Source organism: Corythoichthys intestinalis, chromosome 15, assembly GCF_030265065.1.
Source record: "Corythoichthys intestinalis isolate RoL2023-P3 chromosome 15, ASM3026506v1, whole genome shotgun sequence".
NCBI classification, from domain to species: domain Eukaryota; kingdom Metazoa; phylum Chordata; class Actinopteri; order Syngnathiformes; family Syngnathidae; genus Corythoichthys; species Corythoichthys intestinalis.
Window position 1 is genome coordinate 11,468,050 of NC_080409.1, and position 121,896 is coordinate 11,589,945.

The 121,896-nt window shown below is 39.8% G+C and overlaps 5 protein-coding genes across 11 annotated transcripts in view; 2 read left to right on the top strand and 3 right to left on the bottom strand.

Moving 5' to 3' along the window:
- Nucleotides 1-8,995, bottom strand: part of tmem63c (transmembrane protein 63C) — a 95,940-nt gene extending 86,945 nt beyond the window's left edge. For both annotated transcript variants that reach the window (XM_057859656.1, XM_057859655.1), the window contains exon 1: nt 8,892-8,995. The gene's annotated coding sequence lies outside the window, so the exon portion shown is untranslated. The remainder of the gene's footprint in view (nt 1-8,891) is intronic.
- A 5,643-nt stretch (nt 8,996-14,638) lies between these two features.
- zdhhc22 (zinc finger DHHC-type palmitoyltransferase 22) lies at nt 14,639-24,082 on the top strand. 2 transcript variants are annotated; one of them, XR_009067121.1, is made up of 4 exons: nt 14,639-14,706; nt 17,999-18,556; nt 19,306-22,738; nt 22,815-24,082. XR_009067121.1 is itself a non-coding variant. In XM_057859139.1 (3 exons), the coding sequence occupies exons 2-3, from the start codon at nt 18,001-18,003 to the stop codon at nt 19,575-19,577; spliced, it is 828 nt and encodes a 275-aa protein (XP_057715122.1). In that variant the 5' UTR covers nt 14,639-14,706; nt 17,999-18,000; the 3' UTR covers nt 19,578-24,082. The 2 variants fall into 2 exon arrangements, 1 of the variants encoding a protein (XP_057715122.1); XM_057859139.1 differs by having other exon boundaries at nt 19,306-24,082.
- Nucleotides 24,083-31,566: 7,484 nt separating this feature from the next.
- Nucleotides 31,567-60,250, bottom strand: LOC130930876 (CLOCK-interacting pacemaker-like). The gene is made up of 4 exons (XM_057859138.1): nt 60,108-60,250; nt 59,410-59,527; nt 47,732-47,901; nt 31,567-36,365 (listed from the first exon to the last, which is right to left on the bottom strand). The coding sequence occupies exons 2-4, from the start codon at nt 59,513-59,515 to the stop codon at nt 35,655-35,657; spliced, it is 987 nt and encodes a 328-aa protein (XP_057715121.1). The 5' UTR covers nt 59,516-59,527; nt 60,108-60,250; the 3' UTR covers nt 31,567-35,654.
- Nucleotides 60,251-61,789: 1,539 nt separating this feature from the next.
- Nucleotides 61,790-66,672, top strand: LOC130930875 (uncharacterized). 3 transcript variants are annotated; one of them, XM_057859135.1, is made up of 3 exons: nt 61,790-62,668; nt 65,752-66,232; nt 66,480-66,672. In XM_057859135.1, exons 1-3 carry the CDS (start codon nt 62,301-62,303, stop codon nt 66,534-66,536), a joined length of 906 nt encoding a protein of 301 aa, XP_057715118.1. In that variant the 5' UTR covers nt 61,790-62,300; the 3' UTR covers nt 66,537-66,672. The 3 variants fall into 3 exon arrangements, with proteins under 3 accessions (XP_057715118.1, XP_057715119.1, XP_057715117.1); XM_057859136.1 differs by having other exon boundaries at nt 65,752-65,871; XM_057859134.1 differs by having other exon boundaries at nt 65,752-66,672.
- Nucleotides 66,673-75,946: 9,274 nt separating this feature from the next.
- pgfb (placental growth factor b) lies at nt 75,947-120,868 on the bottom strand. Of its 3 annotated transcripts, none has more exons than XM_057860069.1 (7): nt 120,483-120,868; nt 95,833-95,869; nt 86,999-87,204; nt 86,846-86,925; nt 83,687-83,716; nt 83,553-83,615; nt 75,947-77,560 (listed from the first exon to the last, which is right to left on the bottom strand). In XM_057860069.1, exons 1-7 carry the CDS (start codon nt 120,543-120,545, stop codon nt 77,539-77,541), a joined length of 501 nt encoding a protein of 166 aa, XP_057716052.1. In that variant the 5' UTR covers nt 120,546-120,868; the 3' UTR covers nt 75,947-77,538. The 3 variants fall into 3 exon arrangements, with proteins under 3 accessions (XP_057716052.1, XP_057716051.1, XP_057716054.1); XM_057860068.1 differs by having other exon boundaries at nt 86,999-87,207; XM_057860071.1 differs by having other exon boundaries at nt 83,531-83,615; nt 86,999-87,207.
- Nucleotides 120,869-121,896: the final 1,028 nt, after the last annotated feature.

Below are 121,896 nucleotides of genomic sequence, written 5' to 3' on the forward strand. Positions count from 1 at the left end.
TACATAAAGTATGTAGCTGCTTATATATAGCTACATTAGCCCGATGTAATAGTACGACTTATTCTCCTACTATTCCGTCCATCCATCCATTATCTACCGCTTAATCCGGGTCCGGTCGCGGGGGAAGCAGAAGACAGATGTGATTTATTGTTTTACTTAACTGGTTAGAGGACCGGCACAGCGTGTCAAATACGTGGCAGTCAGCTATGCACTACTCGGCACTTGTTTCCATGAAGCCGAAGATGTTTAATCATATTGGTCATGCAGCCACCTTTGCATGATATAGCTGTATTGCAAATGTTCCACTGAGCTGAATGGTCATTTTGCTTTGTGAAGTTGAGCCTAACTTTTGAGCGCTGCCGTGTCCATGGTTGAAATCAATTTGCAATGCACAAACACACGCTTCATTAGGCTTCTTCTTCGTTGTGTTCGGCAGCCATTTTTTTCCGATCGGCGGTCAGGGCATCGAAACATGGAATCCAAATTTTAAAATTCGAATGGTTCTGGGAGAATCGGAGTGTCAGTCCCGGATCCCATCGATGCTCGATGCCCAAACCTAGTTATAGTACAGCATAATAATAACAGTTGACATAGATGAAGTTGTGCTGAAAAAAAATTACCATTATTATTATTTTTTTTTAAATCAGACATTGTATGCCAGGTGTGCCCAATCCCGGTCCTCGAGAGCCCCTATCCAGCTTGTTTTCCGTGTCTCCCTCCTTTAACACACCTTAATCAAATGATCAGCTAATCAGCAAGCTCTTCAGCAGCGTGATAACGATCCTGATTAGTTGTCCTTTAACACACCTGAATCAAATGATCAGCTAATCAGCAAGCTCTTCAGCAGCGTGATAACGATCCTGATTAGTTGGAGTAGAGGAGGGAGACATGGAAAACAAGCTGGATAGGGGCTCTCGAGGACCGGGATTGGGCACCACTGTTGTAAGCAGTTACTTGCAATGTTACTCATTACTTGAGTATTCTTTTCAATGAATACGATTTTACTTGTACTTGAGTACATTTTTGGATGACTCGTTTTACTTTTACTTGAGAAATATTATTTAGAAATAACCTTACTTTTAATTAAGTAAAATTTTGACTACCCTACCCACCTCTGCTCACTGCCTTGTTAACTCATTGGCTGCCATTGACGGTAACTGCGAACACGAAAGTACAGCATTTTAGTAAAGTATTTTACTCAGATATCTTGAAATAAGAAAAATGGCTAGCTAAAATATGCGTGAAAGACTTATTTAAGTAATAAATAAGTATATTTAATCTAAAAAAAGCTTGTTTGTCAGAAATGTTCCCAATTCAATTATTGTTAAAAACATTTTTGAAAGCAATGTTTTCTTGATTTTGGGGGGAAATTACCAACTTTAAGATGTATGGGCTTAATAAGAAGAATTGGTAATATTGATTTAAAGTCAGTGGAATAATCTGACACATTAATCTGTTAATTAGAAAAATACTCTGATTAAGGCGCAACAAATTTGCAGTGTAGTGCACTTGTTTTACAGCACCAATGTCCAAAAAAAGCATGTTATTTTGTATGTACAATATGAATGAGCTACAATGTGCCTGTCATTCAGAAGAACCGTGCGGGCCACATTGGGCCCACTGGTACATTTGACACCCCTGCTGTAGATTAGTGAGGCGGAGTTGAACGACAACAAGCAGACGATACTACATCATCCAATAGCCTTCATGTGAAGGCTGAACAAGCCCCAGCATGACGATGAGCAACGACTACTCGTTCCAGCCATGCACGGCAAACCAAACACCTGCTTCTAGTCTGGCCGGCCGCACATGCTCAGTAAGGCCCCGGGGGAGTTCAGTGTGTCTGCTCCGCCGCTGTGCGGACAACCCTCATTAGAACCCATCTGGCATCTCGGTACAGCGTGCAATGAAATTGCAACCGCACCGTCTCGTTTTATACCAATCATTGCTATGTTTGCTTTAGATTAGTAGACAATTTAAAGCCTGCCTGCAGAAGCTCATCTTAAACAGAACCGAGCGAAAACACGGGCTGCATTATTGTTAACGCCAAAAAGTGCAAACACGGCTCATTTCGGCAGACCTTTGAGACGTCTCTTCCAGTGAGAGTTAAAATTCAGTTCATTTATATGCAACACACCACAGCTGTACTCCAAATCAAAATGATTCAGCGGGTTTTTTTTTTTTAATCGCTTGAGGCAACCTAAATGTCAAGTTTAAATAACACATTGTCATATTTATTTAGCTTATTATTATCCAGCTGTCTGGGATAAGTAAGTTGTTTCTCTTTATTTATTTACCTCTTTGGTTCAGCGGCTTAGATATGGATTATAGGAATCTGAGTGTCCTTATGGTCTGAACAATTTTAATGTATCACATAGAAGTTTCATATACTCACATTGTCATTGTTCATCAGGTTCAGTGCTGTTTTTGGCAGCCCTTTTACTTTTTATCTTAGTCTCAGTCTTTTGGACGATAATACTAATTAGTCTTAGTCATATTTTAGTTATCTCAAAATGTGTTTGTCTTCATCTAGCTTTTGTTGACGAAAACTCAAGCCTAATTTCGTCTAGTTTTAGTCGACGTTTACTAAAGATGTTTTCGTCTGTAAAAAGTACTCCAATAAATAAATAAATAAATAAATAAATAAGGGTTTTCAACTATTTTGAATGAACATTGACAGATGAGCGCATATTGCAGCGTCCACAAGGACATTGCTAACTCGGTGTTAATACACACCCAGCAGGGAAACAGTACATTATTTTGCATTAATTATACCCACATGGAAGCCACGAACTGTAGGTATAAAAGCTGTCTGAGAGTTTAAGAGGATGCTCGCCTTTAGCATTAGGCTAACGCGTTAGCATTGGCCTAATGCTAACGCGAACACTATGCTAACGCTACGAGTGCGTGATGATTCCTCAGCACAGACCTTCAAAGACTAAAGAAACATGTCATATTCTCTCTGGCCAAAATACGAAAACGAATCTTACCATGTGTGTGTGTGTGTACAAGCCTGGAGACTGGCGAGTTGGTGGGGTAGCAGCACGTCACGAGTGACACAACCAGATACTGATATGATTAAGGCTAACTACACATGTACATGTGAAGGAAACTATTACGCATTTTTGTCTCGTTCTCGTCTCATCAGACAAAAACTGGCATTCATCTCGTTATGTTTTATTCTCCAAAAGCACGTTTTTAGTTTGTTATCGTCTCGTCATGAAAAAATTGTTCATTGGCGAAATATTTTCGTTTTAGTCACCATTGACGAAAACAACACTGATTAAAGTTTTATTTATCAGGCAAAATCAGTGAACAGGAAGGGGTTACTGGAGACAGAAATGAAGGGAGCAGACAGAAGAGGAGAAAAACAAACAACAACGAAAAATACATTAATAAACGCCTACTCTACCTATTACCATAGTAGTGCTAACGTTATCGAATTATATTTATCCATTGGCAACATGTGGGGGGCTTGATATCCGAGGTGAAAGTGGAGGGACGTGATTATGCGTGGTGGAGCATACACCATTCCGGCATGAGGTGGGGACCCAGTATTGTGTAAACCACCTGTACGTGTGGATCTGTTGACATCCTATTCAATGGCACCGACAATCTCATCTAACAGAATGTGTCTAATTGCACAGTCAGTCATGTGTGAGCCAACTCACAGCGATGCGCGCTTTCGGTTTTCCGACTTCTAGTCTCACTTTTATTTTACCGTATCAATCCATGGAAGAAACATTTATTCATCATGATGAAACGAGCAAATTATACAGCAGCCTTTAAAAGAAAAGCCACATCTGTTTTGTTTTGTCCTGGATTCAGGTAAGTTGTCAAATCATATTATTACCGTACATATTGTCAGTTTACGGAAATGTTTTGAACAACCAATGTGCTATGCTTGTGCTGTGTTTCACCAGTCAGTAAAATGACATTTCTGTATCTGTAGACGAGCTCTGTTTTCTTGTATTCTTCTATTTATTGGTGCTAAAATTAGGGTGCGCGTTATACACAGGTACAATAATTTCCCCTAGATTTTATAAGAAATTTGGGGTGTGCGTCATACACGGGTGCGCCTTATATTCGGGAAATTACGTTAATCTAATCTAATCTAATCTAATATAATATAATATAATATAATATAATATAATATAATATAATATAATATAATATAATATAATATAATATAATATAATATAATATAATATAATTAGGGCTGTCAAACGATTAAAAATTTTAATCGAGTTAATTACAGCTTAAAAATTAATTAATCGTAATTAATCGCAATTCAAACCATCTATAAAATATGCCATATTTTTCTGTGAATTATATATATATTCTGTAAAATAAATTGTTGGAATGGAAAGATAAGACACAAGATGGATATATACATTCAATATACGGTACATAAGGACTGTAGTGGGCATTTCACTCTACTGTCATTTAAATCTGTCTATGCTGTCCTCACGCCGAAGCGTCTACTTTTTCCAAAGCTAGACCGCTAGTGAACGACGCCTTAATAATCAGACTTCTTCCTTTTTCATCTGATTTATTAATAAAATGGCCTCAAACCATTGTCCTCTTTACACCGTCGTAAAGCTACAAAAAAAAAAGTACACAAGCATTGCATTAGCAACAACGTTAGCTTAGCACGCTATACAGGTTAACTAAACATAAACAAAAAGCGTCTCATACAAAAAATATATCGTTTCACTTAGTAACACAATATGTACATTCTTTACAACAACCATACTTACGGACAAATCTTGTCCAAGGATCATATAAGCACAACAGAGACGTCGTGCAGCCATATAGAACTGGGAAGAAAAAAATAAACCATGTCGCAAAGCGACCACAAGAGTTCGCTGTTAGACAGCATAAAAAGCCTTGCTGTAAACCTTACCAAAAGGCAGAATACTGTCTGAATGGGACATGTGCGTTAATTGCGTCAAATATTTTGACGTGATTAATTTAAAAAATTAATTACCGCGCGTTAACGCGTTAATTTTGACAGCCCTAAATATAATATAATATAATATAATATAATATAATATAATATAATATAATATAATATAATATAATATAATATAATATAATATAATATAATATAAATCTTCAACGACATAATTTAACTTAGCTTCATGAGAATCACCCTTATGGATCTTCGCATTCCACCTCCACTTTTTCCATCTCGTTCATCTTTATGAGCAACTGGAACTGTTCACCTTCTCGAGGTGCTGAAGGATAAAAATCATTCGGCATATAAATAAAAAGAAACCCGACCGGGCAGAAGCCGACAACCATGTATTGTACAGCCTCGCTGACTGCTTTACAGCTGTCCAGCTATCCGTCTCACTGCTACAAGGCCTTTTACTTCAATCTCTGCTTTGACTCTTTAAATATTAATGTAAAGTATTCCTGAGAATCATTCAATTTAGAGTCTTGTGTTACATCTTTGCTCTGATTAAATATTAAAGACAATAACATATAGGGTTTTTGAACCAAACCTGATTTTTTTTTTTTTTTTTTTTTTTTACGAAATGCGGTTGTGAGGGATTAAACTCATGAGATGCTAATCAATGTTTTGATTGATGCTCATGTATCTTGCTATCTAAAAGGCCAATAGTCCACAGCCTAAACCCCTCTCATTCATATCCAGGTAGTTTGTTTGCAACCTATTTTAATCTTTTCTAGACATTCTTCTCCATGTTACAACATCAACTTTGAAGCTAGTCAAAGCTCTTGTTTTAATTGAATGACTCATGACCTGTTCTCTTCTAGCCTTGCAAGCAAGATGGTACTTCATTATTCATTGAGTCATCATTAGGAGTGGGAACCTCTGGGTAGCTCATACAATACGATTTGCGATACACAGCTCACGATAAATGGTTAACATTGGTAGGGACAATATAACCTGCATGTACACTTTTTGCTGGAGACGGGACATTAATAAGACCAAACAGATTGGGTGAACGATGGTCAGGGCTATATTTCACACAATTATGAACCTAATTAATTGATAGGCTAAATCAGGGGTGCTCATTATGTCGATCGCAACGCTAGTGAGGTTGGCTCGGAGCACCCCCCCTACCCAAAAAAATGTTTTTAATATACATATTTAATTATGATTATGTTGTGTGTATGTTGTATTGTTTGAGCACCTCTGTGAAACTAAGACTAGGACCTCTCTCTCTAAGCAGCTTCTTGCTCATGTTTTTCTGGTTCTATAGTTTCCAGCAGAGTTCAATCCAATTCTCACAGTTTAATTGACGTTAACAGTAGAAAACAACTAAGGGAGGACTCTTCTCTCTAAGCAGCGTCCTACTCAAGTTTTGCAGGTTAGCCAGTTCACACAGTTTAATGTTATGCTAACTCTGATGCACGTCAGACTTTTTTGTAGCAAAGTTAGTTGTGCGTTTCCCACCTCCACATAATTGACGTCTTTTCACATTACCGTATTTTTTGGACTATAAGTTGCAGGGTTTTTTTTCCCCCATAGTTTGGCTGGGGGTGCGACTTATACTCTTGAGCGACTTATGTGTGAAATTATTAACACATTATTATATCATTTCACATGTTATTTTGGTGTTTTGGAGTGACACTGATGGTTTGGTAAACTTGTTAGCATGTTCTTTATGCTATAGTTATCTGATTATCTTAATAGCTATGTTACGTTAACATACCGGCCACGTCTGCATTTCGTTCATGCATCATGTAACATTATCATACTGTACTCTTATTCAGCATGTTGTTCCCTATTGTATTTTTATTTTAAATTGCCTTTCAAGATGACATATCAGTTCTATGTGTTGGATTTTATCAAGTAAATTTCCCCAAAAAATGTGACTTATACTCCGGTGCGACTTACAGTACTACGCTAACTGCACGGTTTCTTTGCTTTTAACCAAGAATCAAGACTGTTTTACGTCCATATCTATGAAGGATTCGGGGATTTAAGCATTTATTCACAAGAATTTTCGCTAGAAAAGCTCTGTTTACGTCAGGCAGCCACTAGCCTCATTCGCTACAGTATATAGTGTATGATGATAATAAAGGGCTATTCTATTCTATAATAAGTTGTGATTGTATATCGAATTTATTACTAATCTATTTACATATTATTTATAATTGATTCTGCATGTTTTTCTCAATTATTAAGTTTCTGATGTTAAATTGAGTAATTTATTAGCTGTTGAAAACTATCATTACATTAAAAAAAATTGAGTTGCTATTTTGGTCAAAAACTTATACTGTATATGTTAAATATTGCCATTGATCCTGAAAATGTAGGTGATTATCTCTGCATTTGGTAATTTTTGTGCATCTAGTGTAAAATCTGAGACTTTTACAGCCATTTTAAGTTGTGTTATACTTATATAAAAAATCATCAGGATTTTATAAGGGAACGACTTGAATTTTTTCATGCCGCTGCTCATGGAGACTCATATATGGCTAAGGTAGGTGCCTGTTATGGTTTTAGGTCGGTAGCAGCTTTGGTTTTGAAAATACCCGTATTGGCCTGAATATAAGACGGTGTTTTTTGCATTGAAATAAGACTGAAAAAGTGGGGGTCGTCTTATATTCGCGGTCTAGAAATTATACCCATTCACGACGCTAGATGGCGCCAGATATCATTGAGGCGATGTTCTGTCATGACAGATCTCACTCTCAAGTTTAACCAGTTTGCATTATTTTATTGCAATGTTTATCCTTATTCAGATTTGTTCCAAGACTACAGTTACAGTAAGACTTCACTTTGATGGTTAATGCAGTTATTGCAATTTTGTTGTTTTATCACAATAGATTGGTTCATTTAGATTTCAAAAACCAGAAGCCATTCATTTACAAACGTGATTGCACTTTAGTTTACATATTTAAATGTTCAGATATTAAGATTTAAATGAGGCAAAATAACATGCTTTTTCTCACAAATACATTGTTATTATCATTTGTTTCTTATGTACTGAAATTATTTTCTGTATAAATATTAATTTGGTGTTCAAAAAGTCTTTTTTCAAACTTGAGTCTTGAAAAAGAGGGGGTCATCTTATAATCAGAGCCGTCTTATATTCGGGCCAATACGGTATTTGAAGTTTTTGAAAATTGGCCCTCTACAAATCGGCCCCGTTTCCTGTGTCATGTCAATTGGTAATGAAGTCTATGTTTTCTGTTTACCACTTGTATAGTATAACATAGTATTATTTCCTGACCCATGTATCGATAATCGTTATATCAAGACCATCGTTAGCCTAGTATCACAAATCATATCGTATCGTGAAGTATCCAGAGGTTACCACCTCTAGTGTATAAAAATAGAAATGTGATGTGACTGTTGACATGAAATCCAACGCAATTAGCTTTGATTCAACAGGTCAGACTACTCAACAAATGATGTCTTTGTGGGTTCAGAGTTGATGTACATGACTACAAACAAAAGAGACTATAGAGTCTAATGGCTGAATCATAACAGGCTCTTTATCAATCAAGGGGACAAGGCAGATAAGGAGTCAATGTAAAGCACACAATCAAGTGCAATGTAGAACTAGCAGGTTTTAGACTGGGAAATAATCGCTGTGTTTATCCGTGTTTTGGGTGTAACACGTTGACACAGACCTCTTTACCCTCGTCATATGGCCACTAAAACCCAGCGTAATACGATGGAATCGCGTTCCAAAAGTCTAAACTGCATTAGAAGTCTTGATTGTGTACGATGAATGTGGGCGAGCCCCCTCGATCGCCTCCTGCAGCAACAGCAGCAGCGCTTACAACTGTCTACACAGCCGTCAGCCACCATCCTACCTCAACTTGATGAAAAACCCTCGCGACATCACCCCTCCGATGCACGTTAATTTGAGTCAGATAAGGTGGTCCAAATGAGCCTCACTTACCACAAAACGCTCGCTCGTGGTGGGCTTCCGTGATGGAATAAAAGGGAGAAAACGTCGTTGTGTTTTTGTCTCAGACAGCCAAGAAACACAAGAAACTCCCACCTTCCCGGGGACCGTCTAAAAGTTCAACACCTGCCTGCGCGGAGCTTTAAGGGAGTGTCAACAAGCAAATAATCCATTTTAAAATGGTCGTGTGTTGAAGAATTGCAAAACGTCGACAACACTCTATGTGCATGTACTAGTATATTTTGTTAGTGGCAGCTTTTTATGTAATGCACTTTTTTTGAGGAGAAAAAGTGAACTTGTCCTACAATTTTTGTCGAAATCACATCATTTATGCATCAATAAATCCAGGACGCTAAGGGGTGAATAAAATCTAATTAGTTTTTGCTAAAAATGTACGGTTCAGCCAAAATTTCTGAAAAATATACCCATTCATTTCTATTGGCCCAAATTTCTCATTGATTTCCAATGGCTCTATTCACCATTCATTTCAATAGCACAAAAACTTCTATTCACGTGACCCGATATCAACAGGAAGTGTCCCTCAAATCAACAGGAAGTGACCAATATGAACAGGGTGTGATTCAAAAATGCCCCCAAATCAACAGGAAGTGATCCAATCTGAACAGGAAGTGACCTGTATATGCCCCAAAATCAACAGGAAGTGACCCATAAAAGCTGCAAATCAACAGGAAGTGACCCAATATGAACAGGGAGTGATCAAAAAACGCCCCTAAATCAATAAAGTGAAGTGATCCTCAGATCAGCAGGAAGTGACCCGATATGAACAGGATGTGATCCAAAAATGCCCCCGAATAGACAGGAAGTGATCCAATATGAATAGGAAGTGACCTGGATATGCCCCAAAATCAACAGGAAGCGACCCAATGTTAACAGGGAGTGATCAAAAAACTCCCCTGAATCAATAGAAAATGACCCAGTAGGAACAGGAAGGGACCCTGAAATGCCCCAAAGTTAACAGGAAGTGACCAGATAACTACAGGAAGTGACCCCTGAATGCCTCAAAATCAGCAGGAAGTGACCCTAGAATGCCTCCAAATCAATAGGAAGTGACCTGATATCAACAGGAAGTGACCCGAAATGCCCCCAAATCAACAGGAAGTGACCCAACATCTATAGGAAGTGGCCCTGAAATGCCCCCAAATCAACAGGAAGTGACCCAATGTGTGCAAGAATTGAACCCGAAATCAAATTGGACATTAAGGATACTTAGCAATATTGTTACTTTTGAAGGAATCTGACCTCGTAGTTGGATTGCTGGAATCACGGCAGCCGAACCGCTGGAACTGGCCCGGGCTGGCGCAACCCCGAAAACGAACAAAAGGCCAAACTCTGCACTTTCACCTTAGTCTTAACCCCTTGTACTGACTTCATTTTAAAAGCTGGAAGGCTTAGAAACACAAGTTGGCAATTTATTCCAAGTTGGCAGCAATCATACAGCACAGAGAGACCCAGCCGAGGAGGCAAACTGGATCCAGGGTCACCATATTGTAAGTCAAAAAAAGCTTCCTGAGAAAAAGACAACGATTAGTTGAACATTCAGTCTTTTAAAGGCTCTGGTGAGGCGGGCTGTGGCTCAGAAAGAGGGTGTGTTTGGGGGGTATTTAGGATTATTTTCTGCTGTGGATTGGGCAGGAGGGTTTCGGGCATTCCTGTTGTCAGGGCAGCAACAGTTGAGAATTTTGCCACTTAAGCGCTACTTGAATGCTGAGTGTCAACTTCTCAGACGCGGGTTCCTTGTTGTGAAATGTTCCTTGTGGCAAGAAAATATGTCCCATTATTGTTCTGGACTGCCCATTGTTGGCCTCCAGAAGAGCTGATGGCGGGATTTGAATGTGCAGATGTGGGCTTTTAGATGTCTTGCCTATCACCTGCTTATCAGCATCAATCTTGCTCAGTCAGCTGCATGGCACGCGCGTTGGGCTTCCGTGGTCAGAAGGCGTCCTGTATCTGTTCTGCCCTTATCTGCCCGTTGTCTTGGCACTGCAAATTCTAATCATTTCAAGTTCAACTTTTCATAATCTCAAATACTAGTATATTCTGCATGTTTTTCTTAAACTATGATTTAAAAGCTATTTAGTTTATATTAAGTGTGTTAGAGTAATACAAACAGTCAAACAGTAAATACGAGAAAAGATACTATTCCCTTCACTTTGAATAAAACTAAAAGTTATTTCCAATATTTTGACCTTTGCAGTCCTTAGCATTTTACTTTCAATAAAATTATATTCTTATCATAACTGTGATAACACAACAGAGAGGCAGAAGTGCTCTCTGCTGGAAAATAGCCATCATTGCACGTTCACCCCACTTAAAACAGTAATAAGATGCAACGCATATTACTTTGGGGTGCACATTTCAGGTGTTTTATTGACAAATTTTGTTTGATGTTAGAATAATAAAAAGTAGTTATTTTTATGTTACAATGAGTAATCATTTATGTTTTTGGGTTCCTTTTTTATCGTGACTAATGTAATTCTAATACATCATTTAACAAAATAAGAAAAATTTATCAGTGCATATTTTGCATTGCTTATGATTATACTAAGGATTTTGTTTTCGCATATAAGCTAACTATTGGATACACTGCATGTGCCACCACTAGTACTATTAGTATTTAGTACTAAGAGTAGTAGTAGGAATGGTAGTACCAGGGGTCGCGTTAACCGAATATTTTCCGTCGTTGACCGGTTTTTTAAAACGGTGACGGAAAAAACTGAAGTCCATCCGTCATTTTGACAGGTTGCAATTCACACCCCAGACCACAGGGTGGCGAGTGAGCATATTATTTAGCTATTGTCGCTCTTAAAGCATGACGTCGTTGGCCTTACTCGGAAAAATGTCAAGGCAACTGAGCGTCCGAACTAAGGCTACGTTCATACTACAGGTCTCAATGCATGAATCCGATTTTTTCGTGTTTTTCCGACTCGAGTGAGGCATTAACTTGACGGTCTGAACGTGACAAGTCGCATAGAACGGGACCATTTCAAATCCGATCTGGTCACTTTCGTATGTGGTCTAAATCCGATCTGGGCCACATTTTTCCAGACTGTCGCGGCGGTCTGTACTGTCCAGTCCCGCAAATCGGATTTAATGCAGCAATTACGTCATCAAAAAGCGAGAGACAGTACGGTAGCTGTGGTAGCGATGCAGCAGTGTGTTATTAGCGCCTAGCTTGCCTTGAACACGGCTTTTTAGGAAGGGTCAGACTTGACAACAGTCATAAAAAAATAAAAATAGGTTTGAGGATAAGCCTGAGAATGATCGGTTTTCTCTCTGCTCCATATAAGCAATATTTCAACATTGCTTACACGGCCGAGAGTCGGGGCAAACTGCCCGTATGTGTGTGTGACATGCACGAACAGTGCGTGCATGCTATCGATCCATATACTTTGAATATAAGCCTAAACGGGGATTATATATGCCTGTTATTTGTGTCCTCTTTTTAACAGCAACAAGCCTATGGCTACGTTCATACTACAGGTCTTAATGCACAAATCTGATTTTTTGTCATATCTGCGCACTAATTCGCAGTCCGACATGCGCTGAGCAAGACGACCCGCGTGCGCAGAAGCATCAAAACAAATGACCATACAATCACACATGCTGGCTGTCATCCGTCATTCTAGGGATATCATATTTTGCTTATTAAAAAGAGTACACAAATAACAGGCATAAATAATCCCTGTACAGGTTTATATTCAAAGCATATGGATCGATAGCATGCACGCACTGTTCGTGCATGTCACACACACATCCGAGCAGTTTGCCCCGACTCTCGGCCGTGTAAGCAATGTTGAAATATTGCTTATATGGAGCAGAGAGAAAACCGATCATTCTCAGGCTTATCCTCAAACCGTTTTTTTTTTTTTTTTTTTTAATGACTTGTCAAGTCCGACCCTTCCTAAAAAGCCGTGTTTAAGGCAAGCTAGGCGCTAATAACGCACAGCTGCTTGATGTGTGATGGCGCGGTGTGGATTCTCTGTTAAAATTGTTCGGACAGAATATTAATTAAAGATGAATGAAAACTAAATACTATTGAATATGTCATTATTAACATTTTAAAAATTTAAGTGACGGGTAAAAATAGATTATGACCGGATTTTTATGACCCTGTCAGTCAAAATGACAGACAACGAAAAAGTCTAGCGCAACCTCTGGGTAGTACTTTTTTTTTTCGTTTTGCTTTGCATGTAAATATGTTTACTTTGCTGTCTCAACTTGTCTAAACGGTTCTCCAACAGGGCCAAAAACGAAAAGTGGTATTTGGTATGTGGCAAATTTGATTTTGGCATGTGACATTTTTTTGCCATGTGGATTTTTTTGGTGTGTTGTCATGCCATGTCTTTTCCTGTTTTATTTTGAAGGCTTCGCCCTCCTTGTGTCTGCGTACTTGCCCTTCCTCTGGTCACCTAATCACCTCTTGTTTCCACCTGTTCCCCATTACCCCCTGTGTATATATTACCTTAGTTTCCCTTGTCTTGTGCAGAAGTGTCTTTCGTCCAAGGTCAGTCACGTAAGCCTCTCGTCATAGCCTATCGTCATAGCCCATCATAGTTTTACTGAATATTATCCTCCATTGGAGCGCTTTGTGTTTGAACTTTTTTGATCTTGGCTATCTTGACTTTTTCCTCTATTAGGAGCGTTTTGTGTTTTTACCTTTCCTCCCTTTTGGAGTGCATTTTTGTTTGAAACCTTATTTTGTTTCTAGTCATCCTGACTCATTCCTCCGTTGGAGCGCTTTTTGTTTGTGCTTTTTCTCATCCCCGCATGTCAGCGGAAGAACCTGTGTTTTCAAAATAAATTTTTGCCTGAACCTCCGCAGCTGAGTCCGCCTCGTCATCTCGGCCTGACATGTGTGGCAAAATGGATTTTGGCATGTGGCATTTATTTCGCAATGTGGCAAAATTTATTTTGCCATGTGGCATTTTTTTGCCATGTGAAATATTTTTGGTATGTGGCAAAATGTATTTTGGCATGTAACATTTTTTTTTGCTATGTGGCAAAATTGATTTTGATATGTGGCATTTTTGCCAAAAATGCCCCCGACCAAAATGAATGTTGCCACATGGCATTTTTTTGTCATGTGGCAAAATGAATTTTGCCATATAACAAAAAAATGCCATAGACCAAAATGAATTTTGCCATATACCAAAAAAATGCCACAGACCAAAATGAATTTTGCCACATACCTAAAAAAGGCCATATGCCAAAATCTATTTTGCTACATACCAAAACAAAATGCAAAATGTGGCAAAATTCATTTTGGCATGTGGCATCTTTTTTTTTTTTTTTTTTTGCCATGTAGCATTTTTTTTTTTTTATGTGGCAAAATGGATTTTGGCATGTGGCATTTTTTGCCATGTGGCAAAATTCCTTTTGCCATACCCCCCCCCCCCAAAAAAAAATTTTTGCCATATACCAAAAAAAAAACACAGGATGTATGGCAAAATGAATTTTGCCACATGGCAAAAAATAATGCCACGTACTCCATAAAATGCCTCATGCCAAAATCCATGTTGCCACATGGCAAAAAAATGCCACATTGCAAAATCAATTTCTGTCTCTCGGTGTGTGTGAGTACTTTTTTTTTTTTTTCACTTCTGTCTTACTGACTTCTGATGAGTATGAAATAGGAGCGAGAACTCAAGCATCCTCGCCAGCAGGAGGCGATGGAGGTAGACGCTAAGTTGCTACGAGTAAATAAAGCTATCTTGTGAGGCTCGGCTGTCGGCCGCACTTGGGTTCAGCTCCGCGGTGCTGAAAAGGACAGCTCCTTCCACGGCTGCAGGTACGCGAACGTTCTCGTCTCATCACCCCTCGTCGTCTTTCCACGTGAATGACGTCATGAAACCGTTTTAATCGCTCATTTTTCGTTTGAGTCAACCTCGGAGGCTTTAGGGTAAGATTCAGTGTGTGAAGTGGGTGAAAAGTACCCCTGTGTTTCTACGTCGGTTCTCTCAATGACGAGACTATCTGTATTCTTCCACTCAAATGTTACATTCAGCTGTAGATTAGCAGAGCACCGTGGCAGGACGCGAGGTATTTTTGGTCCTCCCGTGGCCCCTAAGGGTCTGGGGAACCCAATTTTTTCAAATTAGTTTTCTCCTCGCTGTCGCGCTCTCTCTCTCTCTGGTGTTTATACTAATGTCATCAGTTTTACCATAGAAGAGAATCTAAATGTTATTCTTTATATAAAATATGGTTTTGTCACCTGAATTACTTCCACCTAAAACTCTAATCAACCTTTCTCAATCGGGATTCAACTTTTTATCTTGATGATGAATAATGTACGATTATCTGAAAATAATGCCTCCATGAGCTCCAAATAAAAATGTATTTTTAAATTAATAATGTAGAAAATAACCGAACACATTTTAATTACTGAATGAATGCACTAATTGGTATTTGGTTTCGAAAGTAAAGTCCCAACATGCTCCAACCTTCTTTCCTTCTAAACCAGGCCGTTTACAAGAAGAAAAGAAGCAGCATGTTTTTTTTATTTTATTATTATTTTTTTTTTATGACTGTCAACACTTTCCTGTGAAACACAGACTGTGTCCTGGGACCTCTTTCCCTAATTAGCATTGTTTTGCTGGTTCTGTAGTTTCCAGCATAGTTCACTACATTTCTCAGTTCAATTAACGTTAACGGTAGAAAACACACTGCAAATTTATCATTAGACCATAAATAAGTCAATTTTACTTTCAGCTAGCTAGTTTTCTTATTTCATAAAATCTGAGTAAAACTTACTTGAAACACGGGCAGATAATTCCACTTATTTCTAGTAGATTTAGACTGAACGCAAGTGAATTTAACTTGTTTTAAGGAGGTGTATTTTTGCAGTGTACTCGAGTTTTGCAGGTTAACAAGTTCACGCAGTTTAATGCCTGTCAGTAGCAAAATTAAGGGCGTGTTTGCCACCGTCCACAATATTGACGTCCTTTTACACATCGGAGGTGGCCGATAATGATTTCTAATATCCCTCCTTTTCAAAGCGGGAGGAGTTGGCGGCATGTAATTCCGTCGAGGTTGTGTGTATACGTTTGTGTTGGGAGGGGGTTTGGAGGGGGGTCTAGTAATAAGACTGCATAGAGTGCTGCTGCCTTTTAGTGGGTAAATAAGGAGCAGCATCTAGAGTGTAAGCTACTTCATATGTTGGTAGTAGTACTGCTGACCAATTTATTAAGCCTGTGTGCGGACCAGACGTTATTGATTTTATGACAGAGGCTGGGGGCTGGATGAAATTTGACCACGGGCCGCATTTGGCCCCCGGGCCGGACTTTGGACATGTTTGCTTTAGACAAAATAACTGCGAACAACCGCTTCCGGTATCCATCAGTGGGATTCTTACAATGTTCTGCTGGAATTTTAGATTATTCTTCGTTGGCCAACTGCTCCAGGTCTCTGAGATTTGAAGGGTGCCTTCTCCAAACTGCCATTTTCTGATCTCTCCACATGTGTTCTATGGGATTCAGGTCTGGACTCATTGCTGGACACTTCAGAAGTCTCTCTGCTTTCTGCTTCATTTTCTAGTGCTTTTTGAAGTGTGTTTTGGGTCATTGTCCTGCTGGAAGACCCATGACCTCTTAGGGAGACCCAGCTTTTTCACACTGGGCCCTATATTATGCTGCAAAATTTGATGGCAGTCTTCAGACTTCATAATGCCATGCACATGTTCAAGCAGTCCAGTGCCAGAGGCAGCAAAGCAACCCCAAAACATCAGGGAACCTCCGCCATGTTTGACTGTGGGGACTGTGTTCTATTCTATGAAGGCCTCGTTTTCTTCCCTGTGAAATCTATGTTGATACCTTTTCCCAAAAAGCTCAACTTTTGTCTCATCTGAGAACATTTTTCCAAAACGTTTTTGGCTTTCTCGGGTAAGTTTTGGCCAACTCCAGCCTGGCTTTTTTATGTCTCTGGGTCAGAAGTGGGGTCTTCCTCGGTATCCTACCATAGAGTCCCTTTTTATTTAAATGCCAATGGATAGTACGGGTTGACACTGTTGTACCCTCGGACTGCGGGACAGCTTGAACTTGTGTCGATGTTAGTCGAGGTTCTTTATCCACTATGCGCACAATCTTTCGTTGAAATCTCTCGTCAATTTTTCTTGCCGTCCACATCTAGGGAGGTTAGCCACAGTGCCATGGGCTTTACACTTATTGATAACACTGTGCATATTAGACACAGGAAAATTCAGGTCTTTGGAGATGGACTTGTAGCCTTGAAATTGCCCATGCTTTCTCACAATTTTGCTACTCAAGTCCAGAGAACGTTCTTTGGTCTTCTTTCTTTTCTCCATGCTCATTGTGGAAAACACAAAGACACAGGACAGAGGTTGAGTCAACTTTAATCCATTTTAACTGGCTGCAAGTATGATTTAGTTATTGCCACCACGTATTTTTTGCCACAGGTAAGTAACAGGTGCTGTAAATTACACAAATTAGAGAAGCATCACATGATTTTTCAAAGACTGCCAATACTTTTGTCCAGCTAATTTTTGGAGTTTTGTGTAAAATGATAAGGATTTTTTCCCATTCTCTTTTATGTTTTTTCAATGCAAGCAAAAATAAATAAAGATATTACAACCAAAGCATTTATAATTGCTATCATTTTCTGGGAGAAACTGAGGATTATTTGACAGAATTGCAGGGGTGCCAATACTTTTGGCCAGCAGCAGTGGAAATGACCGTCGTTGTTTACTTGATCACCAAGCCCTCAAAGGATCGATCTCACCAGGTTAAGTTAAGCTGTTTAGGGAAATGGAACGGTCCTTAAAATGGCGGCGGGGACAAGGGCAAGTGCCTAGGACAAGTGAGCAAGCGTGAATAAAACAGTTATTAAAACGCAGCCATTACCTGCCACTGATCGCCATAGATGTCCAATCCAATCAACCCTCCCACTTCAAATGGATTGGACGTATACTAATGATAAACTCACAGCAGGATGAAAATAGTTTGTCTTTCTGTATTGTGAAATCGTTATCGTGAGCCTGTTTCACAAATCGTGTCGTATCGTGAGCTACCCAGAAGTTCCCACCTCTAGTCAGCATGTTGTTTTGTGCCATTCCCTCCCACACGTAGGCATGTTCACCCGGATGCTGAAACTGAGGCTACTCAACGCAGTGGCCCCCGCGTACTTTTACACGGCGACAGCGGTCACCTTCATCCTGCACTTCGGCTTCTTCATTCCGACAATCTTCCCCAGTCCGGCAACCTCGCCAGGAGGCTCCACGACGGTTCACGCCGTCATTTTCCTTTTTCTGATGTTCAACGCCCTGGGGAATTATACCATGACTATCCTGTATCCTGCGGCGAGCGCTAACGAAACGACCGTCCCGGTGTGCTCGCCGCACTGCTCGGACAAAGTGGACGCGCATTATCTTCTGAACGGACGCCACTTCTGCAAACTGTGCAAAAAAGTGATACTCAAACGGGATCACCACTGCTTCTTCACTGGGAATTGTATCGGCAACAAAAACATGCGCTACTTCATCATGTTTTGCGTCTATACATCGTGCATTTGTTTGTATTCGCTGGTTCTCGGCGTGGCCTTCCTCACGGTGGAGTACTCCATCTCTTTTGAGAACCCGCTGACCTTCTTGACGCTTCTTCCACTCTCCGCTGGTTACTTCTTTACAGGTGAGTTTTAACATTTTATGGTGGTGGCCAATATTGTTAGAGAACTTGCCATGGTAGCTTAGCTTTAGGAGGTAAGCTCCTTGGGGGTCATTTGCAGGGGCGGATCTAGAAAAATATTTATAGGATGGAAAGAAGGAGGCCGTAATTTTGTGAGGGTGGCAAATATTTCTTGACGGTATTCTTTGGAGAATGATGTGATATTCTGCGACAATTTGATTCAAAGGCCTTTGATTGATTCAATACAAAATGATGAAGACATTTAACACAATCAATTCCAATTTACAAATCGATATCTTGATCCACATGGATAGATTGTTACGCCCCTAGTGTCAACATATATTAGATGTCTATACTAGGGCTTTCAAACGATTAAAATTTTTAATCGACTTAATTACAGCTTAAAATTAATTAATCGTAATTAATCGCGATTCAAACCATCTCTAAAAATATGCCATATTTTTTCTGTAAATTATTGTTGGAATGGAAAGATAAGACACAAGGCGGATATATACATTCAACATACGGTACATAAGGTAGCACCAAAGGTAGCACCAACGAACGGCACCATTGCGGTTCCGTTCCATTGTAGATGGGGGTGGGGCTACGTGGCGTCATCACTACAAATTAAAAGTAAAATATCTACTGACTTACATAATTTTAGCCGGTTTACATCAAAAAGGAGGGCTGGTAGATAAGGTAGGTAGATAAGATAGGTAATAAATCCACTTTATTCCTACTCCTCTATTCAGGTACAATATCCGGCCTGCAGCTTTTCCTGGTTCTGATGCTGTATGTGTGGCTGGGTATCGGCCTGGTGTGCGCGGGATTCTGCTGCCAGCAAGTGCTGCTGGTGGCCCGGGGCCAGACTTGGTGTCAGATGCAGAGGGGGCAGCTGGTGGAGAACCGCAGCCCCTGGCGAAGCAACCTGACCGATGTGTTCGGCACCAACTGGGCGCTGGGCCTCATTCTGCCTGTGCACACAACGGAGATGTGCTCGGAGGAACCACTCAAGCAAGACTGATTATTTGTTTATCGGCAACTTCCAATAGGTCACACAATCTGTAGGGACAAATCATTTACACAGAAAATACATTTTATACAGTCCAAGTAAAATACATTTTTTTAAAAAGTGGAGAGGTTGAAAGGCTTTATAATGTCAAAATCTGAACAGAATTATTATCATTTTGTTATAGCCTCATAGCATAATTGCCTAAATCATATTTTGATATCTGCCTAACTTTGCGCTCCTTTCATTTCTGCATAATCCTGCCTTTCTGCTTATATCCAACACTTTTAGAAACCAGAGCAATATTAAAAAAGGCCTTTTTTTTCCCCGAGTATATATTTTTTTCTTGTTCTCTAGAACTAGTGAAAAATGACAGAAGCCAGGGGTGTCAAACTTATTTTTAGTTTGCGGAACACATTTATGGCAATTAGATCTCATGTGGGACGGATTTGGTTTGTGCAGCGGTGGGGCCTATTGAACTAACTGCCTGTCATTGACAGTGGTAGCTGTCCAATCCATTTTGACTGGGAGGGATGAATGAACTCTGTGCTCAGATGCTCATCTTTCCATGCCATTGACGGTGCTAGACGCCCGATCCATTTTGACTGCGAGGGACAAATGAACTCAGTCAAAATGGATTGGACGTCTAGCGCTGTCAATGGGGGGGACGAATGAACTCAGTCAAAATGGATTGGACGTGTAGCACCGTCACTGGCACAGAAAGATGAGCATTCACAGCTAATCCTTACAGTTAAAGTGAATTGGATGTCAATTTTGGATTATTTTCTGGTGATTTTTCAGGCATTTCCAGGTGACTTTCTGTTGATTTGGTGTCACTTCCGGTTGGTTTTGGGGCATTTTTGGGTCACTTCAATTCTTGATCATTTCCTGTTCATTTTTCGGGTTTTCGGACTGTTTTCTGTGGATTTTGGGGCATTTCCAGGTGACTTCCTTTTGATTTAGTGTGACTTCCTTTTGGTTGTAGGCAGTGCTTAATTTGTAAATCATGAGGTGCCGGAACGCAAAGTAGTTATGACAGCGCAGGGATGACGAGACAAGCACAGGTCCCGGAACATACGCAGAAAATGGTGCTGAAAACAACACGCAAATGCCCACTTGACATGCTGTGGGGCAAGCCTCAATTTCAGATAGTGTGGTATAAATGTTATGACAACAATTTACAATTATTTAGGCTATACTCTGCACAGCATGGGCAATTGCCCACATAACCACAGGTGGGACCTAGAGTACACAGTCAGCAATTAGTTTTTCAACAGGTCTAACTTATTAAACATAAAAAAAAAAAAAAATCTGAGATTACAATAAATGACACAAACCCATTGCGAGTTTCCTCCCCCCATCTTCTCTGGCCCCAAAGTTCCCACCGCTTTACAAATTGTGCAGCACAAACCCGAATTTCCTGTAAGGGTACTGGCCTGTTGCTCCGGCTGTTGGTGGTCCACCTGGCTGACTGCTGGCGCTGTAGCTGGCCTCCACTCCGGGTGGAGCTGAACCTGACCAGCTGCTGCCATGGTAGCAGCCTCCTGCCCTGGCTTGGCTGTCTGTCCGTGAACCTGGCTAGCTGCTGCGGCGCTAGCCTCCTGCTGCACCCATTAGCATGATCACTGCATCTACCCTCATCACCGGTTGTTGCTTTTCTGATTCGTTTTGAACCATTGTAACTGCGGACACGAAAGTGAGCCATGTGCAGTTTGTGCACGCTCTCGCTCGCAGCCCAAATCACAAATCTATGGTTTTCCCGGGCCAATGTCAAAATTAAAGCATGTGATTTTGTATGGACAGTATGAATGAGCTACAAAACAACCCCACGGGCTGCAGTGGACCTCCTGCATCCATTTGACACCCTGATTTAGGCAATTATGCTATGAGGCTAACAATTAGCTGAAGAAAAAACACTTTATTGGTGAAAAAAAATCGACAACTGTCCCTGAATGGATTGCTTTTTTTTCCGAGTTTGAAAACAGAAAGATAAACACACTTTTGTACAGTAATAAGAGAACTAAAACACACAGCTAGCTAGCTAGCTAGTTAGCTAGGTACACAACATTTGAAGAGAAACTTACTGGAGAGGGAACATATTGTTTATAGAACGACAGATTGCCTAGAAGTTTTAAACCGTTATTGCTTGCAGGCAGGTTTGCCGCAATAGTCGCTATATCAAACTAAAAAATGTACTTGCTGTTTTCGTGTGTAGGGCGAACCAATAAAAGCCCCATAGGTTATTGGGTGATTCTCATTAAAGCTATGCGTTACGGTCATTGAGGACATTTATCAAAGCTAGCTTAAGATACCAAAATGCTATGATGACTCAAATCATTTTTTTTTTTCATTAACAGTTTGAGCTCCCAAATATTTTATTTACAGTAGAATAGCTAATTGATGAATGTCTAAAAACATTTAATACTACACATTATGGTAGTGATCATCAATAGTGGAGATGTAGGCATATAAACCTACAGTGGAATGAAAAAGTATCTGAACCTTTTGGAATTTCTCATATTTTTGCATAAAATCACCATTAAATGTGATCTGATCCTTGTCAAAATCACACAGATGTAAAAACAAGGTCTGCTTTAACTAAAACGACCCAAGCATTTATAGGTTTTCATATTTTAATGAGGATACAAATAATGACTGAAGGGGGAAAAATAGGTGAACCATCACATTTAATATTTTGTGCGCCCCCCCCCCCCTTGGCAGCAATAACTTCAGCCAGACGCTTCCTGTAGCTGCAGATCAGTCTGGCACATCGATCAGCACTAATCTTTTAGACCCGTTCTTCTCAACAAAACTGCTGTAATTCAGTCAGATTCCTGGGATGTCTGGCATGAATCGCTGTTTTTAAGTCATGCTACAGCGTCCAATGGGGTTCAAGTCTGGACTTTGACTTGGCCACTCCAGAACTTATACCTATACGTATTTTGCTCTTCTTAAACCATTCTGAAGCTGATTTACTTCTGTGTTTTGGATCATTATCTTGTTGCAGCATCCATCCTCTTTTTAGCTTCAACTGTCTGACAGGCGGCCTCGGGTTTCCCTGCAAAAAATCCTGATAAACTTTTGAATTCATTCTTCCATTAATGGTTGCAGGTTGTCAAGGCCTTGAGGCAGCAAAACAGCCCCAAATCATGATGCTCCCTCCACCATACTTCAAGGTGGGGAGGAGGTGTTCAAGGCCTTGAGGCAGCAAAACAGCCCCAAATCATGATGCTCCCTCCACCATACTTCAAGGTGGGGATGAGGTGTTGATGTTGGTGAGCTGTTCCATTTTTCCTCCACACATGACTACGTGTGTTACTCCCCAACAATTCAGCTTTGGTTTCATCAGTCCACAAAATATTTTGCCAAAACTTTTGGGAGTGTCCAAGTGCCTTTTTGTAAACATTAAACGAGCAACAATGTTTTTTTACGACAGCAGTGGCTTCCTCCGTGGAGTCTGTAGCTGTCCCTTGGTCCAAAAAAGACAAAGTAGTCCCGACTGATGCTCCAGTTTCTTTTATTTTTCTCTCCACTCTCGTTCGCACCATAAGCACCTGGTGCACCTGATTCCGCCGATCAAGGGTGCTAAAACAATGTGACCTGGTCTGCAGCTTTAATGGACACTCTTTAATGGTTGTAGACTTATCCTCTCCCTTTGTCTCTATAACTTTCCGTTTTTGCCGACACAACATACAAGGCACGACCGCATTGAGTGGTGCTTCCCGCATTCTGAAGCTTTGGCCTTCCTCCTCACTGCTTCTACATCGTGCAGATAAACTAGGGAAGCCTGCGCAACGTTGCCGTCCTATGGCGCTTATGGGAATTGCACGAAATAATGATGCAGAATGATCAAGCAGACTTATATATAGATAATTAAATTCGAAACAAACTAACTTTTGAACTTTTAAACATTATATCAAATTATATTACATTGGAGTGCAGATTATCTGCATTTACAGAGTCCTCCCATGAACACCATTCTTGGGCATGGTTTTATATATACTGTAGCTGATGTGTGCACAGAGATATTGGACTGTGCCAGTGATTTCTGTAAGTCTTGAGCAGCCACTCTGGGGTTCTTTTTTTTTTTTTTTTACCTCTCTGAGTATTCTGCTCTGAACTCTTGGCGTCATCTTTGGTGGATTGCCACTTCTTGGGAGAGAAGCAACAATGCCAAACTCTCTCCATTTGTAGACAACTTCTTGATGAACATCCAGACTTTTATAGATCGTTTTGTATCCTGTCCCAGCTTTATACAAATTAACAATCTTTGATCGCAGGTTTTCAGACAGCTCTTTTGACCGGCCCATGATGCACATCAGACAATGCTTCTCATCAAGACAATTCTTACCAGATGTGTGTTTTATAGTAAGCAGGGCAGCTTTCAACCACTCATCAGTGATTGGGCACACGCCTGACTTAAATTGTTTGGTAAAAATTGGTTTGAATTGCTCTTTAAATCTCCTTAGGCAGAGGGTTCACTTACTTATTTTCCCCCTTCTGTAATTATTTGCATGCAATCCTCATTAAATTATGAAAAAATGTTGGGGGGGGGGGGGGGGGTTAGTTAAAGCAGACACTGTTTTTACATCTGTGTGATTTTGACTAAGATCAGATCACATTTGATGGTGATTTTATGCAGAAATGTGAGACATTCCAAAAGGTTCAGATACTTTTTCAGACCACTTCAACAACTAACAATATGAAAAAAGGCCAAACAATCACAACTTGTAGCCATCTTTTGTCTTGCCTTCTTTCTGGTGCATTATGGGTCAATTAGTTTTGAAAAACAAACCCCACTGTAGTTATGCCGAAAATATGAACACAGTGCAACAGCAATGAAAGTTGCATGAAAGGTAAGGAACCATTATAGTTTATCATAATCTGCTAAATTATATAGTTTATGAAATGGATTGAATACCAGTAGTCCCCGGGTTCCAACGTACTCGACTTATCTGATTTCGATTTTACGACGCCAGAGTCTCATTTGCTATTTTGTCTCCTGTCGTTTTTGGTCCCATAAATAGTACATTCACAGTATCTTATTTTTTACTTTACTTTATTAATTATGTGTTCTGTCCTCACTAAACTTGAAGTTGTTCATTTTGACAGACAACAAATAAGGCAATAGATTAAATTAGGCTAATTTGCCAAACAAAAGTCCACTATTTTAAATGCTACGAGTGCTAACGTATGTACAATTCTCATTGCAAATCATTCACACATAACTCCACAAGCTGTAGCGCTAAACTTAATTACAAATACATACACAAAAATATATGAGGTGAAACAACTTACAGCCTCATTTGGACCAAACCAGAGCGCAGCTGTTCTTTATCCACGTCGAACGAGACGATGCTCCTCAGTCATACAAGGCGACAGTGCAGCCAGACCCAACACTGCCACCAGAGGGCAGTGTATCCTCCATCATTAAACAAATACAATACTTTTGGAATTTTTGGGATAGTTATTTTGAGATTTAGGGGTACTTAGAGTAAATTCAGACTTGCATGGAAATTCGGGTTACATCACCAGCGTAGGAATGGAACTCGCTCATAACCCGTGGACTACCTGTATTTATGATGCTGTATTGAGGTGAAAACACCAAAGCTTTTAATGGATAATAGAGTCAATTTTACGACTCTAAAATCAGTTAAAAAACATTTTGACAACAAATGATGCACTGGGCAACATAGTAGACTTAACTATCTACAAAAAATTAACTATGTCCGTTTTTCATGACAATCCTATCGATTAAATCTTAAAAGACATACTTTAGCTTAGCTTCATAAGAATCACCCTATTGCTTTCTAACGCAGTTGTTTAGGGGAAAAATAGTTATTCGCAGTTATGCTTTAGGCTACATGCTATTGATGTAACATTAGGTTATGTGCCTGGTTACTGTATTAATTCTTTTTATTGCACCTATTCATACTGTGAAACTGGACAGTTATAAGTTCCATTCGCAGTTCTCTGCTTATTATCAGCAGATATTATTTGGCAAACCAAATTTACTGACATCTCATGTGATGGTATCATTTGACTCTTGGTGCAAATTTTAGTTGACCACCTTATCAAACATTTGGTGCATTGCATTTTCCTTTATTTTGACTATTGTAACTTTTGGCAATCAATCTTTAAGGAGCGGTTGTGTACACCACTTTTACTTAGTTTGTTTAGAAGGCAATATTCAAGGTTTAGCTTAAACATTTTTTTTGCTTTCCACATATAAGAACAGAGAATGTTCAAAAATGTATTTGTATATTTCTTACATTCAGTGTTAAGGGCTAGCGTGCAATAGTGATCTCATGCATCAACAAAACATTTTCCATTCTATAGAATGTGACAGGCTGGGAGATGATCGGCTACATACTGTATTTAGCTAAGGTTTTAATCACAATGTGCCATAAAATCATGTCTTATGTGCTGTATGCACTATCTGGCCACAGATGAAACAATCACTGTTTACTGCTAATGCTAACAATAGGGTAATGCAGGGGTGTTACATGTGCAGCCAGCGGGCCGGAACCAGCCCGTCAAGGGATCCACTCCACCCCGTGGTGTTGTTCTGTAGCTTATTCATACTGCACATACAAAATCACATGCTTTTATTTGGAAACTGGCAGCTTAATACTGGAGATTTGTGATTTGCGTGACGGAGTGCGTCCACTAACTGCACTTGGCTCTCGTTCATTCACCCCTTCCAGGTCAAAATGGACTGGACGTCTAGCACTCTCAATAGCAGCCAATGCACTAACAAGCAGTGGTGTTTAACGTAGGCGCATTTATTTATTTACTTTTTTAAATATATCTTAAGTAAAAGAACAGATACAGGTGCAAAAAAATACTTAAAGTATAAATATCTAACAAAAAATTACTCAAGTACAAAAGAACTTGCTTAAAAATGTACGAGTAAGTTATTTGTCCCGATGCAAAAAATGTAACATACGTATATACAGTGAGGAGCAGAATTGCACCCCTTGTGATTTTGCAAGTTTACCCACTTAGACAATAGGTAGAGGTCTGAAATTTCAATCAGAGATGCATTTACACCTATAGAAACATAATCCCCCTCAAAAATCGGGAACTCACATTGTATGATTTTTCAATAATTTATTTGTAATTTACTGGGGTTCATAAGTATTTGTTACCCCTGAGAATCAGCAATAATTACGACACTCAAACAGTTTTTAGTCCACCCCCCCAAAAAGAGTCCACCTTTACCCCATGAGTAACCACCCACCCGCCACCAATTTGAGCTCAATATTGTCACCTGTGCACCCCACAGTCAGTCATAATCCAACTGCTACCATTGGCAAGACCAGACAGTTTTCAAAAGACGCCAGAGAAAAAAATTGTTGAGCTCCACAAAAGCTGGAAAAGGCTATGAGAAAATTGGAAAGCAGCTTCGTGATAATAAATCAACAGTTGCAGCCATTGTTAGAAAATGGAAAAGGCTAAACATGACTGACCTCTGACTGAGGCTCCTTGTATAATCTCTCCTTGTGGGGCACACAGCAGGACCTGGTCATTGACCTGAAGACAGCTGCATGCAGTTTCAAAGACTACTGTCAGTGGAACACTACGATGGAATGGTTTAAAATCATGCGTTGCTCAGAAGATTCCCCTGTTGAAGCAAGTACATGTGAAGGCCCGTCTGAAGTTTGCCACAGACCATCCGATTGATGCAGAGGGGTCAGGAGAGCAAGTCATGTCGTCAGACGAGACCAAAGTATACCTTTTTGGTCCAAAATTTACTATTCGTGTGTGGAGGAAAAAGGATGAATACAATCCCAAGAACACCATCCCCACTGTGAAGTATAGGGGTGGAAACCTCATGCTTTGGAGCTGCTTTTCGGCAAGGGGACAGGACGACTGTACTGTATAAAGCAGAGGATGTATGGTGAAATGTATCGTCACAACCTCCTTCCCTCAGTCCGAGACTTGAAGATGAGTCGTGGCTGGATCTTCCAACATGACAATGATCCACAGCACACAGCCAGGCTGACCAAGGAGTGGCTGCGTAAAAAGATATCAAGGTTCTGGAGTGGCATAGCCAGTCTCCAGACCTCAATCCAATAGAACATTTTTGAATGAAGCTGAAACTTCAGGTTTCTCAATTACAGCCCTGAAACCAGACACATCTAGAGAAGATTTGTGTGTAGGAATTGGCCAAAATCCCTGTTTCCAAAGTGAAACCCTGGAGTGAAAGTGTCTGACCTCTAATTGCAAACAAAGGCTTCTGCACTACATATTAGCACTGATTTTCTCAGGGGTACAAATACCTATGAACCCCAGTAAATTACAAATCAACTATTGAAAAGTCATACAATCTGAGTTCCAGATTGTTTTTATTTTATTTCATAGTATTATTTCATATTTCATATTATTTATTTCATAGTCTCTATAAGTGGAAATGCATCTATGATTGAAATTTCAGACCTCTACCTGTTTTCTAAGTGGGTGAACTTGCGAAATCAGAAGGGGTGCAAATACTTCTGTTCCACACTGTATATACATATACACATATATTTAAAATATACATACGGCGATCTGAGTAATTATTCAAAGAAAGAACCAGAACATTCATTGATTGCTCAGTTTTATTTAAAAGTGTGCAAAGTGAAAAAAAATTCACAATAAAATTGACTGCACTGTAAACAGAAACTTAACAAGCTCAAAAACTCCAAAACGTAGCTTTAAGGCGCATTGCAAGCAGCTATCAGGTGCATACCGCCACTTGCTGTACAAGGGTGTGCAGCACCCATTTGAAGGTGTGCTGCTCTCACTGTTGGTTTTTATTGGTCAATATTTTGTTCACCTGCCTAATCTTACTTGTACTCATGTTGCTGCTTCTAGTGCTCATTTGCGGTATAGTTGCACGGGGCTTATCAATTACGCCAGAGGCATGCATGATGAAAAAAGAACTATAAAAAACATACACACAAAAGTAACGTATAACGCTTGCGACAATTTGAGTATTGGAGCAAAAGTACAGATACGTGCTGTAAAATGTAGTGAAGTAAAAGAAAGACTAACACTTCATATTTGTACTCAAGTACAGATACACAAAAATGTACTTAAGTATAGTAATGAAGTACTTTTACTTCGTTACATTCCACCACTGCCTGTTAGAATCTTAAAATAACATTGAAGTGACAAAATTCACACATTGCTTGCCATAGACGTCCAATTAACTTATACTGGAATTACTAGCTGTGAATGCTCCTTTTTCAGTGCCATTAACGGTGCTTGACGTGTAGTCCATTTTGACTGAGCGCGTTCACTCGCCCCTTCCCAGTCAAAAATAGAATGGACGGTGAGTGTCGTCATTGGCAACCAGGCCCACATGAGGTCTAATTGCCATAAATGTGGCCTTCAAACCAATATGAGTTTGACACCCCTTGGGTAATGCATAGTAAAGACTTTCCACTCATAAAGTGTAGACTATATTGCATATTCAGCATTATGTTAAAGATGTTTTAAGATGATTTTATCTCCTCTTGCTATACTATACATGAATCCAAAGTGCTATACTACACTAAGTATTCAAACAGCACTCAGGTGATATACACTCTATGTATTAGGTAACATCATTAACTTGTATGATTCACTTTACCTTTGTAAGTGCAAAACAAAAAGGACAAAAAAATAAAGATCTTTTCAAAGCAAGTTTTATGACCTTTTGTCAGGGTGACTTTTACAACAAGTGGCACGTTTCACAAAATAAAAGCAACAATTTCCATCTTTTAAAAGCAGGTTTATGTCTCAGTCTTAAACGTTCATGAAATTGACCCTACATCAGACGCAAATTTATATAAAAATGATTGCCATGCTTGTACTGTAAAAAGTTTAATTTGTGCTGATATCGTTTTGGGGATATTTACACGAGACTAGCAAAAATTCGAAAAAACAGATTTTTTAAAAACTCACTTTTAGTTTCTCCCACGACATTATTTCTCTCTCCTACAGTGTTCATTACAATTATATGCAAATTGCCAATCATGCAAATTAGGTGACGACATCATCTAACGACTTTTAGGTCAGCCAATTGCTTAGTTCCTTAACGGGAAATCTCTAACTGGCCCAGAAATATTACCTTTTGTTTATGCTGCTACGTTTTTATAAATTATATACACCATAATTTTTTTACTGATGGCATGACCACCACAAACAAGGTTTTGGTAGGTTTATGCTCATTTCATTCCATTGTGTATATATATTGGGTGAACTCTTGATGACCTAAATGAAAAAGTTATTATAACTCCAAAACCGTGGCAGCGGAAACGAAATTTTTCACAGCACACACGTACGGCACCATTGCGGTTCGGTTCTGCCGTAGATGGAGGGGCTGTGTAATGTTATCACTACCAGTTAAAAGTAGAATATTTACAAAACTGTTGCAGCACAAATGAAATATTCACAGCACAAACGATTGACACAATTTTTAGCCATTTTTAATCAAGATTGGAAGCTGGTTGACCTCAGATTGACCTATAAAAGAACTGTAAATATAGGTAGTCCCCGGGTTACGAACGAGTTCCGTTCCTACGCTGGCGATATAACCCTAACCTCTGCGTGAATCGGAATGAACCCTTTAAGTACCCCTAAATCTCAAAATAACTATCCAAAAACATGTATTATACTTCATTGTCCTGTCCTCGCCAAGTTGTTGGAGCTAAGTCTTAGCTAGACAGCGAGCGAAGATCCAAAATGATGATGTCAGACGTCCGTGTGGTTCGCTGACTTTTTTCAGCTGCTCATGACATCAACACTTGGGAGAATAAAATTAGGGATGGGAATTGATAAGCAACAAATGTGCACAGGCTTGCAGCTGTAATCTGTCCCCTCTGTCACTCGGCTGCACAATTTCTTCATGGCAGCAAATACATTGTTCTTCGTGTGTACATGCGTTCTAATTCGCGTGCTATCAGTACATGCGTTCTAATTCGCGTGCTATCAGTACTACCTGCTCTACGCTTCCTGCGCCAAAATAAGAGCATGCAGCATAAGCCAAAAGTCAAACCAAGCAGACTCTGGCGTCGTAAAGTCAAAATCATGTAAGTCGGGTACATCGTAACCCGGGGACGACCTCGATAGCAGCAAAAACAAAACTTTAGACAGCAAAAACCAGCACAAACGAACGGCACCGTTGCGGTTCCGTCCCTCCGTAGAAGGGGGGGTTGTGTGATGTCATCTTTAGAAATTCAAAGTAGAATTTCTACAAAACCGTTGCAGCACAAGCGAAAATTTTTACAGCACAAAAGATTGGTGCCATTTTTAATCAAAGTGGTCGACCTAACATTGACCCATAAAAGAATTGTTGATATCTCAAAAAATGATAGCAGCATGAACAAAACTTTTTACAGCACAAGCCGGCACATAGGAAGAGCACCATTGCGGTTCCGTTCCCCCATAGAACCATTGCAGCACAAACTATTGACACAATCTTTAGCCATTTTTAATTGAAATGGGAGGCTGGATGACCTCAGATTGGCCAGTAAAAGAATTATAAATATTTCAAAAATTATAGCAGCACAAATGCAGCACAAACGATTGACATCATTTTTATATAAATTTGTGTCTGATCGGGGGCCAACTTCACAGAAGTCACTGCCAACTGTAAAAGTCTATTCAAATTCAATTAAAACACTGTACTACAACTGTAATGTACGATTTTATATCACCGACGATTTATTTTTTTCGTTATAGCATTGTAAAATAAAAAATGTACAGCAATCCAAACATTTCAAACTGTAAGAAAATGCACACACATAGTTTAAAGGCACAGATAAACATTTTTTAAACATTTTTAGAAAAAAACAAACTCTACAAGATAGCAATATTCTGGAGACTAAAGTGCAGAATCTGATTTGTTATCATTACTATAACAGAAGGATCATGACATTATCTCACGCACACACAAAACAGTAGCAGGAACAAATATGGCAGTAACAAAGAAAAATTATAAACGCATACATAAGTTCACTTAATATAATTTGACCTTGTTTTCTTTTCTTTTTTTTTTTTTTAAATATATTTCTACGTTAATGTGGTTGGTGACATTCAATAGTAGTTTTTATCTGAATAAATAATCATCTCTTAATAACTTTACCAAGAAGTAATACTTAAAAGGCAGGCCATTATCATTTTTATGTTTCTATTTAGTGCAAGAAGAAAGGGGGGGGGGGGGGCAACGTTAGCTGCTAAGCATGACAAGTGCACATAAGTACTCCTGAGGTCGCAGGAAATGTGTAAAACCGACGGTCACGAGATTATATCGCGAATGACATCGCAAGTTTTCCAATCTTATTTAGAGCAGAAGTATATGAAGTATAAAAACACACATAAAAAAACATTCAAGCGTCCCAATGTGCTTGAGCAATTAAAAAGGATTGGTGTTCCAACAACAAATCTAGCCTAAAACATTATTTAAATGTTGAAAAAGGAACATGTAGTTCCCAAATGAAATGAGGGGGATGTGCGACAAAGTGGCTTACAATTGGAAATTTTAAAGTGTGTTTTCTTTGGATTTCAACATGTTTTGCAGACAAAAGTACAGAAGTGTATTGCTGCCACAAAAAAAGTCCAGTATCACCTTTTTACATGATAATCATCACGTTTTTAAACAATAGTATGTTTTTACATGATAGTTATCACGTTTTTACATGATAACTACAGTGCTTGATAACTACAGGGAAAATAAGTATTCAGTCAACCACTTTATCGGCACGTTCTCCCACTTGAAAATATTAGAGGGGCCTGTAATTGTCAACATGGGTAAACCTCAACCATGAGAGACTGAATGTGGGGAAAAAAAACCCAGAAAATCACATTGTTTGATTTTTAAAGAATGTATTTGCAAATCATGGTGGAAAATAAGTATTTGGTCATTACCAAAAGTTCATCTCAATACTTTGTTATGTACCCTTTGTTGGCAATAACGGAGGCCAAACGTTTTCTGTAATTCTTCACAAACTTTTCACACACTGTTGCTGGTATTTTGGCCCATTCCTCCATGCAGATCTCCTTTAGAGCAGTGATGTTTTGGGGCTGTCGTTGGGCAACACTGACATTCAACTCCCTCCACAGATTTTCTATGGGGTTGAGATCTGGAGACTGGCTAGGCCACTCCAAGACCTTGAAATGCTTCTTACGAAGCCACTCCTCTGTTGCCCTGGCTGTGTGGCTGGGATCATTGTCATGCTGAAAGACCCAGTCACGTCTTATCTTGCTGATGGAACGAGATTTTCACTCAAAATCTCTAGATACATTGCCCCATTCATTCTTTCCTTTACACAGATCAGTCGTCCTGGTCCGTTTGCAGAAAAACAGCCCCAAAGCATGATGTTTCCACCCCCATGCTTCACAGTGGGTATGGTGTTCTTCGGATGCAATTCAGTATTCTTTCTCCTCCAAACACGAGAACCTGTGTTTCTACCAAAAAGTTCTATTTGGTTTCATCTGACCATAACATATTCAGCCAGTCCTCTTCTGTATCATCCAAATGCTCTCTAGCAAACCACAGATGGGCCTGGACGTATACTGGCTTCAGCAGGGGGACACGTCTGGCAGTGCAGGATTTGAGTCCTTGGCGGCGCACTGTGTTACTGATAGCAGCCTTTGTTACTGTGGTCCGAGCTCTCTGTAGGTCATACACTAGGTCCCCCCGTGTGGTACTGGGATTTTTGCTCACCGTTCTTGTTATCATTTTGACGCCACGGGGTGAGATCTTGCATGGAGCCCCAGATCGAGGGAGATTATCAGTGGTCTTGTCTGTCATCCATTTTCTAATAATTGCTCCCACAGTTGATTTCTTTACACCAAGCGTTTTACCTATTGCAGATTCAGTCTTCCCAGCCTGGTGCAGGTCTACAATTTTGTCTCTGGTGTCTTGCAACAGGTCTTTGGTCTTGGCCATAGTGGAGTTTGGCGTGTGACTGACTGAGTTGTGGACAGGTGTCTTTTATACCGATAATGAGTGAAAACAGGTGCCATTAATACAGGTAACGAGTGGAGCCTCGTTAGACCTCATTAGAAGAAAGACCTCTTTGACAGCCAGGTATTTTGCTTGTTTGTAGGTGACCAAATACTTATTTTCCACTCTAATTTGAAAATAAATTCTTTACAAATCAAACAATGTGATTTTCTGTTTTTTTTCCCCATTCTGTCTCTCATGGTTGGGGTTTACCCATGTTGACAATTACAGGCCTCTCTAATCTTTTCAAGTAGGAGAACTTGCACAATTGGTGGTTGACTTAATACTTATTTGCCCCACTGTATGTGTTTTTACATTATAATCACGTTTTTAAATGATATAGTTATCACGTGTTTACATGATAGTGTCATAATTTTACATGTTAGCACTTTTCTAAATTATAACTATCACATTTGTACATGATTATCATCTTTTAACATGATTTCGAATTAGGGTTGTCCTCGATCCGATCGCATGATTTCCGATCATTATTCGTATATTTTGAAGATCAGAATTGGGTCAAGATCGTTGTTTTTTTTAAATTTTAGAGTATTAAATAGTTAGCTGCCCTTGACGTGCAATCCATTTTAACTGGGAGGCTGTCACTAGAGGTGGGAATCTTGGGGCACCTAACGATTTGAGGAGTCAGAGGCTACGATACGATTATAAATTGATGGCCCCCCGTGCATTAGTTACAAAAAATGTACAACACTCCTCTCAGGCTTAAATAAACTACTATTTCAGTATCAAGTTAACAGTTCAATACAGTAAATAAAATACTCAAGTCCCCATTCTGCATCAACAGCTTTAAACTACATTCAATTAATTTAATCTGAATCAACCGTTAAAGTTGGTAAAATTGCTCCCGTTATTCCATAATTTCCCTTCTGTCTACTTTCGGCAAGTGAAAGTTTTTAAACTGTTTCATCATTTGAAGATAGATTCAAATCAAGATTTTGCCGATTTAGGAGTATTTAAGATTAAAAGAAAATTAGGTTAGGTTAAAATTAGTTTGCTGTTACCATTACATTTGCTGCCATCCCTCCCACTTCAAACGGATTGGACATCTATGGCAGTCAGTGGCAGCCAATGAGTTCATTTTGGGGGCATTTCACATCATTTGGGCTACAAAGTTTTGTGTTATATCATTGTTTTCATTTATTGGCACACCCCTAGTACCGAGGCTTTCGTATCTAGAGGCACCGCTGTAATTGAAGTTGATAACATTGGTGCAGAAAACATGCAGTAAGGGTTAAAAATATTTTGACTAGGGATGTCCTGATCGCATCTTTTCGCTTCACCTGAAATCTTTTCGCTTCACCTGAATTTGAGAATTTGCTGATAATGAGTCCCGAGCCGACACCAAAGTTTTTTCTTTTTAAACTCAAGTTCCAAACGTGATCCTGTCCCACCGTGCTGCCTTCACAATATGAATTCTTTTAAAACAGGAATAACATAGAAAAATGCTTGTTTTTATTACATGCTTCATTGAGTGACTCCACTCAAATCCACTTTGCTGCTGAGAACAGCCTCTCACACAATAAGGTGCCACAGCACACTTAGGGAAGTTTAACGATGATTGACACATTTGTGCCTTTAATTGTAGAGCTACCAAGCTTCTCTAGCAAGATCGAAGCTACAAACCTGTCAATCGCCGTTAACTTTAAGTAGCAAATGCAAGCTGGACAATTTGGCCGCACTGCTAAGCAGGAGGGAGGGTGAGAGGCTGTGGCGCTGCACTAGCATGAAGCAGAAAAACATATAAATATATTTTTCAAATTAAAACCTTGATCCTTTTCACCCAATTCCAATCCTCTGAAAAATAGCGAGATCGGCCTGATTTCTGATCACGGGATAAGGACATCCCTAATTTTGACGGTTGCCATAGTCATGGAACTTCTCAGACATCTCCTTAATTTAAGACTTGACATTTATCCCTCCCTGAGAAGGATACAAAAGCACTTCATGCATGTTAATGCAGCTGTAGTAATAGTACAAGCTAGTATTGATGAGTATTTGAAGGAGACTAGTGATATGCTGGCTCCTCACATTGAGAACCAACACAGTCCTAATTAAAACGGGTCTCTTGCTAAACGCGGTTTCCCCATGCACCCCTACTTGTTGTAGTCCTGCAGAGAAAGCTGGAGTTTAGTCCAAAGCTGAGGGTCACCGCTTCCGAGGGCTTCCAGCAGGAGCGCCGTATGCTCCCGGAGAAGCTGAATCTGACTTTGGGTACGTTTGTTGTCCTTGATCAGCTGCTTGGTGCGCATGGTGATGCCTAGCAAGCCGCAGTTGCTGAGAATGTTGTAGGTATTGCTGAAACGCTTCAACTTATCGCTTTCTGCCAAAAGGCCGTCTGGGCAAATGTCAGGGTTGTTGTCCAGCTCGGTCCTAGACTCGTAAGTTCGAGGGGACGGCGAGGTGGTCACCGTCATTGAAGAAAGACACTTCTCATTAAGCGGTTCAGAGTTTTCGGCTGGCAAAGTAGAGCAATTGGCCGATACTTCCTGTTGGGTCCACTCAGGGACAGAAGTGCCGCGTTGCCCGTTACGGTGTTGATATCTCCTGTGTCGCTGGTCGTACACTGAAGATGAATTACCCCTGATCCTGGAGGATCCTGGCCTCTTGGACAGTGTATCCGCAGAGTTTGGGGCAATCCTAGGATATGACTTGAGGGTGGACATGTAACTTTTTGACTGAGGGGTATTTTCAGGGGTTGTCTTTGGAGATATCATGGGTTGAAGCAGAACCATCTGAGATTGAGGCATGACATCGAGGGATGAAGGAAAGCCCCACTGTTTCTCATTTGCGTTCACGTGTGATGGCTACAAACAGGAAGACAGATCATATCATCAAGAGTCTTTATTTATTTTTCTTGAAATTAAAGCATACCTGACGTCAAAGCATTCTTATTTTCGTCAACGATGACTATGACGAGCTAAAAATGTGTCTTGGGAGACTTTACACGAAATGCCGGCTTTCGTCTGATGAGATGTAAATGTGACATATTTTCTGTCATATGCTCAAAATGCCTGATATTTTCTTATTGTACGTGTAGTTAGCCTGCATTGTAGTAGTGTTTGGGTCGTGTCACTCAAGGGAGATGTGCTGCGCCTCTCCCTCATTCACCTCACCGCAGTTTAAGATGTGTTTCATGCTAAGGTGTGTTTTGAAACACATGGTAAGATTTGTTTTCTTATCTTGGCAAGAGGGAATATGCCATGTTGCTTTAGCCTTTAAAGGTTTGTCCTGCGTGATCATCACACATATCATCTCACACTAAATGTTACGAATACGCATGTGCCGGTATGAGATTTTGACGGCACGATAACCGTGAGCAAAAATACCGCGGTTTCACGGCATCACGGTATTGCAATTATAGCTCCAAAATTTTGAGATGTATGGGTTTTAAAAAAAAAAAAAACTTTTTTCCATTTAACAGGTTTTTTTTCAGAACATATTTGCAAATTGGAACATGAATATAATGTGAAAATAAATTAATGTGAAAATAAATAAATTAACAAAAAATAACAAATATTTTATATAAAATTAAAATAAATAGAACCTAGACTATACCCACAGCCAGAGCTCAAGTTGCTCAATAATAGAGCAAGAACAAAATAATTGCTATAAAAAAGTAAAAACACTTCTAAATAAAATTAAAAATATATACTGTATGACTTTTTTTGAGGGGGAGAAGCTGAAGTTTCGCCATTTTCAGCCACTGTGTCAACTCTCTTCAACATGATGTCATGCCTTTGTGTTAAAAAGAACAAAGAATTCATAAGTTAATAAGTTAGTTAAAAATGTATAAGTTAGTTTTATAAGTTAGTTAAAATGTAAATATTGTTGAGGTTTCAAGGTTTCATCTAAAACAAAAAGTGAGGAGTGAGACCTCCTTTCGCAATTAGCGATCTTTGACGCGATCCTCCCCCCATTCATTCAAGCTTGTTTCTCACTCAGCGGCTGTGAGACATAAAACGTCGACGAAGCTGCTCTCCCAGTTTAGCCTAGGCTAACATTCGTCTTTGTAAGTTTTAGTTAGTTTGTATATTGAATTTGAAAGGAAAATGTATGTTTTGTTTTTGGCGACCTTTTTCATGGTGCTACTGCTATCCTGTTGAACCTACTCACATGTGGAAAAATACAATTGCATAACGTTTTAAATGTATTCATTTGTATATTTCACCACGATTTGAGAGCTCAATAAATTGAAGAAAAGTACGCCTTGTGTTTCGAGGGTTTGTTTTTGGGTTTGCTGGCTGTTTAGCAGAATAGCGTCACTGACACTCACGGCAACAAACGGGAAGGGTGAGCGCTGTCGCACCAAGCCACTTCGGCTGCATTTTGGCACATGAAAAATAGCGAATACCGTACTAAGGTATGACGGAAAATTTTAGTGGTTTTGAAACCGCGACGTTTTCACACTACGGTAAACCGTGAAACCGGTAACCGGCACATGTCTAGTTACGAATAGCGTTTGCATATCATTTATGTTAGTATTAGCGTTCACTTCAGTGTGGCGAGAATCCTCTTCAACTCTCTGACAACTTTTTTTTAGCATACAGTTTGTGGTGTCCAGGTCAGGTCTGCAGACTGCTCCTAAATGGGGGCGTTTCACCCCTAAAATTTGACACAATGCGAGTAAATCTTCTTGCACCTGTGCAAGGACAGATTTTATATTTTTTAAAAACATTATTCTTTAATTCCAGCCCAGGTGAATTAAATTAAAGACTTATTAATCTTGTTTGAGATGGGGGCAGGCAAAACAGGACGTCAAATAGTGTGATCTAGTCGCTGCTAAAAGTCACACCTAATCAATTGTATGACACCAAACAAGTGGAGCTACAAAAACAACATAGGATATCTGTAAATGATATCACTTGACCTATCTGTTATATTCTAACCACATTTCTTGCAATAGACCTGCAAAGTCAAGATTCTTGTTGAATTTCATAATTTTGATAGCGCCAATGTTTAGTTACGCTTGCGTGAAATCTAGCATAAACTTCTCAGAAATCCTAGATGGGACAAGTTTTAAAAGTACAATGGTACCTATACAAACGATTGCATTGACATACGATCCGTTCGACACCCGACGTAAAATTTGAATCGACATTTGTCTCGACATATGACGACATGTTCGAAATATGAGGATTTATGGCAGCTTCGCCATTTCAGTTTTCCCGCAAGACATGCGCACGGCAGACTTTCTTGTGAGGGAAATCAACATGATTCTCAAGAAGGTTAAGTGCAGGTGGTGAAAAAAAAGGTGACGCTTACCACTGGAATTGAGAAGGAAATGATTATAAAATATGAGCAATTCAGTGAACTGGCTTAACAATCCGGCTGGAATATGTCTAACATCTTGAGGACGACTCTCATTATCATGATTATTCTAACATCAGCGAGGAAGTATCCAGCTTCGTCAGGTTTTTAATCATTTATTTCAGAACTTATGCAACACAACACAGATACTGTTTGCCATACCCGACGCTAACAACAACAGAACATAGAAAGAGGAAGTAGAATTTCTGCCGCACCTCTCACCGTCTCGACACTCACACAGTGCGTTCAGGGGAAGCAGGAAAAACACAACAGCCACATTACTGTAGAACCCAATTCGTTTCACTATTATTCCGATTTGTATATAAAATGTATTTGTTTTGCTATGTGTAATTGTTATTTGTAATTGTGCCTGCAGTATTTATGAAGGATTTGGCGTAGATTTTGGGCTGTGGAACAAATTAATCAAACTATAATGTATTTTTATGGGCAAATACCACTCAACATAGGACCATTTCCACATACCAACTAGGTCCTGGAACAAATCAAATTCGTATGTAGATGTACCACTGTATTAGTATTTAACATAAAAAAAAAGCCAGGTATGTTTTTCATCTACTCGCACATACGCGACCAGTTACATTGCAGGGTTTTTGTTGTTGTTGTTTTTACTGCTGACAAACTCCTTCACGGTTAAATCCACTAGCTGGCGGTAATCTAACAATCTGGTTTGCCAAAGGAAAATACAACAGAAGAAAAAGAAGGTGGTGGTTAGCGATTTGTGGCACGATTAAGGGGCTCGTCACATGGGACACTATGAGCAATGGCAAAATGCGAAATTCATGACCGTTGAGCTAAAAGCCAAAACACGGGGTGCGATGCGACCGCAGCGGCAAGCGACATCACTGACTAATCTCTGATTAGCTGTGAATTTGGGGAGCATTTTGAAATTTCTGAGTGCCAACAACTTTCCATACTGCTGCAAAAAACATGCCGAGAGGTATCATAAAGTATGTGCTGGTCGCACACTGCTAAAATGATACGCTCTCCATGTGATAAAGTGTGGCGTGAGGTGATGTCCATTTCCGGGTTGGCCAGTGTTCTCACAGCAGTGTTGTTTTTGGCAGCCGTTTAAATTTTCGTCTTAGTCTTTTGGACCAAAATACTTTTGTGTCTTAGTAATATTTTAGTCATTTCAAAATGTGATCGTCTTCGTCTAGTTTTAGTCAAGGAAAATTCAAATTTCATCTTGTTTTAGTCGACAATTCTCAAAATATTTTCGTCTATAAACTTAAAAAGTTTTAGTCCATGAATAAATAAATGAAAGGTTTCCAACTATTTCAAATGAACATGCCAGACGAGCACATGCCTTGACGCCACAGACTGTATGTAAAATGTTTTCCAAGAGTTTAAGAAGACCCCAAGTCACCTCGCTAAATGCTAATGCTAACGCAAACGCTATGCTAAGACTACAAGTTATTTTAGTGTGTGATGATCACTCAGCACAGACTTCTAAATGCTAAAGCAACATGGCATATCTAGCTAATAAAAAAGAAAAACTTACAAAGCAGCACCTGATACGTTTCACAAAAGGAGCCTGGAATGGGCACAGGCTTACTCACCAGCCGGTGAGTAAGCATGTGTGTCGGGCGGAGGGAAGGTGCAGCACGTCACATGAGTGACACAACCAAACACCGCTAAATGCGTGCTAACCACACATGCAATAAGAAAATATCACACGTGGTGAATTTGTGATGGAAACTATCGCGAATTTTCATCTCGTTCTCGTGTCGTCAGACGACAACTGGCATCCATCTCGTTATGTTTTAGTCTCCCAAGTCACGTTTTCAACGCGTCATCATCATGAAAAAAATTGTGCGTTGACAAACTAATTTTTGTTATGGTCATCATTGACGAAAACAACAATGCCTCGCAGGTGATTTTTGGATCAATGAATCCATTGCGGATTGGTTGTACTGCCAAGTGATGGCGACGGAAATAGAATAAAATTTCCATGTTAACCTAATTTCTAAGCAGTATACTGGCTGATGTCAACACGGATAGAGAGTAAAATATAGATTCATAAGTTTGTAGTTTTATACATTTATGATGAACGTATTTATCGGTTAAACTCTGGAAATTATTGGATAACTTTGCATGTCGATTTATACTTTGCACCCCTGAATCTTCTGCTTGTGCCTCTAAAATATTAAGTTAGGGGCCACAGTGCTCCATGTAAAAAAAAGTAAGTCTAGAGCCCTGCAGGTGTGTTTAATTTATTGAAAACTAGCAGTACGTCCCGGCGTTTCAACAAATTTAAACCATGGACTCTAAACAGGGAATTACAAAACTGTGTGCGTCCATGTTTAAATATGTTCTATTCGAGAGCGTTACTTTTTAGACCTTTTTTAATCACAAGCCAAGAGTGCCCTCGCATGGCTTATTGTGGGTAATGTTTATTCCTTAGTCGGTCAGTGAAATAACATTTAAGCACATGTACAATTATATTATTTTCATAACATTATATAAATCGCAGCTTTGTATCAGTTGAAGGCTGAGCCAAACTATGACGAAGAGTCAGATTTATAGTCCAGAAAATATGGTACTTGTCTTTGCTTCATTGCCATTTATTTCGCAACCTTTTTTGCTCCAATATAGCATATATTTCTTTACTATCGCTCACTGACCAAATAATTATTTACAGAAGGGTTCATTTTCTTACGTCAGTATAGATTCTCAGTCAACCAAGTCATGCTCAAATCCTCAAATGTTGAATCGATTGTTCGGGCAACAGTGGACTTCCTCTTAATCTGGGTTTACCATCTTGAAATGGATTTTGGTCTGATTTATCTGACCGTGGGGCTAAAATGTGCACGCTACCATCTGTATCACAGACATTTTGAGGTTCTGGTAAGGAAAAAAATAGACTCAAGAAAAAAATAAATATTTAAATTTCTTCTCACTTTCACTAAATACAGCTTCATTTCGGCATAATTGCCAATAATAGGGCATAAGTGTCTACCAGAGGTTTGTCAGCAAAACACTGTAATCGATAATTAAATAAGGAAACTGAACTCCATGAAGTTGCCCCATTTCAGACGAATGTTTACATAACAATGATGTCAACTGTTTGTGCTACGTTTTTGCTGTAAAAAGTTTTGTTTGTGCTGCTATCATTTATGAGATAATTACAATTCTTTTATAGGTCAATTTGAGGTCAACCAGTCCCCTATTTTGATTAAAAATCGCTAAAAACAGTGTCAATCATTTGTGTTGGTATGCTTTTAATTTGTCGTGATTACATCACACAGACCCCTGTCTATGGCGGAAAGGAACCGCAATGGTGCCATTCGTTTGTGCTAGGTTTGTGCTGCTCTTGATTAGTAAATACTGAGATATACAGTAGTTTTAAGTGATGACGTCACTCGCAAATCTTCGGTATTCTAACTCCCACGGCTGACACAGCGTCCCAACTCTCTCAATAATATAGGGATGTCCCAACAACTAGCGCAAATGTAGCATGAATGTATGGCACCACTTCTGGTCCATTTTGCAGTAGATGGAGGGCTGCAAGTGATGTAATCACTAGAAATGAAATAAATATCTCAAGTCCTCCATTTCCTGCAAAATGGACCTGACGTGGTGCCATTCATTTTTTGCTAAGTTTGTGCTAGTTGTTCAGACACCTCCCTGTCATTGAGAGAATTTGGTTCGCTCCGTCAGCTATGGGAGTTAGGATACGGAAGACCAGCGAGTGACGTCCTCACTCGAAAACGAAATTAACGAAATAAACGTCATTTTTTTTACAGCAAAAATGAGCACAAACCAAGCACAAACGAATGGCACCATTGTGGTTTTGTTTCGCCGTAGATGGGGGCTGCGTGATGTTATCACAACAAATTAACAGCATAACATCGACAAAAGCGTTGCGGCACAAACAGATACAATTTTCGCACAAACCAGCACAAACGATTGACATTTTTAGCAATTTTTAATCAAAATTGGGGGCTCGATAACCTCAAATTGACCTACAATGGAAATGTTAAATATCTTAAAAACGATAGCAGCACAAACAACACTTCATAGAGCACAAACGTAGCACAAACAAATGACATCATTTTTATTCAAATTTGCATCTAATGGGGGGCTAACTTCGCGGAGGTACGAAACTGTCATGACCGAGTTATGGTAGCTTTTGCTGGAAGTGACATAATATATAAGATAAACTTTGAAGCAGTGATGTTTTTGGCAGCCCTTTTAATCTTCATCTCTGTTGAACGAAAATACTTATGAGTCTTAGGCTACGTCTTTATACTAGGACGGATAATGGCCTTTAACGTGTAATTAGACTATACGGCATGTCGGTCCGTAGATTTTGCTACACGGGGTAGGTGGCCGTGTAATTTTATAAACTTCGGACCTGCCACCTCGTATAGCCAGGCGTAAAGCCGGGCGGTTTACCGAAAATTTACAGTTACCGAGATGGTTCTGGATGTTATTTTGACCATGTCGGTAAATTTGTTTTTTTAATGAAACCCGCTTTGACTATATGTTTTTCGGGTATGCTCATTCCCCTTTAAGAAAGTACAGCGAGTGTACTTACGAGTGAAGTCACGTGGCTATCAGAAAATCAAAGAAACAGAAGCACTTTGATATCAACCGGTATGCTAGTACTAATGCTACAGATGAACGTGATGGAGTCGGGAGATAAGTAAAACGGCTACCGGTAACCAGGCACAGGCCTTTCGAGTATAGCATTAGAAGACGCTCATAGTGTGGTGTTAGAGCTAAGAAAGAAGTCGACGCCCGTTGTCTGGAAGTATTTTGGATTGGAGAAGGATGACGAACCATCTACATCAGGTCCATTTCATAAATAGTGGATGCCGGAGCAGTACTTGGGCATGGACTGCACCTAGCAATCAGTATGTCGTGTTCTTTTGCATCTCTTATCGCTTTTTAAAGATGGTACAATTTACAATGGATCAGCTCAGCATTCAGTATAAAGGTACAGTATATAGTCCAACAGTGAAGCCTTTAATATGCCAGTTTGCAGCCACATTTATTTTTCTGTATGTGCTTGCTTTATTCTTTGTTATTACAGCCATCATAAAATCTTAAATGTTTTATTGGTATACGTTATAGCAGTACATCTTGATGTGTGTGTGTGTGTGGGTTGGGGGGGTATGTATGGATCAGAAAATGCTCTGAAAAAACATGTCACAGCAGCCATTAACAATACATAGTCGGATACTCGTTCATCTGTTTGAAGAGCACTGTTCAAGCCCCTCTTACTGTAACTCATTTGTGTTACAATGACATTTCTGCACAGCAGTGGCTATAGCAATATTTACAATGTTGTACATTGTTCAAGTCATACAAGCAGTTTTAAATATTTATCCATGAGTGCTTATTGTTTACAAGATATTTTTATACACTTAAATGTTTAAACTGAATGTACAATTGTTAAATATGTTAAATTGAAAGCTGGTAAATAAATCAACTAGAAACTGTTAATTTGTATGTCATGCATTCATTTAGATTTTCAAATTATATAACAGGCCATTTGGGCGGATTTATCGTAATCGAAGTAAACCTGCTCCATTTACCGTGATAAGTATTTCTCACGCCTTGCCCTAAGCCAGCGGTATCCGTGTAATAATTCGATTCAAAGGAAGCGATGTCGCGGAGGGCGCCATTGCCGTTTTTTGTGTGGCATTACAGCATTGTAAACAATGGAAGCAGCTTTTATAAAAATAACTTAACCCTATACACTCTAAGAATTTTTGCTGAAATTAGGGGATGATATTTCTATGAGTATTTAGAAACTAAAAAAAACAGTTCAAACATGCCTTGTACCTTTTTTAATTCGTAAATCATCAAAGGATCATGTCGTGAACTTTTTTCATTTTTGAAAGTATCATAACCAATTAAGTGGAAGAATTTCAAATGCCAAATATGGAAAAATCACACACATGACTTGATTACTAATAAACTATAAATCTCAGTAAGGTTTTGACAACTGATCATAAAAATGTAACATCTTGGCTTTATATGCTCATTGAGGTTGAGCAAGTGAGCATGGAGTAATTTACATTCCAAAAATGGCACTTTTTGACAATAGTTTGTAAACAATAGACATTATTATCATTAAACTTGAAAAATAACATTTTCTATTCGTTTAAATTAAATGAAACCTCATCTTCTACATCTGGGAGGGGTCTGTTCATCCCCGGTTCTTCTTGGAAGGGATCAATGCCATTGTTTATCAACTCTTCTTCATCCGAATCCATGTCCCCTCTTTCTGGAGACTCCTCATCAGACTTGGCATAATTTACTGCTTGTACTTGTCTCCTCCGGACTAGATGGTCTTCTACTCGTGTTCCGCACCTTCTTCTACCGCTGCCATGTGGTTGTATTCCCATTTTTCCAATTTAATTGTGATAAAATGGATTATTCCAGCAGAGAGGATATAAACGTTTGTGGGCGCAAGATGGCCGCCACTGACATGAACTTCAAATGGACTTTTCCAGTCGGCTTGACAAAACTTGTTTAGTTATGATGCCAGAGTGCTGCTATCCAGGGGTCGCGTTAACCGAATATTTTCCGTCGTTGACCGATTTTTTTAAAACGGTGACGGAAAAAACTGAAGTCCATCCGTCATTTTGACCGGTTGCAATTCACACCCCAGACCACAGGGTGGCGAGTGAGCATATTATTTAGCTATTGTCTCTCTTGATGCATGACGTCGTTGGCCTTACTCTGAAAAATGTCAAGGCAACTGAGTGTCCGAAGTTTCTTCAAACAGCCCCAAAACGACGATGGTGTTGATAAAAGAGGTGAAAAAACAGGGACTGTACAAGTGGGCACGCAATTCAAGTCCATGCGCACCAGGAGGAAAGTGTGAGATGACGTTCAGGCCACAGCAGGTGAACTATTAATTTAATTGTTCCATATGCTACATATGGTAGGCTACCTAACTACTGGGGCCACAGTCAGCTGTTTTTGTCACTGCGGAGAAAAAGTTACATATTCATCTGCTTGATGTGTGATGGCACGGTGTGGATTCTCTGTTAAGCTTGTTCGGACAGAATATTAATTTAAAATGAACGAAAACTAAATACTATTGAATACGTTGAAGCGGTATGCAATGTTAAGAGTCTTGTTAGCCGTAGGCGCACTATCCTAGACCCCTCACTATCCACTCGCGGGGGCCTGCGCTTGTCAGTGACGTTCCTTATTCTCGCTAGATGATTATACAACTTTAACATTTGTTAATAATTTGCTCTGTGTGTAGTATCATCCATCGCTTTTCCTTTTTAAATGGGCACTTATAAGCGAAAGCAAGAAGTAACAACGGGAACATTTTTAAACAGGCAGTTCACGGGAGAGCATTTCGACTCTTCGGCCAATCATATAGCAAGAGCGAGTGGCTAGTGAGGGGACCGCGTGCGGCTCTTAAAGGCTCAAACACACCAGCAACGTGAACGTCGCGTCAACGATCTCGCCGCGATTACGCTTCGAAACGCGGCCGTTAAAGTCAATCAGCCAATGCACACCAGTCGCAGTGCGTCCGCGTGTTAGACGCGTCCCAGAAGCGCTAAACGCGACGCACGCGAAAAGAACAGCAGAGTTTGTTTTTTGACGCGAGACGCAGCCCCCCTTCGTCAATACTACTAGGTAGGATCGGGCAGGCCGGAAGTCACTCGTGTAAAGATACGGTGGATCCGGTGGATTTTCAAAATAATATGCAATCGTAACTTCCTATATAAATAAAATAACTGAAATGAGCTAAAACACCTGCAATTAATACGAATAATACACAAATCCTGCTACACAATTAAATTAATTCCTGCGTGGTGCTTTAGCTTGAGAAAAAAACATCAATAAAGCTTAGAAAAATGTTCATAAGAAAAAAAATGTTAAAATCTTTGTCATTGGGATTGCTTTTTGCTTTAGCACATGACTTCTTTTTTCTTCTTTCAAAAAGAAAGCTCGCCAATACGCGGGGTCTGAAAGGCAAAGTGTTGTTGTTTTATTACCTTTAAATACCCGCTATTCTCGCGCGATCTTGCAATCCTCGCGTGAACAGATCGAGCCGCTCCACAGACGCGGTGCTCGTGAAACGCGTCCTATGGAAATTGACGCCGAGCGTCACTGGTGCGTAATCGCGGCGAGATCGTTGACGCGACGTTCACGTTGCTGGTGTGTTTGAGCCAAAGTGTCTCTGTCACATGACTGTCGTAGCCGGGAATGCGCTCGGCCAAATGGACACACAAGTACGGAAGGTGAATTATGCCAAACAAAGGGTCACCACAATGTCATTACCATCATTTTAAAAATTTAAGTGACGGGTAAAAATAGATTATGACCGGATTTTTATGACCCTGTCAGTCAAAATGACAGACAACGAAAAAGTCTAGCGCAACCTCTGCTGCTATCTGATGTTGAATGAAATAGCTACTATTCGTCAATACACTGGTCAAAAATTATGTCTTTATGACAAGTTCAACAGACGTTGTGGCCCAGAGAAATCAAGGGGACGTCATCGCCCTCATTTCTACAGCGCCGAGTGTATTGGGTTAAACGCAGTGCGGACAGGTCTAAATTGTTGTCAGAATATCCAAAGCAAAAAAGTATCCGTCCAAGCGTAGACGTAGCCTAAGACCATAATTAAGAAGGCTGATAAAAACAACACTTCTACCACTACACCGACATCTGACAAGAAAACATACAGGAAATGCTGACAATGTTCTGGACGAAAACAGGGACCTGTACGTTAATATCCGAGTAGTGACAAATACGTCAGAGGTATAAAATAAGTCTGATTCGGTATCTATTTTCCTTTAGTTTGTCTACACAAATTGAATGTAAAATTCGTTGAGCCTGGTCTACATGCTGCATTTACCTGATTGAGGACAAAGTTATTCATAATGAGCATCGGGGAAAGTCCGGCGTATGAGCCTCCCATCACAGCCAGCTGCACACCAGAGGCGTCCTGGCCGACGGTGGATCTTCTCCTGCCAGCATCCTCACAGTCAGTCCCATCTACTGCGCCCAAATACTCAGAGCTGGCATCTGGAGGGGATGATACAATAGAGCTCATCAGATTTGACCAGTCTAATGTTACGAAGAGCACTAAGGAAACCATTGGCAGATGAAGATAACCATCTTGAGAGTCCCTGGAAAAGAAACCATCAACCTAATGAGGTTTCAACCCACCCGAGTGGTTCCCTTTTGTGTTATTTAAAACTGAACTGACCATGACATGACAATCAATGTGACCTAGATTTCTCTGATCGCGGCTGACCTTTTAAGATGTACACAAGTGGACAAAGTTGCTGGTACCCCTCTGTTCACAAAAGGAAAACCAACAATCACTGTCAGAGGAACGTTGTCCCTGAAGCAAACAAACATAAAAAACAAGCTATTTTCATCCTTCTGCTGTGAATTTGAATGAGTTTATCACTAGTAGATGTCTAATAAGTTTGAAATCAAAAGGAAGTGACCTGTAAATGCTCTACAATGAACGGAAAGTGCTGGCTGCAAATACTCTGGTGTTGAATGAATGTTTGACTTATTTTGGTTTAAAGAAGTGTTAGATACTTTCTGTTTATCCTATAAAGTTCATTTCACTTCTCAACTATTACTGTCTTCATCTGCTTAATGAAATATTTAACTGAGTTTTTTTGTTCCAAACAATCTGATTTAAAAATTATCAAGCATGCCCAAACTTTTGCATACCACCATCTATAAACCATGCCAGGGTTAGCATGGTATCCGCTAGGAGTGTAACGGTACATGTATTTGTATTGAACCGTTTCGGTACGGGGTGCTCGGTTCAAAACGGAGGCGAACCGAACGGGTTTCTGACGTAATCTAGTGCTGTCAAATTTAGCGTGTTAACGGGCGGTAATTAATTTTTTGAATTAATCACGTTAAAATATTTGACGCATTTAACACAAGCGCGAAATGACCCGCTCATGCATACCATAATCCCACTGTTACGTCCCACGGACGGCTTGCTAAGGGCGTAACATAAAACGAGCCACACAAACAAGTTGCAAGTGGACACAAATTTATTCACATAAGTCGAACTCGCAACGAACAAAATATACAAAATGCGGAAGAAGCTGGCTTCAGCGTAAGCCCAGGCCTAAACAACAAACAAAATGAAACTACACTTAAATCCAACCTGCTAAGTAAACCCTGATCGTGAAAAGGAAATAACAAAAGATGGCAGTTTACGCCTACTGCTGTGGTGCTCTTATTTACAGTGGTGAACAAAAACGAATGAACACAAAAGACCTCATCGAAAAAGCGGAAGTGTAACAAAGTAGCGATCAAATGCACAGGTCAATGAATGGCGAGCAAACAGCTGGCAAGGAGAGGAGGTACGTGGCACTTATACTGTCAAATGCGAACTCTCAGCGTGTTGACAGCGGCTAGTTTTTTAAGTTGGCACCCTTCCTCGGGTGGCCCATCAGTGGCAGTGACGTCGTCTTCCCGTCCAGTGTCAATCAGAGTACGTCACGTTGGGAGGGGAGGCAGCCAGCTGGCGGACGTGACGATCAGCTGACTGACAGTCTCAAAAAAGATAACAATTAAACGGCCAGGGCCGTCGCACCACTCAGAAATGCAGTGAGCAGTGTGGGTAACGGTTAAAAGTCAACATGGAAGAAAAGCAGGTTGGCCCTCTGGGTGGGGAATTCAAATAAAAAAAAAATATAAATATAAATATAGATGGAACAACTCTCAGAAAATGTAAATAAGCTGGTTTGCCTCAGCGACTGGCTAGAGTATGAGTAGAGAAGGCCACATTTATGTGTACACTACACACACTTTGCATATATTATAAATAATACTTTTTTGTTACTGTTCTAAGGCTCTGTTGTGTGTTTGTTTTTGCAGAGAAAAAGAAAATGTCTTCAACAGAAAGAATGCTAATGTTTACGCCATCTTGTGAATTTATTGTTATAATCAACAAATACAGTACTTATGTACAGTATGTTGAATGTATATATGCGTCTTGTGTCTTATCTTTTCATTCCAAAAATAATTTACAGAAAAATATGGCATATTTTAGAGATGGTTTGAATTGCGATTAATTAATTTTAAAGCTGTGATTTACTCGATTAAAAATTTCAATCGTTTGACAGCCCTAATATATGTAACCCTTACTTTTCGAGGCTGTGGTCATAAAGTTAATATGGGAAACTTGATACTGTTCAGTGTTACAACTATTCAATTTTGCACATCAGATATTTGTTTCAAGAAAAAGTCTGAGCCAATGTTATTTTTATTAGTGGTGCACGATAATTATTGGTCCGATAATTATCGGTCCGATAATAGGAATTATGACGTCATCCCAATAAATCCAATAACATTATTAATAGGACCGATAATATGTACTGTGCTGGCTGGCCTGGAAATCAGTTGACCATTTGCTGGGCATTGCTGCCACCTGCTGGTCAGAATAATTCGCTGCATCTATAATTTGTTCCACGAACTCATTCACTTTCCACAGTGCTGTGTCTAGCGGTAGCATTGACAATCGTGAATGCTTTCTGATACTTGCGTTTCCGCCTCGGAATTATATGTCTAAGTATTTGTTTACTATAACATACGGATGTGCAATATATGTTTACTTCGGTGGTGAAGGGTCATATTTACAGAACTTCATAAGTTGTTGTGTTATAGAATCCAGCCAATGCTTAAGGCCAGTAGCTCAAGCTAGTGTGCTATGCTATGCATTAGAGATGTCCCGATCCGATATTTGCATCGGATTGGACGCCGATATGGGCAAAAAATGCGCATCGGTATCGGATCGGCCGACACGGAAAAATTCCGATCAGACTTCCGATCCAGTTTTTTTGAAAATCCGGTTCGGGTTTTCCAGCGCACCGATATACTTAATCCATTCCAGTTTTTGCTTTGGTTTCCCTAAAATTCGGTCCGCATTTTACGGCACACCTTACACATATTACATTTACATTACCGTCTCCCAATTCACCGAGAGACTTTATCAGTAAAAATGTCAGCTGTGTGGGATCATTTCACCTTGAAGGACGACAAAGACGAAGAGGCAGAGTGCAACATATGCCACAATAAAGTCAAGCGTAGTGGTAAAGCTGTAAGAAGTTTTATTACAACCAACCTTATCAAGCATTTAGCGAAATACCACCACAAAAAATATGAGGAGTATGTTAAGAAAACTGAAGACAAAAAGAAAGGTCCTACACAACTAACACTGGCAGAGACTTTTGCTATGCATGACAAACTGGCACTCGACAGTCCCAAAGCCCAGGGAATAACAAGAGTCATTGCCGAAGAATTCATTCTGGATGACGAGCCATTATCTCTCGTGAGTAAAGACGCACCATCCAACACTTTTATGCTGCATTCCAGAGAAGTGGGAAGTCGGATTTATCCCACTCGGATGGTACCAGTTCCGACCTCAAACCGTTCCAAGCAAATGTAAACAACAAAGATGGCTGATCGCGACGAGGTGTGTTTCATTTTGGCCATCCAAAGACATTTTGACCTCCAGCAAACCTGCCTTCCTATAAGCGATCAAATAGTAAAGGAAAAACGACGGCTGCGTTATTGCCCACACTGTAAACTGCCTTTTTTTAGTTACATCCTTTGCTGATCGTCAATATAAAAACATAGTATAACAAAGATAATTCACTGAATGAGAAAAAAATACATGGCGTCTCAAACTTGATTTACTTCATTATTGTGTTATCATTCAATACGTTTTCTTGAGCGCCATTTCATCCAGTGACGTCAGATTGAAACAACTTGGAAGTCGGGGTAGTTATAATTTCTCCGACTTCGCGACTTGGACCTCCCAGTTCGAGTGGCGTTCCAATTATATTTTCCTAGTTGGAGGTCGGAAAAGTCCGACTTCCCACTTTTCTGGAACGCCGCATTAGAACCACGGTACAACATGCCGAGACGTCATTACATCCTTCAGCGATTCGGCCGTGGAAGATTCGAGAACAATTCACAAACATCCAAATTCTGATTATTGAAATATGTCAAGTAAAGCGGAACTAATACACTGCGCGGTCTTCGGGACGCAATGCCGTCCATCATGCTTGTCTAATAGATATCATATGTATATAGAACTAGATGCAAAATGCCAGACACGACACCGTTAGCAACACGTGCATTAAAAACTATGTGCGTTAGTAAACAGCCGCCATCTTAAAGCAGGAGACTTCCCTTGTAGGCTGTTGTAGTGAACCTTCCAAGCGAACGTAATTAACTTTTTATCTAAAATACTCCTAAATCGGCAAAATCTTGAATTGAGTCTATCTTCAAAACAGTTTTAAAACTTTCACATGTCAAAAGTAGACAGAAGGGAAATTATGGAATAACGGGAGCAATTTTAACAACTTTAACAGTTGATTCGCAAAATTAAATTAATTGAATGTAGTTTAAAGCTGCTGCTACAGAATGGGGGACTTGAGTATTTTATTTACTGTTTTAGAATGTTAACTTGATACTGAAATAGTGGTTTATTTAAACCTGAGAGGCTTTTTATACAATTATTGTAACTAATGCACGAAACATTAAAAGCATGTAATAGCTTGGGGGGTTTGTGGGATTTTCCACTGACAGTTTACAATATTATTTGCACGTTTTACTGACTGACTATGCCATTTCTGTTTGTTATTTATAATGTTTTGTGTTTGTCACTGAATAAATAGGTCAGTTTCTTGTTACCAACCATTGTGTGTTATTCAAACTCACCTAATTCAGCTGGCTAGTTGTTATCAAGAGTACTAAAACCCTTTTCAACATGAGTCTGACAACTAAGTAAGGAGGCTAAATAACTTTAAACTTTAATACATGCTCAGATAGGCCGGTATCGGCCAATATCAGTATCGGATCGGAAGTGCAAAACAATATCGGTATCGGATCGGAAGTGCAAAAACCTGGATCGGGACATCCCTACTACGCATACATATAATAGTTGTCGTGTAATGTTAGTCCTGTCAGCATGCTTGGTAGGATTTTATACTATGCAGAGAAACCTCATACTTTATTGAATATGGGTTCACTCACTGCCGTTTATATTGATTATTATAAGGCAAGCCATTAATCCATTTTGTTCTACCATATTTTTGTTATGAGGAATGAGTGATGAACCTTACTATATAATGTTTGCATTTTACAGTGTTAGTTACAGTGGGGAGAACAAGTATTTGATACACTGCCAATGGGAAAACTCATTGGCAGTGTAACAAATACTTGTTCTCCCACTGTATAAGTTAGTAAGTTATTGAGAGGCCTTCTGGTTATTGATAGGCTTGCTGTCCTAACCTGTCTCCAAGGTTAAGAAAGTTGTTTCATGGACCAAGACCAAAACAGTCTCTTGTAGCACCAAATATTTTTCTCTGATGACCAAGCACAATACCTGTTGGGTTTATGTTTTAGTTCAGTGCTCATTGTTCAGGAAACACATCTTCAATTAAACTGACTAATTGATTGTGATTGACTCAAATTATAATTTATTTGAAAAAATAAATATTGGCACTTTATTTGAAGTCAAGACTGTTCTTGTCTTTGTTTTGTACATTATAATAATGTTCATGTCATTATGAAAATTCTGGTGAGGTCAAAGGCAAATGTATGTTGAATCCACCATTATTATCATTATTTTTTTAAACCTCCAGGTGTTCAAAAACTCGGGTGAATATACATTTTAAAAATTATATATTTATTATCGGTTATCGATATCGGTATCGGCTTTGAGGAGCAGGAAGTTATCGATATCGGTTTCAAAAATGGATATCGTGCACCCCTAATTTTTATCTTGTTTTTCAAAATATCTACATTTCAGAATATTGTATTTTCTATTTTTTAACAGAATTCTAGCTTTGTATAGGGTAATGTTCCTATTACTGAAAGCACAAAAGTGTGTAATAAACTAGCACATTTATATTTTGCATTTTGTTTTCTTACTGTACCGAAAATGAACCGAACCGTGACCTCAAAACCAAGGTAAGTACCGAACCGAGATTTTTGTGTACAGTTACACCACTAGTAGAGGTGTGCAAAATTTCCGATTCTTAGATTATTCGCGATTCGGCCGTGGAAGATTCGAGAACGATTCACAAATATCCAAATTCCGATTACTGAAACATGCCAAGTAAAGCGGAAGTACAACACACTCAGCGCGCCGCGCGGTCAATGAGGAACGGAGCGAGAGTAGCTAAACATCATGCTTCTCATTACCCGGCCCCTCGGGTAATGCCAATGCTCAACTGACGGCTCTCGCTCAACTCATGCCACGAGATAAAAAAAACACAACAACATACCTGACTGCTGCCGAAAAGCTGCTACAAAGTACATCCACATAATGTTACGGTAGATATCATTTATATAGGACTAGATGCAGTATAGATTCGGTAGCGTTAGCAGCACACCTACAAAAAGCTAGATGCGGGGGTTAGAAAACGGCCGCCATCTTAAAGCAGTACACTTCCCTGCAAGGCTGTTGTAGCGAACCTTCCAAGCAAACCTAATTAACTTTTTATCTAAAATACTCCTAAAACGGTAAAATATTGACTTGAATCTATCTTTAAAATAATTTTAAAACTTTCACATGTCGAAAGTAGACAAAAGGGAAATTATGGAATAACGGGAGCAATTTTAACAACTTTACGGTTGATTCACAACATTAAATTAATTGAATGTAGTTTAAAGCTGCTGATACAGAATGGGACCTGGAGTTTTTTTATCTACTGTTATTTTTGTATATTTCTTTACTGCTATATGTTAACTTGATACTGAAATAGTAGTTTGGTTTAGCCTGAGAGTATTTTTGAACAATTTTGGAACTAATGTACAAAACATTAAAAAAAAAAAAAAAAAAAAAAAAAAAAAAAGGAGGGGCGTGCATCAATAATCGTTTTATAATCGAATCGGAGCCTCTGAATCGTAATCGTAATCGAATCGTTAGGTGCCCAAAGATTCCCAGCTCTAACCACTAGTATCCGCATATTGGCCTGTTCTTATCACTTAGTCATTCATTTCTTGCATAAAGGGCTCTTTTGTCAGCCCACACAAACATTCTTTCTCATTTACTCATTTTTTAGATTTTATTGTTTTTACACTATGGTTGTAATATCTTTATTTTATTATGAAGTAGACAATTGTACTTGAGTCACGGGAACTAAAACGACCTGAATACTGACATTGATATATCATTTGAGTTCTGTATGGCATGTGTTTCACCCGAATTGTCGCATCCTAGCATAACATTTGTTCGTTGCTGACATTGCTGGTTGTAATTTCAGGTAAGTATTTTGAAAAGATTTGAAAAGTCAACGGACGAGGGTCCCTTAACAGAAGGACTATTATTGTTCTGGTAATGTAATATTTATTAGGGCCAAAAAAAAGGAAAAAGAAGGACTACGAGATATAAGTTGTACTATTGCTACAGAAAAATGTCGTATTATTACGTAGGTGTAATCAGCTACGCACTTTACGTACATATACCCAGAGGTGGGTAGTAATGCGTTACATATACTCTGTTACATTTACTTGAGTAGTTTTTGAGAAAAATGTACTTCTAAGAGTAGTTTTACTTAGCTATACTTTTTACTTTTGCTTGAGTAGATTTGTTAAGAAAAACCTCTACTCTTACTCCGCTACTTTGGGCTGCACAGGAGTCGTTACAGTTTTCCTCTTTATTCTACATATCAGATTTTTTTTTTATTTGACAGCGATGCCAAGTAGCTGTAGCAGCTGTAGTAGTAGCAAGTAGTGCTACCGATTTCACCAATGAGATGGCACAACAAAAATCACGACTCCATTATACCAATCATACGCAAGCTTGCCGTTCTATCTTCACGCCAGCCTGTTCAATCATGTTGATACCAATCAGACGCAAGCTTGCCGTTCTATCTTCACACCAGCCTGTTCAGTCATGTGGTGTCTTTAAGGTACCGTCCAAAATGAAGTATTTGATATAGAGTGCTGCCCTCAACATGACTCGAAAGTGCGGATTTTAACTTCTCTCCCAGTTTTTAGTCGGCCCCGATTGAGCACGGAAAACCGGAGATATGATCCTTTAAATTTAAAACTAGTAATTATGGAACTCTTCACTATTTAAACTAGGAACTATTTTCTCCACCTGAGGGCACTCATCCTCTTTGGATGAATAATGCTTCATTTATGTAATTTTTTTCTCTCATTGGAATTCATTTTTTTTTTTCCCCCTTTGGCTTAATGTGGTTATGTAATGGGTTGTTATACAGTATAACAACAGTTCATATAGATAACTTTGTGCTCAGAAGAACAATACCATTGTTAAAAAATATATTTAAAAATCCAACAAAAATATAAGCAGGTACTCACAATGTTACTCATGACTTGAGTATTTGTTTCACCAAATAGTTTTTTACTTTTACTTGAGTAATATTATTTTGATGTAATGCTACTCTTACTTGAGTAAAATTTTTGGCTACCCAACCCACCTCTGCATGTACTGTAGCTGGGAGTGGCCTGGTTAATGAAATATTTCAAATACAGTATATCTTTGTTATGGTTCTTCTTGAGGAAAAAAAAGAAAAAAAAGTTCTAATGAAGCAATTTCTCCGCGGCACGACATGGTGAGGCTGAAGCCTGAAACTCTACACTCACCGCTGTTCCAGTTATAGAGTCTGGTGACATTTGCCAAGTTTACATGGAGCCAAATATTCCAATTACAATCGGAATATTTGTTCAAATCGAATAAATGTGTTCCATATAAACACCTCATTCGGAATGAACAGGCCCAAACCGAATGGAATTTCATTCCGATTCACAGGGGTGGAATATTCCTTTTCCCAAACCGATTAGAAGTAAAATTATATCATGTAAACAGGGAAGCGGAATGGTGTCTGGTTGCGTTCTTTCTGCGCATGCTCTGTACTGACGTGGTGACGTCACTCGGTGACGTAAGTAACGTCACTTGCAACATGGCTTCCAAGCACACGCACAGCGCACCCACACAACTATTTAAATGAACGGCGTATCATTCTGAAGTTTTGTTTCAACTCGAAAAGTTAAAAGAGCAGCTGATCTGACGATCGATCTCCATGTTTTGCAACGTGACGCTTTGTTTTGATTAATCTGCGCATGTCAGACGGCAGTTGTCAAATGTCCTTTCGGAATAAAGGCAGTCACATGTAAACGCTGGATCGGAATAGATGAAGTGACATGTAAACAGCTGATGTGAAATTTCCATTCGGAATGATTTGAATCGGTATGAATAAAAGTCAGCATGTAAACGTGGCTTATGCCGCGGATCAAATTCAAAGGGCAGCGCAAGCCATAGCAAACAGACAGCGGAGTGGACCAATCAGCGACGGGCAGACGTGACGTTGGTAAAGTGACAAGAAACTCTAGCGTGAAGACGTAAACATACAAGGAGAGCTGAGAACGGAGTTTATTCAACATGGCTACCGCGAGACAGACTCTTGGTTTTAGCAACTCAATGTTTTTTTGGTCATTTAAAACTGAATTTACCGCGGATAGGAACATATTCTCGGCTCTCCCGTTCGCCATATGTGTTGTTGTGGAGACTACTTCCGACGCGCAAGAGTGACATTGCTTTATAAGAACACGTCACGCAAATAAACGAATCTGATTGCATGGACGATTTTGTTCGGACTCGAGAGGCCAATAAGGAGCTGGGTCCCAGACTCTATAGCTGGAACAGCGGTGAGTCTGGAGTTCCAGGCTAGTGAGGCTGTCTGACTACGATGCAGCCCACCACCACAGCTTCAAAAAATCCTAGGGGAAACCCTGCCTTGGGAAAAAAGGAAACCAGTGCAACCAATGCAAAAATACAGTATATATCGCAATGCTATTTTTTTTCCTAATATCATTCTGGCCTATCCCAAATAGAGCTATTCAAGTTATCTGGTGAAAATTCTTCTCGTTTTAAAATCGGAATACAATATCCCCCAAACTCCCCAAAAATCGCAATGGAAGTTTTTTTTCCAATATCGTTCAGGCCCATCGACTCAACCTGTAAGACAATGACTCGAGACTCGACAAGATGACCCGAAAAACTCGTAGATTAGTTCCCACCTGCCAGTGATCTGCTTGTAAAACCTTAGCGCTGGTTTATTCCATGCAGACAATAGTGCAGTTTTTTTTTAAAAAATTGACTTACCGCATTTTTCGGACTATAAGTCGCACCTCAGTATTAGTCGCACCAGCCATAAAATTCCCAACGAAGAGGAAAAAAACAAATATGTCACACCGGAGTATAAGTCGAATTTTTGGGAGAAATTTACTTGATAAAATTCAACACATAGAACAGCTATGTCATCTTGAAAGGCGATTTAAGATAAAAAATACAATAGAGAACAACATGCTGAATAAGGTTAAAAAATCCTCTAAGGCTAAAACCAAACTACTATTTTAGAATCAAGTTAACAGTTAAAAACAGTAAATAAAATACTCAAGTCCCCATTCTGTATCAGCAGCTTTAAACTACATTCAATTAATTTAATGTTGTGACTCAACCGTTAAAGTGTTTAAAATTGTTCCCGTTATTCCATAATTTCCCATCCGTCTACTTTCAACATGTGAAAGTTTTAAAACTGTTTCATCATTTAAAGATAGATTCAAGTCAAGATTTTGCCGATTTAGGAGTATTTTAGATAAAAAGTAATTAGTTTCGCTACAACAGAGCCTTCTAGAGAAGTCTGCTGCTTTAAGATGGTGTCTGTTTACTAGCACGGGAAAGTCTGTCATTTCTTCATTATTATTGTTTTTTTTTTTTTTATCTAGCGGCATGAGTTGAACATGATATTTACTCTTGGTCCGTTGCGCATTGCGTCTCGAAGACCACGCGGACTGTGTTTTATTTCCGCTTTACCTGGAATAATTCAATAATAGGAATTTGGATGTTTGTGAATCGTTCTCGAATCTTCCATGGCCGAATCGTGAATAATCTAAGAATCGGAAATTTCGCACACCTCTAATGATAATGTTACATGATGCACGAACAACGAAATGCAAACGTGGCCAGTATGTTAACGTAACATAGCTATTACGAGTTATTCAGATAACTATAGCATAAAGAACATGCTAACAAGTTTACCAAACCATCAGTGTGACGCCAAAACACCAAAATAACATGTGAAATGATATAATAATGTGTTAATAATTTCACACATAGGTCGCTCCAGAGTATAAGTCGCACCCCCAGCCAAACTATGAAAAAAACTGATTTATAGTACGAAAAATACAGTAAATTGATAATAGGGTTTCCCTCAAACATAAACATGAGTCCTTTGTGGGTAGGCTGGGGAACAATGGTGAAAGGCATTAACCTGTGCCTCGACTCGACACGATCCCGGGACCTGACTCAGGAGTTACTTGTGACTCGGATCATAGTGACTCGAACAATTGTCTGTTATGTACTAAAACAATAGAAGCAAGCATGTGTATAATATCAATTAGCATGTTAGCAAACATACCATTTACCTTCAATTACAGCGAGTAAGAGTCAGTAACTTCTTACAAAATATAAACATAAGGGGTATTTGAACTGAGAGAATAAATTCTCACCTGAAAATCCCGAATCTCGTTCCAAGTCCTGCTTTGAGGCAACATAGTGTGTTACACTGGTGAATGAAGATCTACCGTGTTGGACGAGTTGACTGAAGCTGCTCATGCTTGTCTCACCCTGGAAAGAATACAGTAGTAGATGAATGTAGTTGTTATGGTTTTGACTTGTCTCATCCGGGGTCGCCACAGGAGTTCACAACCTGATTTCATTTTCTGCTCCATTGATAACATGACTAATCCTCAGCGATGCAGGTTTAATAGGTCACCACACATGAATACGAATCTAATCTGCTGTTTCAACAGACGTCAGCACCAACAGCGAATGCCGTTAAAAATATGTTATACCGAGCTCACCAATAACACATTTACTACCACTGGCAGTGATCAGCGTCCAATTCGATTTGACTGGGAGAGGCTGACAGTTACAAACTTGGGGGTGTGCCAGCGTTGTTGCGATGTTTACCGACGCTCGACAGCGAATCCAAACCTCGCCAAACACAAACTTTAGGAGCCAAAGCTAGCACTTAGTTTGAACGAAAAGTCTGAAAAAATAAACATAATTATCGCGTGAGCCTTTTTACGAACTGTTTGCAGCGTGCGTAGCGTAGCGTGCATTAGCATAGTTAGTGTGGCAACCAGCGCGTCGCGAGGCAATAACGTTGATTTACAGATGTAACCCGTAGAATTGCAAGCCTTACCAAAACGATTCCTGATGAATGCAAAAAACAACTGACGTAGAACAGAAACGTGAAAAGTTGTTTATTCCACTACGTATAGTGAGGTCTTGTTATCCTGCCTTTTCTTGTTATGGCAGCTTGACGTCACAAGTAAGTTTTTCTCTTCTTCGTTGGTTTTCTATTGCTTTACAGCAGATTAGACGCATATAGGCGTGTTGCTGTCTTCCTCTGGTGATACTTGGTATTACCTCCACCTCAGTTATATGTGCAATGTGACCATCTCTACGGACATCCGTGAAGTTGTCCCCCCCCCCACCCCCATCAAACCCAAATTTATATGAAAATGATGTCAATCGTTTGTGCTGTAAAAAATGTGATTTATGCTACTGTCGTTTTATATATATTGAGATATTAATTTCGAGTAAGGACGTCATGACTCCCGTGGCTGATGGATTGTATCCACTCTCTTAATAACAGGGGGTGTCAACAACTAGCACAAACGAATTCGGGTCCATTTTGCAGTAAATGGGGGCTTCTGATCTGAATTTCGAGAGATGACCTCTTTTCAGCCGCTCATTTACAGCAAAATGGATCCGAAGTGGTGCCATTCGTTTCTTAATACGTTCGTGCTAGTTGTTTGGACACCCCTCTGTTATTGTGAGAGTTGGTACGCTCCGTCAGCCACAGGAGTTATGATGTCCTCGCTCGAAATTGATATCTCATTATCTATAAAACGATAGCAAAATTAACGACAATTTTTTTAAGGCACAAACGATTGACACAATTTTTAACCAAGACGGGAGGCTGATTGACCTCAGATTAACCTATAAAAAAGTTGTAAATATTTCAAACGATAGCTGGACAAAAAAACTTTTTGACGATTGACATCATTTCTATATAAATTTGCGTCTGATGGGGGTGACTTCACGGTGGTCTGTGGGGATGGCCACAAAGCACATATAGCAAGATATAAAGTGTCATTTTTTTATTTTATTTTTTAATTTTTTTTTTACTTGGGTGTTCTGACGAATGGGTCACCTGCAGCTCAGTGACCGTCGTGAGATCTCGCGTGATCGAGCGCGATATTTTTGCATTAAAAACAGGCAGACACACACAGTCAAATCTGTACCCATAGTCAACAGAGAAGCAGAGAGAGAAGTGGACTGATTTTCCGAATTTGTTTTACTTTTACCATGGGAAAGTATCCTATTAAGAAATAATTTTTTTCCCGTACATTTACTGATTCCATAAAGTTTGCTAGAATGTTGTTTCCAGTACTGTACTGAAAGCCTACTGTTTACCTACTCTTTCTTTGTGCTAGTCTGCTAGAGTATACAAATTAGGAGTGGGAACCTCTTGGTACCTCACGATACGATATGATTTGCGATACAAAGCTCACGATACAACGATTATCGATACATTGGTTAGGAAATCATTCTAGGATATTCTAATAACAACTAATACACAGAAAAACAAGCTTCAGCTGTGAATTGGAATTAGTTTATCTTTAGTAGACGTTCAATCCATTTGAACTGGGAGGGTGGCAGCGAATGAACGAATGCCATCCGTCCCACCTCAAACTGATTGAACATCTATGGCCGGAGTGGCAGCCAATGCCAGGCAATGAGGTTATTTTGTGCCATTCAAGGTCATTTACCTGTTCATTTTCAGTTACTTCCTTTTGATTTTGGGGCATTTTATGGGTCACTTCCTGTTTATTTTGAGTTACAGAACAGGAAGTGACCTGGGAATCACCCAAATAAATAGGCAGTGACTCAAACTCAACAGAATATGACCTGCAAATGCCCTAAAATGAACAGTAAGTAACCTGTAAATGCCCTGAAAATCAGACAGAATGACTGTGAATGCTCTGGTTTCGAATGAACGAACGTTCCCAGTCTAAATGAATTGGGCATCGAGCACCGTCAGTGCGGCCTTAGAGTTAAATGAGACACTATTCTGGTGGAAAATTTTGGTAGCAACTTGTTGGTTAATTTTTTTTTTTTTTTTTTTTTAGACATTGACACCTTTTCAAAACGATATATCGATTCTTGGCAGGAGCATATCGATAACTTTTTGGGATACAAAGTATCACGATATATCACCATTTCGATATTTTGTCACACCCCTAATACAAATACTGTATAAGTAAAAATATATCACAATGTAAAGTTAAAATGAAAAACAAAGTTCCTATAGTTAACAGTACAGGCAATGTTTGAAGTTTTTTTCTTCTTATATAGCAATAATATACTCATTCTCATAATTACTTTTTCAGCACCTTTTAGTAGGAGGAAAGTAGTAGCCTTTGTTCTACTACTGGACATACTGCGAAGGAGGGGTGGACGTAGAAGGAGGCTGCATTGGGTCCATCCACTGAACCAGCGCCGGCGTCAACAGGGTTATTTTTATCATCTTGTGGCTGAACTGCGGCTGGACAGCCAACGCCATCAACAATACTTTAGGATGAGTGCAGAAAAAATGGATGAGCTTCTGTCTCTCATCGGCAACGAACTCACCAGGCAATCCACCGACAACAGATCAGCTCTAGAACCCAAGCAGAGACTTGCTGTTGCACTGAGGTGAGCTTGCATTTTTATGCACAACAAAATCACTGACCACAAGTTTAAGAGACATTTTCTTTTACAATATTCAAACATTAAAAAATGTAAAAGAACAAACTAAAGAAATAAGCTATATAAAAAAAACATCAATACAACTATAAAACCACAGCACACACACACACAAATATTAACTTTTCCCCAAAAAATGAAAGCAGCTTTTTTACAGTTCAGAGTATGAAGTGCTGCTTTCTTCCCACTCTTCACTGCTTGACAACATTCATGTGAATTGTCCTATCGGTTGGGGTTATAGGGATGTGTGGGGTGGTGAAACATTTCAGGCCTATTTGCATGTAGGCATGTGCCAGTATGAGATTCTGACAGTATGATAACCTTAAGCAAAAATATCCCGCTTTCACGGTATCACGGTACCACAATTAAAGCTCTAAAATGTGTTACTTTGAGATATCTGGGTTAAAAAAAAACGACAACCTTTTTTCCGTTGAACAGGATGTTTATTTTTCAAAACATATTAGCAAAATGGAATATAAGTATAATGTTAACTTAAATAAACCTTTAGTTGAGCCGCAACCCACAGCCACAGCTCAACATTATTACCATCAGAACCAAATTAATAGAATTATTTTCCATAAGAAGCACGTGTGTATGACTCATAATATTATACACACACTCTCTTTCTCAACAGTTGCCAGAGAGAAAGAAACACGTTTTAACAACGTAGACACACTAAACACGCTGGAATTACTAACCTTTAATTTTGTATAAATGCAAAATCATATTGGAGGTATTGCCTCCTCGGCAGCCACCCTCCGCAAACATGTTTTACATGTCGGTTGGCCCTCTTCTAAGCCGCGGTCGTCTAACTCTTCTGTAGCCGAAGTATTCCCATACCAGCGATTTCATTTTTCTCAATGGGGGAAAAAGTGGGAGGGGATTTTCACCTCCAGCCGTCATGTGGCACAGCTGACTCACTGACTCTGAGCAACAACTGGTGGTGGAGGGTTGAGCCTTGCAGCTACAAGCGACGGACTTCTCCCTTCATTTTTGGAACATAAAAAATAGCTAATACTTTAGGGAGGGTATGACGGAAAAATGATGCAGTTTTGAAACCCTGAGACCTTGAAATTATGAGCAAAATCGGTGACAAAGGGCAGCCTTGGCGGAGTCCAACCCTCACTGGGAACGAATTCGACTTACTGCCGGCAATGCGGGCCAAACTCTGACACCGGTCGTACAGTGACCGATAACTAAAACCACCCCCAAATTTTATTTATTTTTTTTTAACTAAAACCACCCAAAAATTTATAGGTCTTCATATTTTAATGAGGATAACATGCAAACAATGACATAAGGGGGAAAACATAAGTGAACCCTCTGCCTAAGGAGACTTAAAGAACAATTGAAACAAATTTTTACCAAACATTTTAAGTCAAGTTTGTGCCCAATCATTGATGAGTGGTTTAAAGCGGCCCTGCCCACTATAAAACACACACCTGGTAAGAAATGTCTTGATGAGAAGCATGGTCTGATGTGCATCATGGCTCGGTCAAAAGAGCTGTCTGAAGACCTGCGATCAAGGATTGTTGATTTGTATAAAACTGGGAAAGGATACAAAACCATTTCTAAAAGTCTGGATGTTTATCAATCGACAGTCAGAGAAGTTGTCGACAAATGGAGAGAGCTTGGCACTGTTGCTTCTGTCCCAAGGAGTGGCCATCCACCAAAGATGACGCAAAGAGTTCAACGCAGAATACTCGGAGCGGTAAAAAAAAGAACCCTAGAGTGGCTGCTCAAGATTTCCAGAAATCACTGGCACAGTCCAGTATCTCTGTGCACACATCAACTATGTGTAAAACTATGGCCAAGAATGGTGTTCATGGGCGGACTCCATAGAGGAAGCCACTGCTGTCTAAAAAACATTGTTGCGTGTTTAATGTTCCCAAAAAGGCACTTGGACACTTCACAGACGTTTTGGCAAAATATTTTATGGACTGATGAAACCAAAGTTGAAGTGTCACAGCTCACGAACATCAACACCTCATCCCCACTGTGAAGCATGGTGGAGGGAGCATCATGATTTGGGGGTGTTTTGCTAACTCAGGGCCTGGACAACTTCCGATCATTAATGGAAGAATGAATTCAAAAGTTTATCAGGATGTTTTGCAGGAAAACCTGAGGCCCTCTGTCAGACAGTTGAAGCTAAAAAGAGGATCGATGCTGCAACAAGACAATGATCCAAAACACAGAATTAAATCAACTTCAGAATGGTTTCAGAAGAACACAATGCACGTTCTGGAGTGGTCAAGTCAAAGTCCAGACTTGAACCTCATTAGGATGCTGTGGCATGACCTAAAGACAGCAATTCATGCCAGACATCCGAGGAATCTGACTGAACTACAGCAGTTTAGTTGAGACGAATGGGCCAAGATTAGTCCTGATCGATGTTCCAGATTGATCTGCAGCTACAGGAAGCGTCTGGTTGACGTTATTGCTGCCAAAGGGGGGCCACAAACACAAAATATTAAATCTTATGGTTCACTTACTTATTTTTCCCCCTCCTGTCATTGTTTGCGTACCATCCTCATTAAAATATGAAAACCCTTAAATGTTGGGGTGGTTTTAGTTAATGCAGACAGTTTTTTCATCTCTGTGACTTTTACAAAGATCACATTTGATGGTGATTTTATGCTGAAATGTGAAAAATTCCAAAAGGTTCAGATATGTTTTCATACCACTGTAGATAGGGGTACAGTAATTAAAGTCTATCATTTTCTTCGCAATGAGCCATGAATAATTACAAAATTGATACAGTCCGCAATACTGTAAACTGGGGATAATGATTTCACGCAGACCTTCTTGGTTGTAGGTGGGACAGAAGAAAGGACATGATCCCCACACATTTCCAGTCCTTTTGGGTTCCTCTTGCTGAACCTCTTGCAGCACTTTTTTTTCCTGATTTTCACCAAGGAATTCCTTAGGGACCTCTATTTGGATTTGCAGATATTTGCTGAAAAAAAGAGGAGATGTAGGTTAATGAAACAATCTTGCATGTAACTTATCTTTTTTTGTCAATTCCTTCACAGGTACTTGGCATCTGGGGACTCACTGATAAGCCTAGCATTCAGCTATCGCCTGGGTCACACAGCTGTCATCAACTCAGTGCAAATGGTGTGTGCAGCCATCGAAAAGACGATGGTGAACAGGTACCTTCCCAGGCTGACCACAGACACATGGAGGGAGGTGGCTGAACGCTTCTGGGAGAAATGGAACTTCCCTAATTGTATGGGCGCACTTGATGGGAAACACATAATGATTCAAGCTCCACCCCGATCAGGAAGCCATTTTATGAATCATGAAAAAACATTTTCCATCGTGCTTTTGGCGCTTGTTGATGCTGATTACCGCTTCAGGTACATTCAGGTGGGAGACTTTGGAAGAACAAGTGACGGTGGTGTTTATGCTGAATCAGATTTGGGTGTGGGAATGGCAAATGGCACACTCCAGATCCCACAAAGCATCTCTCTGCCTGATGCTGCTCACCTCGGGAATGTGCCACATGTCATGGTGGGTGATGCAGCATTCCCTCTTAAGCCCTACCTAATGAGACCCTACATTGGACAAAACCTCAACCGTAAAAGGAGGATTTTTAATTACAGACTATCGAGAGCGAAAAGGGTGGTAGAAGATGCATTTGGCATTCTAGCATCCCGGTGGAGGATTTTCTATCGCAGGATTAACCTGCATCCCAATAATGTTAACAGTCTTGTTATGGCAGCCTGCTCACTGCACAATTTCCTCCTTGCCCCGTCAGAAAATGTCACGCTGCTCATGGAGGCTGAGGAATTGGGGCGAAAAATGGCACCGGTGAGGAACATGGGAGCAAACAGGGCTTCAAGGGAGGCCTGTGGTGTGAGGGCAACTTTTGCGACCTTCTTCACCTCCCCCGAAGGCAGTGTGTCCTGGCAGGACAGGATGGTGCCCTAAAGACACTTTTCACACATGGAGTGGACCCCATTTGGACTTTGTAAATATGTAAAATAGTTCTATAAAAATTTGTGTGATCATTTCTGAAAATAAAAACTTTTTAACAGTATTTGCCTGATAATGCCCTTTAACTCACATTTCCCTGCAGTGAAAAGGGGTCATCATGACACCTACTTTACCTAGAAGTGTGAAGCAGGGGATGGGATGTCTTGTTAATAACACAAAGTAGTAGACTTGACTTAACAGTTCAGAGTTCAGAGCAGTTTCTAGAAAACTTTGATAATCAAGCAAATATATTGTGTAAAAGGTTTAGGCACTAAAAGTAAATTGATGATTCTCGAATTATAGCACTGTATTTATTTTCCCTATTCCTCAAATAACTTAATTATCTGGTGTGATTCTCTCTGCTGTTGTTCTCCTGGGTCACTTTTTAGTTTCTTGGCAACTAATTTTGCACTCAGGAATAAGTTGCCACATTTTTCTTTGCATTTTGGCATTTTAGTTGTTTCTGTCTCTGTGTATTTCTAGAATGACTACATAATGTTGAGATAAGGGCTCTTTGTGTGTGTTTGGAGTCGGTCAGGCGCCTATTATGCCCTTGGTTGTGTCTGTGGGCTTATACAGTGCTGACAGTATTGGCACCCCTGCAATTCTGTCAGATAATACTCAATGTCTCCCAGAAAATGATTGCAATTACAAATGCTTTGGTAGTAATATTTTCAATTATTTTGTTTGGAATGAAAAACACAAAAGAGAATCAGGGGAAAAAATCATTATAATTTCACACAAAACTCCAAAAATGGGCTGGACAAAAGTATTGGCACCCTTCAAAAAATCATGTGATGCTTCTCAAATTTGTGTAATTGACATTAGTTGTTACTTACCTGTGGCACATAAGAGGTGGTGGCAGTAACTAAATCACACTTGCAGCCAGTGAAAATGGATTAAAGTAGACTCAACCTCTGTCCTGTGTCCTTATGTGTACCACATAGCGCATGGAGGAAAGAAAGACCAAAGAACTGAGGACTTGAGAAGCAAAATTGTGAGTAAGCATGGGCAATCTCAAGGCTACAATTCTATCTCCAAAGACCTGAATGTTCCTGTGTCTACCGTGCGCAGTGTCATCAATAATTGTAAAGCCCATGGCACTGTGGCTTACCTCCCTAGATGTGGACAGAAAAGAAAAATTGACGAGAGATTTCAACAAAAGATTGTGCGGATGGTGGATAAAGAAGCTCGACTAACATGCAAACAAGTTCAAGCTGTCCTGCAGTCCGAGGGTACAACAGTGTCAACCCGTACTATCCGTTGGCCTCTGAATGAAAAGGGACTCGATGGTAGGATACCCAGGAAGACCCCACTTCTGTCCGAGAGACATACAGGGGGGCAAATAAGTAATTAGTCAACCACCAATTGTGCAAGTTCTCCTACTTGAAAAGATTAGAGAGGCCTGTAATTGTGTATGGGTAAACCTCAACCATGAGAGACAGAATGTGGGGGGAAAAAAAACAAAAAATCACATTGTTTGATTTTTAAAGAATTTATTTCCAAATTAGAGTGGAAAATAAGTATTTGGTCACCTACAAACAAGCAAGATTTTTGGCTGTCAAAGACGTCTAACTTCTTCTAACGAGGTCTAACGAGGCTCCGCTCGTTACCTGTATTAATGGCACCTGTTTTAACTCATTATAGGTATAAAAGACACCTGTCCACAAACTCAGTCAGTCACACTCCAAACTCCACGATAGCCAAGACCAAAGAGCTGTCGAAGGAAACCAGAGACAAAATTGTAGACCTGCACCAGGCTGGGAAGAGTAAATATGCAATAGGTAAAACGCTTGGTGTAAAGAAATCAACTGTGGGAGCAATTATAAGAAAATGGAAGAGCTTCAAGACCACTGATAATTTCCCTCGATCTGGGGCTCCACGCAAGATCTCACTCCGTGGTGTCGAAATGATAACAAGAACGGTGAGCAAAAATCCCAGAACCACACGGGGGGACCTAGTGAATGACCTACAGAGAGCTGGGACCACAGGAACAAAGGCTACTATCAGTAACACAATGCACCGCCAGGGACTCAAATCCTGCACTGCCAGACATGTCCCCCTGCTGAAGCCAGTACACGTCCAGGCCCGTCTGCGGTTCACTAAAGGGCATTTGGATGATCCAGAAGAGGACTGGGAGAATGTGTTATGGTCAGATGAAACCAAAATAGAACTTTTTGGTAGAAACACAGGTTCTCGTGTTTGAAAGAGAGAGAATACTAAATTGCATCCGAGGAACACCATACCCACTGTGAAGCACGGGGGTGGAAACATCATGCTTTGGGGCTGTTTTTCTGCAAAGGGACCAGTTCGACTGATCTGTGTAAAGGAAAGAATGAATGGGGTCATGTATCGAGAGATTTTGAGTGAAAATCTCCTTCCGTCAGCAAGGGCATTGAAGATGACACGTGGCTGGGTCTTTCAGCATGACAATGATCCCAAACACACAGCCAGGGCAACAAAGGAATGGCTTCGTAAGAAGCATTTCAAGGTCCTGGAGTGGCCTAGCCACTCTCCAGATCTCAACCCCATAGAAAATCTGTGGAGGGATTTGAATGTCCGTATTGCCCAACAACAGCCCCAAAACATCACTGCTCTAGAGGAGATCTGCATGGAGGAATGGGCTAAAATACCAGCAACAGCGTGTGAAAAGCTTGTGAAGAGTTACAGAAAACGTTTGGCCTCCGTTAGTGCCAACAAAGGGTACATAACAAAGTATTGGGATGAACTTTTGTTATTGACCAAATACTTATTTTCCACCATGATTTGGAAATAAATTCTTTAAAAAGCAAACAATGTGATTTTCTGTTTTTGTTGTTGTTGTTTTTCCACATTCTGTCTCTCATGGTTGAGGTTTACCCATGTTGACAATTACAGGCCTCTCTAATATTTCCAAGTGGAAGAACTTGCACAATTAGTGGTTGACTAAATACTTATTTGCCCCACTGTAAAAAAAAAGCCAGGCTGGATTTTGCCAAAACCTTCCTGAAAAAGGCAAAAACGTTTTGGAAGAATGTTGTCTGGTCAGATGAGACAAAAAAAGAGCTTTTTGGGAAAATGCATCAACATAAAAATTACAGGAAAAAAAACTAGCCCTTCAAAGAAAAGAACACGGCCCCCACAGTCAAACATGGCGGAGGTTCCCTGATGTTTTTGGGTTGCTTTGCGATCTCTGGCACTGGACTGCGTGACCATTTAATGAAGTCTGAATACTATCAACAAATTTTGCAGCATAATGTAGGGCCTAGTGTGAGAAAGCTCGGTATCCCTCAGAGGTCATGTGTCTTCCAGCAGGACAATTACCCAAAACACACTTCAAAAACCACTAGAAAATGGTTTGAGAGAAAGCACTGGAGACTTTTAAAGTGGCCAGCAATTAATCAAGGCCTGAATCCCAGAAAACACCTGTGGAGAGATCTGAAAATGGCAGTTTGGAGAAGCCACCGTTCAAATCTCAGAGACCTGGAGCAGTTGGCCAAATAAGAATGGTCTAAATTTCCAGCAGAGCATTGTAAGAAACTCATTGATGGAAACCGCAAGCGGTTATTCGCAGTTATTTTGTTTAAAAGTTGTGCTACCAAGTAATAGGCTGAAGGTGCCAATACTTTTGTCCGGCCCATTTTTGGAGTTTTGTGTAAAATTATAATGACTTATCTTTTTTAAATTGTCTTTTGTGTTTTTCATTGCAAGCAAAATGAACAAAGATATTACTACCAGAGCATTTATAATTGCAATAATTTTCTGGGAGAAACTAAGCACTATGTGACAGAATTGCAGGGGTGCCAATACTTTTAGCAAGCACCGTGTATATACATGTGCACTGTGCACATTTAAAAAGTTCATGGCAAACAACATCTCATAGACCTGTTATTGCAGATTTAACAGTTGTTTATATTTATAAAATAAATAGCATTTTATATACGAGCTAAAAAAGAAAAAAAAATTACAGCAGACTTGGAAATGAAGTTGCATCACTGCAGAGATTCTCGTGCCCACTGTTGTTTTTTTTTTCTTAAAAAGTAAAAAGTAGGAAAGAAAAAAGAGAGACGTCTTGAATAGACCACCAGGTTGAAACATGTAGGTGTCTCTTTTTTCTCGTTCGTACTTTTTCTCTCGACTCTGTATATAAACCAACAGTGTGCGCCGTGCATGAGAATCTGCAGTGATTCCAAACCACTTTCATACATGTACAGTATACGCTGCATTTTTTTGCTCTTTTTATCCGTCTAGTCTGTCGCCTTTTCCATCAGCTGCTGGAATTTTGTTGTGTTTCCATCTCCACGTTTCTGACACCCCAACCACGTCAACAACCCGTTCTCTACTATGTAATTAGTGTTTTAAATTACATAACTTGCATAACTTATCGTCTATCCCCATAGCTTCTGCTATGGTGTTCCATGCAGATGTATATGCGTTCCATCCAGATGTGTATGCGTCTCCGGCAAAAATAGAAAATAGCCCAAACCATCCGGAGGGCTCCGGCACAGCGGCACATATGCAGCCGGTATAATTTGAACAATAATATAAAATGGAAACGAATTGACTCGGCCGCTATATCTTGGCGGATCTGCACCGTACACGCATCCGGTGTAATTTGGCCTTTGTTTTATATTTACTGTAATTTTCTGCCACACATTGCCAATTTGTGGAAAAAAAAAGGCCCATATCACACCGGTCCGTGGTGCAAAAAAGGTTGGGGACCGCTAGGGGACCACTATAGGCTATAGTGCAGTATTATAATAATTGCAGTTGATATAGATGAAGTTGTGCTGAGAAAAAAAATATACAGTGATCCCTCGCTACTTCGCGCTTCAGACTTCACGCCCTCAGCCCATCACGGATTTTTTTCCAATTAAATAATAAATAAATACAGATGAACTGTCCCGATCTGATCACTTAGTCTCATTCTCCCTCCTGCTGCTTTTCTTGGTCAGGCATTGCACTGGAGTTGCTTGTTAACGTAAACGAGGATTGACAAACGTTAAAGTTTGATCTTGCCAGAGAAGCTTGGAAGCTGAAACTTCAAAGCCTCATGTGTCAATCATCGTTTAGCTTGTTAAACACTTTCTGTGGCAACTCAGCGGATTTGAGTGGACTCACTCAGTGAAGCATTTAAAGGGGAACTGAAGAGCTTTTCGGATTTCGCTCTTGAGTGTTTTACTCAGTTGAATTGTATTAAATGCATCATTTGCTGTCTCAAAAAGTCACATTAAAAAAAAAAAAATAATTGACCGCGTAGTTTTTGAGTGATGGCCATAGCAACACCATAGCAATGAGGGACGCGTCGTCCTGCCGACCGCTACCTCATGACGTAACTTCCAGGAAGCCTCGCCACCACTCTGAACACGGAAATATAGTACCACGCTATCCTCGCCATATATTGCAAACATTTTCTGGGTTTTACTCGCGGGATTCGTCATGCCATCTCGATGTGTAGCGATGAATTGCTCACAGGAAGACTCGAGACTCTGTTGAAGTGCGACATTTTGTTGTTGTTGCTGTTGGCCTGTCATAAGTAGATAGGTTGGCTGACATGTCGTCTACTCATGTGATTTTATTACTATATCAATAGGTATTATGTAAATTCAAATGTTCCCAGCACCAAATAGGTCCTTGGCTCGTTGTTTTTTGGCCTGTCACAGGGTAAATATAAAGCCTATATATAAATCAATCCTCTGCCAGGCCCTAATGCATCGAATACATCTCAATAAAACTATAACTATTAGACTTCAACATCAAGGTCTGCCTATTTGAAGAGGGAACAATAGCATCAAATACAGTAGATGCTGCTTTGACTTGGGCATTAATATTTGATCACCAATAAATTATTATTAAATTAAAATAAAAAAATCCAATATTTGCATGCTGCTGTGATTTTTTTTCTCCAGGAAGCCAAACATAAAAAATTAAGCGGCAGAAACCCTCAACACGATGAAAAAAGCGTTGCAAGTCAGTCACCCCCCAGTTTCCCAAAATCAAGAGCGAGTGGGTCGAGTCATATGATGACCCAAGTGATGCGGTGTCCAGCGATGACGACTGAAGAGATCCTATGAGGCCTGCCAGATGCTGAATTTCTTCCGTCTGTGACATCAGATGACGATGGCTTAGGTGAAATAAATGTAGCAAATTTTGATGACATGAAATCATAAACTAGTCATATATACAGTACACATTTTTTAAAAGAAAAATCTAGTTACCTTCATATTTTAATGATAATGCATTATCTTTGTATAGAGAACACTTAATGCTACAGAAAAGAGTAAATACATATTTCCCACTGCCATTATCATTTTTCAATGTTGCGCTAGTCCGTTGCTATCCTAACTTTGTGTTGCTGACTAAAATTATGCTCTTTGATGTGTGCCATTGTGTGATTGGTATAACTTATATGTTGTGTCACAATCTGACAGCTAAAGCTGATGCTGATTCAACATAAATCTGGTATCATTTATTATTGTGGCCTATTGAATATTTTTTCAGAATGTAATATAATTACAATATATTATGTACCAATAGAATACATTAAACAGTCAACAAAATGTGTTAATGTTGTTAACAATTTATGGTTTTATTATTTTAATGTAATTCATGCCCCTGTCAGTAGCCACGTTTACATGCTGACTTTTATTCATACCGATTCAAATCATTCCGAATGGAAATTTCACATCAGCTGTTTACATGTCACTTCATCTATTCCGATCCAGCATTTACATGTGACTGCCTTTATTCCGAAAGGACGTTTGACAACTGCCGTCTGACATGCGCAGATTAATCAAAACAAAGCGTCACGTTGCAAAACATGGAGATCGATCGTCAGATCAGCTGCTGTTTTAACTTTTCGAGTGGAAACAAAACTTCAGAATGACACGCCGTTCATTTAAAAAGTTGTGTGGGTGCGCTGTGCGTGTGCTTGGAAGCCATGTTGCAAGTGACGTTACTTACGTCACCAAGTGACGTCACCAGGTCAGTACGGAGCATGCGCAGAAAGAACGCAATCAGACACCATTCCGCTTCCCTGTTTACATGATATAATTTTACTTCTAATCGGTTTGGGAAAAGGAATATTCCACCCCTGTGAATCGGAATGAAATTCCATTCGGTTTGGGCCTGTTCATTCCGAATGAGGTGTTTATATGGAACACATTTATTCGGTTTGAACTAGTGATGGCCAAATGAAGCCTCATGAAGCAATGAAGCTTTGCAGCCAATTGGTTTGCACATGTAGCAAAGCTTCATGGTGCTTCATTTACCCTATGGCGCCATCAAGTGGTCTAGAAGCCCAAGAGGTCAACATTGTTAAGAATTCAATGGCTATTTGCTTAAGACAAAGATATGAATGTGCTTGTGTTAGTAATTTAGTATGTGAACAAAATACAACAAGTGCTAAGGGTAATTTGTTATTCATTTTTATTTAGAAATAATAGCTTTCCCACAGTGGCTGGCTTTAAACAGTTTCTTTTTTTTTGGGAAAATATTTCACCAGCTTTAGAAAATATTCTTTCACAAGGCACAGATGAAGCTGGGGTGCAGAGAAATGTGAGTGCCAGTTTATATAAATTTGGGTAGGTATTATTTTGTGCCTCCCAGTACACTAATGGATTGTTCATTCTGTTGATGTTTGGTTCAGATAGGTACACACACACACTCACATTTATATTAAAGTAGTTTTTCTCCCTTACCTTATTGAAAGCAATCAAATCAAAATGTTCCCATACAGGGGAGGATCGCTCTTTTCGCGCAGGTTCCATCGCAAGCAAAGGACAAGGCTCGAAAAAAGATTGCACTGGTTGCACTGTTGCGCACAGATGTAACAAGTACAGGAGCCCGAAATCCACAAAATGTGCGATAACAGGCGATCGCCATTGCGTTTTCAACCAATTTATACCGTAGTCTGTCCTGTTTTTGCAATGTGCGCCAAACGTTGGATCACTTCCGAAGCACTCACGAGATTCAGCCGGCCGCCGGCCGCCGGCAAGGCTTCCCACGTCATCATTTCCGGGTTTTGCCGAAATGAAGCGTGCCTCGCTACAAGCTTCGTGGAAACCCCCCTCCCATTACTCGACACAAGCTTCGGAACCTCGGCTCATTTCGTCCCATCACTAGTTTGAACAAATATTCCGATTGTAATTGGAATATTTGGCTCCATGTAAACGTGGCAAGTGCTTCAGCCTCCTCAAGTTTGGCTCTCACGTCTGGGATCTCCTGATGACACAGGCATACTCTTGGAAGGGTAATTACTTGACGGTTTACAGCAACACCTGGAAAATAAAATGGTTTTGTCATTTATTTTGAAATATCAATAACATATCATTCATTTAGCCACATTTGGGCTAGCTTTATCATATTTAGATCGGTAGGAGCTGTCCCATTACCTAATATCCAGTTTTAGCTATGTGTAGAGCATGGAAAAATATACAACCATGTAATCGCATTCTCTCTAATAAAAAAATCACGATGCTGGATTTACCACTCACTCTCCCGTTCGTGAAGTGTCGAGGTGTCAATTGGCGTCATGACGCCATCTGCTGTGTCAAGTAAATCACCTTCATCTGACGCCTCAGGTTCAAACATGTAGGGATTAATTGTAGTTCATCTTTCCTGGGAGCCTTTGCCATCGGTAGCGTCACGAAAGGGCGATCCTGAATGGGTTACCTTTGGTGGAAATATCACTGACATCGTTGTTGCTGCTATGCTAGCTGTGGGCAGGCTTCTGTTGCCTACGTCACACTTCCGGGTTTGCGAAGGGACCATTAACGGAGTGCAAAAAAATAAAAAAAAACGCAAATTATCCTTGCAATTACGTGTTGATAATGTCATGGTTGTTTTGACGAACTCCTCCAAAGTTTATATTCGTACGATTACACCAAAATATGGAAAGTCTTCAGTTGCCCTTTAATAAAGACAAGCATTTTTCTTGGTTATTTTGCCTTAAAAATAATTCGGTGGGACCGTAACATTTTTAAAACTTTTCAATAATTATTACATTTGAAGTACTTAAAAACCATTTATTAAAAAAAAAAAAAAAAAAAAAAAAAATATATATATATATATATATATATATATATACCGTATTGGCCCGAATATAAGACAGTGTTACTGTTTTCTACTATATTCGAGGTCGAGACATAATACCCATTCACGACGCTAGATGGCGCCAGATATCATTGAAGCGATGTTCTGTCATGAGAGATCTCAGCTACTCTCAAGTTTAACCAGTTTGCATTATTTCATTACAACATTTTTCCTTATTCAGATTTGTTTCAAGACTACAGTTACAGTTAGACTTCACTTTGATGGTTAATGCAGTTATTGCAATTTTGTTGTTTTATCATAATAGATTGGTTTATTTACATTTCAAAAACCAGAAGCCATTATTTTACAAATGTGATTGCACTTTAGTTTACATATTTAAATGTTCAGATATTAAGATTTGAATGAAGCAAAATAATGTTTTTTCTCTCAAATATGTTATAATAATTTGTTTCAGATGTACTCTAATTATTTTCTGTATAAAAATTAATTTGGTGTTCAAAAGTCTTTTTTCAAACTTGAGTCTTGAAAAAGAGGGGGTCGTCTTATAATCAGGGTCGTCTTATATTCGGGCCAATACAGTACTTGAGTAAATTTTTGCATGACTACTTATACCTGAGTAATATTATTTAGAAGTAACGCTACTCTTACATGAGTAAAAAGTTCGGCTATTCTACCATACGTGGTGATTAAGGGGGGGCGGGGACATAGCCCCCCTGTTGGCCAAAAAGTTTCATTGCATGTAATTGACATTCCTATATATAAATTTAAAATTAGGACTTTGCCGGTAAAATGTTGTCTATAAAATTTGTACAGCAATAAAGCAAACAACAAAAATGAATGAAATAAACAAAAAAATATTTTTATAATGGGTCAAAATTATTTATCAAAAAGACCGTGTGACTAGCACCTTAGACGGTCATTTGCTTTGCTTAGCCAAAACCACCTGAGAACAGCAGACGCAAGATGAATGAACGTAATTTTTTCAAACCTAAGCTTTAAAAAGCGACAACAACTACTGAGCAAGAACCAAGGATTGAAAATGTGGACCATGAAACGCCGGAGAGCACCGCCAAAATGGTGAGTGGAGTTTTCAATTTGCCCCATGTATATAACATACATGTAGAACCTACTTATGAGTATAAAAACAACAACAAAAAACTAGAGTATGATGAATCACAGTTTATTTATTAATGCAAAACAATCTTGGGGACATCTCTTTGGTTCATTGGAAAACAAATTTGTCATTTAGATCAGAGCTTTAAGTAAAATGTTCATCCTCCGCACTTTAATGACAGGTTTCTGCATCTCAAAAGTAGGTAACATTGTGTTTACTCTAACAAACACAAGAGGGGGACATTTCACTCTGTTATCAGTCAAGGCAACTTTGCACAAAGCATATATTTCGGGCCTGTTTTTTTTTTTTTTTAAGCTTTATTTCTGTCAATAAATATAGATCATAAACACGAGTAACAAACTTTAAATACCAAAAAGAAATGTAACATTTAACATAACTGGTGTAATCAGTCTGTTTGGTCCTACATTGCACTTGGCTCCCAGGTGTGTGTCCATTGTGTCAACTGAGTAACAGCAGGCTTTCCACCAATGAAAGCACATTATCTGTTGAACCTTTGTCATCACACTGCGCTCATCGCTAGATGGGCATGTCTTCACAACAACCCACATCTTTGGAGTCTCCTGCTGGACACTCAGCCTCGAAAGAAGAGCGAAAAGAGACGACTTGATGCTGTCGCTGGGCTGAAAATCATGAGCGAGCCACACAGCAGCAGGGATTTGGATGGCCACTGCAGTTACCTTCGAGGGATCTGGCATCTAAAGGACAAGAGACGTGACATTTTACATTGCTCCGCCATCAGAATCGTTTCTACCGTGTTATGTGTACCGTTGCACCCCTACTCAAGTCACAGTTTGGTATGGGGGTCACGGTTTGGGTTAATTCGCAGTTTATGTGCAAAAATAGACTACACACCCTCATTTGTAGGGTTAGACTGAGGTAACTGTTAAAGTCAGGTAGTACTTGTCAGCTTTGGTAACTTTTATATACCATTTTAAATGTTGGATTACAAACAGTTAACTGTAAACCATTACAAGTGGACATACACTCCCACATAAGATGACCAGGCTCCTTCTTATTTGTTGGTGATTTTAACCCTCCGTTAATCTGGCAGGGCTCTTCGTTCTACTGGCCAGCTTCTTCTGCAAGTTCCAAGGTCGAGACCTAAACAGTGGGGTGACCGATCTTTTGCAGTTGCTGACCCCAGGTTGTGGAATAGCCTGCCCCATGAAATCTGCACCATTACGAATCTAGGCCTTTTTAAATCGTGGTTAAAGAGTCACTTTTTCTTTTTTTTTTTTTATTTCTTAAAGGTTTTAATGTTTTCAGATTTTATGTTTTATTGTTTTATTTGCTGTTTTGACTTTTATCGTGATGCATTGTTTTTTTTTTTTTTTCTTCATGTCATTGTATAATACTTTCCTGCCTTTTATTTATCATTGTCGTTAAGCACTTTGAGGACCTTTTGGGTTTTAGAGCTACAGAAATAAATTTGATTTGATATTTGCTAAAATTAAAAATGCAAATCGTTCCAAAACTGATAAAGCATCTCTTGAAATAGTGAAAAAATAAATACTCACTCAGTGTTTTAATGACTTCAGCCTAGGGCTAAAGCTAAATAAACATTTCCTGATTTGAAAATATAAAATAAATAGTGTTAGTAATACTGCATTTGATAGTTCCCAGCAGGGTCGGACATCGGTTGGGGGTGGGGTGGGGGGTGGCGGGGGGGGTGGCGGGGGATAGGTGTAGTCACTGAAAGACCAGCCCACTTCATGGACGATGTTGAAAGCCATCCAGCAAGCAACACAGAGGGGTCCATTACTAACCTTGGCCAGAACTTATTCAGGTCTGGATTTACAGTTCCACAAAAATAAGAACTGTAACCTGATCAACCTGATTGCATGTAGGGCTTTTTGATTCCAATTTTCTAAAATTTGGCACAGTAAAAATGCAATTTTGAGTATGTGAGTAGTCCATGAGATCCACTTCTATTATTCACTGACTTTGGCCAGAATTTATTCAAAACTGTGGATTTACAGTACTACAAAAATGAGAACTGTAATCTGTAACCAGATCAAAGTCCACATTTAGGAAGCTTAATTCATATTTCCAAGTATTGGTACCGTAAAAATGCATAGTTTTGAGTCTGGGAGTAGTCAGAGAGGTCCACTACTAATATTCACCAACCTTAGACAGTACATATTCAGATTATTGGATTTATAGTGCCACAAAAATGAGAACAGTAACCTACCAATTACTAAAATGACCCATTGGAATCGCATAATAATTTACTAACATGACAGGGCACGTAGCACACATGTAGATGGAGCGGTTTTAAGATCAGGTGACTTAATTTCCTTTTTAACCCCTTCAGACCTGAGCATGCTGCTGAAGAACATGTCGCGTTCACGTCTCTAAACCAATATATACACTGAATTTAGTTGCTATTGCCACTTCTGGGAGATGATTGGATGAAATTGAAATCAAATCATGAGGTTTGGCACGCGCTTTTTTGCCATTTTTGGCTCTTTGTAAATGCCTGACCAAACACAACTTAAAAAAGAATAACGTAAAGTGCGCATTTCTCATCAAACATGAAATACAACTGATAAAAGCATGAAATATCCCCGACCCAAAAATTGCACTTTGTTCTGCTGTTTGACTAAAGTAAAGATCAGTGCAAGATTTTTTTTTTTTTTTTTGCCCAACAGAAAAATGGAGGTCTGAAAGGGTTAAATGATGTCGGTGGTGGCGTTATATATTTTAGAGTGTTGAGAGAGTTTAAGACTTGGGAACATCGCGAGCGATGCTTTGCCGCTCGCTGCATTTACCGTAATGCTTGGATTACGAGGGTGCGCTATTTTCTGCTATTTTAAGCCCACAGGGGAAATCCCCGCTATGCCCGTATGACCGTCCGCCCTTGGTTCCCACTCTGTACATTTGCCATAAGTTGCCTAGTAGTAATCAATGGAAATACTGCCTTCATGTGGTTTCGTGATTATGGTGAATACCACTTGTCGAGGCGAAAATTGCAATTGGACGATTGCACTATTTATGATAAGCGAGTTTCCAAGATTGGTGGACCTTTTGCTTTTCAAAATGGCGGCGTACAAACAAGAAGTTGTGAATGGTAAGAAGTTTACAAGAAGTTTTTGAAGTAGATTTATCGTCTATTTGTGTGTTAACGTGGAGTACACATTTATAATTTTTTTTAAACAAGTGTTTTATAAAACATTACAAACAAAATGTGTATAATATATATATATATATATATATATATATATATATATATATATATATATATATATATATATATATATATATATATACACATATGGCAAAAAAACACTCAGGTGACAGGTGTTTTCCGCCATATATATATGGCAAAAAACACTCAGGTGACTTGTAGTTCCGCTCTGAGACCCCCAATTTGGCCAAATTTCAAAATTGTCCGATATGCACGTGTGCTACATCATCTGAAAGCTTGAAATCTAAATTTTCTGGGAGATGAAAAATTTTGAACAGTAGGGCATTATAAAAAAAAAATAAAAAAAAAGCAAAACAGCAAAACCCTAACTGGAGGTGAGAGCACGTGAGAGCAGAACTAAAGACGCCATGATTATAACGAGATATTATCGCATATTTACCTTGTTTTGATCCAAAAACTCCATGTAGCATGTACCACTGAGTGTTAAGACATAGCTGTGAATGGCCAAAGCTGGATTTTTGGGGGATTTTATGAGTGAAACATGGTAATATAACAAGGGTTGCGATGCAGAAATCGCAGACATCGAGGAGTGGTTGAGATTTTCATTTTCATACCTCTATTTACCCTTTTAAACGTTTTTTTTCTTTTAATTGGATCGATTATTTTGCATCTAAAATATTGGGCAAAATGCGACAGTAACGAAAAAAAATACAATTAAGCGATAGTAATGAGGTAGATATCCGTGACTTTTTTACAGACGCAAATTTTTTCTTTGTGACGTAATTTGTTTAAAAGTTTAAAATAAAGATACACGATAATATCGGTCGCCGATAATTATCGGCCGATAATGGCAATTATGACGTCACACAGATAATCCAGATAATAAAAAAATTCAACCGATAATGCAATCCGATAATTATATACTTGATTTAGCCTCCAAATGTGCACAACCGAAGAATTCAGCACGCCGCCTCTTCAACCCCTCCCCTCTCTGAAAGCCCGAGGGAGGAGGGGTTAAGGAGGCGGAGTTACACGACAAGAAATAGTTGAATATTATGGCGGCTGTTACTAGAAAAAACGACGCTCTCGCCATCTGCGAAACGTACCACAGAAGTTCCACGAGGCCGAAAGAAAGCGTCCTCATTCAAAATCACTAACCCAGCATTCATTTAAAACTGCATCACAAAGATTTTTGGAACGAATACGAGGCTGCTGCTAGCGGGAATGCTAAAGCTATTGTAAACACAAGCTAAACTACGGGGCTTGTGACAATACAGAGTCGAGTTGTTTGGGAAAGCAGCCCAAGGTGGGTGGTAAACTCGCATCTAAGGCTAAACACCGGCACGACTGGAGACCGATAGTCTGCAAGCAGCCCTCCTCCGACGGAGCCCGCCGCTCTGGCCGGTCCGGCAGGCCGCCGCCGCCCCGCCCGGTTCCCTGGCTTCAGGACCTCCGGCGAACACCCCGGTTTCTCGAGCGTTCCCCCACGGCGTGCGAGCAGATCCAGGCCCCGATTACGCCGCGGCGAACAGGCCGGTGCGGGCGGATTATCCAGTACGAACGTAGCCGCCGAGACGAGACACGATTTTTTTTTTTTTTTTTTTTTTTTACCGAAATGACCCGAGAGCCAAAGCCTTACGACCACCATTCTTCATGAAAAACATGCCAATCACATTTTCACCACGGATATTTGGAAAAGTGATGTCCAGTAAGTAAGCTTATCATGATGGCACAGTGGTTAGATGATAATTTAAACATGGAGAAAACGAAGTCAGCCAGTCAATAATGCTTTCAGTTTGTAAAATGACGAGCGGTCAGATGACTTTGTAACGCTGCCTTTATTTTCGGCTTAACAAAACTCAGGCACAAAACAACACGCACGGAGTTGCGAGCTCCAACTCCATCCAAATAGTACTGCCGTGTATCAGTTTAGCTGCTGTAAAGCACATGTCGTGAGTGCCGCAAATGTAAACAAAGCACTGCAGAATGGGTACATGACATCTCACTCTTCGAGTTAATCATTTTCACAGTGCGCAATAAAGCATATAACATTAGCAATCACTTTTCAAATTAATTTAACTTATTTGTCTGCTCAATTACAGTCACAGTAGATAATCAAAACTTATTGGCACTTATTAACACTTATCAATTTAAATATGCACATTCCTGTTGTAATGAAATAACCATAACATTCTGTAGCCACAAATATTATTCAAAATCTTTTCTTCTTCCAAGTTTTTTTAGGATTAAGTATAATAATGTATTGCTTAAAATAAGGCTGTTAAGATTATTTTCAGCTAGCTATTTTTCTTCCAAGAAATCTGAGAGAAATACACTTGAAGCGCTGGCAGATAATTTCACTTATTTCCAATAGATTTACACTTAAAACTGACTAGTTTTAAGGAGGTGTGTTTTGCAGTGTATTAATGTTATACATGTTAGGAATGGCTTACTTTTAAAGGGATTTTTGTGCAACTTAGGTATTTACTCTGTAAGTAATTGTTGCCAAAAGTGTACCATTACACAATGTCAGACAATCTGTCATTATTTAGATGTTGGAAGTGAATACTTGTTCATATTTTATGTTGAAAAAAAGAGCAATAAATTATATTTTTGCACAGTAATATTTTCTTTTGTGTATACTTTAAAGTTTTACATAAATCTTTTAATAGAATTATCGGCTTGACATTATCGGTTATCGGTTGGAATGAGGAGGAAATTATCGGTTATCGTTATCGGTTGAAAAATGTATTATCGTGCATCACTAGTTTAAAATATGCGAGTGAATGATTTTTTAAATTCGTTTTTTTTTTTTTTTAAACGAAATATTAGACATCAATTAATGATTCTAAGCTAAAAATGACAGACATTTCAAATAATAAATACGATTACTTACCTTCTTTTTATGGCTAGGTTGAAACAAAAGCGGTTGCGCGACGTTTGTAAACGGGGGTTTCCAGCGTATAACGGACAAATTAAAAATAGTTTGGGGGCTTAATGTGCCATGAATCTGCTATGGCAGCATATAGACATATAGTTCTATCAAACATAACGTTCTTTTTTGCTTAAAAATACAGCAGTTTATTTTAAAGAGGGGTGCAAGAGCAGAAACTGCTTTTTCAGCCTTGTCTGTGTTTTCCGCCATATATATAATTAAAATATATGCTTGTTGGAAAAGATGAAACAATACGTCTAAAGCAATTCTCCTCACGCAACAAACTAAAATCAAGTCCGTGATTGCGGTTTTTGTTTTTGTTTTGACAACAAAAGCACATGAACGGGATGTACTGGAAATGACCAACTACCAATTGGTAAGATTCATCTTTCCCAGAGCACGTGAAGCCAGCATAACTAGTCTATTTTGGTTTGTCATCTTTTTTCTGTAATGTTGGTCGCTCGTTTAGGTGCAGTACCTGTACCTGGATTGGAGGAGGACTAACTCTAAAAAAAGATTTTTTTTTGACAGCGCACACTGAACCATGATGCCCGTACCGTGCCAAAATACAAATACCATCACCCTCTTAGTGTTGAGTCTTCACCTGTCACAGTCTTTTGTTTTTTGCTTCTCCTTTCTCCTCCGTCCTTTTCCTCTTTGCCTTTTCCTACAGTGAGTCAAAGAGGATATGTTAACACAAGTAAAAAAGTTTTTTCCTCTGAATATCCATGACATTACCTTTCAACCTTCCCAACAGGTTTTTTGACTCTGAGGAACACAAAATTCAACATAATTATACAAAGGCAAGACATGAAAAAATACGTTAGCATATTTACAGACACGCTACATTTATACAGCAACATATTGCTGCAAACCCCCACCAAAAATTCCAGTATCACGTTTTTACATGATAATGATTTATTTTTTTGGGTGGCAGCATTACGCTTCGGTACCTTTACTCCGTTATGTTTGCTTAAGTCTAGTGACATGAATGGCAGCCAGTGAGTTAGCTAGCTGTGAATGCTCATTTTTTGATGACAGTGATGGATGTCTAATTCATTCTGACTGGGAGGGCTGACATTCGTCCCTCCTAGTCAAAGTGTACAGGTATTCCCCGGGATACGAACGAGTTCTGTTCCTATGTTGGCGACGTAACCTGAATTTCCACGTAAATGGGAATGAACCCACTTAACTCACTTTAGTACTTAAGTACTCCTAAATCTCAAAATTATTATCAAAAAAGTCCAAAAGTATTGTATTTTGTTTAATGAAGGCGGAAACACTGCCCTCTGGTGGCAGCGTGGGGTCTGACTGGACTGTCGCCTGAGGAGCAGACTCGTCTGATATGGACAAAGGAAAGCTGCGCTCTGGTTTGGCCTACAAAAGGCTGTATGTTGTTTTAGCTAATATACTGTATGTTTGTGTATGCATAACGAAGGAGCTAGTACCTTTTCTCGTAGGCACCGTCTAGCTGTTTGTATTACTCTAAAACACCCAATATAGTAAAAAGAAAAGAAGCAGAATATAGGGCATAAGAGATAAACAACGCCTTCTTATCACGGAAGCCCAGTGCGTGAGTCATACAACTAACTGAGCAAGATTGACGATGACAAACACACGTCTTTACCACCAAGTCTCGCAATCAGTTCTCCCTGACAGTCCACAACAAATGGCGGGACGGTCTGTCCTAACACAAGGAACACAGGAGAACACCCGATATCCAACAGATAACACGACTGACAAGACTCCAAGAGCCCCTTTGACGCTGAGGTGGCAAAATCCACAACAGTAACTCCTGAATCTTCCTGTCCAATCCACAAACAGACAATAATCCCAAACACACCCTTCTTTCTGCCCACGGCCTGCCCCACGAGAGCCTTCAAAAGACTGAATGTTAAACTAATTGTGTAATTTTTCTCGGGAACCTTTTGTTGACGTCTGATATGGTGACTTTGGTACAAGTTTGCCTCCTCGCTTGAATGTTTCTGTTTCGCCTTGCCGTTTTGATCGCTGTTGACCTGAATAAATTGTTAACTTGTTCTCGGTGAGCCTTCTTTAAACCTTTCAAAATGGAGTCAGTACAAAGGGTTAAGACTAAGGTGAATGCGTGGAGTTTGCCCTTCTGGCCGGAATTACCGGGGTCCCGCCGGCCCAGCCCGTTGGCGCTGCGCCAGCGTGGTTCCGGCGGGTCGGCTGGCGCGATTCCGGCGGTCTGGCTAGAACAGGGGTGTCCAAACTTTTTGCAAAGGGGGGCCAGAATTGGTGTGGTAAAATTGTGGGGGGCCGACCTTGGCTGATGTCCTTTACATACAGCAATATATTTAGGCAAATTTTAGAAAGCCATTCCGTGTGTCACATTTGCTTTATTATTTTTTTTAATTAATAATTTCAACAATCTCGCAACTAGCTTTGTGGCGTTCTCTTTCGTCTCTCGGGCTCTTATGAAATACTGCAGCTGTAAAATTAAACTAGATTCAAGTTGCTTGAATTTCTCGCGACGTATCTTCTCTGTAATCTTGTCGTACATGTCAGCGTGTCTTGTTTGGTAATGTCGCCTCACATTGAACTCTAGAAACAGCGACTGTCTCTTTGCAAATGAGGCAGACACAGTTGTTGCGTATTTTAGTGAAAAAATATTCCAATTTCCACCTTTCCTTGAAGCGTCGGCCGTCGCAGTCAACTTTCTTTTTTTTGTTGATTGTCGCCATTTTAGAAAATTGCGAATAAAGGGGTCACCCGGGGTAATGTTGCTTAGAGTGCTGCTGCCTTTTGGTGGGTAAATGAGGAGCAGCATTTAGTGTGTAAGCTACTTCATATGCTGGTAGCAGTACTGCTGACCAATTTATTAAGTCTGTGTGCGGGCCAGACGTTATTGATTTTATGACAAAGGCTGGGGGCCGGATGAAATTTGACCAAGGGCCGCATTTGGCCCCCGGGCCGGACTTTGGGCATGTCTGGGCTAGAAGGTCAGATTCCTTCAATTTGTAAGTTAGTTTAGAGCTGCAGTTTGTGGAGTTGTGTGTGAGCGATTTGAAATGAGAATTGTAAATACGTTATAATTCGTAGCATTTAAGATAGTGGACTTTTGTCAGGCAAATTAGGCTAATTTAATCTACTAAATTTACATATTGATCAGACTAGATGGACATTTGAACACAAATTTTTTTCTGTCAAATGTTTTTATTGTTAAAATGTGTGTCGTTTTGAACATACAGTAAGCCTACATACAGTGGGGAGAACAAGTATTTGATACACTGCCAATGGAAAAACCCATTGGCAGTGTATCAAATACTTGTTCTCCCCACTGTATGTGTGTTAAAGCTTTAAAAATTGTTTAAAGTGAAAGAAGTAAAAAGCTTCAGAAACCACAATTGCCTTGTTTGCTGTCTGTCAAGATGAACAACTTCACATTTATGAGGACAGAACACATCATATTAATAAAGTAAAGTAAAAAATAAGATACTGTGAGGTACAAATGACTTTGTCAAGTCGAAATCGCGTAAGTTTAGCATGTCATAAACCGGGGACTACCTATATTAGATGTCTAGCATCTGGCTGTCAATGGCAGCCAGTTAGTTAACTTACTTGACCAAATATAAACTAGTCCGGCCCACATGAGATCTAATGTGGCCCGGGAACCAAAATGAGTTTGACAACACTGCTGTACAGTGTAAATTGATATGAATACTTTCAGTTTGATGTAGTGCATTTCCACACCTCTGACGACTACAAGAACAGTAAAATGCATATTGTTGAATATTTCCGACAAGTGCATTACTATTAAAAAGCAGATATTTCTCATGACATTAATGTGGCCAGTGAGTTTCTATTAAAAAAAAACAAAAACAAATCAAAACCATGTACTGTAGATATAATGTTGTTGTCTTTATTTCTTACCTACATTCACATGTCTGATGCTCCACAAAAGTCATCTCAACATATTCCTCGCCAAGCTCTGCTGGCCTTATTTTCAGCAGCTGACGAAGAGACAAAAGGATGGAGATACAGTAAGCAACCATGGAATTGTCCAGCATTTTCAGTGGAGCCTACCTGCATTGTAACATTGGTGGTAAGAGTGGGGTGGCACTCAAGCTTTTCATCTCCGCAGCAGCCCGCACACCTAACCAGAGGCACGCAGGCGGGGCTGTAGATGTGCTCCACCTCTGATGGGTACTCCTGCACCACCTCCACAAGTTTCTCAATGGTCCGGCACAAGCTCCGAGCCCATACATCTTGGAACATCAACACTGTTGGCGCTGCTAACACAATTACAACCACAAAAACTCAAATTAAATTCTACTGGAGAAAATATAGCTTTGACTATGGTTGTGACAATACTTTCTATCGAAATAGTGATGTTTCGTGATACTTTGCATTCCAAAAGGTTATCGATATGCTCCTGCTAAGAATCAATATATCTTTTTTTTTTTAAAAAGGTCGCTGATTAAAAACAACAAGCAAGTTGCTACCAAAATCTTCCACTAGAATAGTGTCTGTGTTAGCTCATCGGCTGCCATTGACGGCGCTAGATGTCCAATCCGTTTTTGACTTGGAGGGTCAAAGATAGGTTGGACGTCTTGCGCCATCAATGGTACTGAAACAGAGCATTCACAGTCAGTTCCTGATTTTGGGGGCATTTATAGTTTTAAATCAACACTTCCTGTTGATTTGGAGTCACTTCCTATTACTTTTGATTTAGGAATTTTCCTATTCATTATTCATAGAATGCAATCTTTAAATTATTTTTCAATCATGTCTGAATATTAAAGAAAAAATACATTCCAAATAAAGTTTGTAGATCAAATAAATATTGAAAATGGATAAAAATGGAGATATCTGTTTTTGCAAAAGAACTCTTCAAATACTAAACTGACCGACCATAGCTGTTGCTATTGCCATTGTTATGATTATAATATTATTAATATGATTTTATTATTTTCATTCTTAAAATATAAAATCCACACTTAAACCAGAATCACTAAAAAAACACTTCGTCATCCATAGTGCTCAATGCTAAATATGTCCCTCAAGCCCCTTTCACAAACATCCCGGTAAATTCCCGTGTAAGGTAATGACGCGGGATTGCTTTCACGCATGTAGATGTCCCGAGAATGACACGGGTTGGACACTTTCATAGACTTGGCCCATGTTGCCCACTGGCGCTCTCTGCGTGGGAAGGGCTGCTGGCGAGATTTTATAACAATTATATAACATTACGTCATGTATGGCCGGCATCGGCTGTCACAATGTTGGTCATATCGTATTTCTTTACAGAGCCGTTTGTGGGAGCGTTCCCGACGTTGTAACTGCAGCCAATTCATGCTCATCAAGACTGTATTTAATCCCAGGCGATCCAAGAGAAGGGTGCCGAGATATTAACTCGCTGGGCGCCACTCGACACCTCTGCCACCCTTGTTTTGAAATCCCCTACGACACAGGTGTCAAACCGATTACAGAAAGGGCCTAGTGGGTGCTGGATTTTGTTCCAACCGATAACGCGCAGAGAGTTTAACCAATGAACTTCCTGCTGAAACAAGCAGCACCTGACAAAGTTTAACTGATTACACATGTAAAAGATCTAATTGGTGAAAAGGTGTCCTCTTCATTGGTTGGAAAGCAAACCTGCACCCACTAGACCCTTCCTGGAATCGGTTTGACACCTGTGCCCTACGATGTGCTGGTATTTAAGTGTATTTGTTTTGTTGTCTTATCGGCTGTCTGCCTACCACTTAGGTTAGTATTATTGATCTCCGTCAACCTACTGTCGCGGACCTATTGTGTTATTCCCCCTTTTCCGTGATTGTGTGTATTTTGTTTGCATTTAATAAACCCTTGAACTCATCCCTCCATTGCTTTCTGCTTTGAGGTATAACCTTGTTTCCGCAGTTGCGGACCCTAACATTGGCAACAAAATAAACCACTAATTTCCAAAGATGGACAATGGACTGTCTTCCTCGGCTCTACGATCCAGTAGCAATTTAATTTCATTATGTTTTCAGTTTAATTTAGCTATTTCCAGCTTGCTGTGTTGATAATTGCGATGTTTGTTTACCGCTTTTCATCTTACTGCGAAGAAAGCGGAAATGACAATCGCCCCACTATGATATTTATGTCTTCAGCCATCCTGCTGTGACCCAGGAATTTAACGCTTGTGTTCACATACGCCTCATCCCGAGCAAGTCCTGGACATTTTAATTAGATGCGACCTGTGAAATGTCTGTATAATCTCCATGTCAGTCGACCCGGGAAATTGCTTTCACATACAAGGACTGCCCGTTTAAATCCCAGGATTTTAACGGTGTTTCAGCATATGTGAAAGGGGCTTCAGTGAGCTCATCAACGAGATCGAGGCGCCGGAGCCCTATGATGATAGGAGGCGCTAAACGGCAGATTTAAAGACTGATTCCTCGTCATCTGTTGTTGTATATAGTTGAACCGTCTCAATATTTGATTACTACTACCACTAATGCTAATTAAGATTTTTTTTTCTGCTGATATTTTCAGGATTTACCGTTTTGACTTCAATATACTTGCAGTTCATATTAATCTTAAGGTAAGAGTAGCGTTAAAATGATATTACTCAAGTAAAAGTAAAAGTAGTCATCCAAAACACGTACTCAAGTTCAAGTAAACAAGAATTTGGTGAAAAGAATACTCAAGTAAGGAGTAACATTGTGAGTAACTGCTTACTATGTTTCATTTATTATTTTCAACAAAGGTATTTTTTTTTCTCAGCACAAAGTTTTCTATACGAGTTGTTATTATTATTCTGTATTATTGCCTATTACATAACCACATTAAACCAAAGAACCCCCCCCCCCCCCCAAAAAAAACAAAAAACAAAAAAAGAAACAACATTTGTCCAACGAGCATGATTGCCCTCTAGTGGAGATATGTTCTGTTATGACATTAAAAGATCATACCTCTGGTGTTCTGCAATTCCTTCTACGCTGCTAGACATCCTACCCAATGCTCAATGCGCTTACGCTAGCATCTGCACATATGCACACATCAGTTAAAAGCGGTGAGTACTCACTTTTTTGTTTTATTGAGTTTTTTATTACCTTTTCATTGCCTCAAAAATCATTTTTGCATGTATTTCCCTCTTATACTATTAACCATTGTGTTTTCATGTGGTAGCTTTAAAGCAGCGTGTTGATCTGTTGACCACATTAGTCACGTAGTATGTTTAAACCGTCCCTATTTGATATAACTACATTAATTTTTTTTCTTAAGGCATTTTTTAGTACGTTGTTTCTGTATCCATCTAAAAAAAAAACAAGTTAAAAGCGCAGGGTAATACTTTGGGTATCAAATTCGCCTCTTGTAGCACGTTTCGCCAATGCAGCACATTTTGGCAGAACGCCGGTTTTCCTTTGTCAATCGGTGCCAAATACAAACTGGGAGAGAGGTTAAAATCCGCACTTTCGAGTCAACTTGATGGAAGCACTTTATGTCACATACTGTACTTAATTTTTTCCGGTGCTTAAAGACACCTCATGATTGAGCAGGCCGGTGTGATCATAAAACAGCAAGCTTGAGTTGATTGGTATAATGGAGTCATGTGATTATTGTTGCAACATCTCATTGGTAACACTGTTAGAGCCATTGTTGGCGTCTCTAGCAAAAAAGTGTCAAATCTAATATGTAGAATAAAGAGGAAAAATGTGACGACTCGTGTAGCCCATAGAAGTGGAGTAAGATTAGCATTCCTTCTTCATACATCTACTCAAATAAAAGTAATAAGTATGGCTGAGTAAAACCACTCTTAGAAGTACATTTTTCTCAAAAAGTTACTCAACTAAATGTAATGGAGTAAATGTAACGCATTACTACGCATCTCTGTTAATAATAGATGGTCAACTGTTAAGTATCCAGAAACTTGCATAAGGTACAGTAAGTGCTCTCGTGGGGTGGAAGTGTGTAAAAGTGTCCCAGTTGCAGAGTCACAGGGATAGGAACAGGGTCGACTATAGTTGACCAAATAGAGAAGGGAGAGAAAATAAACATGGGAAATATGACCGTGAACGGAGCCCCGCTGGAGCCGAGCTGCCCCGCAGGCACCACTGGGACCGACTTGACCTCTGAGCTTGCACAACCCAGCCTGACACCACAACAGCTGTTGATAAAGGCAGGCGTGGAAGGAGGGGAGAAACATCCATAGATGGTGGGGTCATGAACCTTCCATATTATTAAACATATGCTGTTTTACGTCATTTTCATGAATAATTAAACATCAATAACCATAATAAATAGTGTATTAATGGGAATTTTAGTGAACAGTGGGGACTCTCATTGTTTGAAATTGCAAATCAATAAAAAAGTTTCTACCTGCATCTCTTTCTGGACTTGATAATTGCTTCTTTGAGTTGCTGTTTTTTTGTTGTTGCTACATTTCCATTGACTATCATACGGACCAGTAGTTTTTCTACAATAATATCCGAAGCAGCTAAAGCTTTAGTTGTATATTTTTTAGTATGAGATTATGCTGCCTGGCATTTGTATGATTTTATTGTGAAATGTCTGACATATGGACGTAGTTTAGGGTGGTGCTGGGGGTGTGTTCGCACCTCGGCCCGAACCTCTACGGGGCCCGGTTTGCGGGCGTAAAGGGGGCATGGTTGAGCGAGGAAGAGGTGAAAAATAAAGGTCAGATAACGCGCAAAGCTCTAATATTGTGTTTTTAAAATATTTTTGCAAGCAACCCCGCCCCCTCCGACCAGTCAGCTGGAGCCCGCAAGTCATTAACGACTAATGATCCGAAACCCCCTGCTCAGATGGTTGTCTGCTGGGGCCCGTGTCGTTACTAGGGACTGAACGACTAGCACCTCAAGCCCTCCTCGGCAGATGAGGGTGGGGCCGTTGCTACTCATCTCCCCCTGGCCCTGTTCACATTTGTTCCACCACTGGTCCGACACCTGTGAAACATCCTACCCAAGGGCGTAGGTTCGGTCTCAACATTGGTAGGGACGATATACAGTAACAGCGTAACCTTACCGTAACCGTTACCTTAACCATACCGTATTTTCCTCACCATAAGGCGCATCAGGGTATAAAGCGAACCTTGAATGAATGACCTATTTTAAAATTGTTTTCATACACAGGGCGCATCGCATAATAAGGCGCAGTAGTAGTAGTAGTAGTAGTGGTTGGGGTTGCGTTATACATCCTCTAGATGGTACTGCACTCAAGAGAATGTCCTGCAATGATTAATCAATATTGATCCATATATAAAGCACATTATAAGGCGCACTGTCAGTTTTTGAGAAAATTGAAGGCTTTTAGGTGCGCCTTATAGTGAGGAAAATACGGTGCACTTTTTTCTAGGGACAGAACATTAACAGGACCAAACAGACTGGGTAAACGGGGATCAGGGCTACATTTCTCACGAACATAAACCCAATTAATTGATAGGCTAAATGATAAATGCAAAATAAATCTGTATTGATTTATACTCACTTTCATATGTATTGGTTCAGGCGATTCACCGTTCTATTCAAACCTACCAAAGAAACATTTTGAAAACTTCCAGGATAAATGTGTGGATTTTATTTTCAAATTCGAATTGCGATATTTGAACATAGCTTATATTAACATGCGCAATACATACAAACTTGTTAATAATCTCTTAACTATCCAGTAATGCAAAAAAACATTTGTCTTAATAAGAGCACTCAACATTGTCCGTCTAAATAAAGAAAATAAACATAACTGAAAAAACGTCTTAGTCAGGGAATGACAAAAATAAATAATTCATAATCATTCAGGTAAAACACTGTGGCTTTTGTCCACAAGCACAGCCAAACTAAAAAACAAACAAAAACAAAAAAAACAAAAGCTCCTTTGGGCTGCTTTAAGATCACATAAATAAATAATATCGATAAATAAAAATGAAAATTGGGGAGAAGGAGCTAAATCTTGGTTCACTACATTATTTCTCAAAGTTTAATTAATGTTAAGAGTAGAAAACACATACATGAGGACACTTCTCCCCGAGCAGCTTTCTGCTCGAGTTTTGAAGGTTAGTAAATTCACAGTCTAATGTTATGCTAATTCTGATGCAGGTTGGACTTTCAGTAGCAAAATTAGTGGTGTGTTCCCCACCTTCACAACATTGACGTCTTTTTTACATTATTTACATTGGCTGCTGCTGGCCGAAAAAAATTACCTTCAAATATCCCTTATCTTCGAAGAGGGTGGAGAAGGCGGCATGTTGTCGACATGGTGTATTTCTGTTGGCGCTGTGAGTGTGCGTGTTTGCGTTTTCAAGCCACCAGTCAATCAAACGTGCATTTGAGGGTAAAAAAATGGACGGGCACATTCAGCAAGTGACAAGGGGTAAATGTCAGTCTGAACATGATAAAATAATTTAACCTAATAATGGAAGGGTAAATTCTATCCTTACAAAAAATATGAGAAGACAATCAAAATTATCTATATAACTGAAGTAATTATGAAGGTGATTGAAAAAGGATTGTGCCAGAACCATTGCAGTATATTAAAAGAAAAAAAAAGCTGGATAACAACTGTTGTATATAACTTAGAGTTATTATGTCAAGCTTTACAAGTGCTCAGTGTGACCACCACCAGCGGCACGGACCACATCAAGCCGATATGACTTTTAATTAGTAAAAAATGATTTACTTGTTAAAAAAAAAACTTTTTAATTCTTATTTTAATTCTTATTAAATTATTAATTCATTTAATTAATATAACTAATTTAATTAATCACCTTGTATAACGCAAATAAGATTGGTTAAAAGTTGGTGGGGAAAATTTGAGCATCCTGAAAAGTTGGTAGTGTTGTGTTCCTACCGTTCCCATGCAAACCTACGCCTTTGGACTCCTACTAGATGTGAATTTGACACCCAAAAGTTCTACTGTGCGCTTTCAGCTTATTTTGTTTAGATACAGTGCCTTGCAAAAGTATTCGGCCCCCTTGAACCTTGCAACCTTTCACCACATTTCAGGCTTCAAACATAAAGATATAAAATTTAAATTTTTTGTCAAGAATCAACAACAAGTGGGACACAATCGTGAAGTGGAACAAAATTTATTGGATAATTTAAACTTTTTTAACAAATAAAAAACTGAAAAGTGGGGCGTGCAATATTATTCGGCCCCCTTGCGTTAATACTTTGTAGCGCCACCTTTTGCTCCAATTACAGCTGCAAGTCGCTTGGGGTATGTTTCTATCAGTTTTGCACATCGAGAGACTGACATTCTTGCCCATTCTTCCTTGCAAAACAGCTCGAGCTCAGTGAGGTTGGATGGAGAGTGTTTGTGAACAGCAGTCTTCAGCTCTTTCCACAGATTCTCAATTGGATTCAGGTCTGGACTTTGACTTGGCCATTCTAACACCTGGATACGTTTATTTTTTAACCATTCCATTGTAGATTTGGCTTTATGTTTTGGATCATTGTCCTGTTGGAAGATAAATCTCCGTCCCAGTCTCAGGTCTTGTGCAGATACCAACAGGTTTTCTTCCAGAACGTTCCTGTATTTGGCTGCATCCATCTTCCCGTCAATTTTAACCATCTTCCCTGTCCCTGCTGAAGAAAAGCAGGCCCAAACCATGATGCTGCCACCACCATGTTTGACAGTGGGGATGGTGTGTTCAGGGTGATGAGCTGTGTTGCTTTTACGCCAAACATATCGTTTTGCATTGTGGCCAAAAAGTTCAATTTTGGTTTCATCTGACCAGAGCACCTTCTTCCACATGTTTGGTGTGTCTCCCAGGTGGCTTGTGGCAAACTTTAAACTAGACTTTTTATGGATATCTTTGAGAAATGGCTTTCTTCTTGCCACTCTTCCATAAAGGCCAGATTTGTGCAGTGTATGACTGATTGTTGTCCTATGGACAGACTCTCCCACCTCAGCTGTAGATCTCTGCAGTTCATCCAGAGTGATCATGGGCCTCTTGGCTGCATCTCTGATCAGTTTTCTCCTTGTTTGAGAAGAAAGTTTGGAAGGACGGCCGGGTCTTGGTAGATTTGCAGTGGTCTGATGCTCCTTCCATTTCAATATGATGGCTTGCACAGTGCTCCTTGAGATGTTTAAAGCTTGGGAAATCTTTTTGTATCCAAATCCGGCTTTAAACTTCTCCACAACAGTATCTCGGACCTGCCTGGTGTGTTCCTTGGTTTTCATAATGCTCTCTGCACTTTATACAGAACCCTGAGACTATCACAGAGCAGGTGCATTTATACGGAGACTTGATTACACACAGGTGGATTCTATTTATCATCATCGGTCATTTAGGACAACATTGGATCATTCAGAGATCCTCACTGAACTTCTGGAGTGAGTTTGCTGCACTGAAAGTAAAGGGGCCGAATAATATTGCACGCCCCACTTTTCAGTTTTTTATTTGTTAAAAAAGTTTAAATTATCCAATAAATGTTGTTCCACTTCACGATTGTGTCCCACTTGTTGTTGATTCTTGACAAAAAAAATTAAATTTCATATCTTTATGTTTGAAGCCTGAAATGTGGTGAAAGGTTGCAAGATTCAAGGGGGCCGAATACTTTTGCAAGGCACTGTACATACAGGAATAATTTAAAGGATTTTGAGGTAATGAAAAGGTAAAAATAGCTTGTTTTGTTTCGATACATACAGGAAGAATATAAAGGATTTTGAGGCAATGAAAAGGTAAAAATAAGACTCAATAAAAAGGAAAACAGTAAGTACTCGCCGCTTTAGGACGTCTCGCAGGGTAGGAAGGAATTCTGGAAAACCAGTTATTTTATTCAAATCATTGGCTCAGTAAATATCTTTCATGTATACATAATTACCAAAATGCACAAATGCAAGGTACACAAAACATACCCACTGTGTTTTATTGGCTAAATTGACCATTTCAGATAACAATGACAAATACTCACCATTAGTTGTGCTGTTTATGCTCAACGCGGGTAGACTCTGAGAAGGAGAATGAATATTGATTAAAAAAACAAAACAAAAAAACAACAGGTCAACAGGTTTAAAAGATTGTTCAACACAAGTGTATATTTTTTGAAGTTCTCAAAGTCCACCCCATTTAAAATCCCAGGATCACATGATAAACAATTTCCTTGTTGATGAAAACATAGGACCTCGGCCTGATGCCATCTGGGGAAAAAAAACATAAATGAAAGGATTCCTCATGCAGTCAATGGCAGCCAGTGAGTTAACTCATTTGGCACAGCAAACTAAAATGAGTTTGACATGCCGGGCCTGTGAGCACACACCAGGGGCGTCACTAGACCTAATACAATACTGGGGCACTGGTAAGCGGGCACTTACCATAAAAAGCCAGAAATAGCGCTTTAAACTATATACGGTAATCGAACCAATATACAAGTTTCTGTAAAAAAAGTTTTTTATTTTTCAGTCATCAGTATCCAAAATCAAAATTGGGACATCCCTTGTTGATAGTCAATTCATCTCTCCTCATGCTCATCAATTTCCATCTCTCCTTAACCTCTGCCTACACTCTGCTGCTCTACTTTGTCTGAACAGAAATTAGGATATATCACTCTCACGGTTATGCAATTAATCAATGTTTCTCAACTGGTAGGTTGTGACATAAAAGTGGTTTATGTTGCCTGGGTGGGTTACCTAGCTTACCTCTCTCATTCCTCCTTGCTGATTTATCCTTGCTGGGAACAAATACCTTTTTAATATCCATTTGAAAGAGTCATGCTGTTTGAGTCATATAGAAATAAAAGATAATCTTGTTACAGATTAAAGGGACTGCAGTAACAGATAAAAGGCTTGTAAAACAGCTGGAAATTAAGATGAGCCTACATACAAAATTGTTTGAGGTTATATCCCGAAGATAAGCAATTCATTCATACGGATTGATTCTATTCATTTTAGTATCATATCAAGACAATCTTACACAAAGCTATTGAGTAAAGGCCTAATTGTCATAGTATTCATTGCCAGTCTGCTAAAAGATGGCAGCTAATTTGCTTATTCAATTTGAGACCAGAGTAGTTTACGGCAGTTAACTGCCTGATACGTAAAGAGTAAAGTTGAACAATTTGAATTCACAATTCATGGGAATAGGCGACCAATCAAATATCAACACAGAGGTAAAAACGACCAATAAGGATGGGCAATTTATCTGGCACTAACCTGTAAAGCAGGTGGGAAGATGTCATTTGCACCGTCAACTGTATGATTGGCACACGTACCGTAATTCATTCATGCATTCACGTGTTGTTGGAATAATCACACACACACACAAAAAAATTCCTATTACACGGTGTCTATAAAAAGCGCCAATCAGTCACTTAACTTGTGATGTATTGTTGGAGCATTAAAATAGGCTAGTCGTCTTTGTAGCAACCATGTTTTTTATCCCGTATTACGACTTTACAACGCATAGAACGATTTTCCAACATGGGAACTAATTTCTCCTGATATACATGAACGTAGCATATTTCCTGAAGGTGCTGCAGGGAAGTGTCAACTCATATGCCAATCACAGAAAAAAGTTACTTGCATAAATTACCATATAAAGGAGCTATGTACTGATTGTGTGTATGGAGTAAATAGAGTAATAATAAACAGTAATATTAAGCAGACATATTCTGTAGATTATGCCAGTCAACTTAAAACTCCAAAGTATTTTTATTGTTATTATTTTACCGTTGAAATTTATAACGAACCAGTTCAGGGTGTCCCCTGCCTACTGCCCGTAGTTGGCTGGGATAGGCTCCAGCACCTCCGCGACCCTCGTGAGGAAAAGCGGCATGGAAAATGAATGAATGAAAAATTTATAACGGGGCACTGCAGATCAATACTGTGGCACGTGCCCCAGTGATGTCTGGAGACGCCCATGGCACACACTAACACAATTACTACTTTGCAAGTTATATAACAGTGAGCTGACACACAGTGACTTTCTCTAATGATGCTGCTTTTCGGACCATCTGTCCAAAATGCATCCTCTTCCTGTTATGAAGCAAAACAAGTTTGAGGATACCATCAGTCAGCACTCACATTTTCCTCAGACAATGTGATTAAACAGGAATGTCCTGCTGCCATAACACTGTCCTTCACATGACAGATCCTCCCATTGAAGTGCAGCTAGTGTGTTGTACATGTGTCACTTAGATGATGGGTCTTCACAATTAACAGAGACCACATCACTAAAGATGCGGTCTCGGTTAATTCCATTGTTAAGTAATGTATGAACGTGTGCGTTCATGTGGCCGATAATATCGGCCTAAAAAAATCATTTAGAATACTATAGGCATCGGTTTTGCACAAATATGTATGTTGGCTTAAAAGTTCTACAAACTTCCAGCCTTTGTACACGGACTCGTCATACAGTGTATCACAAAAGTGAGTACACCCCTCGCATTTCTGCAGATATTTAAGTATATCTTTTCATGGGACAACACTGACAAAATGACACTTTGACACAACGAAAAGTAGTCTGTGCGCAGCTTATATAATAGAGTTAATTTATTTTCCCCTCAAAATAACTCAAAATATAGCCAGCCATTAATAACTAAACCCCTGGCAACAAAAGTGAGTACAACGCATGGGAACTACGTACATCCCTGAACGTCCAAATTGAGTACTGCTTGTCATTTTCCCTCCAAAATGTCATGTGACTCGTAACAGGAGTGCTGTCACCATTGTTGCAGAGATTAAAAGATATACTTAAATATCTGCAGAAATGCGAGGGGTGTACTAACTTTTGTGATACACTGTAGCTTAGCACAGCAGCTATGCTTAGATTGACCTCTAGATATCTCTAAAAATAAGATGCTTAGGATTTGTTATATATACAAAGATCCTTTGCATATAAAATGAACAATCAATGAAAAATGACGAATTATAAACCCATCACATACAACTACTGCATTACCAGAAATAAATAGTCTCTGAGAAAAGTAATAAAACACATCGTTCATAATAAAAAATCTGTGTAAAATGCATCTTAGGAATTGTCATTCATTGGTATTGTCTTGACTCTGGTCCAATGATTGTTTTGTGTCAGCCATATGTGATATGACAGTGCCTTCTGACTCTTGGCACTTTCCAGGATGATCTCAGAGAACATGATCTAGAAAACTGATGTTTGGAGTATTTTGAGTTGAAGCATATATATAGTGGTGCAATATTGGCACTTTTCTCATAACTTCAGTTGTTCTCTTATTTTTAAAAGAATGTTTATCTGGAAAACCTTAAAGTTGTTACATTTATCATTATTAAATCATCCAGTGAGATATCACAATACAATTAGCAATAATATGTTATGTCCACCACCATATATATCGGTTTGATATTGGTATCAGATTTTCAGAGTTGGACAACTTCGGATTATCAGTTAAAAAGTCATTACCGGACAACTCAAGTTTTCACCATTTATATACTGTAGGCCTATTTGTTTTTAAGGGCTTTGGAAGTGAAAATGATGCAATACAACCCTCTACTACGAATGATAACATATTTTGAAAAAAAAATAAAAATTATTATATATAATAATATGTACTATTTCTATACGGATACTTTCCTTTGGCCCTTTTATCATAATTTCCATAAATAACTCTCACTCTTCATCTGCTCTTGCGTTGAAACAGTCAGTTTGTGTATGAATATTATAAATTAGTGTATAGCGTTGACGTATAACTGCCATGAGCCTTTGGGCTACAACTGGACCAAATTAAAAGGCATGCAAAAATAGGATAACGTCAAGATTTCTGCAGTGCAGACAATGGCCTCTGCTGTGATATATGTGTATATATATGTATATATATATATATATGTAGTTGATGCAAATAAATACCAAATGTTCTAAAATACTGTATACTGTATAGTTTTTATTCCTTAATCAGTTAATATTAAACATCTTTGATGTGAAAAATGTTTAGAATGTATAATGTCATAACGTGTAGAACACGAAATGTAACATCAGTTACTTCGTTGAGTAAATAATGACTCTTACAATTAAGTAACTGAGTTACTAACTTGATTACTTTTTGGGAAGTGTAATTTGTAACTGTAACTAACTACTTTTTTAACATAAGATTAACAACACTGGTCACCAGTAATTTTACTTGGTTGGTGCTGCTGATCAGCAAAAGTAAAATTCTGCCCCGGGTGACCGCACAAGGGCTTTTTGGTTCCGGTCCACAGCGGCTGTTCTAAATGTAATGAGACACAGATAAAATCATTTGAATTGAGAGGGCTGGCAGTGAATTATCATGTTTCAGCACCATTGAGACGTCCAATTCATTTGGACTGATCATTCACCTGTTGCCATCCCTTCCAGTCCAAATGGTATGGATGGCATCTAAGGCAGCCAATGAGCTAATTATTAAAGAGGATTAAAGCAGTTACAACAGTAGGAAAGTCGGATCTGCTTTCTTAGTTTCAGTGTAGTAAGTGGTAATATGTCAATGTTACTGTGTTCTCAGTGCAAAAACAGTTTTTTTTTTAGAGCAGGTCTGGCTTGTCTATCATTGTCAACGACAGATAATTAGTTCAGAAGTTTATATGAGTGGGCACATCGACATTTCTTTCCTCCTTACATTATTTACGGTATTGCTATGAGTAATTTTGTGTGGGAGTTGAAAAAAAGAGCACTTTCTGACTTTCTTGGTTTCTTGCATCACTCTACTATCATCCTCCTCACAGAGGTCTCAAAGCTCATCGTGGCTATTTTCCTCTATTGGTCAAACATTTTGACTTCCTGAACTGGAGAAGGAATGATGTGTCTTTAAAAGCCATTACTCAAGCTTGACTAGTCATCTCCTGTCACTGCTTCTATGATGTAAAACATCTGGTTGATAAAGATTTTTTTCAATTGCAATAAAAGGCTCAGAATGTTAATACCACAACAACCTGGGTATTCGGATAAGCTTATACAGTAATATATTTACAAAAACTGCATCAAGTGAACAACCTTTGGCATTTTACAAAACCAAAACAGTTTATTAAAATTCAGAGAAGGCCATTTCTACCTTCAACTAGCCTTTATAACAAGAACAAAAATGACTAGAAAATGCAATTTCTACAGAAATTGCGATAGTAGCTTTGCTTTGGAAGCTAAACTCCTTCAGGGTCACTTCCTGTTGATTTCAGGTCACTTCCGGTAGATATCAGGTCACTTCCTGTTCATTTGGGAGCATTTCGGCGTCATTTCCTGTTAATATCAGGTCACTTCCTTTTGATTTGGCAGCGTTTCGGGCATGGGCGTTGGTTTGGTCTCAACATTGGTATGGATGATATAACAGCATAACCTGCATGAAGACTTTTTGCTGAGGACGGGACATTACTAAGACCAAACAGATTATTGAGCGAGGGTCAGGGCGACATTTCTCATGAATATGAACCAATTAATTGATAGGCTAAATGACGTATGCAAAATAAATCTGTATTGACTTATACTAACTCTCATGTGTTTTGGTTCAGGTGTTACAAGTTCGATTCAAACCTTTTCAAAAACTACAAAAGAAACATTTTCAAGTACAAGTCCCTTTATTAAGAAAAAATAAATAAATAAAAACTGGAGCTATCCAAGAATGGGTCCACTTCTGGGGAACACTGGAGCACCCCTAGACTCTAACTAAAGTATTGTAATATAAAAGTGATTTGGGAAAATTTTTTTGAAAAAAAAATCTGAGATATCCAAGGACCAAGCTACATTTGAGGCATACTAGACTAGCCCAAGACTCGAATGAAAGTGGTCTCATGAAATTCTGATCCGTCATTTCATTCAGATTTTGTTCATGTCAGTTCATGTTAATGTCAGTGTCCCCCTGAAGTGGACAATATTATGTACGGTGTTGTGGTTATGAGGTCTAGAGACAACGCCAAGAACCCATTCTTGGATAGCTCTTAATCCTTTTTTAATTTTTAATTTTTTTTTTTTTTTTTTGATAAAGCTTTTTTGATAAAGGGACTTGCACTCTGAAGCCAGAGCGTTGCATTACGGTAATGCACATAATAAATACAATGATACAAATGAGGAACGGCTATCTTGACTTCATTGTTCCCTGTCGAAACTGGCCTGATCGCCGTAGTTTTGTAGGTTAGCAAGTTCACACAATTTATTGTTATTCTACCTGTGATGCAGGTCAGACTTTCAGTAGCAAAACTAGTGGTGTTTCCCCACTTCCACACAATTGATGTCTTTTTACATTATTTACGATGACTGCTGCTGACCCTCCAAAAACCTTTTAATATCCCTCCTCTTCGAAAGGGGTGGCATGTTGTTGATAAGAATCTATTGGGGCTGTTTGAGTGTGTGTGCGTGTGTCAGTGTGGCTGGAGAGGGTGGGGGGTCATCAGCCAATCCAACGTGTGTTTGAGGGGGAAAATGGACGGCACATTCAGCAAGTGAAAAGGGATAAATGTAAGTCTGAACATAATGAAATTAATTCACTTAATCATGGAAGGGTCTATTCTATCCTTACAATATATGGGAAGACAATTTAAATTACCTATATAACTGAACGCATTATATAATGCAAATAAGGTTGGTTAAAAGTTGGTGGGGACAATTTGAGAATCCTGAAAAGTTGCAAACCTGCGCCTGTGGTTTCGGGGTCACGTCCTGTTTATCAGTTCACTTCCTGTTGATATCAGGTCATTTCCTTTTGATTTGGGGGAGGATTTGGTGTCTCTTCCTTTTGATGGCAGATGACTTGCTGTTGATTTGAGGGCATTTTCGTGTCACTTCTTGTTGATATCTGTTCACTCCCTGTTGATCAGTTCACTTCCTGTTGACTTGGGAGCAATTTGGCATCACTTTCTGATGATATCAGGTCACTTCCTGTTGATTTGGGAGATTTTCGGGGTCACTGCCAGTTGATATCAGTTCACTTCCTATTAGGTTGGCGGCGTTTTAGGGTCACTTCCTGTTGATCATTTCTCTTCCTGCTGATTTGGGGGTGATTTTGGGTCCCTTCCTGTTGATATCAGGTCACTTCCTGGTGATTTGGGACATTTTGGGTCACTTCCTGCTGATATCAGGTCTGTTGGTTAGTGTTAGTGTTTAGTGTTAATTTAGTGTCTCTCCATGTTTATGTCTGATTACTTCCTGTTGACTTGAGGACATTTCAGGTTCACTTCTGGTAAAATATTAGGCCATTCCCTGTCAATGGAATTGACGCATATAGCCGCCAATGGCATCGACATACATGGACGTCAGCGGCATCGATGTACATTGGCGTCAATTGAGTCAACGTATATCAACGTAATTGGAATGGATGTACATGGACGTCAATGAAATAGATGTACATGGCCGTAGTTGAATTGGACGTGTATGGCTGTCATCGGTATCAATATAGATGGGCGTCAATGGAGTTGAAGGACATGAATGTCATGTGAGTTTTTGGTGAAATATTGAATGTGCCATAGGAAATGAATAGGAATTTTTGGGTCATAAAAATCTTTTGGAAGAACTGGGAATTTTTGGCAAAATTGTACTGAAGCTCGCGTGGCAGGAATCTTTCGAATCTGGTGAAGTTGGAATGGAGTCGCTTGGTGAAAGTGTGTATCAAGAAAAAGTGAGGAGAATAAGATTAATGAAAAGAAGAAGAAAAAACAACATAGATATTGACCTACTATATCCACCTAGAATTTCACAACCTGTGTGTGCCAAGATGTTACCGTTATCTCTATCAGTATGTGTTGAAATCACACAAAAAAAGGGAGAGTTCACCGAACAAAATAAATCTGTCAGAGACAGCCGAGCTCTCTCAGACCACGTATGACCCATCTGACACAACTCCTCAAATGTGGTCAGCCCTGATGTAGCAGATGGATTGTTTTGCGATCACGAATAACAAGAGCAGACAGATCATCAAGTTACAGCAGAAACAGCTTTTAGTAAAGAAGCTACGGTATTGGACACTACCAACTTGCAACGCTGGGAGTTTGCTCTGTCCATTGCAATAACGTCAGTCAGCTTGTTGCAACTCTTGACTCGCTCTTGTCAAACACAAGGACTCATTGCTCTCCACTCCCATATACGTAGCTGACCTTCGACAACCTATCCATTTGTTAAGATACCCGGCAGAATAGTGAAGCTTGTGAATTTAGAAAATGTTTTGACCTTAGTTCTTAATAAATGTACCATATTTTCCACACTAATGGTAGTCCCCAGGTTACTCATACTCGACTTTTGTGATTTCAACTTTACGACGTCTCGTCCGCCATTTTGTCTGTAGTCGCTTTTTTTGTTGTTGCGTAAACTGTACCTTTTTTTTTTTTTAGTTTATTAATATGACGTGTTCTGTCCCCAGTAAACATTAGGTTGTTTAGCTTGACAGACAGCGAACAAGGCAATTGTGTTTTTTGAAGCTTTTGCTTGACACATATGTACACTGAAAGAATCTGACCTTTTAGCCAGATTGCCGGAATCACGCCAGCTGAACCGCTGGACCCGCACTGGCGCAGCTTCAATGACCCAGGCCAGCAGGAATCCAACAACCCGGCCAAAAGGCCAAACTCCACGCGTTCACCTTAGTCTTCACCCCTTGCATTGACTCCATTCTGAAAGCTGGAAAAAGGCTTCGAAGCACAAGTTGACAATTTATTCAGCTCGACAGCGATCAAACGGCAAAGCGAAACAGAAACAGACTCAGGCGAGGAGGCAGACTCGTACAGAGGTCACCGTATCACAAGTCAACAAAAGTTTGCCGACTCTCGCAGGGCGGGATGTGGGCAGAAGAAGGGTGTGTTTGGGCGTTGTTTAGGATTATTTTCGGTTTGTGGATTGGACACGTTCATTTATGGACACACACACATCAACATCAACATTCCCTCGCACATCTCAACAAGTGGCTGCACTCGGCACTGGCACACTCCTTTCTCAGTCCCAAAACACTTATTGAGTGTGACTGGAGACCAAAACAGGAAGACCTATGAATTGTTACCTTGGAAAAGAACACATAACGTGAACCTTTCTAACATTTTCCATTCAAAATTTCTTGGTACATGACTACAATATTCTTCATTCTACATACATTATGAGGCAATATCAAAGTAGTAACGCACAGACACTAAGGATATAGCTTCAATATATGGCCTATGACAGTGGTCTCCAACCATCGGCAGAGGTGGGTAGTAACACGTTACATTTACTCCGTTACATTTACTTGAGTAACTTTTTGAGAAAAATGTACTTGTACTAAGTACAAAAATGTACTAAGAGTAGTTTTACTACACCTTACTTTTGACTTTTTCTTGAGTAAATTTGTGAAGAAATGCTACTCTTATTCTACTACTTTCGGCTAAGCTATTCGTTGCATTTTTCCTCTTTATTCTACATATTAGATTTTACTTTTATTTATTTTTTTGCCAGTGATGCCAGCATTTGCTCTACCAGTTTCACCAATGAGACGTTGCAACAATAATCACATGACTCCATTATACCAATCAGACCCAAGCTTGCCATTCTATGATCACGCCGGCCTGTTCAATCACATGGCTTCTTTAAAGCACCATAAGAAATTAAGTATTTGACATAGAGCGCTGCTGTCATGACATGACATGACTGGAAAGTGCAGATTTTAACTTCCCTCCCAGATTTTACTTGGTACCGATGGACCCCGTAAACCCAGTGATATGATCCTTTTAATTTCATGATAGGAAATATGTTTTTTCCACTAGAGGGCACTTGTGCTATTTAGACGAATAATGCTTCATTTCTGTTCTCTAGCCCAGTGTGTTTCAACCGGTGTGCCGCGGCACAAGATCATCAGGTGTGCCGCGAGAAATTGTCTAATGTCGCATTTATATATATAAATTTTGTAATGTCCGCAACTGAGCGTGCCCTTGAAGGGGTCATCAGACTGCAGAGTGGTGACGTCACGGGAAGCAAGCTAGGAGGGAGGGAGAACGGCGTGAGAGCTAAGTTAGCGGTCGCATGTTGCGGATGCTGCTGTTATTTTGTTTATTATTTTCAATTGTTGCCACAATAAAGTGGGAAAGTCATCACCGACTCCTCTCCTTTCTATTTCCCCATTCGGGGCTATTACAATACAGTGGTACCTCTACATACGAAGTTAATCCGTTCCAGGAGCTTGTTTGTAAGTCGAATTGGTCGTATGTCGAGCAGGATTTTCCCATAGGAATACATTATAATTCCATTAATTCGTTCCACAGCCCAAAAACCTGCACTAAATCCTTAAAAAATACTGCTGGTACTATTACAAATGGCAATTACATATAGCAAAACAAATAAATAATAAATACAAATCGGATTAATAATATAATAATAATAATAATTCCTGTAATAGTGTAACGAAACGGGTTCTAATAAGGCGGACGTTTTTTTCTGTACCTGAAGGCACCGCGGCGCTGACGTGACAAAGAGGGAGGGGAGCGGGTGAAAGTTTACTTTCGCTTTCAATGCTTTCTTGAGAACATCGTCAATTGCGGCAGACAGCAGGCGTTTTGTGTTGAATAAGTTGTGAAAGAAATGATGAAAACGTGGCGAAGCTGGCGATTTCTCTGGAGATGTTACCACAATAAGAATTGTCAGCTTAACTTATAAAGACTGGCGAACGATGGTCGGAGGAGGACCGTGGAGATGTATTGTTGAGCCATTTCACGGATGCCCACCCTACGCTCATATTTTTCTGTCATTTGCATCTTCATTTAGAAGGTAAGCGTCAACTTTTTCCTTGTTTCACCACCTGTACCAACCTTTTCTGAAACCTGTGTTGATTTGTCACACAAGAAAATCCGTCGTGCATTCGTCTGCGGTGCTGCCATTGTCGTCGTATTTCGAGCATGTCGTCGGATGTAGAAACAAATGGCGAGTCAAATTTTACGTCGGATGTCGAAAAGTTCGTGTGTCGAAGCGATCGTATGTAGAGGTACCACTGTATTTTTTTTACGTTGTCGGGCGGAGTTGCAGTAGGAAGGAATAGAAAGTTCTCGGTCGTGTTGCGTTCAAAAACTGCTCTGATTTCTAGCCATCAACGACCCTGCTGTCCGCAACAATGTGGACCCCAGCACGTCTACTGCACATTATTTGGTTAGACTCGTCATGTGTCAATATACTGGAAAGTGTCCTTTCTATTTTGTCCATATGTGACAACCGTCAATCCTCCTCCTGTTTTTTATTCCAACACATTGTCAACGACAGCAAAATGGCTGACGGCTAGAAATCCGAGCAGTTCTTGAACGCGACACGAGCAACTATCCTAAACGTCATCTCCAAACTAAACAATTGTCACTTCAAAACTACTCGATGGACTATTTTGTTCGCCTTTGTGAAAACACAGAGTAACAAGCAACTTTTTTGATAAAAACTACGAAGGTAAATGAGAAAGCTTGTTGCTAAATCCAAAAAGTCCCACACCATGACAGAGACATTATTACCTGCCTGCAAAGCCATTGTCTGCGAGATGCTCGGCCCTGATGTGGTTAAAGACATTGCTCAAGTCCCCCTGTCTGATAATTCTGAGCTTTTTCAAACCTAACTGCTATAAAAAAATAAATAAATAAAAACAGCGACTGAGAGCTGTTGAAGAATAAGGATATCGACTTTGTGTTCATCTAAACCAGTACTTCTCAAATGGTGGGGCGCGCCCCCCCAGGGGGGCGCAGAGCGATGCCAGGGGGGGCGCGAGTGACCTCGGGGAACATGCTTTTTTTTTTTTTTTTGCCGTACTAGAATAAAGTGTACTTGCACATCCACTCCGTGGGTGGCAGTGGCGCTCTCATTTTCAAAGTGCGTGCAGTATTTTTGAAGTAAGCAAGAGCACACGGAAGAGACTCATGCAGAGCTGGACTCACGCAGCCAGCGACCCACTGTCTTTCTCACGTGTCCGGCCGAGAAGTGCCGTTTTCGGCTTGGGATCGTCACGACCACCGCCCTCACCTACGGTTCTCCCTCGGCCGCCGAGAATGCGCTTTTTTCGGGCCGTTTGCCTTTGACTTTTAATATAGTGGGAAATGAGGAAAGACCACTGTTTACTGAGTCTAAAAATGATTATAGCGGAGAAGCCAAATCAGTTAAGACGCCACTTAAAGACATTAGACCTCAATCTCATTGATAGGCCGCTTGATTGTTTTTCAGCGAAAATGTGCCGAATATTGCCAATTGTCACAATCGTCCCGCTTTGTCAGTGTTATATCAGTAAACCAGTGAGCACTGTGGTGAATCAGCGAAAATAAAAACTTTCCTTCTGTCCAGAGACCTTTTTCCCCCCTTCTATTCAGTTTTGTTTTTTTTCGGTCAAATTTTTTGGCATGTTGTCCTGAAGAGTAAATGTTTCTAATCAATTTGAATTTGTTATTATTTACTGATTTTATTACATTTTATTTTTCAGTATCAAATGGTCAAAAATGTACCTTGAGTGTATTTTTACAGTTTGGATGTGACTTTTTTTTTTTTTTAACTTCAGGCAAATTGATGCGCATTAAGTCTTTTCTGTTACAAGCAACACAATGTTAAAAAAGTTATACTTTATTATAAGTTGATCTATGTTACTTTTTTTCTTTAATAGAAAAAAAAGGACACAATGTTAGGCTGAGGCGTACTTATAATAGTAATATAGACGAATGATACTATTTACAGTGGCGGCAGAGAGTTGGGGGGGGCGCGAAACATTTACGTCTTCCTTGGGGGGGCGTAACAGAAAATAATTGAGAAGCACTGATCTAAACAGACTCAAGTTTCACACTGAGTAAGTATACATACTGAGAAATTATTTTATAATTAAATATACTCTACAGAAAATATTTTTGGAACATTTTTGGTTTGTGGTGTTCCGCGAGATTTTTCCCAAAGTAAAAACGTGCCGTGAGTCAAAAAAAGGTTGGAAAACACTGCTCTAGCCCGAATTCAAAGTAGGTAATAGTCTTCTTTTTCAAACTATAATAATAACAGTTCATATAGAAAACTTTGAGCTGAGGAAAAAAACACCATTGTTTAAAAAAAAATAAAAATAAATAAATAACTCCAACATTGTAAGCAGTTACTCACAATGTTACTCATTACGTGAGTACTTTCACCTAATACTTTTTACTTGTACTTGAGTACATTTTGGACAACTACCTTTACTTTTACTTGATTAATATTATTATGAAGTAACACTACTCCTTCATGAGTAAAATTTTTGGCTACTCTACCAACCTCTGGTCCTAACTCTAGAGACCACACAGAAGCAGAGGCACCATCAAAGCAGTACAAGTGAATATAAACACAGCGGCAGTTAGACGAATGAGAACCAGAGCTCACCACCCCTCCTCACTCATCCGTCCTTCATCCCACGAGCACCAGATGCCGCATAATCGACACCGTGACCATAACATTAATTCTCACAGTAGCTGAAGGCCAGCGACTGTGTCTATTAACCATGATCTGCATGCGGAGAGTGCTTCCTGTTGCATGTACATGAGCTCGTGCAGGCGTGTCAAATGCATGGCCCGTGGGCCAGAAGTGGCCCAATCCGGCAGGACGGTGTAATATTGCCCGCTGGGTTGTTCTGCCTGACAGGCACGAGGTAGCTCATTCATACAGTTCATACAAAACTATATCCTTTTATTTTAACATTGGCACCGTAAAACTACCCAATACTCATTACAATACCAGTCAAAATGGATGTGCCAATGGAAGTGACCCAAAAACGTGCCCAAAAAACATCAGGAACTGACAATAAATCAACAGGAGGGAACCTGGAAATGCCCAAAAATCAACAGGAAATGATCCAAAATGTACAGGAAGTGACCTGTAAGTATGTTAAAATGACAAGAAAGCGACACATAATGAACTCAATGCCTTCCAAAAAGCAATTAGTATTACTGTAGACCAGTGTTTTTTTCGTCAACGATGACGATAACGAAAATATATAGTCAACGAACAATTTTGTTATGACGATGACGTGACGAGCTGAAAACGTGTCTTTGGGAGACTAAAGCATAACGAGATGGATGCCAGTTTTTGTCCGACTAGAACGAGATGAACATTTGTCATAGTTTTCATCATAAGTTCACAATGTGTGACATTTTCTCACCATACAGTATGTGTAGTTATCACGCATCGTAGCAGTGTTTGGTCATGTTACTCATGTGACGTGCTGCGTTGTAAGTTTTTTTTCCTTATCTTGGCTAGATATGCCAAGTTGCTTTAGCCTCTAAAGGTCTGTGCTGAGTGATCATCACACACTAGATGCAACTTCTAGCTTGAGCATTGCGTTTGCGTTAGCATTAGCGTGTTGTCTTAAACTCTTGGAAAACTTTTTACATAGAGTTTGTGGCATCCAGGTGAATTTAATTCATTGAAAATGATGTACTGTTTTCCAGCTGAGTTTGTATATCATCACGAAGATGGTGATAAACTTTATAACTACAGTATGTGCTCATCTGTCAATGTTCATTCGAAATTGTTGGGAACCTCTTATTTATTTATTTATATATTTATTTATTTATTCATGAACTAAAACTTAACAGACAAAAGCATTTTGAGTAATTGTCGACTAAAACTTGACGAAATTTGTCTGAGTTTTCGTTGACTAAAACGACGAAGACGAAAATATTTTGAAATGAATAAAATATGACTAAGACTAACAAGTATTTTCGTCCAGAAGACTAAGAGTAAGACGAAAATTAAACGGGCTGCCGAAAACAACACTGCTGTAGACCGACCGCAAAGTAATGTCCCCCCCATTTTTAACATACTATTTTTGTGTATATACTGTATAATGTTAATAAGTGTATATAAAACACAGTGGTACCTCGACAAACGAATTTAATTTTGTTTTCAGGACCTGATTTGTAAGTCGAAATGGTCGTATGTCGGGATTTTTCCATAAGAATACATTATAATTCAATTAATTCGTTACACAGCCCAAAAACCTACGCTAAATCCTTAATAAATACTGTTGGAACGATTACAAATTGCAATTACTCATAGCAAAACAAATAAATTATAAATACAAATCGGAGTAATATAATGAATAAAAGCAATAATGATTTAACGAATCGGGTTCTAATGTGGCGGTTGTGTATTGGACGCTGCTCCTGATCGCACCATGTGACTGATGACAGGGTGAGAGAAGTGCGGTACAATTTTTACTTTCTTTTGGCATGTCGTTATTGGCTTTGGCTGCGGCAGACAGGAGCCGTGTTGTGTTGCACAAGTTCTGAAATACATGATTAAAGACATGATGAATTTTTATTTTAATTTCATTCTGCAAGTATTGATGACATCGTCGTCGTCGTTGTCTCCCGCTTATCCGAATCCGGGTCACGAGGACAGCAGCTTCAGCAAAGGGGCCCAGACAGCCCTCTACCTAGCCACTTCCATCAGCTCGTCTCGGAGAATCCCAAGGCGGTCCCAGGCCAGCCAAGGGATATAATCTCTTCAGCGTCTCCTGGGTCAGGCCCAGGATCTCCTCCCAGTTGGACATGCCTGAAACACCTCCCGAGGGAGGCGTCCAGGGGGCATCCTAACTAGATGTCAAAACCACCTCAACTGGCTCCTCTCGACTTGGCGGAGCAGCGGCTCTACTCTGAGTCCCTCCCGGATGACTGAGCTCTCGAAGGCCAAGCCCGGCCACTCTGCGAAGGAAACTCATTTCATCTGCTTGTATCCACGATCTTGTTTTTTTCGATTATTACCCAAAGTTCATGGTCATAGGTGAGGGTATGAACGTGGATTGAATGGTAAATCGAGAGCTTCGCCTTCTGGCTCAGCTCTTCTTGATTGAGAGTGAGATCTTCACCACGACAGACTGGTTAAACGCCTGCAACACTGCGGACGCTGCTCCAATCCGCCTGTCAATCTCACGCTACGAACTACCTTGACTAGTGAACAAGATCCCGTGATACTTAAACTCCTCCACCTGGGGCAGGAACTCACCCCTGATCTGGAGCGAGCAATCCACCCTTTTCCGGCTGAGAACCATGCCCTCAGACTTGGAGGTGCTGATATTCATCCCAGCCGCTTCACACTCGGCTGCAAATTGTCCCAGCGAGAGCTGGTGGTCGCTGTGCGATGGAGCCAGAAGGACCACATCATCTGCAAAAAGCAGAGATGAGATCCTCCCACCACTGAACTCGACCCCCTCCACCACCCAACTGCGCCTACAAATTCTGTCAGTGAAAGTCACTAACATAACCGGTGACAAAGAGCAGCCCTGGAGGAGTCCAACCCTCACCGGACCAGACTCATACTCCTGTGGTAGAGGGACTGGATGGCCCCTAGCAGAGGGCCATCCACACATACCCCCAGAGTACCCCCCACAGGGTGCCCCTGAGGACACAGTCATAAGCCTTCTCCAAATCCACAAAACACATGTGGATTGAATTGGCAAACTCCCATGCCACCTCAAGGACTCTCGCGAGGGTAAAGAGCTGGTCCTTGGTTCCACGGCCAGGACGAAAACCACATTATTCCTCCTCAATCTGAGGTTCAACTATCGACCGGACACTCCTTTGAAGTACCCTGGCGTAGACTTTCCCACGGGAGGCTGAGGAGTGTCTCCTCGGTGAGCCGTCACCTTATCGTGGTGGAGGAGTTTGAGTGCCCTAATGACCCTATGAGCTATGCTGTCGGGGGGCTTTTGCCCCTGGTAGTGTTTCACATGACAGATTGGTCCTAGGCGAAGGGTCAGACAAAGAACGGTTCAGAAGACCCTGATGGACAATAAAAACAGGAGTAAGTGTACCCGGAGGAGTACCGGGACCAGGCCTGGGGTTGGGGCCCGTGTGCGAGCGCCTGGTGGTCGGGCCTTCGCCCATGGGGCCAGCACAGCCCGAACCGGATACATGGGCTCGTTGTCCAGTGGACCCCCCACCCACAGGTTAAATCTGCAGGGTCCGGTACAATGTGGATCGGGTAGCAGACCAAGGTGGGGACCTTGGCGGTCTGATCCCTGGTTGTGGAAACTGTTGATGTCATGAGCAGCTGAATTAAGTTAGCAAACCACACGGACATCAGTCATCGTCATTTCGGAGCTTAGCTCGCTGTCTAGCTCCAAAGTCTTGGTGAGGACGGTACAAAGACGCATCATACATGTTTTTTGATAGTTATTTTGAGATTTAGGGGGGTATTTAGAGGTAATATCTACGTATCTAGTTCTAAAAAGATCTAGCTTTTGTCCCTTGCTGTCAACGACCAATCAGATCAAGCGTTCGTTCATGATCCATCAACCTAACCCTCTGCTTTCAATAACCAATCACGTTTGTCAAATGCCAACCACGCCCCCTGCCCTCGAACCACGCCCCCTGCTTGTGTAATGCAGGCCACAGCTGGATTGTATAGATTGCGCCAGAGGCATGAAAACGAAACTATCAATTCACAATGAGGACAACAAATTTAATGTGTAACGCAGGTGACAATTTGAAAAGTGGTTGAATAAAAAGTACAGATACGTGCTGTAAAATGTAGTGAAGTAAAAGTAAAAAGTACCACTTCATATTTGTACTCAAGTACAGATACACAAAAAATTTACTTAAGTACAGAAACTAACTTCGTTACATTCCACCACTGATAAATGGTTTCGATGAACACAATTTCCTCGACACAATTCCATTAATTCATGTACAGATGTTCAACATGACGCAAAGCGCACACACACACACATGCACGCAGCCCTATTTAAACACACGCACACACAAGACAGGTCTTGAGATAAGGCTGAGCGGTGGTAATTGCGGTCTCCATTACAGTAAACGCTGCTCTCGCTGTGTAAACCACAGTAAATTACATCCAGATGGGAGATGAAAGTCTGCTGAGTAGATGGCTGCCCCAAACGCCACAGCTCCATCTTCCCTGCCGGAGGAAGTAGAAATCCATATTTCCTGATTGCGACTGTCCCCAGGGCCAGGACATTACAACTGGAGAGAAATACCACAACATTGCCACTCCTTTCAGTTTGTAGGTCACTGTGCAGAAATCCCAACCCGGTGTGTGCAAGAGGAAAACAAGACACTCGCAGGGATCTAATGTTTATGTATTAAAGTGGCTGCTGCCATAGAACTGTACTACATGTGCAAATGTGTTGTCACTCACTGGAGCAAGTATAAACAAAACCTAGGAAAACCACACTATTAACAGTAGGGCTGTGACAATATAATTAAATGGTGATATATCGCAATATTTTGCAGCCCAAAAGTGATCGATATGCTCCCACCAAGAATCAATAATCATTTTAAAACGTTGTCACTGTTTAAAAAAAAATAAATAAATAAAATTTAAAAAATCGCTGCGCTACCAAAATCTTCCATGAGAATACTGTTTACATTAGTCCATTGGCTAACATCCATCCAATTCATTTGGACTGGATTTGACGTCTAGCGCTGTCAGTGGCGCTAAAACCAGAGCATTCACAGCCAGTCTTTTGTGTAAATGACCAAAAATCAACAGGAAGAGACCTGTAAATGCGCCAAAAGAAAAAGAAAGTGATGTGAAATGTCCCAAAATGAACTCATTGGCTGTCACTGACAGCAGTAGACGTCCAATTCATTTTGACTGGATTGGACGCCTAGCACCGTCAATGGGACTGAAACCAGAGCTTTCACTGCCACAAACGAAGCAGAAATAATCGACACCAGTGCTGTTTTTGCAGCCCTTTTAATTTTCGTGTTACTCTTGGTCTTTTGGACGATAATAGTTCTTAGTTTTAGTCATACTTTAGTCATTTCAAAATGTGTTTGTCTTCGTTTTTAAAGATTCAAACACCTCCGCAAACGTCTTCTGTGTCGCCTGTGCCTCAACATTTGTATTAACGTATTGGCCCAAATATAAGACGGTGTTTTTTGCATTGAAATAAGACTGAAAAAGTGGGGGTCGTCTTATATTCGCGTAGGGTTCTCTGAATCCGGACCTCGGTGCCACTTTTCCTGTCGTGTTTTCCACGTCTCTCTCCCCTAACACACCTGAATCAAATGATTATGTCATCAGCAACCTCTCCAGAAGCCTAATAATGATCCTGATTATTTTGATTCAGGTGTGTTGTTTGTCATTCATTGTTCATTCAAAATTTTTGGCAACCTTTTATTTATTTGCTTATTTATTTATTCATGGACTAAAACTTTTGAGGCGGCACGGTGGCTGAGTGGTTAGCACGTCTGCCTCACAGTTCTGAGATCAAGGGTTCAATCCTGGGCTTCGGCCTTCCTGTGTGGAGTTTGCATGTTCTCCCCGTGCCTGCGTGGGTTTCCTCCAGGAACTCCGGTTTCCTCCCACATCCCAAAAACATGCATGGTAGGCTGATTGAACACTCTAAATTGTCCATAGGTGTGAGTGTGTGCGTGAATGGTTGTGTGTCTCCTTGTGCCCTGCGATTGGCTGGCAACCAGTTCGGGGTGTCCCCTGCCTACTGCCCGAAGTAGGATAGGCTGATAGTGGGATAGGCTCCAGCACCTCCGCGACCCTCGTGAGGAATAAGCGGCATGGAAAATGAATGAATAAAACTTTTGAAGTTTACAAAGACATTTTGAGTCATTGTCAACTAAAACTAGACGAAAATTTTCTGAGTTTTCTTTGACTAAATCTAGACGAAAACGAACACCTTTTGAAATATGATTAATAAGTATTTTCGTCCAAAAGACTAAGATGAAAATTAAAAGGGCTGCCAAAAGCAACACTGGATGGCACTCATTCTCTTTGGATGGCTAATGTTTCTTTTTGTAGTCTAAATTTGATGATTTTTGTATATTTCTTTGGGCTAATAAGGTCATGTAACCGGTTATAGTACAGTATAATAACAGGTGATGTGCAGTGAAAAAAATACCATTCATTCATTCATTTTCCATGCCGCTTTTTCCTCACGAGGGTCGCGGAGGTGCTGGAGCCTATCCCAGCCAACTATGGGCAGTAGGCAGGGGACACCCTGAACTGGTTGCCAGCCAATCGCAGGGCACAAGGAGACGAACAACCATTCACGCACACACTCATACCTACGGACAATTTAGAGTGTTCAATCAGCCTAACATGCGTGTTTTTGGGACGTGGGAGGAAACCGGAGTTCCCGGAGGAAACCCACGCAGGCACGGGGAGAGCATGCAAACTCCACACAGGAAGGCCGAAGCCCGGGATTGAACCCTTGATCTCAGAACTGTGAGGCGGACGTGCTAACCACCCAGCCACCGTGCCGCCAGAAAAAAAAAAAATACTATTGTTTAAAAATATATCTGACATTGTAAGCAGTTACTCACAACTCATTATTTGAGTACAGTATTCCTTTCACCAAATACCTTTTTTTACTTGCACTTGAGTCTTTTTTGTCCATCATTCCACTTTTTCTACGACTACTTTTACTTGAGTAATATTATTTTGAAGTTTTGCTACTCTTATTTGAGTAAAATAATTGTTTAGCCTACCCACTTCTGGTGAGCAGGCAATGATTATCTTATGTAATTATCAGGATGATTGACAACAAGCTGATACTGCTGTCACTCTTTCCCTAGCTAGTAACTGCACCGTTTCTACAGAGTTGACTTTGAATCTCTTGTTAGGTTTTTTTTTTGTAACACGGGTGGCAAATTGCTGGCAGTAAGTCGAATTCGTTCCCAGTGAGGATTGGACTCCGCCAAGGCTGCCCTTTGTCACCGATTCTGTTCATAATTTTTATGGACAGAATTTCTAGGCGCAGCCGAAGCGTTGAGGGTGTCCGGTTTGGTGGCCTCAGCATTGCATCTCTGCTTTTTGCAGATGATGTGGTGCTGTTGGCTTCATCAAGCCGTGACCTCCAACTCTCACTGGGGCGGTTCGCGGCCGAGTGTGAAGCGGTTGGGATGAAGATCAGCACCTCCAAATCCGAGACCATGGTCCTTAGCCGGAAAAGGGTGGAGTGCCCTCTCCGGGTCGGGGATGAGATCCTGCCCCAAGTGGAGGAGTTCAAGTATCTTGGGGTCTTGTTCACGAGTGAGGGTAGGAGGGAGCGGGAGATTGACAGGCGGATCGGTGCAGCGTCTGCAGTGATGCGGACTCTGCACCGGTCCGTTGTGGTGAAGAAGGAGCTGAGCCAAAAGGCGAAGCTCTCGATTTACCGGTCGATCTACGTTCCTACCCTAACCTATGGTCACGAGCTGTGGGTCGTGACCGAAAGAACAAGATCCTGGATACAAGCGGCCGAAATGAGTTTCCTCCGCAGGGTGTCCGGGCTCTCCCTTAGAGATAGGGTGAGAAGCTCGGTCATCCGGGAGGGGCTTGGTGTCGAGCCGCTACTCCTCCGCGTTGAGAGGAGCCAGTTGAGGTGGCTCGGGCATTTGGTTCGGATGCCTCCTGGACGCCTCCCTGGAGAGGTGTTCCGGGCATGTCCCACCGGCAGGAGGCCCCGAGGTCGATCCAGGACACGCTGGAGAGACTATGTCACTCGGCTGGCCTGGGAACGCCTTGGAATCCCGCCGGAGGAGCTGGCTGAAGTGGCTGGGGAGAGGGAAGTCTGGGCTTCCCTGCTAAAGCTGCTGCCCCCGCGACCCGACCCCGGACTAAGCGGAAGATAATGGATGGATGGATGGGTGGCAAATTCATTCGGACGAGTGACTGACATTAATTCGGACTGGTTTATTCTTACCTTAATAAGTTAACTAACTAACATTGACGGCGCTAGTCGTCCAGTTCATTTAGATTCGAAGGGCAGGCAACATTGGAGTTAAACACATTGAAGGGGTTCCACAGGGATCAATCTTAGAACCCCTGTTGATCATGTTTATCTATTAATGTCCATGTTAATGTTCATTCTTCCCGCCCAGTCAAAATGGATGTCGAGCGCCGTCAATGGCATTGGAAGATGAGCATTCACTGCCATTCCTTCCAGTTTAGGTGAATTGGATGTCTATCGTTGTCAGTGAGTTCATTTTGCTACGATACTTACGGGTCACTTCCTGTCAATTTTGGATCATTTCATTAGGATTTCTTGGCATTTATGGATTGCGAAATGTTGATTTTGGGGCGTTTCCGTGTAGCTTCCTGTTGATTTGGTGTCACTTTCTGTATCTTTTGTGGCATGCATGGGTCACCTTGTTATCTCATTGGCTGCCATTGAGGGTGCTTGACGTCCAACACATTTTGACTGGGAGGGGGCAAATGAACCACTGCAACTGCAGATATGAAAGTGAGCAGTAGTGGACGCACTCAATCACACAAATCACAAAGCTATGGTTTTACGGTGCCAATGTCAAAATTAACGCATCTGATTCTGCATGTAAAGTATGAATGAGGTACAACGTGCCTGTCAGACGGAACAACCCCGCGGGCCAGACTGGACCCCTGGCGGGGCACTTCTGCCCGGGGGCCGTATATTTGACACCCCTGTTCTAACACATAATGACGAATCGACACTCACACTTCACTCCATCAGCTTCACATACAGTGGGGAGAACAAGTATTTGATACACAGCCAATGGGTTTTCCCATTGGCTGTGTATCAAATACTTGTTCTCCCCACTGTATCAACCACAAAATGAAGGACGAAGCATAACTACAACCACATTGTGGTATTTGAAAAATCATGAAAAAGTATGACACAAACTACAGTACATTCCAACTACTCACTAGAAGGAGCAGCAGCAAGGGTGCAGGTGCCACGAAATACAAATTCTTATATCTATATGCAAATGCTCCAGCACTTCATGCTGCAAAGAAACAACTTCATTTATTGTTGGATTACTGTTTCCCTCAGAAAGACCAGCAGAAGCTCATCCATGCATTCACTTCCAATAGACTGGATTACTCTAACGGTCTCTCAACGGGACTTTCCAAAAAGAGCATCTAACATCTCATTCAAATAGCTGAACTAAAAGATCTGAAAACATTACACCACTTTTGAGCACACTACACTGCCTTCCAGTCAGAGAATAGACTACAAAACACTATTTAGATTGATTGTCTCCAAATCTCAGAAGGGTTTAGGACCAGAATACATTTGTGACATGTTCAGAGAGTATACTTCAAACCCAGTAGTGCCCTTAGATCAAAGGACCTAGGCCAGTCCTGACCAAACATGGAGAAGCAGCATTTACTTTTCGTGCGGCAAACAAATGGAACCAATTGCCTTTAAAATCCAGGCTAAATTCACAGGTTTCACATGATCATTATCATGTTTTTACATGATAATTAAGTTAAAATATAAACACTATCACATTTTTTAACATGTTTATCATTTTTACGTGGTCGTTATCAAGTTTGTACATAATTATCACGTTTATACGGGAAAATTAGAACGTCTATTGATGATAGTTATCACGTTATTACATGGTTATCATATTTTTACATGATAGTTATCACGTTTTTACATGATAATTCACGTTATCACATAATTGTCACATTTTTACATACCTATCATGTAAAAACGTGTTTTATCATGTTTTTACATGATAGTTTTCATATTTTCAAATGATAATTATCACATAATTATCACAGTTTTACATTATAATTATCACTCTTTTACATGATACCTGTCACGTTTTTACATGATACTTGTCACGTTATCACGTTTTTACATGATAGTAAGTTTTTACATATTTATCATATTTTTAAATGACATTTATCACGTTTGTACATAATTATCATGTTATACATGATAATTATCACGTCTATGCATGATAGCATGTTTTTACATGACAGTTATCAAGTTTTTTACAAGATAATTATCATATTTTTACATGATAGTTATCACTTTGTACATAATTATCGCATTCATACACGATAATTATCATGTCTATAGATGATAGATATCACGTTATTATGTAGTTATCCTGTTTTTACGTAATCGTTATCACGTTTTTACATAACTATCATGTAAAAACATGATAACTCAATTTTTGAAATCATATCTACATCATATTTTCAAATGATAATTACCACATAATTATCACGATTTCGCATGATAATTATCACTTTTTTACATGACAATTGTCACGTTATCATGTTTCTACATGATAGTACCACGCTTTTACATATTTTTACGTTTTTATATGGCAGTTGTCACGTTTGTACATAATTGTCATAGTTACACACTAAAATTATCACGTCTACGCATGATTGTTATCCCGTTTTTACATGTTATCAGTTTTTTACATGTTTTCACATAATAATTACCACGTGTTTACATGATAGTTATCACGTTTTTATATAATTGTCACATTATCACGTTTTTATGTGGTAATTATTACGTTTTTACATAATAATTTTTTACAGAATAGTTATCACGATTGCATATAACTATCACGTTTATACACGATAATTATCTCGTCTATGCATGACAGTTATCAAGTTTTTACATGACAGTTATCACGTTTTTACATGATAATTTTCACTTTTTTACATGATACTTATCACGTTTTTACATGATAGTTTTCATGTTTTTACATAATAGTTATCATGTTTTTACATGATAACTAACATGTTTTTTACATGATACTTATCATGTTTTTACATGATCAAATGGAAAAAGATGGTAACTATCATGTAAAAACATCATACTTTATTTTTTAGAGGCAGCAATGTACAGTACTTCTGTAATTGACGGAAAGAAAAACAAATCAAAACCTTCTTTTTCCTTTTCAATTTTGACCACTTGCAACTCATTGTAAAGAACTCGAGTATGCTCATTTTTACCTGCGCAGGTGCGAACAGAAGAAAAAGAGTCAAAGCGGCCTCGCCGACCGAGCACAGTTTCATGTTCGGGTCCCAATGATGATGGATCCACGTCAAAATCAGATTAAATCAATCCGAGATTGCAAAACAAGCCAACCAAAAATGGCAGCTGGACGAGAAAAGTTGCAATTGTTCCTCAAAGCTGTTGCTCAAATGCTGCGTGTCACATGAATAATGGTTATAAAAACCGAAATGCAGAGGCTCTGCAGTAGATCCGCACGGTGATTTGTTTAGACAAATCACAATCAATGATGATAATAATGATGATAAATAATTAAAAAGTCTGAAATTTTTCTTTTAAAAAAAACTAATTAAATTGTCTTGAAGTTGCAGTCCTGCCACATAAAGACACACATGGGTCTAATTGGCCTTCACTACCTTTTTCTCCAACTGACCACTTGTATCCCCTCCCCTCCTCTTCCAGGACCTCCTTTTCTCATCCACCCCTCCTCCTCTTCTCAGGCACCCTTCCTCCTCCTTCTTCTGGGTCTTTCACGGCCCTCTAAGCCGCCACATGATGAACTATGAAATGCAAACATAACCTGTGCTGCAGATGAGAATTCTTTATTCCTGATTTCTAGACTACACAGCAGGTGATTTACGCCGGTCTGCTCACTATGATGAGAGCCCCTGTAAGAGCCACTCAAAGGGGGGCAGGTAAACATTTAGAAAGCCTCATTGGTGACCCGTGGCTCTGAAATGCACAGTGATTTTGGGTTGAAGAGACAAAAAATAGGGGGAGATTCCATTACTGTTGACACATTGAGTTAATCTTCTCTGTTTGCACAAACCTTGGAACGAAAAGGATTCCTTGTGGGCTTCCAGGCATTCCTTCAACAGGGCTGAAGAGCTCCAACGCCTTGTGTTATTGTACAGAACGCACTCTCTAAACATCTCGCGAAGTCAAAGCGGGCAGAGGAGCAGCAAGTAAAACAATCAGAACACGAGGAAAAACCAGGGCCTGGGTGACTAGGTGCACTAAGCTAACGGGTAGCAAGGAGCACCCTCACCCCAAAATGACACGATATATTTTTTAAATATTGTACTGCATATATTGTAAATGTTATACACTACCGTTCAAAAGTTTGGTGTCACTTAGAAATTTCATTATTTTTGAAAGAAAAGCATTTTTTTTCAATGGAAATACATTAAACTAACCAGAAAAACACTCTATACATTATTCATGTAGTAAATGACTATTCTAGCCGGTTTTAATGCAATATCTATGGAGTTTTGTAAAGAGGCCCATTTACAGCAAACATCACTCCAGTGTTCTAATGGTACATTGTGCTTGCTCGTTGCCTTAGAAGGATAATAGATGAATAGAAAACCTTGTGCAATTATGTTGGCACAGCTCAAAACAGTTTAGGTGGTT

What these genes read in the sequence shown, in the direction of transcription:
- zdhhc22 (XM_057859139.1), top strand. Translation starts at nt 18,001, where the DNA reads ATGTTCACCCGGATGCTGAAACTGAGGCTACTCAACGCAGTGGCCCCC. An exon ending in CGCTGGTTACTTCTTTACAG is followed by an intron (nt 18,557 to 19,305) that starts GTGAGTTTTAAC and finishes TCCTCTATTCAG; the next exon opens with GTACAATATCCGGCCTGCAG.
- LOC130930876 (XM_057859138.1), bottom strand. Translation starts at nt 59,515, where the DNA reads ATGAGCAGCTTCAGTCAACTCGTCCAACACGGTAGATCTTCATTCACC. An exon ending in ACGAGATTCGGGATTTTCAG is followed by an intron (nt 47,902 to 59,409) that starts GTGAGAATTTAT and finishes CATCCCCTCCAG; the next exon opens with ATGCCAGCTCTGAGTATTTG. An exon ending in ATAACTTTGTCCTCAATCAG is followed by an intron (nt 36,366 to 47,731) that starts GTAAATGCAGCA and finishes TCCTGTTTGTAG; the next exon opens with CCATCACACGTGAACGCAAA.
- LOC130930875 (XM_057859134.1), top strand. Translation starts at nt 62,301, where the DNA reads ATGTTTGAAGTTTTTTTCTTCTTATATAGCAATAATATACTCATTCTC. An exon ending in AGACTTGCTGTTGCACTGAG is followed by an intron (nt 62,669 to 65,751) that starts GTGAGCTTGCAT and finishes ATTCCTTCACAG; the next exon opens with GTACTTGGCATCTGGGGACT.
- pgfb (XM_057860068.1), bottom strand. Translation starts at nt 120,545, where the DNA reads ATGAAACTGTGCTCGGTCGGCGAGGCCGCTTTGACTCTTTTTCTTCTG. An exon ending in CCTGTTGGGAAGGTTGAAAG is followed by an intron (nt 83,616 to 83,686) that starts GTAATGTCATGG and finishes GACTCACTGTAG; the next exon opens with GAAAAGGCAAAGAGGAAAAG. An exon ending in AAAACAAAAGACTGTGACAG is followed by an intron (nt 77,561 to 83,552) that starts GTGAAGACTCAA and finishes CTTGTCCTTTAG; the next exon opens with ATGCCAGATCCCTCGAAGGT.